General features: G+C 42.8%; 1 protein-coding gene across 2 annotated transcripts; it reads right to left on the bottom strand.

Moving 5' to 3' along the window:
• Nucleotides 1–18752: 18752 nt before the first annotated feature.
• kif3a (kinesin family member 3A) lies at nucleotides 18753–119626 on the bottom strand. 2 transcript variants are annotated; one of them, XM_041193337.1, is made up of 18 exons: nucleotides 119484–119626; nucleotides 106077–106359; nucleotides 100057–100201; nucleotides 85026–85110; nucleotides 84460–84565; nucleotides 69892–70031; nucleotides 66387–66584; nucleotides 63663–63837; nucleotides 63485–63580; nucleotides 61323–61331; nucleotides 59474–59630; nucleotides 49845–50025; nucleotides 40872–40982; nucleotides 40345–40470; nucleotides 38912–38965; nucleotides 36361–36429; nucleotides 33026–33153; nucleotides 18753–22521 (listed from the first exon to the last, which is right to left on the bottom strand). In XM_041193337.1, the coding sequence occupies exons 1-18, from the start codon at nucleotides 119526–119528 to the stop codon at nucleotides 22473–22475; spliced, it is 2157 nt and encodes a 718-aa protein (XP_041049271.1). In that variant the 5' UTR covers nucleotides 119529–119626; the 3' UTR covers nucleotides 18753–22472. The 2 variants fall into 2 exon arrangements, with proteins under 2 accessions (XP_041049271.1, XP_041049272.1); XM_041193338.1 differs by lacking the exons at nucleotides 18753–22521; nucleotides 33026–33153; nucleotides 36361–36429; ... (1 more) ...; nucleotides 40345–40470; nucleotides 40872–40982 and adding exons at nucleotides 48294–48732; nucleotides 49197–49225.
• Between the last annotated feature and the right edge of the window lie 24553 nt (nucleotides 119627–144179).

Raw genomic sequence — 144179 nt, forward strand, 5'->3', positions numbered from 1 at the left:
CACAAACGCCTGCACTATCTCTTCAGCTATCTCCTTCAGAACTCTGGGGTGTAATCCATCTGGCCCAGGTGATTCATCCACCTTCAGACCTTTCAGTTTTCCTAGCACCTTCTCCTTGGTAACGGCCACCATACTCACCTCTGTCCCCCGACTCTCTTGAACTTTGGGGATGTTACTTGTGTCTTCCACCGTGAAGACTGACGCAAAGTACCTATTCAATTCCTCTGCTATTTCTTTGTTCCCCACTACTACTTCTCCAGCGTCATTTTCCAGTGGTCCAATGTCCACTTTTGCCTCTCTCTTACCCTTTATATATCTAAAAAAAACTAGCAATCTTCTTTTATATTTCTGGCTAGTTTACCCTCATACTTAAACGTGTCCCTCCTTATTTCTTTTTCGTTGTCCTCAGTTTGTCTTTGTAGGCTTCCCAATCCCCTGGTTTCCCACTGGTCTTCACCGCATTGTATGCTTTCTCTTTAGCTTTTATGCTGTCCCTGACTTCACTTGTTAGCCATGGTTGCCTCGTCCTCCCTTTAGCATGCTTCATCTTCCTAGGGATGAATTTTTGCTGTGTCTCCCAAATTACTCCCAGAAACTCCTACCATTGCTGTTGCACTGTATTTCCTGCTAGGCTCATCTCCCAGAAAATTCTGGCCAGCTCCTCCCTCATGCCTCTGTAGTTGCCTTTATTCAACTGTAATACTGTTACATCTGATTCCAGCTTTTTCCTCTCAAATTGCAGGGTAAATTCTATCATATTACGGTCACTTCCTCCTAAGGGTTCCTTCACCTTAAGCTCCCTTATCAAACCTGCCTTATACACATCACTAAATCTAGAATTGCCTCTTCCCTAGAGGGCTCCACCACAAGCTGCTCCAAAAAGCCATCTCGTAGACATTCCACAAATTCCTTTTCTTGGGGTCCACTACCAACCTGATTTTCCCAGTCTACCTGCATATTGAAATCCCCCATGATCTCTGTAACCTTGCTTTTCTTACACGCCTTTTCTATCTCCTGATGTATCTTGTGCCCCACATCCTGACTACTGTTCGGAGGCTTGTACATAACTCCCATTATGGTTTTTTTGCCTTTGCAGTTCCTCAACTCTACCCACATAGATTCTATATCATCTGACCCTACGTCATTTGTTGCTATTGATTTAATTTCATTTCTTACTAACAAAGCAACCCCACCCCCTTTGCCAAGCTGCCTATCTTTTCGATAGGATGTATATCCTTGGATATTTAGCTCCCAGTCCTGATCCCCTTCCAGCCATGTCTCCGTGATGCCCACCACATCATACCTGCCAATTTCAATCTGTGCCACAAGCTCATTTACCTTATTTCGTATACTGCGTGCATTCAGATACAACACCTTCAGTCCTGTATTTCCCGTCCCCTTTCTCACTGTCGTCCCTTTATCTGTTGTGCTTGAAGTTAGATTCCTAGCCCTTTCTAAACACTCTGACCTATTTTGTGTTCTGGAGACTTTAATAGCCTCTCCTGGGCTCTCCTTTCTTTTCAGTTTATTTATAATTTTCCATGAAGTTGAATCCACCCCCTCCCCCCAAAACACTAACCTGCTGCTTTGTTTCCCATTAGTCATACTTCTTGGAGTTTTACCCTTCCCTCAACCCCACTTTCTAGTTTAGAGTCCTGTTGACCACCCTATTTACCCTTTTCACCAGAACTTTGGTCCCAGATCGGTTCAGGTGGAGCCCATCCCAATGGTACAGATCCCTCCTGTTCCAATACTGATGCCAGTGCCCCACGAAATGGAATCCCTCTTCCCCGCACCACTCCTTTAGCCACATGTTTACTTCCCTTATTCTCACATCCCTATGCCAATTTGCACATGGTTCGGGTAGTAATCCAGAGATTAATCCCTTGAGGACCTGTTCTTTAATTTAGTTCCTAGTTCCTGATAATCCCCAAACAGGTCCTCTTTCCTAGTCTTACCTGTGTTATTTGTCCCAACACGGACCACAACAACTGGATCCTCCCCCTCCCTCTCCAATATCCTTTCAAGCCGGTCAGAGTTATCCTTCACCCTGGCACCGGGCAGGCAACATACCATGCGGGACTCTCGATCCTGCTTACAAAGGATGCTATCAATTCCCCTAATTATAGAATCCCCTACAACTACCACTTGTCTTTTTGCTCCCCCCTCTTGAATGGCCTCCTGTGCCACGGTGCCGTGGTCAGCTGGCTCATCCTCCCTACAGCCCTCTTCCTCATCCACACAGGGAGCAAGTACCTTGTACCTGTTGGACAAGGTCAAGAGCTGAGGCTACTCTGTTCCTGAACACAGGATCCCTCTACCTGCCTCACTTGCAGTCACACCCTGCTGACCCTGACCACTGACCACACCTGAGGTACTTAATCTATCGGGTGTGACGCCTCCTGAAACAAAGCGTCCAGGTAACTCTCCCTCTTCCGGATGTGCCGCAGCGCCCAGAGCTCAGACTCCAGCTCATCAATTCTGAGTCAGAGTTCCTCCAGCAACCAACACTTGCTGCAGATGTGGTCACTGCAGCTCACAATGGGATCTGCCAGCTCCCACATCATACAGCTACAGCACATCACCTGCCCGGCCATCTCGACTTAGATAATTAATTTATTAATTAGCTTTCCAGTGTTTTTTTTTTCAAATTTGGTGCACAGTTCCTACCAACCAATCAGGACATAGCTTTCCTGTGATGTCGCTTTTTCAGTTTTGGCTTCAGTTACTCTGTGCCCCGAGGCCACCGCTCCGATACTCCGCCCTCCGAGTCTGCTCCCTGAAGACAAGGCAGCGAATCCACGACGTAAGCTAGATTTATACTGACCGCTCCGGTGCTCCTCCCTCCGAGTCTGCTCCCAGGATTTACTCACCAATCAGCTGCTTTTTCTTTAAAATCCACTTTCAGAGGAATGTCCAGCGCAGATCTGGTGCACTCCTGAAGGCACTGCCTCTTCCTCTCTCTTTTTTTTTAGGTTTGAGGAGGAGGGAGACGTGGAAACACTACAGCAATGTAATGTTTGGGGCTATTCCGTTCTTTGACAGTGGGTCCTCCTCATTTCCCTCCTGAGACACAGTGGCTGTGGTGACATCTCCCAGAATGCTTCAGTCACTTCTCGCCAGTGCCCACTGTTGGATGCTCTTCCTCCTGTTGAGTGAAAGAGTCCTTCTCCTCAATTACCTCCTGAGTCGCAGTGGCTGTGGTGAGTTCTCCCAGAATGCTTCAGTCATTTCTCACCTGCGCCCTCTGTTGGATACGCTTCCTCCTGTTGTGTGCAAGAGTAATTCTCCTCAATTCCCTGCTGAGTTGTGGTGGCTTATACCAGAATGCTTCAGTCACTTTTCACCAGCACCCTCTGTCGGATCTAAAAATCTATGCCTCGATTATAAGACTATAAGACATAGGAGCAGAAATTAGGCCATTCGGCCCATCGTGTCTGCTTTGCCATTCAATCATGGCAGATAAGTTTCTCAACACCATTCTCCCGCCTTCTCTCTGTAACTTTGATCCCTTTACCAATCAAAAGCCTATCTATCTCGGTCTTAAATACATTCAATGACCTGGCCTCCACAGCCTTCTGTGGCAATGAATTCCATAAATTCACCACTCTCTGGCTAAAGAAGTTTCTCCTTATCTCTGTTCTAAAAGGTCTTCCCTTTACTCTGAGGCTGTGCCCTTGGTTCCTAATCTCTCCTACTAATGGAAACATCTTCCCCACGTCCACTCTATCCAGGCATTTCAGTATTCTGTAAGTTTCAATCAGGTCCTCCCTCATCCTTCTAAACTCCATCGAGTTTAGACCCAGAGTCCTCAAACGTTCCTCATATGTTAAGCCTTTCATTCCTGGGATCATTCTCGTGAACCTCCTCTGGACCCTCTCCAGGGCCAGCACAGCCTTCATGAGATACAGGGTCCAAAATTGCTCACAATATTCTAAAAGTGGTCTGACCAGAGCCTTATAAAGCCTCAGCAGCACATCCCTGCTTTTATCTTCTAGTCTTCTCGAAGTAAATGCCAACATTGCATTTGCTCTCCTAACTACCGACTCAACCTGCGAGTTAACCTTAAGAGAATTCTGGACTAGGACTCCCAAGTCCATTTGCACTCCAGATTTCTGAATTCTCTCCCCATTTAGAAAATAGTCTATGCCTCTATTCTTCCTACCAAAGTGCATGACCTCACACTTGCCCACATTGCATTCTATCTGCCACTTCTTTGCCCATTCTCCTAACCTGTCCAAATCCTTCTGCAGCCTCCCCGCCTCCTCAATACTACCTGTCCCTCCACCTATCTTTGTATCATCTGCAGCCTTAGCCAGGATGCCCTCAGTTCCTTCATCTAGATCATTAATGTATAAAGTGAAAAGTTGTGGTCCCAACACTGACGCCTGCAGAACTCCACTAGTAACCGGCTGCCATCCTGAGAAGGACCCCCTTATCCCCATTCTCTCCTCATGCCAGACAGCCAATCTTCTATCCATGCTAGTACCTTGCCCCTAACACCATGTGCTCTTATCTTACTGAGCAGCCTCCTGTGTGGCACCTTGTCAAAGGCCTTCTGGAAGTCCAAGTAGATAACATCCATTGGCTCTCCTTTGTCTAACCCACTCGTTACCTCTTCAAAGAATTTTAATAGATTTGTCAGGCATGACCTCCACTTGATGAAACCATGCTGACTTTGCCCTATTTTATCATGCACTTCCAAGTATTCTGAAATCTCATCCTTAATAATGGACTCTAAAATCTTACCAACGACCGAGGTCAGGCTAATCGGCCTGTAATTTCCTGTCTTTTGCATCTCTCCCTTCTGAAACAGGGGGGTTACATTAGCGATTTTCCAGTCCTCTGAGACCCTCCCTGACTACAGTGATTCCTGAAAGATCACCACTAACGCCTGCACTATCTCTTCAGCTATCTCCTTCACCACCCTGGGGTGTAATCCATCTGGTCCAGGTGATTTATCCACCTTCAGACATTTCAGTTTTCCTAGCACCTTCTCCTTGGTAATGGCCACCATACTCACCTCTGCCCCCCAAATCTCTTGAACTTTGGGGATGTTACTTGTGTCTTCCACCGTGAAGAGTGACACAAAGTACCTATTCAATTTCTCTGCCATTTCTTTGTTCCCCACTACTAATTCTCCAGCGTTATTTTCCAGTGGCCCAATGTCCACTTTTGCCTCTCTCTTACCCTTTATATATCTAAAAAAACTCTTGCAATCTTCTTTTATATTACTGGCTAGTTTACCCTCATATTTAATCTTCTCCCTCCTTATTTCTTTTTTAGTTGTCCTCTGTTGGTCTTTGTAGGATTCCCAATTCCCTGGTTTCCCACTGGTCTTCGCCGCATTGTATGCTTTCTCTTTAGCTTTTATGCTGTCCCTGATTTCCCTTGTCAGCCATGGTTGCCTCGTCCTCCCTTTAGCATGCTTCTTCTTCCTAGAGATGAATTTTTGCTGTGTCTCCCAAATTACTCCCAGATACTCCTGCCATTGCTGTTCCACTGGCTTTCCTGCTAGGCTCATCTCCCAGTCAATTCTGGCCAGCTCCTCCCTCATGCCTCTGTAGTTGCCTTTATTCAACTGTAATACCGTTACATCTGATTCCAGCTTTTTCCTCTCAAATTGCAGGGTAAATTCTATCATATTATGGTCACTTCCTCCTAAGGGTTCCTTCACCTTAAGCTCTCTTATCAAATCTGCCTCATTACACATCACTAAATCTAGAATTGCCTGTTCCCTAGTGGGCTCCACCACAAGCTGCTCCAAAAAACCATCTCGTAGACATTCCACAAATTCCTTTTCTTGGGATCCACTACCAACCTGATTTTCCCAGTCTACCTGCATATTGAAATCCCCCATGATCACTGTAACCTTGCCTTTCTTACACGACTTTTCTATCTCCTGATGTATCTTGTGCCCCACATCCTGACTACTGTTCGGAGGCTTGTACATAACTCCCATTATGGTTTTTTTGCCTTTGCAGTTCCTCAACTCTACCCACATAGATTCTGCATCATCTGACCCTACGTCATTTGTTGCTATTGATTTAATTTCATTTCTTACTAACAAAGCAACCCCACCCCCTTTGCCAACCTGCTTATCTTTTCAATAGGATGTATATCCTTGGATATTTAACTCCCAGTCCTGATCCCCTTGCAGCCACATCTCCGTGATGCCCACCACGTCATACCTGCCAATTTCAATCTGCGCCACAAGCTCATTTACCTTATTTCGTATACTGCGTGCATTCAGATACAACACCTTCAGTCCTGTATTTCCCGTCCCCTTTCTCACTGTCGTCCCTTTATCTGTTGTGCTTGAAGTTAGATTCCTAGCCCTTTCTAAACACTCTGTCCTATTTTGTGTTCTGGGGACTTTAATAGCCTCTCCTGGGCTCTCCTTTCTTTTCAGTTTGTTCATAATTTTCCATGAAGTTGAATCCACCCCCCCCAACACAATAACCTGCTGCTTTGTTTCCCATTAGTCATACTTCTTGGAGTTTTACCCTTCCCTCCCCCCCACTTTCTAGTTTAAAGTCCTGTTGACCACCCTATTTACCCTTTTCGCCAGAACATTGGTCCCAGATCAGTTCAGGTGGAGACCATCCCAATGGTACAGATCCCTCCTGTTCCAATACTGATGCCAATGCCCCACGAAATGGAATCCCTCTTTCCCACACCACTCCTTTAGCCACATGTTTACTTCCCTTATTCTCACATCCCTATGCCAATTTGCAGGTGGTTCGGGTAGTAATCCGGAGATTATAATCCTTGAGGACCTGTTCTTTAATTTAGTTCCTAGTTCCTGATAATCCCCAAACAGGTCCTCTTTCCTAGTCTTACCTATGTTACTTGTCCCAACACGGACCACAACAACTGGATCCTCCCCCTCCCTCTCCAATATCCTTTCAAGCCGGTCAGAGATATCCCTCACCCTGGCACCGGGCGGGCAACATACCATGCGGGACTCTCGATCCTGCTTACAAAGGATGCTATCAATTCCCCTAATTATAGAATCCCCTACAACTACCACTTGTCTTTTTGCTCCCCCTTCTTGAATGGCCTCCTGTGCCACGGTGCCGTGGTCAGCTGGCTCATCCTCCCTACAGCCCTCTTCCTCATCCACACAGGGAGCAAGTACCTCGTACCTGTTGGACAAGGTCAAGAGCTGAGGCTACTCTGTTCCTGAACACAGGATCCCTCTACCTGCCTCACTTGCAGTCACACCCTGCTGACCCTGATCACTGACCGAACCTGAGGTACTTAATCTATCGGGTGTGACCGCCTCCTGAAACAAAGCGTCCAGGTAACTCTCTCGCTTCCGGATGTGCCACAGCGCCCGGATCTCAGACTCCAGCTCATCAATTCTGAGTCAGAGTTCCTCCAGCAACCAACACTTGCTGCAGATGTGGTCACTGCAGCTCACAATGGGATCTGCCAGCTCCCACATCATACAGCTGCAGCACATCACCTGCCCGGCCATCTCGACTTAGATAATTAATTTATTAATTAGCTTTCCAGTGTTTTTTTTTCAAATTTGGTGTAGAGTTCCTACCAACCAATCAGGTCACAGCTTTCCTGTGATGTCGCTTTTTCAATTTTGGCTTCAGTTACTCTGTGCCCCAAGGTCACCGCTCCGATGCTCCTGCCTCCGAGTCTGCTCCCTGAAGACAAGGCCGCGAGCCCGCGACGTAAGCTGGATTTATACTCACCGCTCCGGTGCTCCTCCCTCGGAGTCTGTTCCCAGGACTTCCTCACCAATCAGCTGCTTTTTCTTTAAAATCCACTTTCAGAAGAGTGTCCAGCGCAGATCTGGTGCACTCTTGAAGGCACTGCCTCTTCCTCTCTTTTTTTTTAGTTTTGAGGAGAAGGGAGGGCCGGAAACACTACAGCAATGTAATGTTTGGGGCTATTCCGTTCTTTGACAGTGGGTCCTCCTCAATTCCCTCCTGAGACACAATGGCAGTGGTGACTCCTCCCAGAATGCTTCAGTCACTTCTCAACTGCACCCTCTGTTGGATGCTCTTCCTCCTGTTGAGTGCAAGAGTCCTTCTCCCCAATTCCCTCCTGAGTTGTGGTGGCTTATACCAGAATGCTTCAGTCGATTCTCACCAGCACCCTCTGTCGGATCTAAACATTTATGCCTCGATTATAAGACTATAAGACATAGGAGCAGAAATTAGGCCATTCGGCCCATCGAGTCTACTCTGCAATTCAATAATGGCTGATAAGTTTCTCAACCCCATTCTCCCCCCTTCTCTCTGTAACTTTGATCCCCTTACCAATCAAGAGCCTATCTATCTCAGTCTTAAATACACTCAATGACCTGGCCTCCACAGCCTTCTGTGGCAATGAATTCCATAGATTCAGCACTCTCTGGCTAAAGAGGTTTCTCCTCATCTCTGTTCTAAAAGTTCTTCCCTTTACTCTGAGGCTGTGCCCTTGGTTCCTAATATCTACTACTAATGGAAACATCTTGCCCACTTCCACTCTATCCAGGCATTTCAGTATTCTGTAAGTTTCAATCAGATCCCCCCTCATCCAACTAAACTCCATCGAGTTTAGACCCAGAGTCCTCAAACATTCCTCATATGTTAAGCCTTTCATTCTTGGGATCATTCTCGTGAACCTCCTCTGGACCCTCTCCAGGGCCAGCACAGCCTTCCTGAAATACGGGCCCAAAATTGCTCACAATATTCTAAATGTGGTCTGACCAGAGCCTTATAAAGCCTCAGCAGCACATCCCTGCTTTTATATTCTAGTCTTCTCGAAGTAAATGCCAACATTGCATTTGCTCTCCTAACTACTGACTCAACCTGCAAGTTAACCTTAAGAGAATTCTGGACTAGGACTCCTAAGTCCATTTGCACTCCAAATTTCTGAATTCTCTCCCCATTTAGAAAATAGTCTATGCCTCTATTCTTCCTACCAAAGTGCATGACCTCACACTTGCCCACATTGTATTCCATCTGCCACTTCTTTGCCCATTCTCCTAACCTGTCCAAATCCTTCTGCAGCCTCCCCGCCTCCTCAATACTACCTGTCCCTCCACCTATCTTTGTATCATCCGCAGCCTTAGCCAGGATGCCCTCAGTTCCTTCATCTAGATCATTAATGTATAAAGTGAAAAGTTGTGGTCCCAACACTGACGCCTGCAGAACTCCACTAGTCACCAGCCGCCATTCTGAGAAGGACCCCCTTATCCCAACTCTCTGCCTCCTGCCAGACAGCCAATCTTCTATCCATTCTAGTACCTTGCCTCTAACACCATGGGCTCTTATCTTACTGAGTAGCCTCCTGTGTGGCACCTTGTCAAAGGCCTTCTGGAAGTCCAAGTAGATAACATCCATTGGCTCTCCTTTGTCTAACCCACTCGTTACCTCTTCAAAGAATTCTAATAGATTTGTCAGGCATGACCTCCACTTGATGAAACCATGCTGACTTTGCTCTATTTTATCATGTACTTCCAAGTATTCTGAAATCTCATCCTTAATAATGGACTCTAAAATCTTACCAATGACCGAGGTCAGGCTAATCGGCCTGTAATTTCCTGTCTTTTGCATCTCTCCCTTCTGAAACAGGGGGGTTACATTAGCGATTTTCCAGTCCTCTGAGACCCTCCCTGACTACAGTGATTCCTGAAAGATCACCACTAACGCCTGCACTATCTTTTCAGCTATCTCCTTCAGAACCCTGGGGTGTAATCTATCTGGCCCAGGTGATTTATCCACCTTCAGACATTTCAGTTTTCCTAGCACCTTCTCCTTGGTAATGGCCACCATACTCACCTGTGCCCACCAACTCTCTTGAACTTTGGGGATGTTACTTGTGTCTTCCGCCGTGAAGAGTGACGCAAAGTACCTATTCAATTCCTCTGCTATTTCTTTGTTCCCCACTACTACTTCTCCAGCTTTATTTTCCAGTGGCCCAATGTCCACTTTTGCCTCTCTCTTACCCTTTATATATCTAAAAAAACTCTTGCAATCTTCTTTTATATTTCTGGCTAGTTTACCCTCATATTTAATCTTCTCCCTCCTTATTTCTTTTTTGGTTGTCCTCTGTTGGTCTTTGTAGGCTTCCCAATCCCCTGGTTTCCCACTGGTCTTCACCGCATTGTATGCTTTCTCTTTAGCTTTTATGCTGTCCCTGACTTCCCTTGTCAGCCATGGTTGCCTCGTCCTCCCTATAGCATGCTTCTTCTTCCTAGGGATGAATTTTTGCTGTGTCTCCCAAATTACTCGCAGAAACTCCTGCCATTGCTGTTCCACTGTCTTTCCTGCTAGGCTCATCTCCCAGTCAATTCTGGCCAGCTCCTCCCTCATGCCTCTGTAGACGCCTTTATTCAACTGTAATACCATTATATCTGATTCCAGCTTTTCCCTCACAAATTGCAGGGTAAATTCTATCATATTATGGTCACTTCCTCCTAAGGGTTCCTTTACCTTAAGCTCTCTTATCAAATCTGCCTCATTACACATCACTAAATCTAGAATTGCCTATTCCCTAGAGGGCTCCACCACAAGCTGCTCCAAAAAGCCATCTCGTAGACATTCCACAAATTCCTTTTCTTGGGATCCACTACCAACCTGATTTTCCCAGTCTACCTGCATATTGAAAGCCCCCATGATCTCTGTAATCTTGCCTTTCATACACACCTTTTCTATCACCTGATGTATCTTTTGCCCCACATCTTGACTACTGTTCGGAGGCCTGTACATAACTCCCATTATGGTTTTTTTACCTTTGCAGTTCCTCAACTCTACCCACACAAATTCTATGTCATCTGACCCTACGTCATTTCTTGCTATCGATTTCATTTCATTTCTTACTAACAAAGCAACCCCACCCCCTTTGCCAAGCTGCCTATCTTTTCGATAGGATGTATATCCTTGGATATTTAGCTCCCAGTCCTGATCCCCTTGCAGCCATGTCTCCGTGATGCCCACCACGTCATACCTGCCAATTTCAATCTGCGCCACAAGCTCATTTACCTTATTTCGTATACTGCGTGCATTCAGATACAACACCTTCAGTCCTGTATTTCCTGTCCCCTTTCTCACTGTCGTCCCTTTATCTGATGTGCTTGAAGTTAGATTCCTAGCCCTTTCTAAACACTCTGTCCTATTTTGTGTTCTGGGGACTTTAATAGCCTCTCCTGGGCCTCTCCTTTCTTTTCAGTTTATTTATAATTTTCCATGAAGTTGAATCCACCCCACCCCCTCCCCCACACACTAACCTGCTGCTTTGTTTCCCATTAGTCATACTTCTTGGAGTTTTACCCTTCCCTCCCCCCCACTTTCTAGTTTAAAGTCCTGTTGACCACCCTATTTACCCTTTTCGCCAGAACATTGGTCCCAGATCGGTTCAGGTGGAGACCATCCCAATGGTACAGATCCCTCCTGTTCCAATCCTGATGCCAGTGCCCCACGAAATGGAATCCCTCTTTCCCACACCACTCCTTTAGCCACATGTTTAATTCCTTTATTCTCATGTCCCTTTACCAATTTGCAGGTGGTTCGGGTAGTAATCCGGAGATTATAATCCTTGACGACCTGTTCTTTAATTTAGTTCCTAGTTCCTGATAATCCCCAAACAGGTCCTCTTTCCTAGTCTTACCTATGTTATTTGTCCCAACAACTGGATCCTCCCCCTCCCTCTCCAATATCCTTTCAAGCCGGTCAGAGATATCCCTCACCCTGGCACCCGGCAGGCAACATACCGTTCTGGACTCTTGATCCTGCTTACAAAGGATGCTATCAATTCCCCTAATTATAGAATCCCCTACAACTACCACTTGTCTTTTTGCTCCCCCTTCTTGAATGGCCTCCTGTGCCACGGTGCCGTGGTCAGCTGGCTCATCCTCCCTACAGCCCTCTTCCTCATCCACACAGGGAGCAAGTACCTCGTACCTGTTGGACAAGGTCAAGAGCTGAGGCTACTCTGTTCCTGAACACAGGATCCTCTACCTGCCTCACTTGCAGTCACACCCTGCTGACCCTGACCACTGACCAAACTTGAGGTACTTAATCTATCGGGTGTGACCGCCTCCTGAAACAAAGCGTCCAGGTAACTCTCCCTCTTCCGGATGTGCCGTAGCGCCCGGAGCTCAGACTCCAGCTCATCAATTCTGAGCCGGAGTTCCTCCAGCAACAAACACTTGCTGCAGATGTGGTCACTGCGGCTCACAATAGGATCTGCCAGCTCCCACATCATACAGCTATAGCACATCACCTGCCTGGCCATCTCGACTTAGATAATTAATTTATTAATTAGCTTTCCAGTGTTTTTTTTTCAAATTTGGTGCAGATTTCCTACCAACCAATCAGGTCACAGCTTTCCTGTGCTGTCGCTTTTTCAGTTTTGGCTTCAGTTACTCTGTGCCCCAAGGTCACCGCTCCGATGCTCCTGCCTCCGTGTCTGCTCCCTGGAGACAAGGCCGCGAATCCGCGACGTAAGTTAGATTTATACTCACTGCTCCGGTGCTCCTCCCTCCGAGTCTGCTCCCAGGATTTACTCACCAATCAGCTGCTTTTTCTTTAAAATCCACTTTCAGAAGAGTGTTAAGCGCTGATCTGGTGCACTCCTGAAGTCACTGCCTCTTGCTCTCTCTCTTTTTTTTAGGTTTGAGGGGGAGGGAGCGGTGGAAACACTACAGCAATGTAATGTTTGGGACTACTCCGTTCTTTGACAGTGGGTCCTCCTCATTTCCCTCCTGAGACACAGTGGTTGCGGTGACTTCTCCCAGAATGCTTTAGTCACTTCTCACCTGCGCCGTCTGTTGGATGCTCTTCCTCCTGTTGAGTGCAAGAGTCCTTCTCCTCAATTCCCTCCTGAGTTGTGGTGGCTTATACCAGAACGCTTCAGTCACTTCTCACCAGCACCGTCTGTCAGATCTAAACATCTAAGCCTCGATTATAAGACTATAAGACATAGAAGCAGAAATTAGGCCATTTGGCCCATCGAGTCTGCTCTGCCATTCAATCATAGTTGATAAGTTTCTCAACCCCATTCTCCCGCCTTCTCTCTGTAACTTTGATCCCCTTACCAATCAAGAACCTATCTATCTCGGTCTTAAATACATTCAATGACCTGGCCTCCACAGCCTTCTGTGGCAATGAATTCCATAGATTCAGCACTCTCTGGCTAAAGAGGTTTCTCCTCATCTCTGTTCTAAAAGTTCTTCCCTTTACTCTGTGGCTGTGCCCTTGGTTCCTAATCTCTCCTACTAATGGAAACATCTTCCCCACGTCCACTCTGTCCAGGCATTTCAGTATTCTGTAAGTTTCAATCAGATCCCCCCTCATCCTTCTAAACTCCATCGAGTATAGACCCAGAGTCCTCAAACATTCCTCATATGTTAAGCCTTTCATTCCTGGGATCATTCTCGTGAACCTCCTCTGGACCCTGCTTCCTGAGATACAGGGCCCAAAATTGCTCACAATATTCTAAATGTGGTCTGACCAGAGCCTTATAAAGCCTCAGCAGCACATCCCTGCTTTTATATTCTAGTCTTCTTGAAGTAAATGCCAACATTGCATTTGCTCTCCTAACTACCGACTCAACCTGCGAGTTAACCTTAAGAGAATTCTGGACTAGGACTCCCAAGTCCCTTTGCACTCCAGATTTCTGAATTCTCTCCCTATTTAGAAAATAGTCTATGCCTCTATTCTTCCTACCAAAGTGCATGACCGCACACTTGCCCACATTGTATTCCATCTGCCACTTCTTTGCCCATTCTCCTAACCTGTCCAAATCCTTCTGCAGCCTCCCCACCTCCTCAATACTACCTGTCCCTCCACCTATCTTTGTATCATCTGTAACCTTAGCCAGGAAGCCCTCAGTTCCTTCATCCAGAGCATTAATCATTGCAGAAAGTGAAAAGTTGTGGTCCCAACACTGATGCCTGCGGAACTCCACTAGTCACCAGCTGCCATTGAGAAGGACCCCCTTATCCCAACTCTCTGCCTCCTGCCAGACAGCCAATCTTTTATCCATGCTAGTACCTTGCCTCTAACACCATGGACTCTTATCTTACTGAGCAGCCTCCTGTGCGGCACCCTGTCAACGGCCTTCTGGCAGTCTAAGTAGATAACTTCCATTGGCTCTCCTTTGTCTAACCCACTCGTTACCTCCTCAAAGAATTTTAATAGATTTGTCAGGCATGACCTCCACTTGATGAAACCATGCTGACTTTGCCCTATTTTACCATGCACTTCCAAGTATTCTGAAATCTCATCCTTAATAATGGACTCTAAAATCTTACCAATGACCGAGGTCAGGCTAATCGGCCTGTAATTTCCTGTCTTTTGCCTCACTCCCTTCTGAAACAGGGGGGTTACATTAGAGATTTTCCCGTCCTCTGAGACCCTCCCTGACTCCAGTGATTCATGAAAGATCACCACTAACGCCTCCACTATCTCTTCAGCTATCTCCTTCAGAACTCTGGGGTGTAATCTAACTGGCCCTGGTGATTTATCCACTTTAAGACCTTTCAGTTTACCTAGCACCTTCTCCTTGGTAATGGCCACCATACTCACCTCTGCCCCCTGATTCTCTTGAACTTTGTGGATGTTACTCGTGTCTTCCACCGTGAAGATTGACGCATAGTACCTATTCAGTTCCTCCGCCATTTCTTTGTTCCCCACTACTACTTCTCCAGTGTCATTTTCCAGCGACCCAATCTCCATTTTTGCCTCTCTCTTACCTTTTATATATCTAAAAAAGGTAAGTGTCCCATATGCCTTTTTCACCACCACACTAACATGCCCCTCTGCCTTCAAAGATCTGTGGACACACACGCCAATGTCCCTTTGTTCCTCAGAACTTCCTAGTGTCATGCCGTTTATTGAACACTTCTTTGTCAAATTTCTCATTCCAAAGTGTATCATCTCTCACTTTTCAAGGTTAAATTCCATCTGCCACTTATCTGCCCATTTGACCATCCTGTCTATATCTTCCTGTAGCCCAAGACACTCAACCTCACTGTTAACCACCTGGCCAATCTTTGTGTCATCTGCAAACTTATTAATCCTACCCCCAAATAGTCATCTATGTCATTTATATAAAAGAAGAATAATAGGGGACCCAGCACAGATCCCTGTGGTACGCCACTGGACACTGGCTTCTAGTCACTAAAGCAGCCTTCGGTCATCACCCTCTGTCTCCTACAACTAACCTAATTTTGAATCCACCTTATCAAATTACCCTGTATCCCATATGCATGTGCCTTCTTTATAAGTCTCCCATGTGGGACCTTGTCAAAGGCTTTGCTGAAATCCACATAAAATATATCAACTGCACTACCCTCATTTACACACCTGATCACCTCCTCAAAAAATTCAATCAAATTTGTTAGGCATGACCTCCCTCTGACAAAGCTATGCCGACTATTCCTGATCAAACCTTGCCTCTCCAGGTGGAGATGGATTCTCTCCTTCAGAACTTTTTCCAATAGTTTCCCTACCACTGACGTGAGACTCACTGGTCTGTGGTTCCCTGGCTTATCTCTACAACCCTTCTTAGATAGTGGAACCACATTAGCTGTTCTCCAGTCCTCTGGCACCTCCTTCATGGCCAGAGAGGAATTAAAAATTTGGATCAGAACCCCTGTGACCTCCTCCCTTGCCTCCCTCAGCAGTCTGGGACACAAATCATCCGGACCTGGAGATTTGTCCACTTTTAAGCCTGCCAACACGCCAATACCTTGTCACTCCCTATCTCAATTTGCTCAAAAACCTCGCAGTCTCTCTTCCCAAGTTTGATACCTTCATCCTCATTCGCTTGGGTGAAGACGATGTGAAGTATTCATTCAACACTCTACCGCTGTCCTCTGGCTCCACCCATAGATTGCCCCCTTGGTCCCTAATGAGCCCTACTCTTTCCCTGGTTATCCTCTTCTCATTGATATACTTGTAGAATATCTTGGGATTTTCCCTACTTCTACCACAGTGAAATAAGTTCAGCCAATCTTGACTAAATTGATGCTAAACTGAGAGATCATAAGAAGCTGGTGTGGGAAATGGAACATTGTCATACTGAGTGCACATCTACATTTTGACTTAAATTGCATCAAGACAGTGTGAAGAGAAACTGATCTTTCACCTAACTAGTGTTACACTTAACTTGGGTACAGTAAATGTGCACAAAATGTAGATCTCAGCATCAAAATCCCACACCTTGATAAGCACAAATTTCACAGAAAATTACTTTAAAAATGAATATTTATAAATATCTAAGTTACTGAGTTACTAAGTAGCATTGAACATTGTGTATATGGGAGCAGAAAGTTGCAAAGGAACATTGATTGATTAGGCAAGTGAGCAAAACTATAGCAGATGGGAGTGCAATGGGGAATAAGTGTGAACTCATCCATTTTGGACCGAAGAAAGGTCAGTCAGAGTATTTTCTTAATGGTGTAAACTAGGAACTGTGGGTGAGCAAAGAGATTTATGGCTAACTAAATGATGGTCTTTATCTCAATGGCTGGAATACAACGCGGGATAGTTGTTATGGCTGTACAGAGCTCGGGTTACAGCCAATCTGGAATATTGCATTCTGATCCAGGCATGGTGACACGGAGGATATATTGGCCATCAAGGAGTGCAGAGCAGCCTTATCACAATAATACCCAGGCTAAAAAGATTAAATTATGAGGGCAGGTTGTATAGAGAGCCCTGTATTTCCTTGGATATAGATTAAGTTGTTTTCTAACTGAAATACTATGAATCAATAACTTGATAGAGTAGAGAGAAACAATTTCCTTTGGCAGAAAAATCCAGAACAAAGACACATAACATTAAGGTTAGAACCAGGTCATTCTGGGCTGATGTCAGAAACTACTACTTTGTACTAAGAGTAGCGAAAATATAGAACTTTCTTCCCCAAAAAACAGTTCAGGCCAGATCAATTAAAAAAACTCAAATCAGAGATTGGATTTTATTAGGAATATATGAAGGGTTACAGAACCAAGGTGAGGAGATGGAGTTAAGATGCATATTAGCCATGATCTAATTGAATGGTAGAGAAAGATTTAAGGGCAGAATGGCCTACTCCTGTTCCTATGATGCATGTTGGTCGATTTTAATGTTTTAAGTCTAAATACAGATCACCTCTGACAGTCAGTCATTACATCACAGTAGGCTTAGTCCAGAGTGGCAGAACCAGCTCTTTGTAGGGCAACCAAGTTAGTCCTATTTCACTGTTCTACCTCCGTAGCCCTGCAAGGTTATCTGCCACAAATTATCACCCAACTTCCTTTTGAAATCATACATTATCTCTGCTTTTAACAGCCTCATAGGCAAATTGTTCCAGGTCATTACCATTGTTTTCTTGACTTCTCACACCATCACCACCCCTCCCCCCACCCCTGTTCCCTCCACTCCCCTGCATCACTTGCCCAAAACCTTTGAAGTCATACAGACTTGAAACGTTAGCTGTTTCTCTCTCCAGAGATGCTGCCAGAACAGAGTATTTCCAGTATTTTCTGTTTTTATTACCTTACATCTGTGTTCCCTCGACCTTGTGCCATCAGCTAATAGGGTAGATGAACAAAAGCTGCCCTATCTAAACCTGTCATTATTTTGTACACCTCTACCAAATCTCCCTTCAACCCCTTTTGCTCCAAGGAGAACAACCCTGATTCTTCCAGTCTAACCTTCATCTCTGGAACCATCCTGGTAAATCTCCCCTGCACCCTTTCAAGGACTCTCATATCTTTCCTAAACTGTGGTAAGCAGATGACCCAATACTTTAGTTGTGACCTAACCAGAATTTTAGAAAACACTCAGCACAGTACTAAACAGAGTTATAAATAGTCACACATTTTCTAGGACCCGCCCTGGTCATGACTCGCCATGGAGCTTTTTTTTTTAAACCGGAATTCATCTGTCACTTCATCCTTTATGTTTGTGTGCACTTTTGGCCCCAGAAGTACCCTGATTTATGCATGGGGCTTATCAGTGGGTTTTTGAGGGGTGGGGGCATGGTTGGGGAGGGGTGGGGGTGGAGGGTGGGCGGCGTGTGTGTGGGAGAAAGATATTCTAAGTTTGTGGCCACTTAGGTAGTACCCAATCAAGGTCTTGTACACTACATCTATCATCCCCACACCTCATCCCCTCCCACGGCTGAAATAGGTTTGCAGGAACCCTGTCCCCAACCACTCTGATAGGTTTACCAGCCCCCCTGCCCCCAGTGTCCCTTTATTCCCTGAGAGTTGTCACCCTGATTCAGCATAATTTGTCTGCTTTTGCATTCAATACCCCAAACCCCACTTCAGAAACTGGATCATAATAATAGGCTGATCAAGGGAGTGCTACACTATCAGAAGTGCCATCTTTCAGATGAAACGTTAAACCAAAGTCACTTCTGCCCTGAGGTAGACATAAAAGAGCCCATGGTACTATTTTGAAATGCAGGGGAGTTATTTCCTGGGTCCTAGACAATACCTATCCCCCAATGTCACAAAAAAGATATTTTTTAAAAACCACATTCCTGTTTGTGAGTGGTTGGTGTGTGCAAATCGCTACCATGTTTCCTACTTTACAACAGTGACCACACTTCAAAAGTACTTTATTGGTTGCAAAGTGCTTTGCCATGTCCTGAGGTCATGTAAGGTGCTACATAAATGCAAGTCTGTCTTTTCAGAGTGCATTTACACTAATGATAACTAATGTCAGCAAAATCATAGGATATTCGATTAAAATGACAAAGCATTTGTTTAAATTGCTGAGGTTACCAATGATAAAACATACAAGTGTATAGAGATTTCTTTATTTATGGACATTAACATGCTGTATATATACATATACATGGTCTCATATGTACATCACACAATGCATAATTTATACATAACAGGCTACAAAGAATAATCAATAAAAACCACATTTGTATGGTGTTTATTTCAACTGCTCTGAACATAGCATATAGCAAGAGATTTCAGGTCAGGCGAAACAAAAAAGAAACACAACCTGGGACCTCTTTATTAATCACACTATACAACCCAGCATTAAAATTTCAGAAAATGTGCAGTTTTCTATTAATGATTTTAAACATTTTACAATAGGCTTGTTAACAGACACTGACATATGATGTTTACTATCTTAAAACACAATAATAAACCCCTTGGATTGTGTATATGTGCAACATCATTGCATTCAAGACTCACTATTAAATTTAAATACATATAGGGTAAGAAAGAGTTCTTGTCCAGCAGTCCAGGGTAATTGCTGTTTAATCAGAGAGGTTAAAACATAGTTCATACTATCTTGCAGACAAAAGAATAAAGGTTATTTTCCTGTGTTTGATAAGTAAACAACTTTCAGCATATAATTTTCCCTGAAGTAATATTCTGAGAAAATACAATACTGCATGTGTGTATTAAAGCTCACAATAAGAACAAAACACAGACATTTATAAACTATTCAGAAGAAACACTGGACGGACAAATTCATCAGTCCGACATTGATTTACAATATCTCAACTGCATTATACAGTTAAGCCTCTTCATTTCACAATTACGCAGGCCATCAAATTAGCAGTACTCACCACAGGTTTATCTTTTTGAGGTCTGAGTTCCACTAACTGTAATGCAGCTTCTATTGGAACCAGTGAAAAAGCTTTTTTGTAACAATTTAACCGCAGTATTGGGATAGTTACAAATGATAAGGATAATGCAGACACAGTTCCTGTATACACGTACTAGCCCATATTACCCTTCAGCCTTTTACAGTTGTCCCTGAGTTGTGGCAATAAAATCTTCTAGTCATGTTAACAAAGGAAGTAGCAAAAGTATTGGCTATGTTTCTGAATGCTGGGCTGCTTTGTCATCTTTTTACTATCAAAGAGTCACAAGCTGCATGGTCCCTGTGCCATTTAATACGTAGCAAAAAGTAGTAAAAGCTTTCTGGCATGGTTGCAAATCATGCAGAAATATGATCAATGAAAATGTGATCAATTTAGTGCTCTAGTGATATGCAAGTAGCAGTCCTTAAAAATGTTCATCATGAAACAACAAGCTATAAATGGTGCATTACAATATAATGGGTTGGAGTTAGCAGCTTTCATAGTTACTGTTTCTACAACGTGAATAAATTTTCACTTATGCGTTTGTATTAGTAATTTAGTTCCATTTGTATTAGTGATTTAGTTGACCTTTTGCTTATTGCTGAAAAATAAATGCATGATTTTATTTTAACCTTGGAATCAGTAGTCAAGCATTATGAAATTTATGATTCCATAAACATCAGTTTTCCAGCTAAGCCTGAAATATTACAATCAAATCTACTTCTGTAGTCATAAATGTGTGCCAAAGAACCAACAATGGTTCATAGGTGCCATTAATGAGCTGGTTACATATTTCCAAGTCAAAAATTGAAACCAAGAAACAAAGTATCCTTGCTATGGATTAGCTACTGTGCAACTACCTGTACACATTCAAACTTTTGTTTTTCACATTTATAGCAGCAAGTACCACCTTAGTTCTCAAGAGTGGGTGGTGAACACTGAGCTGAAGTTTTTAACTTTATATAATGTTTAAAAAGCAGAGCACTCATAATATTTAAGAGTATGGTATAGTGTCGGTAGTAACAGGAACTCAAAGCTTGCAATTCCTATCAATTTTTTTTGGGAGAGTTTGCTTTTCCTGGTCATTTTCCATCCTGCAAACAGTTTGAATAGATCCCCTCTATTTTGCTGCAGAATGAAAGCTCCTACCAGAATCTGTCACATGTTTCCAAACCAAAGCTTTCCTTTAGACAAGCATAACTAAGGAATGTTTAAGTGAAATCTCTGACTAACTCTTCCTGTTTGAAAAGTAAAAGCTACAGGTGCTTGTTTTTTTAAAAAGGCTATTAAGAGCTGGTTCAGCAGTCCTGAGCTTCTAGTGGAGACATGTAGAGAGAGTGGGTTGGAGAATTGGAATGACAATATTAGAGGTCTAACTACAGCGTGTGCATGTCAAATGGAGATTCCCTATTGTGCGCAGTGTCTCCTTCGTGATCTGATTTTGTTTCCGTAAATTTATGTTGTCAGCTTTTCAAGTTAACAGTTGCTAGTACTAAATAGTTCCTCACATATTATGGTAATTTGTGGCACCTGCCAATTGATTATATTTATGGGGTTCAACCAGGAAAGAATCGAAGAATGTTATAGTACTGAAGAGGTCATTCAGTCCATTGTGCTAGTGCCAACTCTGTGAAAGAGTTATTCATCTAATTCTATTCCCAGACCTTTTCTCCAAATCCTTTCATTTTTAAAAATTATTTATTTACTTGCTTTATAGATAGAGTATGTCTCGATTCAGTTTCTACCATTGTATGTATGCTATTCCATGTTCTCAATACTCCCTGCATAAAAAAAATAGAATAACTACTCAGTGTTTTTAGTGAATACCAAACTTATGCCCTTTGGTATGAAACTGCAAGTAAAAATAGATGTTTTTTCTGAATTTACCAAAACTTCTCCATTTTCAACACAATCAGATTTCTTCTTAACCTTCTTTGTTCTAATGAAAATACCCTAGTTTCCAGTCTCTTTTCAGAAATGAAACCTTATCCTAGTGAGTCTCTACTGCACTCAACCCTCTCCATGGTCTTGCATCCCTGATGGAGAAGAGTGAACAATTTAATAGAACAAGCAATTTCACCATTGCCGTAAAACATTTTTTTTCCTAAGGTGAATGACGTGCCTTGTGTTTAAATAATCTATTCTGAAATGACTGATGCAATATACCATCTTAATCAAAATTAGGGAACCACATTATCTAACAGAAAACAAAATTATCTTATTTTACAGCAGTCATTGAACACATTTCGAGAACTGCAAACCCTTGCCATAAGATCTGTACAAAGTGCACATAAGCCTCTGGCTAACAGGAGACAAGATAAACAAAGAACTAGTGGTGAGGTGAACCCAAGTTTGTGTTTTTAAAGCAGAAGAAAGGTGCGACTGAGAGGTGAAAGTTTCATTTCTGTTAAATTGCTTGGGAGCTAGACGTTTGAAACAATTTTAGAGGTCAAGGTCCTTTGAGCTTGAAGGAATGTTTGAAAATGTTAATTCAGACTTTGTATTTCTTTCAGACAGCAAATTCCTTTTAATAGCTTAGCTGCCAGTAATACATTCTCTACTCACCACTAAAACCAACCAAAATATAAGCCAAGACCAATGTCAAGAAGAACAAAATGACAACTAAACACTGGAATCCCAAAACATTTAGTTGTAAACATTCACTACCAGTATTCTGACAGCAACTGGAATATTGACTAATAAAACTTACAAACTCACTGGCATTTCATTTTGTTATTAGTATTAAATTTAAGCCTGTTTCTTATTCCAGTCTTCTTACAGATCAGTAAGTATGGTTCAAGAAAGCCTCAATGCGACAACTCGTTCTTTGCACAATAATTACTTTCCATTGTCCTGGAAACATTTTCCGTCCAACATCTGGTCCACCCGCCTTGGTCAGTCTCATCTATTGATCACTGAAGAAGGGATTCAATTCCAGCTTCAGATTTTGTAGATCGTTTCCTGGTTATGTAAAAAGAAATGGGTCACAATGGTCTTTTGGTAATTTATTTAGGGAAAGGTTAAACTGAATGAGTGCTAAGATAGTAACAAAAATGACACTACTCCAGGACACTTTTCCATTACTCATCGAGCTTAGTACTTTAAGTGGACCTAAGGTTGTCTCCTTCCACTCTGCTTTGCATAATCTTGCAAGACAATGCCCTAACCATTGGGTAATCTTAGTTTGACATACAGCAGGATTTAACTCCAACAGCACCACTACACACATTTAAGAATTTCCACAGCCTTGTCTTTTACCAACCCGGACTCATTTTTGGGATGTCTTTCAATGAGGGGATTGGACTATCCCAATAAATGGTTTGAAAACTCCGGCATTGTGTTGGATTTGTAGTTATTCACTTTGTTCATAGCATGTAAATTGCTCCACAGGTTGTCAGCTTTCTTCCCTTGAAAGGAAAACGTTTCTGAAAAACATGGGAATTCCTGTAGCGAAAGCAACATTGAACCATTACTGCGCTTTGACCCATTCAATATTGAAAGACTTCCACCTTTCTGAACACATATCCTTTTTCCTTTTGGTGATCAAATTTAATTACACAATATCGTTCAAATCATCTATTTTCCGAGCATTCTTGAATCTATAATATGCAAGCAATAAACTTTAAGGTGTTCAAGTGTCACATTAACTTTGATGAAGTAAACTATTTTTTATAAAACGTGTACGATCGGAATCCCCTCCAACTGGGAAATTTATGGAGCATAAAACCCAAACCCAAGGACATTTTTTTTTAAATCACAATACAGAAACCAAGCTGCAGCCAACAGCACAGAGCTATGCAACAAGGGGTTAATTCAGGCATTTAATAAAAAAAATGGCTCATCAAAAAGGCCATTGGACATTGTTCCACGATAGCAATTAGTCAATGGTACCAGGGAAATGCCATTACCTACCACTGATTAACCCAATTAAGAGAACTATTACCCGATACAGTGGCACAAGGAATGGGCCATTAATATTCAAATTTTCATTGACCTTATAGCCAGGTGCCTCAAAACAGCAGGGGAATTGTTTAAACAATGTGAGAGCTGATTATATTCAAGAAATATTTTCCATGGAAAAACTATTGTTTCAACCAACATGAACTGATCGTATTTGTCTGGACTATGCATAAAATAAATGAAGAGTGTTAACTACTGGACATTGAAATGAGTTGTCAGGCCAGCAGTAGAAATGGCATAATTGGGGACTGAATGCAATGGGGAAAGGTCACTGTCTAAGACCTTTCTGCCACAGTACACCAAGGGGCTGGGAATTGTTTAGAACCCCTCGGGCTGTATAGCTCACAATGAATGTATGCATTGAATACTAATTGCATTATAATTGTATTGAAGCACCACAGAGTGCAACATGATGTATGTTGATAACTCCAATACCATTGTCTGATTGTCTGTAATGACCATATTGAAATGATTGTAATATTCATTGTTTTGAAGCAACTCGTGATCCATGTGGAAAAGTTGAATCTCATTGCACTTTTTGTGATGGCGATTTAGAAATGTTTTTTAATATTCTTCCAGATATCTTATAAGGTATATTTTTCAAAAAAAATAGTGGACAGAAATCGTAGGACGCCGTTGTTTTCTGCAGGCAGTCAAGGAAGTTGGTAGAGTCTGGTCAACTCTATCTAGGGACCAATGCCACCATTGGAAGACCAACCAAGGGGTAATTGTAAGTATTAAGTTAGGATATAAAGATTTAATTAAGTTAGGAACAAAGTGTGGATTTAGCCTCTGTTGGGACAGGTTTCCAGGTAACTGTAATTGTAACTGAATTTCATGATTGCTGAATGAAGCCCTTCTCTGAGGGCTGTTGATAATTCAATAAAGCAATTGTGAATTGTAAGAAATTTGTCTCGCTAGTCATTCTGTTCAAGCCATACACTTGTGAATTTGGTATCACAAACTTGAGTGTGTGGAGGGTCTCTAAGGGAGAAAGAGAACATTCCCTTACAAATGTGCATATTTGGAACAAAGAACCTTGTATTTATATAGTGCCTTTCACAATTTTAAGGTGCTCCACTGCTGAATTGAGAAAGTATTTAAGGAAAAGTTTACAAATAAAGAATTAAAACAGCTGAAAAGGGGAGAGTAATATTTTACTCCTGCTGGCCTTTTTGGATGCCTCCAAGCAATTTCCACAACAAAAGTTGCCAATTTCCTCCTGGGGTGGGGAGGGTCATGAGTGTGAAGCCAGGTCCTAACACTCTGAATTTGTATGTTGGGATCTCACACACTGCACAACTATACCCAGTATTAAACAAATGCACTTATTTATGGGTGACCACTTTGCCTAACAACTTCGGTCTGTCTGCAAGCATGACCCAGACCTCCCTGTCGCTTGCCATTTCAACACTCCACCCTGTTCTCATGACCACATGTCTGTCCTTGGCCTGCTGCATTGTTCCAGTGAAGCTCAATGCAAACTGGAGGAACAGCACCTCATCTTCCAACTCGGCACTTTACAGCCTTCCAGACTGAATATTGAGTTCAGCAATTTTAGATCATGAACTCTCTCCTCCATCCCACCCCCTTTCCGATCCCCCTTTTTTCTAATAATTTATATAGATTTTTCTTTTCCTACCTATTTCCATTATTTTTGAATGTATTTCCATCCATTGTTTAATCTTTGCCTTTTAGCCTATGTCAATCCCTTCCCCCCATTCCACCCCCCCCCAGGGCTATCTGTACCTTTATTATCACATTCCTTAGATAATATCAGCAGCTTCAACACCTCTTTGTCCTTTTGTCTATGACATCTTTTGGTTATCTCCACCTATCACTGGTCCTCTATCCAGCTCTACTTGTCCCATCGCCCCTTAAACCAGTTTGTATTTCACCTCTTCTATTTTTCCTTAGTTCTATTGAAGAATCATACAGACTCGAAACGTTAACTATATTCCTCTCCGCAGATGCTGTCAGACCTGTTGAGTTTTTCCAGGTATTTTTGTTTTTGTTTTGGATTTCCAGCATCCGCAGTTTTTTGCTTTTATCTTAGTGTTTAATTGACTGCCACTTCTATTCGAGGATTGCCTACCTTGAAGAAGTATTGCTCTTCTCTCTGACAGGATTTCCATCTCTCTCTTTTGCCTTGTTCACCTTCATTGCTTTCCATTTCTCTCCTGGTGTTTGACAAGGTATTTACTAAAACTTGCTTTCACAGCCATATTTCCTACCTCAGTGACAGTCTCCGTCTCCGACTTACCCCATGTGGATTTCAACTGAAGTTCCATCCCTCATGTTTCGAACCCACCCAGGATTACAGATACTTCCGGGATATACAACGGTCCTTGAACTGCTGTCCTCGTCGCATCCTGAGATCCACACTCAGTGCCATGCGCCGCCATATGAACACACTCGACCTCTCCCTCCAGCAGAACTGCTGCACCTTATTTCCAAGCTGTCCGTGCCCCCAGTTTCATTTTATTCTTGGTCTCATCCGACGCCTCAACAAGAAACTTTGTCTCTTTCTTTCAGGTGCAAAGGAATGCAAGCTCCAACAACTCATCGACACCAATGCCCAACCAGGATCCTCCGCCCCTGCCTGTCCCTCTGTCCCCATCCCATCTTCCAATCCCAGCCCCGGCCGTGTATTCACTATACCCCACGACCTTCCCCTCTCCAATGCTGAACGTTCGGTGCTCAGCAAAGGACTGAGTTTCATACCCTTGCACCCTCATCTGAATGAATTTCGGGCTCGGCACGATGCTGAACTCTTCTTCTGCCGCCTTCCTCTCCGTGCTCACTTCTTTGGGCAGGAGTCCTCTCCCCGTTCAACAGATCCTTTTACCCGCCTCCAATATTCTCCCTCCACCTGCAACCCTCCCTCTGGATTCTTACCTTCTCTTGATCTTTTCATTGAGAACTGTAGGCGTGACATTAGTCGTCTCAGTTTCTCTGCTCCTCTCACCCACTCTAACCTGTCTCTCTCTGAACTTGCTGCATTCCGTTCTCTCAGGTCCAACCCTGACATTGTCATCAAACCTGCTGACAAGGGTGGTGCTGTTGTTGTCTGGCGCACTGACCTCTACCTTGCAGAGGCTGAGCTTCAACTTGCAGACACTTCTTCCTACCTCCCCCTGGACCATGACCCCACCACTGAACATCAAGCCATTGTTTCCAGGACTGTTATGACCTCATCTCCTCTGGAGATCTTCCTTCCACAGCTTCCAACCTCAGTTTCCCAACCTCGGACGGCCTGCCTCTACCTCCTACCCAAATTTCACAAACAGTACTGTCCCGGCAGACCGACTGTGTCAGCCTGTTCATGCTCCACGTAACTCATTTCTTGCTATCCTGATTCCATTCTCTCTTCCCTTGTCCAGTCCCTTCCCACTTACATCCGTGATTCCTCTGACACCCTACGTCATATCCACAATTTCCAGTTCCCTGGCCCCAACCACCTCCTCTTCACCATGGACGTCCAATCCCTCTACACCTCCATCCCCCACCAGGATGGTCTGATCGCTGTCAGTTTCTTCCTCAAACAGAGGCCTGAACAATCCCCATCCACCACTACTCTCCTCCGTCTGGCTGAACTTGTTCTCACACTGAACAATTTCTCCTTAAACTCCTCTCACTTCCTCCAAATAAAAGGTGTAGCTATGGGTACCCGCATGGGCCCCAGTTATGCCTGTCTCTTTATGGGGTAAGTGGAACATTCCTTGTTCCAGTCCTACTCCAGCCCCCTCTCACTACTCTTTCTCTGGTACATCGATGATTGCTTCAGTGCTGCTTCATGCTCTCCTCTGGATCTGGAAAAATTTATTAATTTTGCTTCCAATTTCCACCCCTCCATCATTTTCACATGGTCCATCTCTGACACTTCCCTTCCCTTCCTTGACCTCTCTCAATTTCTTGTGATAGACTGTCCACCAATAGTCATTACAAGCCTACCAACTCCCACAGCTACCTCGACTACAGCTCCTCACACTCTGCTTCCTGTGAGGTCTCCATCCCTTTCTCTCAGTTCCTTCGCCTCCGTCGCATCTGTTCTGATGATGCCGCTTTCCAAAACAGTTCCTCTGACATGTCTTCCTTCTTCCTTAACTGAGGTTTTCTACCCACGGTGGTTGACATGGCCCTCAACCGTGTCCAGCCCATCTCACGCGCATCCGCCCTCACACCTTCCTCTCCCTCCCAGAACCATGATAGGGCCCCCCCTTGTCCTCACTTATCACGCCACCGGCTTCCGCATTCAAAGGATCATCCTCCACCATTTCCGCCAACTCCAGCATGATGCCACCACCAAACACATCTTCCCTTCACCCCCTCTGGTGGCATTCCTCAGGGATCGTTCCATCCGGGACACCCTGGTCCACTCCTCCATCACCCCCTACACCTCAACCCCCTCCCACAGCACCTTCTCATGCAACCGCAGAAGGTGCAACACCTGCCCCTTTACTTCCCCTCTCCTCACCGTCCAATGGCCCAAACACTCCTTTCAAGGGAAGCAGCATTTCACTTGCACTTCCCTCAATTTAGTCTACTGCATTTGCTGCTCTCTATGCAGTTTCCTCTACATTGGAGAGACCAAACGCAGACTGGGTGACCGCTTTGCGGAACACCTTCGGTCTGTCCGCAAGCATGACCCAGATGTCCCCGTCACTTGCCATTTCAACACTCCACCCTGTTCTCATACCCACATGTCCATCCTTGGCCTGCTGCATTGTTCCAGTGAAGCTCAACACAAACTGGAGGAACAGCACCTCATCTTCCAACTAGGCACTTTGCAGCCTTCCGGACTGAATATTGAGTTCAACAATTTTAGATCATGAACACTCTTCTCCATCCCCACCCCCTTTCTGATCCCCCTTTTTTCTAATAATTTATATAGATTTTTCTTTTCCCACCTATTTCCATTATTTTTAAATGTAATTCCATTGATTGTTTTATCTTTGCCTTTCAGCCTATTTCGATCCCTTCCCCCCACTCCACCCCTACTAGGGTTATCTGTACCTTTATTATCATATTAACATTCCTTAGATAATATCACCAGCTTCAACACTTCTTTGTCCTTTTGGTTATCTCCACCTATCACTGGCCCTCTATCCAGCTCTACTTGTGCGCCCCCCCCACCACCTTTAAACCAGCTTATATTTCACCTCTTTTCTATTTTTCCTTAGTTCTGCTGAAGAGTCACACGGACTCGAAATGTTAACTATGTTCCTCTCCGCAGATGCTGTCAGACCTGCTGAGTTTTTCCAGGTATTTTTGTTTTTGTTTTGGATTTCCAGCATCCGCAGTTTTTTGCTTTTTTCACTTATTAATGTAACTGCACCCAAAACTCATAACGCTCAACTGTACTACCTCAGAAATGTGTATGGTGAAGCTGAAACTTTACATTAATGTCCATCTATATCTCTACTGGCTAGTTTAAGGAGCATTAGCAGAGGACTGGAGTTGGTTATCTACCCCTTTGCAGGGCCAAGTTGTCTAATGTGGAGAATTTATTCGCTGATAATCTATAACAGATGACAGGAAATCAGTTACTCAATGACAGCATAAAAATCCTCAGTTTTATCTATGTTCTATGCGGTATTTTTTAAAGTGTGCTGTATTTATTGATTCTATGGTTTCAATGGAAGTGCTACAATTACCTGCAGCAGTCTTTGGCTGGGAAGTAAAGCACATTCTTGAGCAATATCCAGGTAGCTGAGGGAAGTATACTTGGTATGGCTGTTGGAATAGGCCACGTTTTGGCTTGGTCATGATCACATCCATGGTTGAATAGCCTATTGATACTTCTCAGTAAAGCTCACGTAGGATCAGAGTCAAAGAATAATTTACAGCACCAAAGGAGGCCATTTGGGTCAATGAATCAATGCAGACTCTCCATAGAGCAATCCAGTCAGTCCCATTCTTCCACTCTATCCCTGAAGCCCTGCAAGTTTATTTCCTTCAAGTTGCCATCCAATTTCCTTCTGAAATCATTGACCGTCAATACTTCCACCACTCGCTTGAGCAGAGTTCCAAGTTATTACCATTCACTATATAAATAAAGTGCTTCCTCACATTTCTCCTGCAATTTATGCCCAAAACATAAATCTGTGTCCAAAATCCTTGTAGCACCAGCCAATGGGAACAGTTTTCTTCATCTATCTTATCCAAACATGTTATAATGTTGTACACCTCTAGCCAAACACCACCCACATTCATTTAATCCACGGAGAACAACCCAAACCTGTAGCTAAAACCCCCCAATACTGGAACCATTCTGGTAAATCTCTTCTGCACCCTCCCTAAACTGTGGTGACCAAAATTGGATGTAATGCTCTAACTGTGGTCTAATCAGAGCTTTATAAAGGTTCAGTTTAACTTCCCTGCTTTTGTACACAATGTTCCTATTTATAAAGCCCTCATATCCCATATGCTTTCCTAAGCACATTCTCAATGACTCAAAGATCTATGCACATGTGCCCCCAGATCCCTATATCCCATTGTCACTGTGCCATTATGTCTATTTTGCTTCTCCCTATCCATTCTGCCAAAATAAATCAACTCACACCACTCTGTATTAAATTCCATCTGTCAATTCTCTGCCCAATCTGTTAGCCTACCTATGCCTTGTTGCAGTTAATTAAAACAGTGGTCCTGGCACTAAGTTATCTACCATCCTCCAGGTACAACCATTTACCATGGCTTGCTGTTTTTTGCCATTAAGCCAATTTTCCATCCCAGTTGACACTGACCCTCCTATTCCATGAGCCACAATTTTGTTAAGCAGCCTTTTGTGTGATACTTTGTCAAACATTTTCTTAAATTCCTTTAGACAACATCCATTGCATTCCCTTCAGCCTTCTGTCACCTCATCAAAACTTCAGTCAAGCATGATTTGCCTTTTACAAATCTGTGCTGGCTCTCCTTAATTAACTAAAACCTCTCCAAGTTTATGTTGATTTTTTTCCCCTGATTATTGTTTTGAAAACTGGCCTGTAGCTGCTAGAAACACCCCTTCTTGAATAAGGGCACCAAATTTATCACTCTCCAATCCTCTGGCATCTTCCCCATATCTAGGAAAGATTGGAAGATTGTGGCTAGCCCTTCTGCTATCTCCACTACCACTTCCTTTAGCAACCTGGGATGTAAGTCATCCAGACCAAGTGACTTATCCACTCTAAACATAGCCAGCCTTCCCAGTACCTCCTGCCTCTTAAATTTCACCCCATTACCTCCACTATCTCCACTTCAATCGATATTTTGTCAGATTCGTCTTCCCTAGTAAACACTGATACAAGGATTAAGAATTCTAACCTTGCCCTGCATCTCTTAAGAAGCTATCACCCTCTTTGTCCCTAATAGGATTCACCCTACATTTACTATTTACATGTGGAAAAGCTATAGATTCCCTTTTCATCTGACTTCCATTTATTCTCTCTTTGCCGGTCTTATTTTCTTCCCCTTGCTGGATTGTACTTAGCCTATATATCTGAAGCATCTCCTCCTTAAAGATCATCCATAGATCCATTAGTTTTTTGTGTCAGTGTTTGGTGCCATTTTATGCTGGCTAAATCCCTTCTCAGCCCATTGAAATAAGCCTTCTTCCAATTTAGATGTTCTACTTTACATTGTTCTTTGCTTTTCTGCATTACTAGTGTAAACCTTATGGCACAATGATCACCCTTGTTAGGCAAGTGTTTCCCCACAGACACTAAGTCCCACTTGGCCCACTTCATTCCCCAGTGCCAGACTAGCATAACATCCTTGCTAGGTGGACTGAGAACACACCGATAAAGAAGTTCTCCTGTGCACATTTCAGAAATCCCCCCTTCCTTACCCTTTACTCAAACGTTACCCAATCAATATTTGGGCAATTAAAGTCTTTCAATATCACCACTTTATAGTCCTTGCACATCTGTGATTTCACTGCAGATCTCTATTTGGAGGCCCATAGAATGCTTCCAGTAATATGATTTCTTTTATTCATTCATGGGATGTGGGCATCACAGGCTAGGCCAGCATTTATTGCTCATCCCTAAATGCTCTTGAGGAGGGGTGGTGTGCTGCCTTCTTGAACTGCTGCAGTACATATGGTGTAGGAACACCCACAGTACTGTTAGGAAGAGAGTTCCAGGATTTTGACCCAGTGACAGTGAAGGAACGGCGATATAGTTCCAAGTAACGATGGTGTGTAGCTTGGAGGGGAACTTGCAAGTGGTGGTGTTCCCACGTGTCTGCCGTCTTTGTGCTTCTAGGTGGTAGAGGTTGTGGGTTTGGAAGGTGCTGTTGAAGAAGCCTTGGTGAGTTGCTGCATTGCATCTTATAGATAGTACACATGCCGCCACTGTGGGTCGATGGTGGAGGGAGTGAATGGGGTGCCAAATACGCATTTTGTCCAGGGTAGTGTCGAGCTTCTTATGTGTCGTTGGAGCTGCACTCATCCAGGCAAGTGGAGAGTATTCCATCACACTCCTGACTTGTGCCTTGTAGACTGGTGAACAGGATTTGGGGATACAGAAAGCAAGTTACTCTCTGCAGAATTTCCAGCCTCTAATCTGCTCTTGTAGCCACAGTATTTATATAGCGGGTCCAGTTCAGTTCCTCGTCAATGGTAACCCCCTCGTAGAATGTTGATAGTGGGGGGGGGATTCAGCAATGGTAATACCATTGAATGTCAAGGGGAGACGGTTAGATTCACTCTTGTTGGAGTTAGTCACTGCCTGGCACTTGTGTGGCGTAAATGTTACTTGCCATTTATCAGACCAAGCCTGGATAATGTCAAGGTTTTGCTGCATATGGACACAGACTGCTTCAGTTTCCAAGGAGTCGCAAATGGTGATGACATTGTGCCATCGTCAGCGAACATCCCCACTTCTGAGGTTGAGATAGCGGGAAGGTCGTTGAAGAAATTGCCGAAGATGGTTGGGCCTAGGACATTACCCTGAAGAACTTCTGTAGCAATGTCTCAGGACAGAGATGATGACCTCCAACAATAACAACCATATTCCTTTGTATTAGCTATGACTCTAAGCAGTGGAGAGTTTTCCCCTAATTCCAATTGACTTCAGTTTTGCTAGGGCTCCCTGATGCCACACTCAGTCAAATGCTGCCTTGGTGTCAAGGGCAGTCACTCTCACCTCACCTCGAGTTCAGCTCTTTTTTTCATGTTTGAACCAAAGCTGTAATGAGGTTAGGAGCTGAGTGGCTCTGGCCCTGATCATATCCCCTTTTTGTTTCTTGACTCAACCAAATGGATTCTGTCCTCGTTCAATCAACGATATCCCCTCTTTGCAACACCACAATGTCTTCCCTAATCAGGACTGCCACTGTACCTCCCTTTGATAGCTACATGGATGAGGTATCAGAAGTGTCCCTGTCCCGGCAGAATCATATCTCAACAAAGTCACAATTTTTAGGCAGAACAAATTAGAGTAAAATGAAAATATAAAAAGTAAGGAACGTAATATATATTTTGAATGGAATTTAAATATTCCCATCATTGCCTTACTTTCTGCCTGTTTTGGGTCTAGATTTCCCTCCCTTGGAGGTTCTTGGCCTCTCCAGCTTCATTAATGATTGCCGCAGACTTTCTTCGGTGTAGGCCAAGTAAACGTGTGACAAATCCACTTCAAATGGCTAAAATAATAAAGAAAGCACTCAAAGATTAGTTTCAGGTTGGAAATCAAACAAAAAAATTACGGCGTTTCTGTGCAGTTCAGAATTTCTGCAAACGCAATTTATACTATTAGTGTGAATCTCTTCCATCCTATACATTCAAACTGACAGGCATCATGGCATCATTTAATATTAAATTCACTTCAGACAGGATTTGCTGCACTTTGCACTTTTATTAGGCCTCACAGGAATGACTTCACATACAATCCAGAAAATGCACCTGTGCACTTGGTAAACTTGAATTATAATTATAATTGCAGGAATCAATACCCATGATATAATGAACATTATGTACTGTATGGTAGATGCTAGTAGGAAAACTGAGCAACATTTATGCTTCTGCAATAGAACTGTAAGATGTATTTAGTCTTCTGAGTACAGAAAGAAAGAACTTGCATTTCTATAGCTTTTTTCACTCTTCTAAATGTCCCAAAGAGCATCCATTTGTTTTGTAAGCAATTGCGGTAGTCAAATTACGTATGATAAGGTCCCACAAACTGTAATACAATAAATGGTCTGCTTTGGTGGTGTTGGTTAAGGGATATATAACGGCCAGAAAATCTCAGCTTGTCTTCAAATTGTGTCCTCACCCTTATAACTCAAGAGGTAAGAAATCATACCACTAAACCAAGTTATGTCCTTATATCATTTTTTTGTTTCTAATTCTAACAGATAAGAATGTAATTTCTGCCAGGTTGACCAAGGCTGAGTTCTAGTGCCATTTTTAAATTGATACAAAGTAGTTTCAGGTGCTCCTTGACATAAAAGTTACTGAATGCTCTGGATTTAGGTCCCACCCTAACAGCAGAATGCACTAAAGTCAGCAAAGTTTGACTCTGAGAAGCACACAAGTCAAATCAGAGTAAGGATGGGTTTAAAAATACGTAAACTGAGAAAAAAGCTTAAATTGAATATTCTGTGTACTTTATAACCTAACGTAGTGAGACATTGACCTAAATCTTCTGGTCAGCAGCTGAATGGATGCGCTTGTCACTAATTGCAATTTAAACTGCCCACTTACCATATCTGCTGGAGCCTCAGACCTTCTGATCCTGGCATCATCAGAGATCCAGCGATGAATAGGGTCGGGAGGCCTTATGGCAAGCATAAATTTCCAGTGAAGTCAGTCCCTTTTCTCATCATGAACTGAAGACACACCCCTTAAGGTCTGTTTTCAGTTCATTGACTTGCATTGTTTTTAAATGGATCTGTCAACCTCAGCACTGCACAACCACCTCACGCCCTTGTTCACCTTCAACAATGCTCACCTTTCTCCCTCACCCACAACAATGCTCACCCTCCCTCCCACACCCCCAACAATGCTCACCTTACCTCCCCACCACCTGCCCCCTGGCACACCCTCTCCCCATGCCAGACAATGCTCATTTTCCCCCTCCCCCACTTCCTGCACACATCTGACAATGCTTACAACTCTCCCAACATCACCCGGCCGGGAGCCAATGATTCCGGAAGGCTAGTTAGCAGGGGGATGGGTGGTGAGGGTGAACACTGCTGGGAGTGGCAGGGAGAGGATGAATATTGTCAGGGTTGCCGTGAAGCTCAAGTGTTTTGACAATCCAGCTGATTTACTTCAAGCTGCGCCCCCTAAGCAGGCTTTACACCTGCTGGGAAAAGTTTAAGCAAATCCGTGTAAAAACCAAGACAAGTATAGAGCAAACAACCCAAGTCTCCTTTGTTCTGGCCATCTGATCCCACTGTTGCGCAGCAATCCAGCCAAGGTAAAACCGCCAATGGAAGTTTAAACTTCGCGCATAAGTACCACGCACGTGTGCACATGGGGACTTCAAGATCCCGAGGTACATCAGAGGCATAAGTAGTGTTATTCGCAGCTTCCCGTTTCAGAAGTTTCAAGCCTTTATATGTCTTTAGGAACTAAGTGCCCAAATCAGGACTCCTCTAACTGGCAGAGTACGAACTCTGACCTTTTTGGCGCTACAGCCATTGTATGGCTTCAGGCTAAGGTCCATAGTATCTGAAATGGCATAAACTGTGTAGAGACATAACTGGATTTCTGCAAAGTTGCGCACTCCTAAGTTTGTGATTTCACACTTCACACCTCTGCTATATTAGGGTAAGTTTGATACAGTAATCATGATTTATAAAAATCCAAAAAGGATCAAGTCACCAAAATTATTTTGTTGCTATTTTAATCAATGTCAGAGCAGCATTCTTCAAAAAGCACAAACACACCCTATAAAAAAAAGTCACTGCAGAGATTAGAGCCATGTTTAATTGAAAAATCCAATTATTCTACTAGATAAACTAAATAAATGACACTTCCAGTAGATCCATTATATTACAATTCAGGAAAAGATAACAAAGACATAAACACCAATTAATAAATATGCCCCTTTACGTCATCCCTTCCCATCAGCCAGGGCCCTAAACCTTTAACTAAAAATAAAAAGTGCTGGAAATACTCAGCAGGGAAAAAGCAATTTCTTGTACTTCTTCAATTTATCATACTACTTATGATGTAGTATCATGTACACTTGAGAAACCGAACACAAATTGGATGACAGCTTTGCGAAATATCTTCATTCAGTTCACAGGTATGATGCTGAGCTTCATTTTAATTCTCCACGCTATTCACACGCTGGCCTCAGCCTCCTACACTGTTTCAGTAAGGCTCAATATAAGCTCAAGGAACTACACCTTATCTTTTGATTAGGAAAGTTACAGCCTTCTAGGCACAATCATTAAGTTTAATGATTTCAGATCATAATCGCTGTCCCACTTTTCCAGATGACACCTGTTGGCAATGATCCTGCTATTCCCACTTACATCTCTGTTAGGTCTATTTTATGTTTCTTGTTTCATCATCATCATCCCTTTATAACATAATCTCTCCTCCCTTCCATCCTATCACAGACCTTTCCTTTTGCTCTTTCCCTCCTTCTGTATTTGCTTAAAGGCCTATTACATCTGTAATTTTTTCTAGTTCTGACAAAAATCACAGACTTGAAACGTTAACTGTTTCTCTCACATCAGATGCAAACTGAACTACTGAGTATTTCCAGAATTTCCCATTATTAAAAATAATTAATAAATAGTGTTGGGGCATTGGAAACAGAGGGGGTAGAGGGGGCAACAAAGAACATCTTTAGATGAAACTGTTTCCTTTAAATCTAAGAATTCAAAACTTACATCTTTTTCTTTTTTGTCAGGTACAGGAGTCTGTTTTCTCATGTTGTTTCCTGTGTATGCCACACATTTCTACAATTAAAAGATAAATCTTGAGAGCTTAAAAGTTAGTAACATTCTTAAGGTTGTAACCAATCCTTTAGGATGCACTAAAAAAACAAGATCAAGTGTGGAAGAATTGCAGACCATTTTCTGTAGATTAGTCTTGGAATCGCACCTCAACTGGTAATGAGGTACACTGGTGAGACTTAGTAGTGTGAATGTACAAAGCAGAACTGTAAAATTGATCTTAAACAACAAAATGCTGACATTACTTTACTATAGATTTAACACCTGTATGAAATTTAGACAAGTTGCCTTTGGAATCAAAAATGATTTTGACTTTGGAATAAAATACAACTTCCAAATTTACAAATAACACCAAATTGGTGGGGGGTGAAGGAAATAAATCAATGCTGAGGAGGACTGCAACAAGTTTTGAGCCAATATTAGTAAGCTTGCAGAAAGGGCACTTAACTGGTAAAATGATTTTCAGCCCAACTGTGAGGTATTACATTTCAGTTACAAAAATAAGGAAGTCACATATTACTTGGAAAATATAATCTAAATGGGATATAGAAACAAAGGGACCTGAGAGTATTTTTAATGATTTGTGTATTCGTAATGACAAAGACCAATAACGCCACATAAAAAAAAAAGCACTAATGTTTATTTATAGAGGGATAGAATTGAAAAGTAGAGAAGTTAAACTTGTATCAAATCTTGGTTAGATTACACTTGGGAGTACTGTGTACAGTTCAGGTTACTATATTATCAAAACTCTATCGAGTCACTGGAGAGGGTAGAAAAAAGATTTACGAAGGTAATGTCAGATATGCAAAGTTATACAGGTAACCCCTGTTGAATGTGCATTCCAACAGTGCATTTTTATTTTAGCGTGGTTTGCAAATTAGGAAAGAACCCCAAGAACTGCATTGTAATAGTGTGCGCTTACTCTGCTTTTTTAAAAAACATAACTGCCCTTCCCTATCCTGAAACCACCCCCCTGCTCGCTGCTTCCCCCCACCTCCACCTGTTCACCACTTCCCTCCCTCACTGGCCTTTCCCATTCGCTGCTTCCCCCACACACCCATCCCACCCCAGCTCCCTGCCCCCATGGCCCCTCCCACGCACCCACACCAGCCTCCACCACTTGCCGCTTCCCTCCCTCACCACCAGTCTCTCCCGCTCGCCGCTGCCCTCCCTAGCCTCTCCTGCAACACCCTGCCCCTTCCCTCACCCCCCCAGCCACTCCCGCTTGCCCTTCCCTCACCCCCAAGCCACTCCCGCTTGCCATTCCCCCCCTTCCGCCCTGCAGCCCCTCCCACTCACCACTTCCCTCCCCAAACCCTCGCCGCTTCTTGTTTGCCACCCCTCTCTGGATCCCATGCTGTGAGGGTGGGCTTAGGGGAGGAGCAGCAAGTTGGAGGGAAGGAGCATGTGAGCAGGAGGAAGCGGGAAAGGGAAGCTGTGAGCAGGAGGAGGTGGGAGAGAGAAGCAGCAAGTAGGAAGTTTGGAGACGGAGGCGGCAAGTGGGAGGAAGGGAGAGTGGGAATTGATGAATGGGAGGAAATTAGGGAAGGAAGTGGTGAGGAGTGTTGGGGAGGGAGTGGGAGAGGGATGGGGAATGGGAGGTTGGGAAGCAAGAAGAAAGTTAATACGAGTTAACAAGTTAGAGGATTTTTGGACCAGTTAGGGTCATGGTCAATGGGTTTTTAATGTAAAGCTTACAGGTTAGGAATGCAACCCATGCTTTTAAATGTTTTCTTATGAGACAGAGATTTTGTTTAGCAAGTTTTCGTTTAGCACCCTGTTTTTTGGGGACACATTAGGAATGCTAGCTGTACCCAACAGGGAAGGATGAACAGGCTGTGTTTCTTTTACCTTCAAATAATGGTGGCTGAGGAGAAGAGCGAATAGAGGTCTTTAAAATTATGAAATGTTTTGTTGGATAGAAGGTGTTTCCATTTGTGGGGAAGGGCAAACTAGAGGCCATTGTAAGCTAGTCACCAAGTACTCCAAAAGGGAATTCCGGAGAAATTTCTTTAACCAGTGGTGAGTATGTGGAATTCTCTGCCACAGGGAACGGTTGAGCCAAGTAATATAGATGCAGTTAAGGGGAGGCGAGATAAGCATATGTGGGAGCGTGGAAGAGAGGGGTTATGCTTAGAGGAGGAAACATGGGAGGAGGCTTGAGGGAGCATAAAAGCTTGCATGGATTGGTTGGGCCAAATGGCTTGTTGCTGGATATTCCCACATAAAACTAGACTTATGTAAACTACTGTATTTGATATATTTCTTGATTTAATATTACATTTAATCAGAACTATATTAATGATAGAGAGTTATCAAGTCTACAGTGGAAATAGAAATACTGCATCTCCTCTTGTTGACAGTTCTAAGGACTTGCATCATTCAGTGGCTTTACAGATATCACTGGTCAATATAAATTTTCTAGTCTTGCATTAGTTGAGCACAATATTTTTGTCCCAATTTATTAACTGTACAAACCTACCAGCTGCCACTCTCCAATATCTTCATTCCAATGTACATAGTTCTCAATCATCTCCTAGAAGGTACAAACATTTATTTAAGCAAACCTGCCATCTTTTATCAATGTAATACAGGACAAGCAATAATCCAGTTTAGTAAACAGTTTTTTGATCAATTGTGCTTGACAAAAAGTCATCATGCACCAATGGAGTATGAAGGAACTACATTACCTGCAATTCAGTTATCATCTTTCCCAAATATGGACCAGAATCTTCACAGGGCAAAGTTTTGTTTGAAATGTTTCTTCCTTACTAAACCAACTAACATCAATTTCTTCTTAACTGACATAATCACTAACTGGCCTAGAAATATTAAATATAAATCAACAACTACTTATATGGTGCATTTAACATAGCAAAATGCCTCAAGGCACTCAAGCGATATCTATAAAAAAACCACAGCTATATAAAGGAATATCAGGACACGTCCAAAAGCTGGATCAAAAAAGATTGGTTTTAAGGAGCATCTTATAACAGGAGAGAGATGTAGGGAGGCTGGCCAACTGAAAGCACAGCCACCAATGGCAGAGTGATTAAAATCAATGAAGCACAAGAGGCCAGAAATGGAAGAGCGTAGAAACCTCAAAGGGTTGTAGGGCCGTGGAAGGCTACAGAGATAAGGAGGATTTAAGCAACATTGTGCGTCCCAACTAAATGCCTAAAGCATTTTTGTATGATAGCTATAAAATACCAAAATTTGTGACTCAAGATATCCACCAAGCGAAGTTATTTTCATTATGGATGTATATGCAAGTTCCATGCTGTAAATCTGCGAAATCAGGTATCAGACAGCAATAGCTTCAGATTTACCGCATGCTATACAAAATAGAAATAGCATGAGCTGAATATTTTTACAAAAACATACTAATCTTTTGCTTCTGCATGGAATTAAATATTCCTCTTAGCTTCACAAATTGTTAATATTACTGGGAATTTGGGGGATGCGTGGGGTGGGGAGCACAATCAAATGGTTTTGATTGGAATGCTTTCCTTCATTATTGCACAGTTGGTGGAAAAAGATGAACAAAGAGCACATTAGTGGTATAAAATAACAGTTTTTAACAACATTGTTCCCAATTCAATTTGAGAGAATGCACAAAGGATGGCACACTGATCTCGCCAGGAATAAGAAAATCTTCATAATTTACAAACATCAACATTCACAAGACAAAGTGTAAGCCTACTTCCCTTTAGTTCCTGTACTATATTTCAATTTAGGCTATTTTCTATTGAAAATTCAAAGACTCATATATAGATAAGTGTTGTGCACATTTATGAAAAACACATTCCTTATCCATGGAAGCTGTATGTTACATTGCCCCAAGGCATCAAAGTCAAGCATTCCATTTTTCCATCAAAAACCCCCAACATATTTAATTAAGACCCACTGTCCAACCTGGTATTCTTGCGGAATGAAGTTGTCAATAATGAGCATCTGGAGACGGAGCTCTCGGCTCAGTTGTCTTATATTCTCCAGCAGTCCTTCAATTTCACGTTGATGTTCTTGCTGCAAGTCTGCCATCTTTGAATAAAAAGAACAGAATAATGTATCAGAAATGTCATCATGCCATGAAGCACACAATGCCTGAAAGATGCAATGCAAAGAAACCAGGCAAAGGGGTGACCTCCAGTAGGGCTTGACTGATACTGGTTATCAAACAAGGTCAAATGAAAGAGCTTTACTTTTACGTGGAACAGTCAATTCAATCGTCAATAAAATTAAGCAGTAAAATATTTGGGACTGTTTTCGTAGTACATTTATTCATTTTTGGAGTTTCTTTCAGCCAAATAATTATTTAACTGAACTAGCTTTCAGTTTTTTATATCCTTATGTGAAACTTGAGGGATGTTTCAGTAGAATAAACAATACTATACAAGGAAAATACCCTAAAAGCTTCTTCATAAATGTGCCTGCCTTCTCACCTCAGATTTTGCAGCCATAAGCATTGTCCAAACTTTCTTCAGTTTCTTCGTCTTGCCCTGGGCCTCCTCCTGCAAACTGGTATACTTCTCCTCAATGTCCAAACGTTCTTGCTATTTATTGAAAAAAAGACCACAAAGGGATATCAATTTATTTTTAAGAGAGGCCAGTACCAACATATATGGATGCAACACCGTTTCAGGATAACCCTACCCCTATAAACCGTGCTACAAGCAGGAACATTGCAGCGTAATTCTTGCGAACAAAGAAAATTTATGGTTATCCTACAACAAGTATATAAGAGAATTTCTAATGATACTAACTTATCTGAGCCAATATAATTGCAGCATGATGACAGGTGAGGCTACTTGCATATACACACAAACAACGTAATAGTTGAGGTGATCAAAAGGCAATTTAAAAGGTAAGTTTTAAGGATGGTGGGAAAGCAGGAGGTAGTGAAGAGGCTTACTGAAGAAATTTAGAGCAAGTGGCCCAGATGGCAAACAGTTAATTAAAGAGGGGAGATGCACAAGAGCCCAGAGTCAGAGGAACAGTAAGTTCTAGGGATTTGTAGAGTTTGTGGTTACAGAAATAAGAGACCTGAAAGTGTTTAAACATGAAGAGAATTTAACATGTAGGTCAGCAAGGGTAAGACAGGGCAAGATAGGCAAGCAGGATTTGGTGGGAGCAGATGGTCTGAGTCAGTGTGGAGCTTTGCTAAAGAAGTGACCCTATGTACATGGAGTCAGTGGTTGCACCTTAATTATTTTCAATATCAAATACATTGACTGTTTTACTGTTCTGAATGTAAATGCTTCTCTAATGTTAAAAAAAAGTTGCTGATATCTAGATACCCCAATGTTGTTTATTCATCCAGATTGCACAGCAAAACTATTTTCCTACAACCTTGAATCTTGTCCTTTTAAATTAGGAAAACTGAACAAAATGGCTAAGGTCAAAAACAGGCTTGTCCAATACCTGGCCCACAGACCACATTGCAGCCCATGAAGCCTCTCTGTTGCCCCGGAGCCACTGTTCAAAATGCTGGTAACACGGGTAGATGAAGTTGAAGATATCTAGAAGGGACTGCTCCTCCGATTACCAGCCATTCCTCTCCTGCGTTTGCTGCTGATAGGCTCATTGGTGAGCCTATCAGTAACAAACATGGAAAAGAAACAGCCTGTGATTGGAGGAGCAGCGTACACCTGCAGCTGTGAGTACGTGGAGGGAAAAGGAGAGGATTTCAGGAGGGGCAGAAACAGAAAGAGACTAGGAAGGCATGCCGGGCCTTGGCTCCCCTGACTCTCCCCAGCGTTTGGGCACCGCTAGGTGTCAAGCATGGCTCCAAGTCTCTCTTCCCATCTCATCGCAGCCCCCACACTGAGTTGGAGGCTGGGTGAGTGAGTGAGGCTGATTTACACACAATGTCCCTGAACCATGCAGCAGGTGGTTAGTCAACTAGGATTGTCTGTTACAACATGATCCAATTTGTCTTAGGAAAACTGGAGAGTTGAGCACCCATCCATATGAATCACTGACAACATTTTCACTAAATATCCAATTCAGATACCCAACAGACCTAATGTGTACCATTTTACATAGCCAAATACTTGACAGACCTAATGTGTATTGTTTTACCCATCGAAATACAGGACTGACTGCTCCAAGAATGCGCAGTTAGGAGAGGTGAGCGCAGGCATGCCTGGACAGGAAGGTGTGCGCAGGTGGGGTGGGGGGGATGGTGGTGGTGTAGTGCAGGCATGAGTGCGTGCGGGGAATACATGCGTGTGCGTGAGTAAGTGAGAGAGAGAGAGAGAGAGAGAGAGAGAAAAAGAGAGAGACACAGACAGACAGAAAGAGAGAGAGTCTGGCTCACTCTCATTCACCCTCACCACCAACACCCACCGACACACACACACACACACACACCCATTCTCACAGTGGGTAAGTGAGTTCCCAGAGACTGCAGTGAGCCAGATACACAGACACACACACTCACACTCTGATGGCCACCTTTATTTATAACTCATTTAAAAATGATCAATTTATTGCTTTGACATTTTTTTTCCAAGTTGTTTCTTTTCATTTGGTAGCTTTCTTTTCAAATTCATGTTTAATGTTGTGCCAAACTTAATCCTTCCGAAATTTGCTCATTGGCCTCTGAGTGAGAAAAAAAATTGAAATGCACAACTGTTGGACAAGCCTGATCTAAAATATAAGGCCCCACCAAAACTGAAACAAGAGGTATATCAAAAAGTAGAGTTTAAGTGATACAAAGCTGGAGTTTTAAAGGCTTGTAACAGTCGGATAACTATGGCGGGGTCCAGTGGGGTGCGAGCGAAAGGGGGCACAGGTGCCCTCTTGGGCAGGCCATGGCGTAGTGGTATTGTCACAGGATTAGTAACTCAGAGACCCAGCGATTTGCTCTGGGGACCAGGGATCAATTAACACAACGACAGATGGCGGAATTTGAAGTCAATAAAAAAATCTGGAATTAAAAGCTTAATGATGGCCATGAAACCATTGACGATTGTTGTAAAAAAAACCCTTCTGGTTCACTCATGTCCTTTTTGGGCAAGAAGTCTGCCATCCTTATCTGATCTGGCCTCCGTATGACTCCATATCCACAGCAATGTGGTTGACTCTTAAATGCGCTCTTGCCACTCAATTGTATCAAACCACTAAAAAGTCTGAAATAAATGAAACTGGATGGACCACCTGGCATCGACCTAAGTATCGAAAGCGACAACGGTAAGCTCAGCCTTGTCGACCCTGCAAAGTCCTCCTTACTAATCTGTGGGGGCTAGTGTCAAAATTGGGAGAACTGTTCACAGACTAGTCAAGCAGCAGCCTAACCTAATCATACTCATGGAATCATACCTTACAGATAATATCCCAAACACCACCATCACCACCCCCGGTATGCCCTGTCCCACCTGCAGGGCAAACCCAGCAGAGGTGGCAGCACAGTGGTATACAGTCAGGAGGGAGTTGCCAGGAAGTTCTCAACATCGACTCCAAACCACTCGAGGTCTCATGGCTTCAGGTCAAACATGTAAAAGGAAACCTCCTGATTACAACATACCACACCACCTCAGCTGATGAATCAGTACTCCTCCATGTTGAACACCACTTGAAGGAAGCACTGGCGGTGGCAAGGGTGCAGAGTGTACTCTGGTTGGGGGACTCCCATGTCAATCAGCAAGAGTGACTTGGTAGCACTACTACAGACTGAGCTGGCCAAGTCCTAAAGGACATAGCTGCTAGACTAGGTCTGCGGCAGGTGGTGAGGGAACCAGCAAGAGGGAAAAACATACTAGAACTCATCCTCACCAACCTGCCTGCCACAGATGCATCTGCCCATGACAGTATCACAGGAGTGACCACCGCACAGTCCTTGTGGAGGTGAAGTGCCATCTTCACATTGAGGACACCCTCCATCATGTTATGTGGCCATGCTAAATGGGATAGATTTCAAGCAGATCTAGCAACTCAAGATAAAAGCAAAATACTGTGGATGCTGGAAATCTGAAACAAAATCAAGAAACAAAAACTCAGCAGGTCTGACAGCATCTGTGGAGAGAAAGGCAGAGTTAATATTTCAAGACCATATAACTCTTCTTCAGAAGAGTTTTTGTTTCTAGCAACTCAAGGTTGGGCAACCATGAGGTGCTGTGGGCTATCAGGCAGCAGAATTGTACGCAACCACAATCTGTAACCTCGTGGCCAGCCATATCCCCCACTCCACCATTACCACCAAGCCACAGGGTCAATCCTGGTTCAATGAGTGCAGGAAGGCATGCCAGGAGCAGCACCAAGCAGACATAAAAATGAGCTGTCAACCTGGTAAAACTACTACACAGGATTACTAGCTGCTGAGGCTGTTTGGCACGCAAGTGTTAAGAATTAGAGATAGTTTAAGTAAGTTATATTTGTATTTGTGGGTGTTAGGAATAAATTTTAGCTTTGAGTCTAAGTTTGATTTCTGTTTCTGGATTGATGTGTTAAGAAAGGGGGAAACTTGAGTTTTAGTTACACTTTAATAAATGCCTGCATTATAATGAGGTTTTATGACTCTTGAAGGGGAGTTAAAACAAACACAAGGTAGGAAAAAAGGCTGTTGCCTAGCAACAGGAGGCCTCCACAGAGACGAAGAAACCGAAAGCAATTTGAGTTCAGTTGGTGATTATGCTCTAAGATGGAGGAAGCACTTTAAGCCTCTGTCTAGCTGACATATTGGCAGATTGCTGAGGAAAATAAGTCTAAAGAACCTTGGATAGTTGATCTAAAGTGAAAGTAACAGTGAATGTCAAGTGAGTTCTGGATTTCAAGAGGGAATGCAGGGAGCAGGTTCAAAAAGAAAAAGAGAAAGGCTCAAAGAAGCCCTATAAGTTAACTCAAAGGACAAGGACAGGAATTTGGAACAAGATCCTGTTCAGTGGAAGTGATAGTAAGGAGCAGACAGAAAGGCTCCAAGCTTAAAAGGGAGAAAACTGCAGGACGCAGACTTAAAGCAAAATAGGCTTGCAAGAAACCAGAAGATCCAAGGAGACAGCCGAAGGTCGGTCACTCTTTACTTTGGGCACATGATGCAGTGGTGTTCTATTGGCACAGCTAAGTCTGAGAGACAGTGTGTGGAATGAAGCTTGAATGCACGTGATGATCCAGCACAAAGATACATCAAAAGGACACTTCAAAAGCCTAGAAGCAACCCTTATGAAAGGCTTCCAAGAGAAAGCATGGTTTGGGAGAAGATTCCAAAGCGGAGAGAGGAGATCGGAAACCTCCAAGTGAAAGGTGGAATTCAGTAACACTGGTTGGCTCACGGTGTGAAAAGCATCTGGAGGGAGTTGATCAGAAATCCACAGCATCCGTTTGGGGTGCCATTTGTTACTTGGTTTTAGAGTATAGTGTGCCTGACCACAGGTCACCTATTGATTTACATGGACTATGTAGTTATGGTGAACATGAGAATATGAGATAGCTTTTGTTACTTGCACTATCATTACGAATCTACGAAGATATAGTTCTGGGTGAAGGACTATGTTAAATAGTTCATCTTTTCTTGTTTAATAAATGTTTTATTCTTTTCTTAAAAGTTCATCAGCTAACTCCCGAGACTGCTCAGTAGCCACCCTCCACGTTTCAAAACAAAAATAAAAGTTAGGATCTATCAAGCCGGGTTCCACCCTGAGATCTGGCTTGTCCAGTAGTAACATCAGCTTGGAACATAAACACAAGTGACAGACAGAGCTGAGCAATTCTACAACCAATGGATCTGATCTAAGCTCTGAAGCCACATCCAGCCATGAATGGTGGACAATTAAATAACTCACTGGAGAAGGTGGCTCCCCAAATATCCCCATCCTCAATGCTGGGGGAGCCCTGTACATCAGTGCAAAAGACAAGGCTGAAGCATTTGCAACAGGCTTCAGCCAGAAGTGCCAACTGGATGATCCACCTCGGCCTCCTCCAGAGTTCCCCAGCATCATAGATTCTAGTTTTCAGCCAATTCGATTCACTCCACAGGATATCAAGAAGCCATAAGACCATAACACGTGGGAGCAGAAGTAGGCCATTCAGCCCATCGACTCTGCTCCGTCATTCAATGAGATCATGGCTGATCTGATAATCCTCATCTCCACTTTCCTGCCATTTCCCCATAACTCTTGATTTCCTTACTGATTAAAGATCTGTCTATCTCAGCCTTGAATATACTTAACGACCCAGCCTCTAGAGCCCTCTGCAATAAAGAATTCCACAGATTGACTACCCTCAGAGAAGAAATTCCTTCTCATCTCTGTTTTAAATGGGCACCCCCTTACTCTGAGATTATGCCTTCTGGTCCTATATTCTCGCACAAGGGAAACAACCTCTCAGCATCTACCCTGTCAAGCCCCCTAAGAATCTTATTTATTTCAATAAGGTCGCCTCTCATTCTTCTAAACTCCAATGAGTACAGGCCCAACCTACTGAACCTCTCCTCATACGAAAATCCCTCCATACCCGGGATCAACCTAGTGAACCTTCTCTGGACTGCCTCCAATGCCAGTATATCTTTCCTTAGATAAGGGGACCAAAACTGTTCATTATATTCTAGGTGTGGTCTACTAGTGCTTTGTTTAGTTTTGGCAAGACTTCCCTACTTTTATACCACATTCCCTTTGAAATAAAGGTCAAAATTCCATTTGCCTTACCTATTACCTGATGAACTTGTATGCTAGCTTTTTGAGATTCATGCATGTGGCTGAAGGCACTGGATGCTGCAAAGGCTATGGGCCCTGGCAATATTCCAGCAATAGTACTAAAGACTTGTGCTCTAAAACTTGCTGCGCCCCTAGCCAAGCTGTTCCAGTACAGCTACAACACTGGTATCTACTTGGCAATGTGGAAAATTGCCCTGTATACAAAAGGCAGGACAAATCAAATCTGGCCAATCACCATTCCATCAGTAAAGTGAGGCAGGGAGTCATCAACAGTGCTATCAAGCAGCACTTGCTTAGCAATAGTCTGCACACTGACGCTCAGCTTGGGTTACCCCAAGGTCTCTCAGTTCCTGAGCCCATTACAACATTGGTTAAAACATGGACAAAAGTGTTGAACTCCAGAGGTGAGGTGAGAGTGACAGCCCTTGACATTTGGCTGCATTTGAGCGAGTGTAGCATCGAGGAGCCATAACAAAACTGGAGTCAATGGAATTAGTGGGAAAACTCTCCATTGGTTGGAGTCACACCTATCACAATGGAAGACGGTTGTTGTTGTTGTAGGTCAATCATGTCGGTTCCAGGACATCACTGCAGAATTTCCTCAGGTCTAACCATCTTCCGTTGCTTTATCAATTATCTTCCTTCTATATAAGGTCAGGAGTGGTGATGTTCACTGATGATTGCACAATGCTCCGCACATTCGCAACTCCTCAGATACTGAAGCAGTCCATGTCCATATGCAGCAAGACCTGGACAATATCCAGGTTTGGGCTGACAAGTGGCAAGTAACATTTGCGCCACACAAGTGCAGGGCAACAATTATCTCCAAAATGAGAGAATCTAACCATCACTCCATGACATTCAATTGCATTACCATTGTTGAATCCCCGACTATCAACATGCTGTGGGGTTAGCATTGAGCAGAAACTGAACTGAACTAACCATATTGTTACGACTGACCCCCGGGCCAATTTGTTATGATCCCCAATGAGGCACCCCAAATTGTTATGCTCCCGAGTGGAGGAGGGATGAAATGGCTCCCCTTCTTTATTCAACCCACTTGGTTGGTTGAAACAAGGTTAATTTAAAAAGCATCCCTTTCCACATGGATACCTTTTCCTGGTCCAGATATATTTATGTTTTAAAAAGAGCCAACTTAGCCAGGCTTTTTTTTGAGTTAAAGAAAGAGAGTTTATTAGTTACTAAAACGTGAGGAAAAAAATAATAAAACGCAATACACATAGACAGATTAGAAATGAGAAGTAAGTCCAGAAATAAAAAAGTTAAAAATATATATGAATTAATCTTTGGCTGGTCCATGAGGAATAGATGATATAACATTGCAGCCATTAAGTTGGATGATTCTAGTAGAGCTGACTTTGGGCAGTTGAGCAGTCGGTTTGGAGATTCCCGGTTCTGCAGGTTAGCTGAAAGGAGTTGTCCTGTTTCCTTTTCGACTGTGGCTGTGCTGACTTGTGACTTGCTTCCAGCAATCAGAGAGAAACTTTTTACCTGCAAATGCAGGAACGCCTAGTTGATGTTCTTCAGCTGTGACCTTCACAGCATACCCTCGCACACCAGGCCTGGAACACCAAAACTAGCACATAGAACCAGGGTTCCAGTTGGATTTTTAACCTCTTTTTCTTGTGTATTCCTGGAAGGGAAAAAAAAAACGTCTTTCGCCTACTTCTGCTTTCTTTTCAACTTACATCATGTCCACAGCCTGGGTTATAACTCACAGGAGATGGTTCCTGGTGAGATGGTAATCAGACTTCATTACTTCCACAGCCACAGGCGATTGCAGTTCAGTTTTTGCACTGCATCTTTTCCTTTGAAGCGTCTCTGTCTGAAGTAGGCATTGATACCTTTTTAAGTGTGACATTCATTCTCTGGTCTAGTTGGTCAAGTGTAATCCACATAGGAATTTTCAAGCAAGTGGTTACCTTAAAGTCCCAGCCAGTTCTTGGTTGTAGGTCCTTTTTTAAAAAACAGATGTCTTACTTAAAAGTTCAATATGCCCGTATGTAATTCGGGGCTATGATCTGTGGTCATGACAATATAAATACTGAGGCTACAAGAGCAGGTCATAGGTTAGGAATCCTGTGGCAGGTAACTCACCCCCTGACTCCCCAAAGTCTGTTCACCATCTGCAAGACACAAGGCAGGAGTGTGATGGAATACTCTCCAATTGCCTGGATGAGTACAGCTCCACAACACAAGAACTTTGACACCATACAGGAAAAGGCAGCCTGCTTGATTGGCATCCCATTGACAAACATTTACTCCCTCCACCACGGACACATAGTGGCAGCAGTGTGTACCATCTACAAGATGCGCTGCAGGAACTCATCAAGCCTCCTTAGGCAGCACCTTCCAAACCCATGAGCACTACCATCTAGAAGGACAAGGGCATTAGACACATGGGAACACCACCACCTGGAAGTTCCCCTCCAAGCCACTCACCATCCTGACTTGGAAGTATATAGCTGTTCTTTCACTGTCACTGGGTCCAAATCCTGGAACTCTCCCCCCTCTCCCACCAATGACAGCACTGCGAATGGACCTATACCACATGGATGGCAGCGGTTCAAGAAGGCAGCGCAGCACCACCTTCTCAAGGGCAGTTAGGGATGGGCAATAAATGCTGGCCTAGCCAGTAACACCCATGTCCCATGAATGAATAATAGAAAAAATAACAAGACCAAGTGAGGCAGTGTTTCAATTTTGTGGCGTAAGAAAAATACATTAGAATAGAAATTGCATTACCTCTTTTTCCTCCAGCTCTTTCCGAAGTTGCTCTGCACGATTCCGGCGTGCCTCTAGCTCACAATTTGACTCATCCAGTAGTCTTTCTTGCTCTTCAGCTTTGGCCAGAAGATCCACTCCTCCCACAATCACCTTCTTCTCTAGAGCTGACAATTTTTCCAACAAGGTCTGATGCTCCTGCCTTAAGAATCCCAGTGAATGGATCCCGTTACACACTTTTATTTTATCAAACATTAAGATGTAAATTCCCTTCAATGAGAGTAAAAAATATAAATCATTAACAATAACACAAGTTACCAAAAAGAAAATCAAAGTAGTGTTGGACTTTGGACCAGTGCGATTCAGGTTGATCTGTGATTTTGGACTTGTTAACTTTGGTCAATAAGTGCAAGCAGTTTCCACAGAGGGACAGAAGCAGATTAAGAACAGCAAATATTACAAGGAAAGTTACCAAAATATCTTAAAGGACCCTCAAAAAAATAGCTCATGATAATCATATTCAAAATTTTTCATTAGGAAATGACATCTTGGCACAACCTTCCAATCACTAGAGTAATTTTTTTTTTATATAAGCAAAAACATTTTTAAAGAACACACTTTGTTTAACACCTCTTACAAAATCTTTTGAATAGCTTATTGGCACATCACAGTATGCAGGGTTTTAAGGAGCTCTGATACCATGCCATTTTCGTTCATGTAACTGCATGCTTCTATGTTCATAACCTAGTTAAATATAACTTGTCTATTAAAAGAGACACAACTTAAAATATCTTGTTGCAGGTAACATAGCCATGCAGGGGAGTCACTTGCATTTGCTCACAGTAAAGTTTTAACTCATTTGAGATAATGTCTTAGCAACTAACCAATGTAGTAATTTGAAAATAACTCCACTATGGCCCCAATGTGCCCAAGAAAGATAATGGGCTGGATGTTACCAGTGAGGTGGCATGGGGGCCCGTAAAATGTTGAGGGAAGGTGCGGGTTGGAGTTCCCGTGGTCCTCTTCCAGCCATAGCATTTTACCAGCTGTGGGGAGGGTGGAGGATGACCTTCCTGTCCAGAGGCCAATTTAGCCACTTAAATGGCCAGTCAATGGCTTCTTCCTACCGCCACTGATAGGCAGGCCCTACAATGGGAGGTCGCCTGACGGCTTTCCAACATGTACTCTATGGCCAATTAAGGGCCTCGCAGCCTTCCCCCACCCCCACCACCCCAACCACCACACCTCAACTTCACTAGGACCTGTCCAACTGGTCCCAGCACCCAAGACTCCACTTACCTGGTTGGGAGGGACACCTGCTCCCATGGCATCCTCTCATGTGAGTTGCCAGCAACGGTCACCATTTTGGACAATGCTGCTGAGATTACTGAGCTGCTGGCCCTCTGATTAGCTAGCAGCTCTAGGGGGTGGGCATTTTTCAAAGGGACAGGAGCCTCAACAGTAACTAATTAGCTGCCAGACAGCCAAAAAACATGGCCAGTGGTCCTACAAGCTGCCAAGGCAGAGTTTCTCCAGCTTTTGGGCCAGTCATTGAAGCCCTCCCCACGCTGACAAAATTCCAGTCAGTGTGTTGAGCAGTAAGATAACAGTTAAGGGACAGGAGGAGAAATAGGAGCATAATTGCAATGGAAGAGCTGGAAGGGTGTAATTCTTTGCAATTGGATTGCAGACAAAACCCAAATCTTCCCATTACTGGCATGCTTGCTACATCTGGTGGGCATAATTAGGTATTGTAATACCTCAAAAACAATAACAGCAACAAAACTGATACAGAAGACAAGTATAATACACTTTAAACTAAACATAGCTTTATGGAATGTTTAAGGAAACTCTATTCTGTACTGATAACGTCCCCACATGTGCAAGTAAAATTCGACAGTTGAGATACTTAAAGCGTACTTTAAAGAAAAGTAGTTCAAGATTTGAACAATGTAACCATGAAATTGAGCACTCAAGAAAACATCTCTGCATATAAATCTTGCACTTATGTACGTGTTTCATCAACTTCACCCACCACACATACCTATGTCAAAATTTATAATCAACATTGTCAATGTAAGCTAACTACTGTCAATACATTTCCCTCTTTCAGTGGTGCTGCTGTCACGCTTTTATTCTGCATCTCTCAGCTCCCCAAACTGTAATCCAGAGAAACTCTCACCTCCAATCAACTCTACCTGTTTCCCAAATTAGGGTAGGTCTTGCTGCAAATGAGCAATATAAATTCAAAATACTGTATTCAGTCCTTGTATTTTATATGCAAATTTAAAATAAGGATGGAAGCAAGCCTCCAATGTTTAACCTCGCTTCACCTAAAGACAATACTTGGTCTTGGCAGCATACAATGCCATAAAAATTTGACTAATTTTATCTGAAAATTGTTGGCAGGAAACATAATAGAACATAAGACCTCAGACATCACTACTAGAATAAACTTAACTACAAGTTAAAAAACTTATCAACGAATACATGTCAATGTGCTGGGTGTAATAGCACAGTGATTATGCTATTAAATTAGTAATCCAGAAACAGGGGGCAGGATTTTGCTCTTGGAGGGAGTGGTCAGGGAGCCGACTGCGATTGGCTCCACACTGAGATTTCATGTGGGGCCAATTAAGGCACGCCCAGCTTGGAACGCGAGCAGCAGCGCTCAGCGCTGCCTGTGCAAGCAGGGGGAGGAGAGAGAGCCAGGCCTAATGCGCAGTTCACACATGTGCAAGAAAGAGCGCTTCAATTTCTCTGAGGCACGGAGATACCTCAGGGAGATTGAATTGGTTTTTTAAAGAATTAATAAAGACAGTAAGATTTTAATAAAACATGTCCCCTCATGTAACTCTGTCACATGAGATGGGACATGTTTTTAGTTCCAAAATAAAGTTTTTACTTAATGTTTATTTGCTTTAGGAAACCTCATCCAGCTTGTGGATGAGGTTTCCTAAAAAATATAAAGGCTGTTTGGCCTTGTCGCCTACCCGCCAACCATAAGGTCGGACAGGCAACATATATTTGAATTTAATTAGCTTGTTAATGGCTTTAATAGGCCTTTTAATTATCGCAGGTGTGCAGCCGACTCCAGCGTGCGGCCCCGAATGAAATATTGCGTGAGTGCGCAATGATGTTGGGACGCACGCATTTTACACTCGGGCGTGTCAGGCATGCGCCTGCATGCCGAGCATAATATTCTGCCCATGAGCTCAAAACCCACCAAGAGAAGTTTAAACTTAGTTGATTAAATAAATCTGGGGTGAAAAGCTAACAGTGATCATTAAACTGCCAGATCGTCATTAAAAACTCATCTGGTTCACTAACATCGTTTAGGGCAAGAAATCTGCTGTCCTAATCCAGTCTGGCCTATTTGTGACATCAGACATAAAGCAATTTGGTTGATTTTCAACTGCCCTCTGAAATGGCTAAGCAAGCAACTCAGATAGATTAAATCGCAACGAGAAACAAGAATAAAATTGGACAATCCAACCAGCATCAACCTGCTCATCCAACATAGCAAAGATAAACCTAGCATAGTGGCCACCGCGAAGTCCTCCTCACTGATATGCAAAGACTTGTACCAATGCTGGTAGAGCTGTCATACAGACCAGTCAAGAAACAGCCTAACATAGTGCACACAGAAAGCGGACCTGCTTGAGAAGGGCAGTGGCGGCGAGAGTTAAAAACCAGGGGCAGAGAGCCCCTTCAACCTGTTTCTACCTGTCAGAGCCAAAATGTGATATCAAAAGAAAACAGGTAGGTGATTGGCGGGTATCTCTTCCGTGTCTCTTTTGATTGGCAAGTGGTTTAAATCAGGAGATGTTATTACAGCTCAAGAGTACAGTTAAGAAATTCACTTATAAAATATTTAACATCCAAATTAATTAAGTAAATAGAATAAAGATGGTTGGGAGACGACGTGTGCAGCTGTACTATGTGGGAGCTGGTGGACACCAGTGCAATCCACCGTGACCACATCTGCAGCAAGTGTTGGCTGTTCGAGGAACTTTGGCTCAGCGTTGATAAGCTGGGGTCCAAGCTGCGGACACTGCGACACATCAGGGAGGGGGACAGTTACCTGGACACTGTTTCAGGAGACAGTCACACCCCTTAGATTAATCACATCAAATTTGGACCATGGTCAGGGGCAGGAGGATGTGACTGCCAGTGAGGCAGGTATGGGCATCCAGAATTTCATTTTGGAGGAGCCTCAGCCACTGCCCTTGTCCAATAGGTATGAGGTTCTTGCTCCTGGCATGGACGAGGGCACAGACTGCAGGGAGGATGAGCAAACTGACCACAGCACCGTGGTACAGAGTGCCATTCAAGTCAGGGGACAAAAGAGAAATGTAGTAGTAATAGGGGTTGGCATAGTAAGGCGAACATATACTGTTCTCTGCAGCAAAGGCAGAGTCCCAAAGGCTGTGTTGCCTACCTGGTGCCAAGATTAAGGACATCTCTTCTGGTCTGGAGAGGAACATGGAATGGAAGGGGAAGCATCCAGGTGTAGTGTCCACTTAGGTACCAACAACATAGGTAGGACTAGGAAAAAGGTTCTTCTGAGGGACTAGGAGCAGCTTGGGGCTAAATTAAAAAGCAGAACCACAAAGGTAATAATCTCCAGATTACTACTTGAGCCACATGCAAATTGGAGTAAAGTGAATAAAATCAGAGAGGTAAATGCGTGGCTCAAAGATTAGTGTGGGAGAAATGGGTTCCGATTCATGGGGCACTGGCACTAGTACTGGGGGAGGAGAGAGCTGTTCTGTTGGAACAGGCTTCACTTAAATCATGCTGGGACCAGTATCCTGGCGAATCGTATAACTAGGGTTGTAGATAGGACTTTAAACTAATTAGTGGGCAGTGGGGGGAGAAGGGTTCAACTGAAGCAAAGTTTAAAAAATCAAAAAGAAACGAGAGAGCAGAGGTGCAGGGTAATGAAGAGGCGAACGATAATCAAAGTGTGACAGGAAGAGGCAGAAAATATAAGCAGAAGAGTACAGCAAAAATTAGAACCAGAATGAGTAATAATGGTAAAAAGTCAAAGTTTAAGGCTCTTTATCCGAATACACAAAGCATTTGTAACAAGATAGATGAATTGGTGGCACAAATAAAAATAAATGAATATGACTTGATAGCTATTACAGAGACGTGGTTGCAGGGTGACCAAGGCTGGGAACTTAAAATTCAAGGATATTTGACATTCCGGAAAAATAGGCAAAAATGAAAATCAGGTGGGGTAGCTTTGTTAATAAAGGAAGGTATCAGTACGGTGGTGAGTAGTTGTATAGGTGCAATAGATCGTGATGTGGAATCAATTTGGGTGGAAATAAGGAACAGCAAGAGGAAGAAGTCACAGGTGGGAGTGGTCTATAGGCCCCCAAAGAGTTGCTTCACTGCAGGACGAAGTATAAATCGGGAAACAATGGAGGCGTGTAAGAAGGGTGTTGCAATTGTCTTGGGTGATTTTAGTCTGCCTATTGACTGGACAAATCAAATTGGCAGAGGTAACATGGAAGACGAGTTTGTAGAGGACATCAGGGATTGTTTCTTAGAGCAATACATTGCAGAAGCTACCCGGGAACTGGTTATTTTAGCTCTAGTAATGTGTAATGAAGTGGGATTAATAAGAGATTTCGTAGTTAAGAATCCTCTGGAGGGTAGCGATCATGACATGGTAGAATTTCAGATCCAGTTTGAGGGTGAGCAACTCGGGTCTCAAACCAGAGTCCTCAACTTAAATAAGGCCAATTACAGAGGTATGAAGAAAGATTTGTCTAAAGGGCTGGGAAAATAGACTAAGCGGAAGGTCAGTGAGTGAGCCGTGGCAGACATTTAAACAGACGTTTCATAACATTCAGCAAAAATATATCCCAGTCAAAAAAAAGGACTCGTTGAGAAGGATGAACCACCCATGGTTAACAGGGGTGGTCAAGGAGAGTATCCAATCAAAAGGCATACAAAGTGATGAAAAATAGTGGTAGGCCAGAGGATTAAGAATTTTTTTAGGATCCAGCAGTGGATGACTAAAAAGCTAATAAAGAGGGAGAAAATTGATTATGAAAGTAAATTGGCAAGAAATATAGAACCAAACAGCAAAAGTTTTTACAGGTATATTAAAAAAAAGAGTGGCTAAAGTGAGCGGAGGGCCCTTGGAGGATGTGAATGGAGAATTGATAATGGGGAACAGAGAAATGTCAGATAATTTAAACCAATATTTTGCATCAGTCTTCACAGTGGAGAATACTATAAACATCCCAAAGAAATCAGATATGCAAGGAGCTAAAAGGGGGGAAGATCTTGTAGCAGTCTCTGTCATGAGGGACAAAATATTTGACAAACTAATGGGACTAAAAGCAGGCAAGTCACCAGGCCCTGATGACCTGCATCCAAGGGTTTTAAACGAAGTGGCTGCAGAAATAATGGAGGCATTGGTTGAAATATTCTAGAACCCACTGGATTCCGGGAGGGTCCCAGTGGATTGGAAAACCATCAATGTGACTCCCCTGTTCAAGAAGGGAGGGAGACAAGAAGCAGGAAACTATAGGCCAGTCAGCCTAATATCTGTCATTGGGAAAATGCTAGAGGTCCATTAACATTGACCCCAGTAGACACCACTGTATGCCAAGGAAAAATACTGCAGGTGCTAGAAATCTGAGATAAAACCAGAAAATGCTGGTAATACTCAGGTCAAGCAGCATCTGTGGAAACAAATATAGATAACCTATCATCAGAACCCACCAAGGCTTCTTTGAGAGGTGCCGCACAAATCCACAAGCTCCATCACCTAGAAGGAGTCACTAGGGGATGGGAACAACATTGTGTCCCGATAGTGCACACAAGCCTCTGAATGCAGAAAAATTATTTAGTACATGAACTCACTCTCCTATATAAACAATGTGATACCATGGCCTAGATTTTATGGTCAGCGTCAAAGTGGCAGCATTCGCCATTGACTTCAAAGAAAGCTGCCCACAAAGATCTAGTGATCTCTGAGGCATGGATTTCATCTTTCCCAACATTAATTTGAATCTGGTGTAAAGTCAAGGGAATTTCTAGTCTGTTAGCACAGTGAACATCAAGCAAGCTAGGCAGCCAATCACAATGAAGAATTCTCACAGACTGCAAACCACAAAGTGAAATGAGTTGATTATCCTTCACACTGAATTAAATTTTACATACAGCAAAATGAAGTTTGGGACATACACATTAGAAACTGAAAAGAGACTAAAAAAAATTATAGAATTATCATGACAAAGTTGATATTATATAAATTCCAGGGCAGGAAAGGTTATTCTGCAATATTTATGTCTTAGTGCACCCATTAAAAATCCAGTTACAGCTCATTAAAAACGTTAATCTTCTTAAACAATGATATTACACTATAAAACAGTCAATTCAGTGATTTCCTAAGATTGCTGTCTGCAGGGCCTTCAGCCTTGCACTGTGTGAAGGGTCAGGGGTTCAGCGATAGCAACTTCTAGATTTTTGTGCTTCATTGCACAACTGTCAGAAGTTGCTGCCAATTTCATAGGGTTATGATGGTGAATGCTGACAGTTCTCCAAAAGCAAATTACAAAAGCAGATAAATATATACTGAGTCAGATTTTGCCATGAGTGAAGAACAAACAGCAGCAGCCTTTTGTTAGACTTTCACTCGCCCATTGACTTTTTGCAGCCTTTTGAACAGCAAGTTGCAGCCAGCCAAATATTTAAATAGTGCAGTGCACTTTTTAGGCCATTTCGACCTGTACAAACAGGGTAAGATATGCATCTCTTCAATCAATCAGATTGAAGAATTGTTAATGAGCAGTGCAGTGTCTTAGCCAGAAAGTGGTAAGCTACAACAGTGAATTCAATGTCAAAACAGATTAAGAAAGCAAAATAGAAAAGAGAGAAATATAGGGTTGAGAGAGAAAAGACAGCAAGAAAGAGTAAAAAATAATGTATTTACATTTTTGTTAATCTCCAACAAAAGCTGAAGATATGAGACTCCCACATGTGAAAGTTAATTTTCAGTGCCAGAGAGGTTGTTTGCCACTAATTAGGATATCCCATAGTGTTAAAAGAGTCATCACACCGGAATGGACAACGCCTAACTTTCTATGGAGGCTTTCACCTGTATTTAGAACAGCAGCTTGGGAACTTAAAGTTCAATACATTTGAATGGAGAGTCAGAAGGCGAGATGCAATTTTCACACAGCTTACAAAGGGGCAGTGCATCACAGGCAGCAACTTCAGGATTTTTCTGTTTAACTGCCCATGTGTGCTTGCCAGAATTTGCTGCCAATTTGCATATAAATAATATTGAGTGCTGTTTGTCTAACCGTTATTTTTAAAATCAGTACTCAGCACATTAATTACATACATATATATATGTATATGAATGAATATTGATTTGCTAGCTGGAACAGTTTTCTTCAGATTATGAGCAGCATTTTCTGCCTGTTGGGCGAGTTGGCCCAACCCAATACGACGGGCAGGGAGTCGATCCCCGCCAGCGGTGGGCTGCACCGCCATTTTAGGCCTGCCCAGGGTGACGTCCAGCAGGAAGCATTATGCGCTTCCTGTGCGGGCGGGGGGATTCCCTGAAATCGAAAGTGCACTCTTTCGCGCATGCACACGAAAGAGCACACAACTCCCTGAGGTTAAGTGCAGCCTCAGGGAGATCGCTTCCACTTTCAAAAATATTAACAATAGAAAAGAAAATTCCCAAACATGTCCCCCTCATGTGACAATGTCACATGAGATGGGACATGTTCATAATTTACAGAATACCTTTATTAAAATTTTTAAAACCCTGCATGAAACCTCATCCAGTGCCACTGGATGAGGTTTTATGTTTTCTCTATTCGCGACTGGGGCTCCTGGCCTGCCCGCCAACCTTAAGGTTGGACGGGCAGGTCCTTTAATTGTTTAAATGATCCTGTCAATGGCCTCAATTGGCCATTGACAGGTCGGCGGGCCCATAGTTGATTTTGCTGTGCCTCGGCCTTCCTGAAAATTTAAATGGGCCTGGATGACTTCTGGGGTTCCACCCCACGTCATCCCACATCATTTTACACATTGACCAGCGGCACCCCCCCTTACTCGCCAACGCCAAAATTCTGCCCTATGTAATTATTACTCCTTAAAGATATCAATCTAAAATTATTCAATTCCAGCCTGTTGTCTATTTCAGAAGAAGGAAACCCTGTGATGCATGGAGCATTATACAACCCAATCTTAAATACAGATAAACACGCAGCACCTTTTAAAATAAAAGATCTAATGGAAGCTCTTCTACCAAACATTCTCCATCATAAAACTGGCCATTTTGAAACACACTCATAATCTCACATCTTGAGTTTAAAACCTGCATACATTCATGCTGTACAGAACGTCAAGACATTCTCTGCTTGCCAGTCCATGAATTTCTGTTCATTAAAGTAAGTAAAAACTATGGATTGATTAGTGAAGAATCAAGTCAATGGTGTGGACCACATCCACTTCTGTTCTTTTTTCCAATGAAAATAAGCCCAATTCTGTTATATTTTTTATTCTGAGTGAAGCATTAGCTTGCATTAATATTTTTTAGTAACTTTAGTGACTTGAATCTCAAAATCATTCATGCATTCATTGAACTTTTACATTCTTCTGCTTACTGTGCTTTCAGCAGGTCTTTTTCTCTCTTCTCTAGTTCTGCTCTGGCTTTGTTTCTTTCTTCCTCCTCCATGTCAAGTTTGGCTTCAAGGACTTTTCTCTCTTCATCAATTTTTGCCTGCATTTCTGCCATCTTTTCAGGAGATACTTTCTTTCTTGCTTTAATGGAAAAAAAAACTTTTATCTCATTGAGCAGATCACATATTTACATTTTGTCAGTCGAGTGACCTCGATTAATATAACTATAAGTTGATTAAGCATAAATATAAGCAATACTGATAACTTTATTTTGTTTCAAAATGAACACCAAATTTCAATTATGCATTTTCCATGATAGGAAAGAGCTGTCTGTTGATTATTTTTGTACCTGGATATTCTAGGCTGTCAAGGAAAGGTTAGAGTAGCTGGGGCATTTAAGGTAAGGCTATATCATGCCAAGATAGAAGTGCTCAGCTGTCTGAGCAGCACACATGACTGGGTCAGTTAACACCAAGGAGCAGTCTCGATTAAAGAACGACATTTAACGTGAAGGAGCTGGAATAGCTCACTGCAGGACACCAATATCATCCATGCAGAGACACTAGAAGAACATTAAGAAAAAGCCAGTGAAAGAACACAGACTCCAGAAAGCAGCAACTCCCAAGATGGGTTAGGCCACTGGTTTAAAAAAGATATTTGATTGAATTCCAACAGCAACACTTTTCTGGGCACATTCAAACATCTTTTGGAAACTATTTTAAGCTGCTTTGTGTAAAATTATATGAATTCTATTTTTAAAAGGTGTCGTAGGTTGGCAAACTGAGAAAATAAAACAGCTGTTCAAAGATATCAGAAAAAAATTAATTTAATTAGCTTGTTATGGACATTTTCCAACTAGTTGCTCTCCTTAATATTTTGCACTGTAATGAATCAGCATTACTAATTTAACAGATAATAGTTATTTGAGCTAATCAAGTACAAACAAACTGACATGCACTCTGGATGTGAGATTTTGAAACTCGTTAATAATTTCCCCATACATTACAGGTGCACTAACTGCAAGACTTTCAAATAATGCTACAAGTAGCCTTGCACTAAAACATAGGAACAGGAGGCCATTCAGCTCCTTGAATCTACTGCACCATTCAATTAGATCATAGGTATAGTAGCTAACTACATTCACTGATACCATGCTCTTTCCAAATTTTGATAAACCTGTTCCTTCAATAAACTTGTTCAGATTAGAACAAATCAGAGTCATAAGTTACATTGCGTTAATTGCTCAGTCATATTACAACTACAATTTGTTCACCACCATTCCACACCATTTTGGATTTCTACTCCCCTTCATTTTAGAAGATGAAATTCTAGGCATCCCAAAGTTTTTAGAAAGAACATTATTCATGAAAAAATGAATCTGCTTTCAAGATAATGGATCTATTTTCTGGATTGTGTCTTGTAATATTTTACATCAAAACATGATTACTATAAAACAGAAAATCAACTATTAGATAAACAATATTACAAAGTATTTCTTTTTAAATTTAAAATAAGGAGCCCATGAGAAACCAGTACCATGGACATAATCCTACTTCTCCTGGCTCCTGCGCTTTGGGTCTAAAACTTGCTCTCTCCACGTTGCCAAACTCTAATTCCTTTTGATACTATTTTGATATCGCTTTTATTCTTTCATTCATTTCATCTTTCTATAGGTTATTAAAAAAGTAAAACACGTTGTAATAACATGCAATAACATATCCCTTTTAATGGCATCAAGTTCAGATCTTGCACAAACTACCACCCTTACAGAAAAATATATATAAAAGAAAAAACTCCACTGAAAATGGAAATAAAAAAATTGAGCCCACAAACCTGTTTGATCTTGAATTAGGAAGTAGTTAGCAAGCCACAGGGAGGCAGCATGTAAATACGGGAGGAAAAAGAGTAACAGATTAGATCATTATTTTCTGCACTTCAGGCAGTCAAAGCAATGAAGGTTTAAGTGAAGGCTGACACTAAAATGAAAAACAAACAAATGGTTAATACAGATATTGTGTTTCACAATTCTTACCCAGAAACAAACCAAACCAATCACAAAAGATAGATTAGCAATTTTAAAAAAGCAGATACTATCATAAGGGACTCAAGATAATTCAATGAAACAGAATTTATTTTGAACTATAGTTCTCTCAAAATTTGCTTAAGCAACCCATAACATCCCTTAAAGAATTGTAGACTAAAATGCAAACCTCCAGCCCAAATTTTACCTCTGGCCCAGTCTTTGGCAGGTGAGCAACAGAAACTTGCCCACTGTTCCAAAATAAAGGTCTGAGCTATTTTAACTCCTTAGCCTCATTTAAATTCCACAGATTGACTTCTCTTCATTCCCCAGAGCATACCGTCAATTCTCCTTTACAGTTAGATACTAAGCATTATACGAGAATTGATATACGTAAACACAAAAGGTATGACAGCATAGTGGTTATGTTACTGGACAAGTAATCCAGAGGGGTGGATTAATAGGAGTCCAAATTCCACTATGGCAGCTTTAGGATTTGAAATCAGCTTTAAAATACCTGCAAATGAAAAATCAGTTGTCATGTTATGATCCCAGCTGATTCTATTGTACAAGCCAAATCCCAGGGTGGAACACGGCTTGATAGATCCTAACTTTTATTTTTTGTTTAGCTATGTGGAGAGTGGCTACTGAACAGAGTCACAGGAGTCAGGTGATGAACTTTTAACAAAAGAATAAAACATTTATTAAATGAGAAAAGATGAACTATATTATAACACTTCTTCACCCACAACTATACCTTTACAGATATATACAGATTTGTAAGGATAACACAAGTTACAAAAGCTACCTTATACTTTAATGTTCACAGAAGTACGCAGTCCACGTAAACCAATGGGCGACCTGTGGTCATCCACACCACACTCTAAAACCAAGTGACAGATGCCACAACAGACATATGCTACAGATCCCTCCTCAACTCCCCCCAGGTGCTTGTCACACTGAGCCAATCAGACTCACTGAACTTTGTCTTTCACATGAGGGTTTCCAATCTCCACTCTACAAGAACTTGCTTTGGAATCTTCTCCCGAACCAACGCTTTATCTCAGATGCTTTCTGTAAGGGACCACCTCCAGAATTTCTGATGTTCCTCTCCCTTGGATCACCACATGCATTCAAGCTTTCTTTCACCACTCTCTCACTGACTCAGCTATGCTAACAGAACACCACCGTTTCATGTGCCCATAGCAATGAGTTTGGAACTTCTGGCTTCTCCCACGCCTATGTTACTTTAAAACTGTGTCCTGCAGCTTTCTCCCTTTAAGTTTGGAGCATTCCCCTCTGCTCTGTCACTTCCACAGAACAGGACCTTTTCCAGACTCCCGTTCTTCCTTTGACTAGAAGTTCTTCTTGGGACTTTTCCTCTGCCTCACCCCTTGGCCTTAGGGCCTTTCAGTTCTTTTGGGAAATCTGCTCTCTTTGCAGTTCCCTCTCAGGGAATCCTCTCTGGAATCCTGGCTTCAACTTCAGTTTGGGACTTGCTATCTGTCTCTCTGGCAGCTACTTCCAACTGAACTCAAACTGCTTTTTCTTAAGAACAGCGAGTGCGCGCAAGGGAGAGAGAAAAAGCACGAGCGCGAGGGGGGCGCGAGCACGAGGGGGGCGCGAGCACGAGAGACATAAATACACAACCTGCATTACATAAAGGCATCATATCACTATAGCAGCATTGTTCCACAAGGTTGACTCTTGTTTTTATATTGATGCAAAGTTTTTTTTTAAATAAATGGAGCACCATTACTCTTGCTAAACAAAGTTGTGGCTTCAACTTTCCCAGTTCAAAATAGGTTAAATAGGGGAGAGAGAATCAAAATAAGACTTGAAAGCTAATTATTGCTGACCACTACAAATCTATCGTAAAACATAGCTCACTACCACACTAAATTTGAACACTCCCATCCCCATTTTCATCATTTATCAAATAGGGACATAACCCAAGTTTACATCAAATGCCTACCTCTTCGCTTCTTTTTCTTCTCTCCACCCTCTCCACTTTCAGCTTCTTCATCATCATCTTCAGAGCCACTAATTTCTGAACCAGAGATTTCTTCCCCTGCAAATTATTAAAAATTTCAATCAATCACTATTCTTATTTCATCAGTAGCTCAATGTTCCTCTACATCTTGGGTCTATACCTTCTTTCAATTTATTCCTAAGATCCTCGATTTCCTTCTGGAATTGGCGCAATAATGCATCTTTAGGATCTTCATTAATTCTGGCTTTGTTTTTGATATTCTTTGCTCTGTTTGCATATCGTAAAGTGCTGATGGTTTCATCATAATTGTAATCTGCTGGTCCAATGTTTGCACACTGATAAAGAAAATGTGAATAGATAAATGTGATGCAAGTTCAATCCTGCATGTTAAACTGTCATTCTTGGTTACTTTGCTATAAGTAGGTGCCAAGCAGAGAGTATAGATGCGTTCTTACAAGGTGAAGTGAATACAACCCTGGAACTAGGTTGACTACTCATCCATTTAGCTGCAGGTGGTTTGTGGTCCAAGAAGGTCATTAAATCAGAAAGGAATATGGGAGACACCCACATCTGAGTAACTAAACTTCATCAGTAAAATAAATCTTCCACCCTTTAAAAATAGTCAATGTCTGTTAAAATCTTCTGAAAAATGCAGCCGGACAAAACAACTCATCAGTTAACATGAACTCCTGAGCTAACTACACTGAATTTTAACTTTCCAATAAAACTTGGATTTTAGATAAACCTTAAGTCATATCACAACTCTTCCCCCCTCACACTTGCAGAAAAGGTTTTACATTAGGGTGTTATCTACCATGTATATGGAGAATATTTTTAACTTGTAGCTATTAATTGTACTGTTATACTATTAGAACTTTAAAAGAATACAAGGATAAAGGCATTATCATATATATTTAATTTGTGATAAAAACTTGTAATGCCAGGGGCCTTAGCAGACAGCTAACCTAATATCTGTATTTTAGAAGAGTGATAGAACATGCCCAGGGAATTATAGACCAGCTGGCTTAACATCAGTGGTAGAGAAAAAAATAATGGAATCCCTACTCAAGGAAACAATAAAAGAACATCTAAAAGTGAAAAATATAATAAAGTCAGCATGGATTTTAAAAGGGAAAGTCTTGCTTGAACAACCCTACTTAAGTTTTTGAGGAGGTGACAGAAATTGTAGACAATGATAATGCACTAGATGCAATTTAAGTCATTTTCAAAAGGTTTTTGATAAAATGCCCCATAACAGACTAATGAATAAGGCCAAAGAATGCAGAATCAGGGAACAGGTGGTAGATTGCTAGCTGGCTTCAAGACGGTAGGTGGGAATAAAGGGTACAGTAGCGGAGGGTAGTGGTGATCCACATGAATCAGTGTTGGGACTGCTACAGTTCACAATTTACATTACAATTTGGATTTTACAATCAAAAACACAATTTCTAAATTTGTGGATGACATCAAATTGGGAGTCAATACAGAGGTGGACTGCTACAAATTAAAGGACATTAATAAACTTGCAGAATGTACAAATAAATGGAAAATGAAATTCAACACAGATAAATGTGAAGTTGCACATTTTGGTAGGAAGAATAAGGAGATCTCATTACTTGAAAGGTGCAAGTTTAGGTGGGTAAAGGAATATAGGTATCTCAGAGTATCACTGGAAGTTATGCCACACATTGGCAAAGCCATAAAATAAAGCAAATCAAGCTGTAGGATTTATTCCAGAGGGATGAAATTGAAAAGTAGGGAAGTTATATTAAACTTGCATCAAACTGCTACCCTAGAGGGCTGAGGTAGAGGCTCAGTCAGAGTATATTCAAGACAGAGATCAATAGATTTTTAGATATTAAAGATATGAAGAGATATGGGATAGAGCAGGAAAGTAGCATTGAGTTAGAAGATCAGCCATGATCTAGTTGAAGAACGGAGCAGGCTCCGGGGACAAAAGGCCCGGTCCTGCTCCTATTTCCTATGTTCCCTAATATTCCTAACTTTGGTTCAACCGCACTCAGAGCACTGCGTGCAGTCCTGCTCACCATATTATTAAAAGGATATAGAGGTGCTGGAGAGGATGCAGAGAAAATTTACAAGAAACCAGTATCAGGGAATGGTGAACAGGCTAAATCTCTTTTCTCTTGAAAGGAGGTGGAGGATGACCAATTACGGATCTTTAAAATTATGAAAGTTTTGATAGATTGGGTTGAATGTTTCCACTTGTAGAGAAGACCATAACTAGAGCTTATCAATATAAGATAGTCACCAAGAAAACCATTAGGGAATTCAGAAGAGACTTCTTCAGCCAAGAGTGGTGAGGATGTGTAACTCGCTATTTCAGGGAGCGATTACAACAAATAGCATAGATGCATTTAAGGAGAGGCAAGGCAAGCATTTGAGGGACAAGGCAACAGAAGATTACACGGATAGATTTAGGTGAGGAAAGATGGGAAAAGGCTTAATTGGAGCATAAATGCCAGCCTGGGGCAATTGGGATACAAAGGATTACGTAAGACAATTAGAGCACAGAAATAGACTATGTGGTTAGCCCTGTTTATATAAGTACTACATAAGAAACAGAAGGTAAGTAGGTCATTTGGCTCTTTGAGCCTGCTCCTATCAATAAGATCATGGCTGATCTACCTCAAATCCACCTTCCCACACTATCCTTATATTCTTTCGTACCCAACAATCTAATAAGAACACAGAATCATCTAGCTGCTTATTTAGTCACTTTTTAAATAAGATATCTCCTGAATTAAAGGAAAAATTGGCTGTTAAAGCATATGCCATTCACACTGTTTAAATGCAATCAAAAATTGTATCAATTATTCTCAATGCACTGTGTGTGTCAATAAGAGGGAAAATAAAGATTCACCATCATAGTCTTTGAATTGCCACCCAATGAATCCTGGAGTAGACGTGTCAGTTTAGAGTTACGGTAGGGCACATGTGTACTTTTACCATCAACAAGAGCGGAGATAACATTACCCAGGGTGGATAATGAGAGGTTGATCTTTGTTGCTTCTTTTAATCGCTGTCCTGTGGCTCCAGTCTTTCCTTGTCTTTCAGAACCCTGCAAGCAAATAATATGGGCCAATCCTTTGATGCTCAACATATTCTTGTAAAAATTGTCATTATTACCTTCCATTTTTCGTGGTTACAGAAGTTATTTCTGACGTATGCTTTTAAAAATCATTTCATCTAAAATTGGAAAGTGCTGAAACACACAAAATGTTCATTAACATTTGTAAAGAGGAAAGACAGGTCATGACATTTTGGATGTGCATGTTTCGTTACAATTTTTTAAAATGTGTACTTAATTTAGCAATTATGTGCAGACCAAGAATACCGAGGAATAAAATTCATTTTTTGGGGCAAAAAAATGTTAACTGCAAAATGATACATGCACATTTGCTCTTTGTAAGATCGTTTGGTTGCCAAAGTGTATTACATTCCCTTCAATTTTGGTCCCTGTTGTTATATCAAGAAATGCCACAAATATGGAAGACTTAATTTTTCTCCCAGATGAACTGCATCTAAATACAGGTTTATTTTATCATTATTCATACTTGCAACAGAAATATTTATTTGCAAAGACTGTGATCAATGCCTTGACTAGGCTTCCAAGAATAACAGTTGAGATCATAGCTCTGGATTAACTTATGAAATGGACAGATACAGTAATAGTGAGCCACTAAGACCAGTAGTCTGAAAAGGTGAAATCGATTAGGCTAAATAACTCATTTCTTATTTAGAATGTTTTTGTATGAGTATTATAAATAAGTCAATGGAGTTGCAAAGGAGTTTTTTTAAATTCATTTATGGGATGTGGGCATCACTGGCTAGGCCTACATTTATTGCCCATCCCTACTTGCCCTTGAGAAGGTGGTGGGTGAGCTGCCTTGAACAGCTGTGCCCAAATAGTGTAAACACACCCAGATTGCTGTTAGGGAGCGAGTTCCAGGATTTTGACCTAGCGACAGTGAAGTCAAGATCAAAGTTTGCCTTCAGGTGAAGTAGTATTAGAAGATGGAGGGATATTCGAAACAAGGATTGTAGATGTAATTTACTCTCCATTTAAAGTTGTACTTTTCTTTATAATTCCATTATAAACTCCCATGTCAATGCTTACAATGGAAACTATAGGCAAGCTTGTCATATGCAATTACTCCTCTGGGAAGGATTGATAGGGAGCATGTAGAGATGAAGCCAGTGGAAGAATGTCAAGGCACAGATTGGATGCTAAGGGAGGGATAAGGGAGAGAGGGTAGTTACGGTAATAATTCCACTGAATTCTAACTTAATGTCTTTTCAGATTTTATTAATGATTATGAATAAAAATCGAATATATAATTTTGCAATAGAAATTCCATTCATTACAAGTGTGTTATGACATAAAAAACAAGAGGAATGAGACTTTCAGTTCACCCTGCGGATTCCCAATAACAATCCATCAGGCAGCTACTTTCGGCAGAATCTGACTTCATAATTTACTTGCTAATCAGTTCACTCATGCATTTAATGATGTTTTATTGCAAAAGCAGAAAACGCAATTGTCTCAAAAGCAGAAAATCTATGTAGCAACTGGGCAAAAAAAAATGGCATCTTCTCCTTGGCATCAGGCACAGGTAGCAACTCGGGTGCTTAGCTCAGAAGGGCAGGCCTAGAAGTGGGTGTGCAAGACTGTCTCTAGGAGAAAAGAAACTTCCTGGCAACCTTATAGGAAAATGCTCAAAAAAGCAAGCTAGAGATATTAAAGAAAAATCGAGATTTTTGAAATATTGAAACATCAAACCATGGCTCAGGCAGCTAATTAAGAAGACGACCACAGAAGTAGAAATCCTCAAGATATCAGACCAGGGTCAACACTACTAGTTCTAGAATTTTAACCCAGCAACAATGTAAGAATGTTCGTGCATGTTCTTGTCAAGACGGTGAGGGGAAATTGGACGTGGCTGTACTCCAATTCACCAGCTGTCTTTGTTGTTCTAGTTGATGGAAATTGTGGGTTTGGGAGGTACTGCCCAATGAATGATTGGACACATTGAAGTGCATCTTATAGAAAGTACTCATGGTACACAGATATTGAAAGGAATGTTTAAGCCAGACTGCTTTGTCCTGGTGGCGGTGAGTTTCTGCAGTACTTCCACACCTGCACTAAGTTACACAGGTGGAGAATATTCTATCTTGATTTGTGACTTGTATGTGACAGAGAACCTTTAAGGGAGTTGGGATTTTCAAAAAATTGCTTTTTATGTCAATGTTAGCAGCTGTGCAAAAAGATACATCAGGTAGAATATAATTCTCTCCTCCATGGTGAGTTTGATGGCAGGGGCCATTTAATCAAGTGGCTCAAGTGGGATGGTGACAAGTGGGGTTCTTCCCACCTCCACCTTAATTAAATCAATGGCTGGCAGGCCCCTGGATGAGCTTCCGTCGCCACTGCCAGAAACCCAGCAGCAGGAGGGAGACTCACCATCTGGTAAGCATAACAAACAAACCCAAGCAGTGTTGCTTAAAGGCTCCTTAGAGGGATGTTGAGCGGCGGGGGTGGGAGAAAATAAAAAAAATCACTCCTTCAAAAGCACTATGGTCAATCAAGGAACCCAGCACAGAGGAGGGGGTTGCACTGAGAGGCATCACATTGCCCTTGCTGCCAAGCACTCCCTCACCCATCCTCAACCCCCACTGTGAGCCCCCTCCCACCATCACTCGCCTGTGGCCTGGGATCGAGCCTCAGGTGGGCGTCCCAAGGCAGCAGCCACTACCTCTACGGTGGTGCTGCCATTTAATATAGCTGACCAGCACCTCTCACCAGGTGGGATTTCCATACCCAGGGTCCTTAATACAGCTGATCTTCCTCAAAAGAGGTGAAGTGAGACTTTCACTAGCTCTCCAGCCAGCAGGCAAGGCACCCATTGCCACCAATTGTGAACACATTTGAGAATACCATTGTACAAAATGGAAGAGTGTTCAAGTAATTTGCTGTGTTTTTTGAAAAAAAATTAATTGAGAAATATAAACAAAGTTCAGAACACAAGCAAAATTCAAAAGGATGAGGTAAATCTGGAAGCGATAAGGTGATGCCCAGCTTGAGTTTCTTTTTTAATCCAGATGATTGCACAAGGAATGAATTTGAATACAAGAAGAAAACTGGAAGGTGGGGGAGGGATAAAAGTCAGTGAAACTTGGGGCTTCAGTAAGAAATCAGATAGGTTGGGAACATTGGAAGTTGAAAATTTTTTTAAAAATCAAGATATTAAGAGATACTACAAATTCTGGAGTAGCGAGAGCAAAGTTACATGAGTAATCAACAAAGAGCAGGCAGGGTGTTCTGCCATTTTGTTCAAGGATTCTCTAGATATTCTGCCAGTTCTTACTGCAAGATCAACGAGGTGTAGCTTGCCCATGCGAACATGAATATTTCCATCAATTCCTTTTTCACTGCACTCAATGGTAATGGTAAAAATAGCATGAGAACGGGAGCTGTGTTCATTCATATTTGTGGCACCAACAGAACCTACAAAGAAACAGAATAGATATCAATGGATCAGCATTTTTTTAAAAATGGAGATACAAAATAGAATTACTCAAAGTTAATCCACAAAAGTTTCTTTCATTCAATTATGGGATGTGGGCGTCACAGGCTAGGACAGAATTGGCTGCCCATCCCTAATTGTTCTTGAGAAGGGGTGGTGAGCTGCCTTCTTGAACTGCTGCAGTCCATGTGGTGCAGGTATGCCCACAGTGCTCTTAGGGAGGGAGTTCCTGGATTTTGACCCAGTGACACTGAAGGAACAGCATTATATTTCCAAGTAAGGATGGCGAGTGGCTTTCAGGGAAACTTCCAAGTGTCTGCTGCTCTTCTTCTAGACAGTAGTGGTTTTGGGTTTGGAAAGTGCTTTCTAAGGGGCCGTGGTGAGTTCCCATAGTGCATCATGTAAAATGATATGCACTGCTGCCACTTTGCATCAGTGGTGGAGGGAGTGATATATTTGTGGATGGGGTGCCAATCACGCGGGCTGCTTCATCCTCGATGTGTCAAGCTTCTTGAGAGTTGTTGGAGCTGCACTCATTCAGGCAAGTGGAAAATATACCATCACATTCCTGACTTGTGCCTTGTAGATGGTGGACAGGCTTTGGGGGGTCTGGATGTGAGTTAGCGCCATAGGATTCCAAGCCTCTGACCTGCTCTTGTAGCCACGGTACTTAAAATGGTTAGAACAGTTTCTAGTCAATAGTAATCCCAAGGACATTGATAGTGGGGGATTCAGCAATGGTAATGCCATTAAATGTCATGGGGCAATGGTTAGATTCTCTCTTGTTGGAGATAGTCATTGCTTGGCACTTGTGTAGCACAAATGTCACCTGCCACTTATCAGCTCAAGTCTGGATATTTTCCAGGTCTTGCTGACTTTGGACATGGACTGCTTCAGTATCTGAGTCATCACAAATGGTGAATATTGTGCAATCATCAGCAAACATCCCCACTTCTGACCTTGTGATGGAAGGAAGGGCATTGCTGAAACTGCTGAAGATGGTTGGCCCAAGGACGTAGTGCTGAGGAACTTCTGCAGTGATGTCCTGGAGCTGAGATGATTGACCTCCAACAACCACAACCACCTCACTTTGTGCTAGATATGACTCCTACCAGCAAGGAGCTTTCCCCTTGATTCCCATTGACTCCGGTTTTGTTAGGGCTCCTTGATGCCACACTTGGTCAAATGCAGACTTACTGTCAAAGGCAGCCACTCTCACCTCACCTCTTTTCTGCTCTTTTGTCCATGTTTGAACCAAGGCTGTAATGAGCTCAGGAACTAGGTAACCCTGGCTGAGGTTAAACTGGGTAAACTGGTTAATGCTAAGCAAGTGCCACTTGATAGAACTGTTGATGAACCCTTCCATCACTCTACTGATGATCAAGAGTAGACTGATGAGGTGGTAATTGGCTAGTTTGGATTTGTCCTGCTTTTTGTGGACAGGGTACACCTGGGCAATTTTCCACATTGCCAGGTGGACACCAGTGTTGTAGCTGTACTGGAACAGCTTTGCTTGAGGAGCTGCAGGTTCTGGAGCACAAGTCTTCAGTACTACAGCAGGAATATTGTCAGGGCCCATAGCTTTTGCAGTATCTGATGCCTTCAGCCATTACTTGACATCACATGGAGTGAATCAAATTGGCTGAAGACTGGCATCTGTGATGCTGGGGACCTCCAGAGGAGGCCGAGATGGATCATCCACTCAGCACATCTGGCTGATGCTTGTTGCAAATGCTTCAGCCTTATCTTTTGCAGTGATGCACAGGGATCCCCCATCATTAAGGGTGGGGATATTTGTGTCGTGTCCCCTACAGCAAGTTGTTTAATTGTCCACTACCAGTCATGACTGGAAATAGCAGGACTGCAGAGCTTAGGTCTGATCCGTTGGTTGTGGAATCGCTTAGCTCTAGCTATCAATTTGTTGCTTATGCTGTTTGGCATGCAAGTAATCCTGTGTAGCAGCTTTACCAGGTTGATACCTCATTTTTACATATGCCTAATGCTGCTCCTGGCATGCCCTCCTGCACACTTCATTAAGCCAGGATTGACCCCCTGGCTTAGTGGTAATGGTAGAGTGGGGGATATGCCAAGCCATGAGGTTACAGATTGTGGCTGAATACAATCCTGCTGATGCTGCTGGTCCACAGCACCTCATGGTTGCCTAGTCTGTTGCTAGATCTGTTCCAGATCTATCCCAATTTGCATGGTTGTAATGCCACATAACATGATGTCTCCACAAAGACTCTGTGGTAGTCACTCCTACCGATACTGTCATGGACAGATGCATTTACAGCCAGCAGGCTGGTGAGGATGAGGTCAAGTTTGTTTTTCCCCCCTACCACCTGCTGCAGACCCAGTCTAGCTGGCTAAGCTCTAAATGACATAGCTGCTCGGTTAGTAGTGGCACTACTGAGCTACTCTTTGTCATGGACATCGAAGTTTCCCACCCAGAATACATTCCACGCCCTTTCCACCCTCAGTGCTTCCTCCAAGTGGTGTTCAACAACTGAGAGGGGGGGGGGGAGGACGGTAATTAGCAGGAGGTTTCCTTGCCTATGTTTGGCCGATGCCATGAGACTTCATGTTTGAGGGCTCCCAGGGCAACTCCCTCCTGACTGTATACCACTGTGCTGCCACTTCTGCTGGGTCTGTCATGCCAGTGGGACAGAACATAGCCAAGGATGGTGATGGCGGTGTCCAGGACCGCTTCTGGTCTCTAGGCAAATGCTGGGTGATCCGTCTAATTTCATTACTTATCCAATTTTCTGTAGCTGTTTGATCCAATTGAGTGGCTTGCTAGGTCATTCCAGAGGCCATTTAAGAGTAAACCACATTTCTGTGCATCTGGGATCACACGTAGGCCAGACCAGGTAAGGACAGCAGATTTCCTTCCTTATTATTGATCATTAGACTTCTAATTCCAGATTTTTTTAATTGACCAAGTTCCACCATCTGCCATGGTGGGATTCGAGCCCAGGTGCAAGTGCATTACCCTGGGTTACTAGTTCAGTGACAATATCGCTACGCCACTGCCTCCCCTTTCTCATTTTGCTTATGGGTGGGCAGCACAACCGCTTGTAATACTTTCATCCAGGCTTCACTTTGAAGTTGTTCCCAAAGTTCCCTATTAAGGACACAAGCAATTTTCTTAAGAGTCAGAGTTATACAGCACAGAAGCAGGCTCTTCGGCCCACTGTGTCCATGCCAGCCATCAAGCACCTATCCATTCTAATCCCATTTTCTAGCATGTGGCCCATAGCCTTATATGCTATGGCATTTCGTGCTCATCTATATGTTTCTTAAATGTTGTGAGGGTTCCTGCCTCTATCACCCCCTTAGGCAGTGTTTTCCAGAATCCAACCACCCAATGGGGGAATACATATTTCTTCAAATCCCATCTAAAGCACCTGCCCCTTACCTAAAATCTATGCCCCCTGGTTATTGACCCCTCCACTAAGGGGAAACATTTCTTCCTATTTACCCTATCTATGCCCCTCATAATTTGGTATAACCATCAGGACCCCCCCTCAGCCTTCTCTGCTCTAAGGAAAACACTCTCGCCTATCCAGTTTCTCTCCATAGCTGAAACGCTCCAGCCCAAGCAACATTCTGATGAATCTCCTCTCCACCCTCTCCAACGCAATCACATCCTTCCTATAGTATGGCGACCAGAACTGCACACAGTACTCCAATTGTAGCCTAACTAGCATTTTATACAGCTCCAACATGATCTCCCTGCTCTTATATTCTATGCCTTGGCTAATAAAGGCAAGTATCCCATCTCAATCACCTGATCTACCTGTGCTGCTGCCTTCAGGGATCTATGGACATTTACACCAAGGCCCCTCTGATCCTCTGTACCTCCTAGGATCCTTCCGTTCATTGTGTATTCCCTTGTCGTATAAGTCTTCCCAGAATGCATCACCACACACTTCTCAGGATTAAATTCCACTTGCCACTGCTCTGCCTATCTTACCAGCCCATCTATATTAACCTGTAACCTAAGACTTTCCTCCTCAATATTTATGACACCATGAATTTTCATGTCATCTGCGAACTTACTGATCATACCTCCTAAATCCACATCTAAATCATTAATGTACACTACAAACAGCAAGGCTCCTAGCACCAATCCCTGTGGTACACCACCCATCATAGGCTTCCAATCGCATAAACAAACTTCGACCATCATCCTCTGCCTCTTGTCACTAAGTCAATTTTGGATCCAATTTGTCAAATTGCCCTGTATCCCATGGGCTCTTACCTTGTCGACCATTCACCCATGTGGAACCTTGTCAAAAGCCTTACTGAAGTCTATGTAGACCACATCAACTGCACTGTCCTCATCTACCCAACCAGTCACATCCTTGAAAGCTTCAATCAAATTTGTTAGGCATGGTCTCCCCCTGACAAAACCATGCTGACTATCCTTGATTCATCCCTGACTCTCCAAGTGGAGATTAATCCTGTCCCTCAGAGTTTTTTCCAATAGTTTCCCTGCCACTGATGTTAGATTCACTGGCCTGTATTTATCTGGTTTATCCCTACAGGAGAGCTCAAAGCCGTGGTGTGCTCCTCCTGCTCTACGTGGGAAGCCGGGCACATTTCCAGTGCCCGGGGCCAGCATATGTGCGGGAAGTGTCTCCAGCTGTAGCTCCTGGAAGCCCGGATTTTAGAGCTGGAGTGGCGGCTGGGGGCACTGTGGAACATCTGCGAGGTGGAGAGTATCGTGGATAGCACGAATAGAGTGGTGGTCACACCGCGGGCTAAGAGTCCACAGGCAGCAAGGGAATGGGTGACCACCAGGCAAAGCAAGAGGACTAGGCAGGCAACGCAGGAATCTCCTGTGGCTATTCCCCTGCAAAACAGATATACTGCTTTGGATACTGTTGGGGGAACGACCTCTCAGGAGAAAGCAGCAACGGCCAAATTCGTTCCACCGCGGTTGGCTCTGCCGCACAGGGGAAGAGTAAAAAGTGTGGGAATGCAATAGTTATAGTGGATTCAATTGTAAGTGGGAATAGATAGGCGTTTCTGTGGCCGCAAACGAGACTCTGGGATGGTATGTTGCATCCCTGGTGCTAGGGTCAAGAATGTCTCAGAGCAGCTAGAGCACATTCTGAAGGGGGAGGGTGAACAGCCAGTGGTTGTGGTACACATTGGTACAAACGACATAGGTTCAAAAAAAAGGGATGAGGTCCTAAAAGCAGAATATAGCGAGTTAGGAAGTAAGTTAAAAAATAAGACCTTAAAGGTAGTGATCTCAGGATTACTACCAGTGCCACGTGCCAGTCAGAGTAGAAATAGCAAGATATATCAGATGAATACGTGGATGAAGAGATGGTGTGAAGGGGAGGGTTTCAGATTCCTGGGACATTGGGACCAGTTCTGGGAGAGGTGGGACCAGTACAAACTGGACGGTTTACACGTGGGCAGGATTGGGACTGATGTCCTCGGGGGAACATTTGCTAGGTTGGGGAGGGTTTAAACTAAAATGGCAGGGGGATGGGAACCTATGCAAGGAGTCAGAGGAAGGGGAATCAAAGACAAGAACAAAAGACAGAAAGGGGAATAAAAAAGTGATAGGCAGAGAAATCAAGGGCAAGAATTAAACAGGGCCTCAGTGAAAAATACTGGGAACGGGACAAGTAATGTTAAAAAGACAAGCTTTAAGGCTTTGTGCCTTAACGTGAGGAGCATTCACAATAAAGTGGATGAATTAACCACGCAAATAGATGTAAACAGGTATGATTTGGTCAGGATTACAGAGACATGGCTGCAGGGTGACCAGGGATGGCAACTGAACGTCCGGGGGTATTCAGTACTTAGAAAGGACAGACAAAAAGGAAAAGGCGGTAGAGTTGCACTGCTGGTTAAAGAGGAAATTAATGCAATAATGAATAAAGATATTGGCCAGAATTTTTCTGTTGGCGTGTTGGGGGCGGGGCCCGCACGCCGACGCGAAACTGACGCGGGATGATGTTGGGAGGAACCCCCGACATCGTCCTGCCCCATTTAAACATTCAGGAAGGCGGGCGGATAGTGAAATCAGCTGTCCGCCCGCCGACCTGTCAATGGCCAATTGAGGCCATTGACAGGATAATTAACCCAATTAAAGGACCTGGAAAAACTCAGCAGGTCTGGCAGCATCGGCGGAGAAAAAAAGAGTTGACGTTTCGCGTCCTCATGACCCTTTTCTTCTCCGCCAATGCTGCCAGACCTGCTGAGTTTTTCCAGGTAATTCTGTTTTTGTTTTGGATTTCCAGCATCCACAGTTTTTTGTTTTTATCAATTAAAGGACCTGTCTGTCCAATCTTAAGGCTGGTGGGCAGGCCAGAAGCCCCTGTGGGCTTCTGAAAAAACATGAAACCTCATCAACTGTCTGTTTTTAAAAACTTTAATAAACTTTATGTAATATTTATTAACATGTCCATCTCGTGTGACATTGTAACATGAGAGGGACATGTTAATAATTTTTTTATTTTGCTATTTTTTAGGTTTATTAAACTTTCAGTGCTCTCCCTAAGACAGCACTTAGTCTCAGGGAGCAGTGCGCTCTTTCATGCGCAAGACCGCACTTTGACAGTTGGGTAATCCCTGCCCCCACCCCCAGCACAGGAAACGCATAGCGCTTCCCGTCAGGCAGCCCGCCGGGCGGGCCTTAATTAGCCCGTCCACTCAAAATGACAGTGGGGCCCGTTTCGGCAGCCCACCTGCCACCGAGCCAGTGGGGCCTGCCCGCCCATCGAGGGCTAAGTTCTGCCCATTAGCTCCAACGATGTGGAATCTGTATGGGTAGAGTTGAGAAACACTAAGAGGCAAAAATGTTAGTGGCTGTTGTATATAGACTCCCAAACTGTAGTGGAGATGTTGGGAATGGCATTAAACAGGAAATTAGAGACGCATGTAACAAAGGAACATCTGTAATTATGGGTGACTTTAATATGGATATAGATTGGGCAAATCAAATTAGTAACAATACCGTAGAGGAGGAATTCCTGGAATGTATACGGGATGTTTTTCTGGACCAATACATTGGGGAACCAACGAGAGACCAGGCCATCCTCGACTGGTATTGTGTAATGAGAAAGGAATAATTGGCAATCTAGTTGTGCGAGGCCCCTTGGGGATAGGCAATGGCAACAATTGTTTATTCCTGTCTGGCGCAAAAATAAAACAGGCAAAGTGGCCAAACCATGGCTTACAAGAAAAATTAGAGATAGTATTAGATGCAAGGAAGAGGCATACAGATTGGCCAGAAAAAACAACAGACCTGAGGATTGGGAGCAGTTTAGAATTCAGCAAAGGAGGACCAAGGGATTGATTAAGATGGGGAAAATAGAGTACAAGAGTAAGCTTGCAGGGAACATAAAAACTGATTGTAAAAGTTTCTATAGGTATGTGAAGAGAAGACGATTGGTGAAGACAAATGTAGGTCCCTTACAGTCAGAAACAGGGGAATTTATAATGGGGAACAAAAATGGCTGACGAACTAAATACATACTTTGGTTCTGTCTTCACAAAGGAGGACACTAATAACATACCAGCAATGTTGAGGAACACAGGGTTTAATGAGATGGAGGAACTAAAAGAAATCAGTATTCGTAGGGAAATGGTTTTGGGGAAATTGATGGGATTGAAGGCTGATAAATCCCCGGGGCCTGATAATCTACATCCCAGAGAATTTAAGGAAATGGCCCTAGAAATAGTGGATGCATTGGTGGTCATCTTCCGAGATTTTATAGACTCTGGAACAGTTCCTACAGATTGGAGGATAGCTAATGTAACCCCACTATTTAAAAAGGGAAGTAGAGAGAAAACAGGGAATTATAGACCAGTCAGCCTGACGTCAGTAGTGGGGAAAATTCTAGAGATCATTATAAAAGATTTAATAGCTGAGCACATGGAATATAACGGCAGAGTCGGACAGGCAGCATGGATTTATGAAAGGGAAATCATGATGGAATTCTGAGGATATAACTAGTAGAGTTGATGAGGGGGAGCCAGCGGATGTGGTTAATTTGGACTTTCAGAAGGCTTTCAACAAAGTCCCACATAAGAGATTGGCGTGTAAAATTAAAGCACATGGGATTAGGGGAAGTGCATTGAGATGAATAGAAAACTGGTTGACAGACAGGAAACGAAGAGAAGGAATAAACGGGTCTTTTTCCGAATGGCAGGCAGTGACTAGTGGGGTACCGCAGGGATTGGTGCTGGGACCCCAGTTATTCACAATATATATTAATGATTTAGATGAGGGAATTAAATGTAATATCTCCTAATTTGCAGATAACACAAAGTTGGGTGGGAGGGTGAGCTGTGAGGAGGATGCAGAGATGCCTCAGTGTGATTTGGACAAGCTGAGTGAGTGGGCAAATGCATGCCAGATGCAGTATGTGGATAAATGTGAGGTTATCCATTTTGGTAGCAAAAACATGAAGGCAGATTATCTGAATGGCTATAAAATGAAAGAGGGGAATGTGCAAAGAGACCTGAGTGTCCTTGTACACCAGTCGCTGAAGGTAAGCATACAGGTGCAGCAGGCGGTAAAGAAGGCATAAAAACAAAAAAAACTGTGGATGCTGGAAATCCAAAACAAAAACAGAATTACCTGGAAAAACTCAGCAGGTCTGGCAGCATCGGCGGAGAAGAAAAGAGTTGACGTTTCGAGTCCTCATGACCCTTCGACAGAACTTGAGTTCGAGTCCAGGAAAGAGCTGAAATATAAGCTGGTTTAAGGTGTGTGTGTGGGGGGCGGAGAGATAGAGAGACAGAGAGGTGGAGGGGGTTGGTGTGGTTGTAGGGACAAACAAGCAGTGATAGAAGCAGATCATCAAAAGATGTCAACGACAATAGTACAATAGAACACATAGGTGTTAAAGTTAAAGTTGGTGATATTATCTAAACGAATGTGCTAATTAAGAATGGATGGTAGGGCACTCAAGGTATAGCTCTAGTGGGTTTTTTTTTAATAATGGAAATAGGTGGGAAAAGGAAAATCTTTATAATTTATTGGAAAAAAAAAGGGGGAAACAGAAAGGGGGTGGGGATGGGGGAGGGAGCTCACGACCTAAAGTTGTTGAATTCAATATTCAGTCAGGAAGGCTGTAAAGTCCCTAGTCGGAAGATGAGGTGTTGTTCCTCCAGTTTACGTTGGGCTTCACTGGAACAATGCAGCAAGCCAAGGACAGACATGTGGGCAAGAGAGCAGGGTGGAGTGTTAAAATGGCAAGCGACAGGGAGGTTTGGGTCATTCTTGCGGACAGACCGCAGGTGTTCTGCAAAGCGGTCGCCCAGCTTACGTTTGGTCTCTCCAATGTAGAAGAGACCACATTGGGAGCAACGAATGCAGTAGACTAAGTTGGGGGAAATGCAAGTGAAATGCTGCTTCACTTGAAAGGAGTGTTTGGGTCCTTGGACGGTGAGGAGAGAGGAAGTGAAGGGGCAGGTGTTGCATCTTTTGCGTAGGGATGGGGAGGTGCCATAGGAGGGGGTTGAGGAGTAGGGGGTGATGGAGGAGTGGACCAGGGTGTCCCGGAGGGAGCGATCCCTATGGAATGCCGATAAGGGGGGTGAAGGGAAGATGTGTTTGGTGGTGGCATCATGCTGGAGTTGGCGGAAATGGCGGAGGATGATCCTTTGAATGCAGAGGCTGGTGGGGTGATAAGTGAGGACAAGGGGGACCCTATCATGTTTCTGGGAGGGAGGAGAAGGAGTGAGGGCGGATGCGCGGGAGATGGGCCGGACACGGTTGAGGGCCCTGTCAACGACCGTGGGTGGAAAACCTCGGTTAAGGAAGAAGGAGGACATGTCAGAGGAACTGTTTTTGAATGTAGCATCATCGGAACAGATGCGACGGAGGCGAAGGAACTGAGAGAATGGGATGGAGTCCTTACAGGAAGTGGGGTGTGAGGAGCTGTAGTCGAGATAGCTGTGGGAGTCGGTGGGTTTGTAATGGATATTGGTGGACAGTCTATCACCAGAGATTGAGACAGAGAGGTCAAGGAAGGGAAGGGAGGTGTCAGAGATGGACCACGTGAAAATGATGGAGGGGTGGAGATTGGAAGCAAAATTAATAAATTTTTCCAAGTCCTGACGAGAGCATGAAGCGGCACCGAAATAATCATCGATGTACCGGAGAAAGAGTTGTGGAAGGGGGCCGGAGTAGGACTGCAACAAGGAATGTTCCACATACCCCATAAGGAGACAGGCATAGCTGGGGCCCATGCGGGTACCCATAGCCACACCTTTTATTTGGAGGAAGTGAGAGGAGTTGAAGGAGAAATTGTTCAGCGTGAGAACAAGTTCAGCCAGACGGAGGAGAGTAGTGGTGGATGGGGATTGTTCGGGCCTCTGTTCGAGGAAGAAGCTAAGGGCCCTCAGACCATCCTGGTGGGGGATGGAGGTGTAGAGGGATTGGACTTCCATGGTGAAGAGGAAGCGGTAGGGGCCAGGGAACTGGAAATTGTTGATGTGACGTAAGGTGTCAGAGGAATCACGGATGTAGGTGGGAAGGGACTGGACAAGGGGAGAGAGAAGGGAGTCAAGATAACGAGAAATGAGTTCTGTGGGGCAGGAGCAAGCTGAGAAAGAAGGCAAATGGTATGTTGGCCTTCATGGCCAGAGGATTCGAGTATAGGAACAGCGATGTCTTGCTGCATTGTACAGGGCCTTGGTGAAACCACACCTGGGATATTGTGTGCAGTTTTGGTCTCCTTATCTGAGGAAGGATGTACTTGCTATAGAGGGAGTGCAGCAAAGGTTTACCCGACTGATTCCTGGGATGGCGGGACTGACATATGAGGAGAGATTAAGTCGGTTAGGATTATATTCGCAGGAGTTCAGAAGAATGAGGGGGGATCTCATAGAAGCCTATAAAATTCTAACAGGTCTAGATAGGGCCGATGCAGGAAGGGTGTTCCCGATGGTGGGGAAGTCCAGAACCAGGGGTCATGCATTTGCCCACTCGCTCAGCTTGTCCAAATCACACTGAGGCATCTCTGCATCCTCCACACAGCTCACTCTTCCAGAGGATATTGGGTAGACCATTTAGGACTGAGATGAGGAGAAATTTCTTTACCAGGGAGTGGTGAGCCTGTAGAATTTGTTACCACAGAAAGTAGTTGAGACCAAAACATTGTATGCTTTCAAAAAGGAGTTAGATATAGCTCTTGGGGCGAAGGGGATCAAAGGGTATGGGGAGAAAGCGGAAGCAGGCTATTGAGTTGGATGATCAGCCACGATCAAACTGAATGGCGAAGCAGGCTCAAAGGGCCAAATGGCCTACTCCTGCTCCTTGTTTCTACCCTTCTTGAATAATGGTACCACATTCGCTGTCCTCCAGTCCTCTGGCACCTCTCCTGTGGCCAGAGAGGATTTGAAAATTAGTGTCAGAACCCTTGCAATCTCGTCCCTTGCTTCACTTAACAGCCTGGGATACTTCTCATCTGGGCCTGGGGATTTCTCCACTTTTAAGCCCGCTAAACCACTAATACCTCCTCCCTTCTTGAAGTTTTAATTTAACATTAATACATTTACGAATTTAGCAATATAGCTCAAGGTGTCACACTAGCTGTACCATTAGCACAAAAGCACTCCAAGATCAGAGCTAAAGCACTCCAGCATCAACAATTAACACCTCCAACATTATGGTTTTGATAAAGGAACTTTGTTTTATTCATTCATGGGAGATGCATGTCACCAGAAAGACCCATTTTTAAATTTCCCACGAGAAGACTGTTGTGAGTCACTTAGTTGAATTGCTGCAGTCGGTGTGGTGTAGGTACACCCACAATGCTGTTAGTGAGGGAGTTCCAGGGTTTGGACCCAGCGACCCATTATGGTGTTGCTAGGATTTTGTTTGTGATGATGCTATGCCTAACATCTTGGTAAATTTTTAAAAAATAGCAATTGGAATAATAATAATAATAATAAATAAAGCGACTATATTCTAAATTTTCACTGAAGTTAACAAAAATGACTAGGCATGATACTAGAGCCACCATTTTCCATATGGACATGTTTCTGGACTCAGGATTGCATATTCGTTGTCTGATTCAACATAATTCAGTTTTCTAGACCTACAGAAAAAGAATGGTGTGAATCTATTTAATCCATCATTCTAGCTAACCTGGAGACAGCTCAGAGGAATTGGCTGGACCATTTTACATTGAAGTAATCCAAAAAATTGCTAGAAGAAATTCAATTTTGCTCCTTTAATTAGAGCTGATATCTCTTCTTCCATTTGTAGACAGCTTCAATTGACAGAGGATACAATCTGACCAGTGTATGATTGGGGGCTTTTAGAGGAAAAAAATTGATAATACTTCACCAGATCTCACATGTCCAAAATACAGATCAAGAATCCTGGGCCAAAAAGAGTATTCTTAAAACCAACAACACCTTGCATTTATGTAGTGTCTTTAATGTAGTTATCCTCCCAAGGGGCTTCGCAGGAGTATTATCATCAGAACTGGACATCAAGCCATACAAGGAATTATTATGGAATATAACCAAATGTTTGGTCAAGGAGGTACGTCTTAAGGAGCTTAAAGGAGGAGGAAAGAGATATGGAGGTGGAGAGGTCAGGAAGGGAATTCCACGGCTTACAGTCTAGGCCACTGAAGGCATAGGTGTCAACCGTGGGATAATTAAAATCAGTGATGTGCAAGAGGTCAGATTTGGAGGGGCACAGAGACCATGAAAAGTTGCAGAATGGGAAGAGATTATGGAGATAGAAAGTGATAAGGCTATGAAGGGATTTGATAATAAAGGAAGTGAATTTTTTACATTGAGGCATTAATCGACTAGGAGCCAATATTGGTCAGCAGCACAGGGAAAATGGATGAATAGAAGTTGACATCTGGCATGACAACAGTCGTCTCAATTCCTCTGCTCCTCTCACCTACTCTAACCTGTCTCTTTCTGAACTTGCCGCACTCCGTTCTCTCAGGTCCAACCCTGACTTTGTCATCAAACCAGCTAACAAGGGTGGTGCTGTTGTTGTCTGGTGCACTGACCTCTACCTCACAGAGGCAGAGCGTCAACTCACAGACACTTCCTCTTACCTCCCCGTGGACCTTGACCCCACCACTGAATATCAAGCCATTGTTTCCAGGACTGTCACTGACCTCATCTCCTCTGGAGATCTTCCTTCCACAGCTTCAAACCACAGTCACCCAACCTTGGATGGACTGCTTCTACCTCCTACCCAAAATCCACAAACAGGACTGTCCTGGCAGACCGATCATGTCAGCCTGTTCCTGCTGCACGGAACTCATTTTTTGCTATCTTGACTCCATTCTCTCTCCCCTTGTCCAGTCTCTTCCCACCTACATCCGCGATTCCTCTCACACCCTACATCATATCAACAATTTCCAATTCCCTGGCCCCAACCGCCTCCTCTTCATCATGGACGTCCAATCTCTCTACACCTCCATCCCCCACCGGGATGGTCTGTGGGCTCTCCGGTTCTTCCTCGAACAGAGGCCCGAACAATCCCCATCCACCAATACTCTCCTCCGTCTGGCTGAACTTGTTCTCTCACTGAACAATTTCTCCTTAAACTCCTCTCACTTCCTCCAAATAAAAGGTGTGGCTATGGGCCGCATGGGCCACCGTCAACACCCCTTTGTCCTTTTGTCTATGACATCTTTGGCAGTCTCTTCTTGTCCTCCACCTATCACTGGCCTCCTATTGACCGCTACCTGTCCCACCCCCCTCTACCAGCTTATATTTCATCTCATTTCTGTATATCTTAGTTCTGATGAAGTGTCATACGGACTCAAAACGTCAACTGTATCCCTCTCTGCAGATGCTGTCAGACCTGCTGAGTTTTTCCAGGTATTTTTGTTTTGAATAGAACTTGATACAACTTAGCATACAGGCAGCAGGGTTTTGGATGATTTCACATGGAGTTTTCAGCAGGGATTGAAGACAATGACTTTGGTCTTTCCAATAATTAGTTGGAGGAAATTTCTGGTCACCCACGTCTGGATGTCAGACAAGGAACATGACAGGTTTGAGACAGTGGATGGTGCTGAGCCAGAACTGGCAGTGTCATCAGTCTATGTGTGGTATCTAATGCTCTGTTTTCCTATGACATCGCCTGGAAGCAGTGCACATATCAGAAATCACAGGAGGCCTCGAGGACTCAAGAGGTATCGATAAGGAGCAGGAAGAGAATCCATTGCAGGTGATTCTTCACCTATGACTGGATAGACAAGGATGGAACCAAGCAACAGTAGACCCCTCCAGTTGCACAACAAAGGAGAGATGTTGGAGTAGGGTGGTGTGGTCAACTGTTTCAAAGCTGCAGGCAACTCGAGAAGGGACAGATTAAAATGGTCAATCACATTGGATGCCATTGTGACTTTCATACATTGCATATCAATTCTTTTTTAAACTTACGGTTTTTATTCCCCAAAGTCATAATACGATCCATGTCATCTGCATTGTTTACCACATAACCAGAGAGATCTTTAATGTACACTCCAACATCAGGTCGCTCCTTGACCTGTTCAATGAAACACAGAAATTAGAAATGAAAGGCATGGAAATGAGACATTCCTACATATGTCTCATCACCACGTGAACTGAAATAACAGGAATAATTTTCAATGTTACTGTCCAGAAAGTAACCTGGAGGAGTGGATAAAGATCAAGTGGCATTGCCAGGTTATTATCTGGCACTGAGCTTGAAAATTACCCTCATAAGTCAACTGTACAATTAAGTCAGAGAGGAATTCATTAAAATATAAATTAAGTTAAATTAGTATTATCAAAAGCTCCTCTGTGGAATTCTCCAGTATAAGAAACTAAACATTTGAAATAGCCCTTCATATCTGGTGAAAGCCATCATTGCATCCTAAAGCCTGTAATCTCTACTCTCGTGTGGGAAACGAATAAAATTATCAGTTCAGTGATATTTTCCTTTATTTATCATTAATTGGTTGTACAAGGACTGAATTTCTTACCTCCAGTCTCTGACTCTGATCCTTTCCAAGAAGATCACGAACCTCCTCATTATAAATCTCCAGATAGGATACTCGCACAAGGAACCTTAAAAAGTTAAACGGTGAGGTGAGGGTGGGAGGGGGAAAAAGTGTATTCTTACTTCTGAGGTTAAATTCAATAATTTTAAACTGCCAGCAGGGAGCCACATTCACAAAGAGAGCATGAATTAGAGATAAGATTATATAATAATAATAATAATAATAATAATAATGAATTCTCTAACTTGCACATTTCAAGTATGGCTCTTCAGTGGGAGCATGGAAGAGATAAATTTACCTTCATAGATCTCCTAATTAATCAGCAACGTGGAGTTAAAGTCTTGCTTATTAAACATGTTTAACGAGTCTATTTCTTCATGCTTTTTTTTCTTTTGTCAAACTAGTCATGCAGTAGAAGCATTACCTCACACTACATACAACATCAATAACTCAATGGCTACATTTGGAAAAATGCAATATTTTTCTGGAAAAATGCAATATTTTTCTGGAAAAATGCAATATTTTTCTGGAAAAATGCAATATTTTCTTTCTTCAAGTTTGTTACATGAATCACAGATATGAGTCATTGACAAGAAGTCATCAAATTAAAATGGTCACAGTGAGGAGAGAAGAGGAATTTTATTATGGACATTTGTTAAAGGATAGGATTCTTCATCACAGGCTGTAGTTGAGTTGTAAACCATTGTAACCTTTAAAGGGAACAGCAAGCATTTGAAACAGAAAACAACACAGACGACAGAGCTGGACAATAAACTTAGGTTTCAAAGTGCTTTAACAAAAGCCAGCATAGATACCAAGATGAATAGCCTCTTTCTGCACTGTAAATTTCTATGGTCATATGACACAAGTACCAGATGTCTTCCACTAATAATTCTGGTTCCAAGGAGCTTGGTTTCCACTTTCTTGCCAAATACGAGTTGCCCTAAACAACCCAAGTCTGCAAACCTGAAGTTATTAACTATTTCAATACTATTCATAGATCTGCCAAGTTTGTTTATATCACTCCAATACAAGCAAAAAGGTTAATCATTGATGGGCACTTGCTCACTCGAAACTGATGTGTCTTTCTCAATCTATCATCACGACCGTGATAAGGACTCCGCTGAACTTTAATTCTATTCTAAATTCCAAAAATAATATTCTGTAAGTTTTCCTCCATTCTAGACTCCACTGTAAATCATTTTCCCCTAGAAATTCAAATCTGTAAACTTCCTATTTCCTCAATCTTTCCTTTCTTCCATAATCTGCAGATACTTACAACCTAAACTTAAGTCACCTAATTAAAGAGGAAGTGAAAAAATAAAAAAAAAAGCAAAGAGAGAGTAAAGAAAGACCAGTAGATAACAAAATGGAATCCAAAAGTCTTCGATAGGCATATAAATTGTAAAAGGATGGGAAGAGGATATGTGGGGGCTGATTTGGGAGCAAAAAGGAGATTTAAGCATGAAGAAAGGGCAGGCTCTAAATAAATACTTTGCATCTGTCTTCACCAAAGATGATGCTGCCCGGGTCATGGTGAAAGAGGAGGTATGTGAGACACTTGAAGGGTTTAAAATTGATAAGGTGGTGGTATTGGTTAGGCTGTCAGTACTTAAAGTTGCTAAGGTACTAGGAACGGAAGAGATGCATCCAGGGGTATGGAGGGAAGTAAAAGTGGAAATTGCGAAGGTAATGGCCATAATTTTCCAGTATTCCCTAGACTCAGGGGTCATGCCAGAGGACTAGAGAATTGCAAATGATGCACTCTTGTTCAAAAAGGGATGTCAAGATAAACCTAGCCAGTTTAACCTCAGTGGTGGGGAAACTTCTAGAAACGATAACTCGGGACAAAATTAACAGCCATTTGGGGTGGGGGTAAGGAAAGCAAGAATGGACTTGTTAAAGGCAAATCGTGTTTAACCAACTTGGAGCTTTTTGATGAGGTAACAGAGAGGGTTGATAAGGGTAATGCTGTTGATGAGGTGTACATGGACTTCGAAAAGGTATTTGATGAGGTGCTCCACAACAGAACTGATGAGCAAATTTATAACTTACAGAACAAAAAGGAATGGTAGCCACATGGAAACGAAACTGGCCGAGTTAATGGATATTTTTCGGACTGAAAAACAGACAAGGTTCTTCATACCCTTGGATACACCTCTTCTGTTCCTAATACCTTAGCAACTTTTAGTACTGACAGCCTAACCAATATCACCACCTTATCAATTTTAAACCCTTCAAGTGTCTCACGTACCTTCACTTTCACCATGACCCAGGCAGCATCTTCTTTGGTGAAGAATGCAGATGCAAAGTATTCATTTAGTGCCTCCCCTGTCTCCATGCATAAATCTAATTTTTGCTCCCTAATCAGCCCCACATGTCCTCTTCCCACCCTTTTACAATTTATATGCCTATCGAAGACTTTTGGATTCCATTTTGTGTTACCTACTGGTCTCTTTTCTTACTTTCTCATTGCTTTTCTCACTTCCGCTTTGATTAGGTGAATTAAGTTTAGGTTGTAAGTATCCGCAGATTATGAAAAAAAGGAAAGATTGAGGAAATAGGAAGTTTACAGATTTGAATTTCTAGGTGAAAATGGCGGAAGGTCCGTAGCGGAGTTCCCCAAGGGTTGGTGTAAGAACCCTCGTTCTTCCAGATACATATTAATCACCTACAACTCGGTCTACAGGGCACAATTTCAAAATTTGGGGATGACACGAAATTTGCATTGTGAATAGTGAGGAGGATAGTTTAGAACTTCAAAAGAACATATATATGTCGGTGGAATTGGTTGACAAGTGGTAGATGAAATTTAATGCCGAAAAGTGTGAAGTGATTCATTTTGGTAGGAAGGGCATGAAGACACAATGTAAAATAAAGTTTATAATTCTAAAACGGGTACATGGTCAGAGGGACATCGGTGTATATGTGCAGAAGTCAGTGAAGGTAGCAGAACAGGTTGAGAACGCAGTTAAAGCAAACAACATATTAGGCTTTATTAATTGGAGCATAATGCCCAAAAGCAAGGAAGTTATTGCTCACTTGTCTCGAACCCTGGTTCAGCCTCAACTGGAGTACTGTGCCCAGTTCTGAGTGAGACACTTAAGGAAAGATGTGTCGAAATTAGAGAGAATGCAGAAAAGATTCACGAAAATGGTTCCAGGATGAGGAACTTCAGTTACGTAGACAGAAGAGAAGGTCGAGAAGAGATTTGACAGAGGTACACAAAATCATGAAGTGTCTGGGCGGGGTAGATTGGGAAAACACTGCTCCCATTGGTGAAAGAAGCAATTGGCTAAAGAGCCAATGGAGATATGAGAAAAAAGTTTTTCATGCAGCAAGTGGTAAGTGCTGCCTGAGTGTGGTGGAGGAAGGTTCAATCGAGGCACTTAAGAGGGAGCTGAATTATCTGAAAGGGGGGGGGAGTGTGCAGGACAATGGTGCCACTCCCTCGCCTTCTCCCTAAGTAAACTGCTCTTTCAGAGAGGCAGTGCAGACACAATGGGCAAAATGGTTTCCTTCTGTGCTTAACTATTCTGTGATCACTACTTCTTAATTGATCTCAGCTCCTTTACACCTCTGTGATGGCCATTCATCATAGTTTCTCCACAAATAAAAAGGAGTCAACTTCTTCAGGAGAGATGGGAGAAAAGAAATTAGGCAAGAAAATAGAGTTAAAATTAAAAGAAAACATTCCTATTAGTGTACATAACAAAAGAATATTGTGTGGTTTTAGCTTGGAATCAACATCCTGGAGTAACATGATCAGAGGAAAAGATAAGAGAGGCTGTTTTAACCAGCTAATTCTTCCATAAAAACTTAGTGCATCTATCATCTAATTGCAACCTGAATGATTCCAGAGTTTTTGGTTCCATTTCCCAACACAGAAGACACTCCAAATTCAAATTAATCTTTGAGAGAAGAATTGTATATTGATATCAGTCCTGAACATGCCTTAGATCAGCTTACATGTTTATCCCCATAGCATGCAGCTATGGTTGAACTTGAAGTAGTGCTTTGGATTAACCTATCCCATTCCAGTTATACAATTTTATCAATCAGCTCTCATTTTCCTCTTTATGGTTCATGACTCTGATCGTTCATTGTGACTCAGTCCTCTAAAATTTAGAATCAACCTTCTGGCCCTTCTCTGCACCATTGCTTGGAAACTGTTCTCAGGCCAGAGTTGAAAGATGTAACCTTACCAGGCCATTATCAGGCTTCATCATTTCAAACTGAATATTTAAATGATTAATTTGCAATATATTCTAAGTTTTTAATTCATTAAACCTCACCTGCAATAAAATCTTTTGGTTATTTGGTAGAAGTAAAAGGTTTTTGGTGACATGGAGAAGGCTGTCTATTCAAAGCACTAATGTCATAGGTGCATCCTAAAACAGATATTGGATTTTGCCAAGGTATGCTTTTGCTGCAATGGTTATTGTTACTATCAGAGTTACATTAACAAGAACTTGAAGAAAAAAACTCCTTTCGTGTCTGGCCCATCTCCCGCACATCCGCCCTCACATCTTCCTCTCCCTCCCAGAACCAAGATAGGGTTACCCTTGTCCTCACTTATCACCCCACCAGCTTCCACATTCAAAGGATCATCCTCCCACCACTTCTGCCAACTCCAGCATGATGCCACCACCAAACACATCTTCCCCTCACCAGCCCTGGAAGCATTCCGCAGGGATCGTTCCCTCCGGGACACCCTGATCCACTCCTCCAAAACCCCCTTTACTTCTCTTCTCCTCACCGTCCAAGGGCCCAAACACTCCTTTCAAGTGAAGCAGCATTTCACTGGCACTTCCCTCAATTTAGTCTACTGCATTCGCCGCTCACAGTGCGGTTTCCTCCACATTGAAGAGACCAAATGCAGACTGGGTGACCGCTTTGCGGAACACCTCGGTCTGTCCGCAAGCATGACCCAGACCTCCCTGTCGCTTGCCATTTCAACACTCCACCCTGCTCTCATGCCCACATGTCCGTCCTTGCTCTGCTGCATAGTTCCAGTGAAGATCAACGCAAACTGGAGGAACAGCACCTTAACTTCCGACTAGGCACTTTACAGCCTTCTGGACTGAATATTGAGTTCAACAATTTTAGATCATGAACTCTCTCCTCCATCCCCAGCCCCTTTCCGATCCCCCTTTTTTCCAATAATTTATATAGATTTTTCTTTTCTCACCTATTTCCATTATTTTTAAAAGTATTTCCATCCATTGTTTTATCTTTGCCTTTTAGCCTATTTCGATCCATTCCCCCACGCCACCCCTACTAGGGCTGTCTGTACTTTTATTATCACATTCCTTAGATAATATCACCAGCTTCAACACCTCTTTGTCCTTTTGTCTATGACATCTTTTGGCTATCTCTACCTATCACTGGCCCTCTATCCAGCTCTACCTGCCCCACCCCCCCTTAAACCAGCTAATATTTCACCTCTTTTCTATTTTTCCTTAGTTCTATTGAAGAGTCATACGGACTCAAAACGTTAACTGTGTTCCTCTCCGCAGATGCTGTCAGACCTGCTGAGTTTTTCCATGTATTTTTTTTTTGGATTTCCAGCATCCGCAGTTTTTTGCTTTTATCCTTTCATTACATGCTGTGCAAAAGACAGTTAGATGGTAAGATAAATATCACGTTTGGCACAATCACTAAAAAGTGGTAAAATATTTTAAAAGAATATATCTGTACATAAAATACATCAACAGCAAACTCAGCACTATCGGCCCTGCAAAGTCCTCCTAACTAACAACTGGGAGCTTGTGCCAAAATTGGGACAGCTGTCTCACAGACTAGTCAAGCAACAGTCTGACATAGTCATACTAACGGAATTGTACCTTACAGGTAGTGTCCCAGACACCACTATCACCATCTCTGGTTATGTCCTATCTAACTGGCAGGACAGACTCAGCAGAGGTGGCATACAGTTGGGAGGGAGTTGTCCTGGGAGATTTCAGCATTGATTCCGATCCCATGACGTCTCATGGCATCAAATCAAATATGGGTAAGGAAATCTCTTACGGATTACCACATACCGCACCGTCCTCAACTGATAAATCAGTACTCCTCCAAGTTTAACACCACTTGGAGAAAGCACTGAGGGTAACAGGGGCACAGAGTATACTCTGGGTGGGGGACATCAATGTCCATCACCAAGTGTGACTTGGAAGTACCACTACACACTGAGCTGGCTGAGTTCTAAAGGACATAGCTGATAGGCTGGGTCTGCGGTAGGTGGTGAGTAAACCAACAAGAGGGAAAAACATGCTTGACCTCATCCTCACCAGCCTGCCTGCCGCAAGTGCATCCATGACAGTATCGGTAGGAGTGACTACCGCATAGAACTTGTGGAGACGCAGTCCTGTTTTCGCAATGAGGATACCTTGTGTTATGTGGCACTACCACTGAGCTAAATGGGATAGATTTGGAACAGACCTCGCAACTAAAGGCTGCACAACCATGAGGTGCTTTGGACCATCAGCAGCAGAATGGTATTCAACCACAATTTGTAACTTCATGGCTCGGCATATCCTCACTTTACCATTACCACTAAGCCCTGGTCAGCCCTAATTCAAGGAAAAGTGCAGGAGGGGCATACCAGGAGCAGAAGCAGGCTTATCTAAAAATGAGGTGTCAACCTGGTGAAGCTAACGCACAGGACTGCTTGCATGCCAAACAACATAAGCAGCAAATGATAGACAGAGCTAAGTGATTCTACAACCAATGGTAAGCACTGCAGTCCTGCCACATCCAGTCATGAATGGTGGTGGACAATTAAACAACTCACTGGAAGAGGAGGCTCCACAAATATCCCCATTCTCAATTTTGAGGGAGCCCAGCACATCAGTGCAAAAGAAAAGGTTGAATCATTTGCAAGAATCTTCAGCCAGAAATGTCAAGTGCATGACTCACCTCGGTCTCTTCCAGGGGTCCCCAGTGTCAGGAAGATATAATAATTTCCATAATGTTATTGGAATTTATTGCAAAATAGCATAATAATGGGATATGTGTGTGTGTGTGTGTGTGTGTGTGTGTGTGTGTGTCTGTGAGAGAGTGTGTGAGAGAGAGAGAGAGCGCGCGTGCACGCAAGCGAGCGAGAGTGTGTGTGAGAGAATGTGAAACTAAATTGACTTAGAGCCAGGTGGTCTGGGTGCTTTGATGTAAGAGAAGTTAGAATTGAAATGTTAATTAGGTAAACATGGGGAAGTTTAGAAACATAAGTGTCAAGGGAACATTTGTATTTCTAAACAAACTAGTACGGCTTGAAGTCAAAAGTGGGGGTCTAATGTATATCTAGCCAGCTTAAAAGTCTAAAGAAATAGCGTGTTTATTTATTCTTCCCAAAGATTACTGGTACAAAATTATGAGGGGGGAAGATAGAGTGGACAGGATAAAATTGTTTCCCTTGGTGAAGTATTCTAGAACCAGGGGACATAGATTCAAGATAAGTGGCAGAAGTGTAGGGGGGACATGAGGAAGAACTTTTTTTTTTTTACACAGAGGGTAGTGGGTGCCTGGAATTCGCTGCCCAAGTTGGTAGTAGAGGCAGAAACTATAAATTCTTTTAAAAAGTGCCTGGATCTGCACCTTAAGTGCTGTACGCTGCAGGGCTATGGGCTGGGTGCAAGGAGGTGGGATTAGAAAGTGCACCTGGGTGTCCTCAGGCTGGCATGGACAAGATGGGCCAAATGGACTCCTTCTGTGCTGTAACTTTTCTATGGTTCTATGGTAAAACTTCGTGCTATGACAGCTTTTTATTATCAGGAGGGTAAAGTCCATTGACAGTGAAACAATGGATATTTGCATTCAAAGGGGAAAATATGCATAAAGGAGCAAATGCTGTTTGTAAGAGAGGCAGTTTAAGATCCAACAAATGTGAAAAAGCCTGTATGTACCAAACTGCTACCTCCAGGGACTGAAGTTAAGAGAACTCACTTTGAATCCGACTGTTCAGGGTATCCTTTACTTTGCCTGGGTCTTTTGAAATCTGTGTCTTACTGTTGCCTTAACAAAAATGTAACTGGGAGTTAAATTAATTAGGGGATTTAGAAGTTATTATAGTAGTAATTTGTAGACATATGTATGTGCTTACAATCTTTGCTTTTATTAATAAATGTTTAATTTAGTTTTACAAAAACCTATTTAGACACGGTCTTATTACTGAATTCAAAGCCTGCATGTCAACACACAAATTGAAAATTAAAACAAAAACAGAATTACCTGGAAAAACTCAGCAGGTCTGGCAGCATTGGCAGAGAAGAAAAGTGTTGACGTTTCAAGTCTGCATCACCCTTCAACAGAACTGAGTGCATCCAAGGAGAGGGGTGAAATAGAAGCTAGTTTAAGTGGGGAGGTGGGTGGAGGAGGAGAAGTGGGGGTTGGGGTGTGGTTGTAGGGACAAGCAAGCGGTGATAAAAGCAGATAATCAAAAGATGTCACAGACAAAACAACACAGAGGTGTTGAAGTTGGTGAAATTATCTAAACGAATGTGCTAATTAAGAATGGATGGTACGGCACTCAAGGTACAGCTCTAGTGTCTAGTGGGGGTAGGGGGCATAAAAGATTTAAAAATAATGGAAATAGGTGGGAAAAGAAAAATCTATATAAATTATTGGAAAAAACAAAAGGAAAGGGGAAGAAACAGAAAGGGGATGGGGATGGAGGAGGGAGTTCAAGATCTAAAGTTGTTGAATTCAATATTTAGTCCGGAAGGCTGTAAAGTGCCTAGTCGGAAGATGAGGTGCTGTTCCTCCAGTTTGCGTTGGGCTTCACTGGAACAATGCAGCAAGCCAAGGACAGACATGTGGGCAAGAGAGCAGGGTGGAGTGTTAAAATGGCAAGCGACAGGGAGGTTTGGATCATTCTTGTGGACAGACCGCAGGTGTTCTGCAAAGCGGTCGCCCAGTTTACGTTTGGTCTCTCCAATATAGAGGAGACCGCATTGGGAACAACGAATGCAGTAGACTAAGTTGGGGGTAATGCAAGTGAAATGCTCCTTCACTTGAAAGGAGTGATTGGGCCCTTGGACGGTGAGGAGAGAGGAAGTAAAGGGGCAGATGTTGCATCGTTTGCGTGGGCATGGGGAGGTGCCATAGGTGGGGATTGAGGAGTAGGGGGTGATGGAGGAGTGGACCAGGGTGTCCCAGAGAGAACGATCCCTACGGAATGCCGCCGGGGGGGGTGAAGGGAAGATGTATTTGGTGGCGGCATCATGCTGGAGTTGGCGGAAATGGCAGAGGATGATCCTTTGAATGCAGAGGCTGGTGGGGTGATAAGTGAGGACAAGGGGGACCCTATCATGTTTCTGGGAGGGAGGAGAAGGCATGAGGGTGGATGCGCGGGAGATAGGCCGGACACAGTTGAGGGCCCTGTCAACGACCGTGGGTGGAAAACCTCAGTTAAGGAAGAAGGAGCACATGTCAGAGGAACTGTTTTTGAAGGTAGCATCATCAGAACAGATGCGACGGAGGCGAAGGGACTGAGAGAATGGGATGGAGTCCTTACAGGAAGCGGGGTGTGAGGAGCTGTAGTCAAGGTAGCTGTGGGAGTCGGTAGGCTTGTAATGGATATTGGTGGACAGTCTATCACCAGAGATTGAGACAGAGAGGTCAAGGAAGGGAAGGGAAGTGTCAGAGATGGACCAAGTGAAAATGATAGAGGGGTGGAGATTGGAAGCAAAATTAATAAATTTTTCCAAGTCCCGACGAGAGCATGAAGCAGCACCGAAGTAATCATCGATGTACTGGAGAAAGAGTTGTGGAAGGAGGCCGGAGTAGGACTGGAACTCCAGCAGCACCGCCGTACCCTTTTTCAAAACTGCGCGTGCCCCCAGTTTCATTTTATTCTTCGTCTCATCCAACGCCTCGACAAGAAACTTTTTCTCTTTCTCTCAAGTGCTGAGGAACACAAGCTCCAACAACTCATCGACACCAACACCCATCTAGGACCCTCCACCCCTGCCTGTCCCGCCGTCCCCACCCCATCTTCCAATCCCAGCCCCAGCCGTGCATTCACTATACCCCCTGACCTTTCCCTCTCTGACGCTGAACGTTCAGTGCTCAGCAAAGGACTTAGTTTCATACCCTTACGCCCTCATCTCAATGAATTTCGGGCTCGGCACGATGCTGAACTCTTCTTCCGCCGTCTTCGTCTCCGGGCTCACTTCTTTGGGCAGGAATCCTCTCGCCGTTCAACAGATCCTTTTACCCACCTCCAATATTCTCCCTCCACCTGGACCCCTCCCTCTGAATTCTTACCTTCTTTTGATCTTTTCATTGAGAACTGTCGGTGCGACATTAGTCGTCTCAATTTGTCTGCTCCTCTCACCCATTCTAACCTGTCTCTCTCTGAACTTACTGCACTCCGTTCTCTCAGGTCCAACCCTGACATTGTCATCAAACCCGCTGACGAAGGTGGTGCTGTTGTTGTCTGGCGCAATAACCTCTACCTCGCGGAGGCTGAGCGTCAACTCGCAGACACTTCCTCCTACCTCTCCCTGGACCATGACCCCACCACTGAATATCAAGCCATTGTTTCCAGGACTGTCACTGACCTCATCTCCTCTGGGGATCTTCCTCCCACAGCCTCCAACCTGACAGTCGCCCAACCTCGGACAGCCCGCTTCTAGCTCCTACCCAAAATCCAAACAGAATTGTCACGGTGGACCGATAGTGTCAGCTTGCTCCTGCCCCACGGAACTCATTTCTCGTTATCTTGAATCCCTTCTCTCTCCCCTTGTCCAGTCCCTTCCCACCTACATCCGTGATTCCTCTGACACCTTACGTCACATCAACAATTTCCAGTTCACTGGCCCCAACCGGTTCCTCTTCACCATGGACGTCCAATCCCTCTACACCTCCATCCCCCACCAGGATGGCCTGAGGGCCCTTAGCTTCTTCCTCGAACAGAGGCCCGAACAATCCCCATCCACCACTACTCTCCTCCGTCTGGCTGAACTTGTTCTCACACTGAACAATTTCTCCTTCAACTCCTCTCACTTCCTCCAAATAAAAGGTGTGGCTATGGGTACCCGCATGGGCCCCAGCTATGCCTGTCTCTTTATGGGGTATGTGGAACATTCCTTGTTCCAGTCCTACTCCGGCCCCCTTCCACAACTCTTTCTCCTGTACATCGATGATTACTTCGGTGCTGCTTCATGCTCTCGTCGGGACTTGGAAAAATTTAATTTTCCTTCCAATCTTCACCACCTCCATCATTTTCACGTGGTCCATCTCTGACACTTCCCTTCCCTTCCTTGACCTCTCTGTCTCAATCTCTGGTAATAGGCTGTCCACCAATATCCATTACAAGCCTACCGACTCCCACAGCTACCTTGACTACAGCTCCTCACACCCCGCTTCCTGTAAGGACTCCATCCCATTCTCTCAGTTCCTCCGCCTCCGTCGCATCTGTTCTGATGATGCTACCTTCAAAAACAGTTCCTCTGACATGTCCTCCTTCTTCCTTAACCGAGGTTTTCCACCCACGGTCGTTGACAGGGCCCTCAACTGTGTCCGGCCCATCTCCCGCGCATCCGCCCTCACGCCTTCTCCTCCCTCCCAGAAACATGATAGGGTCCCCCTTGTCCTCACTTATCACCCCACCAGCCTCTGCATTCAAAGGATCATCCTCCGCCATTTCCGCCAACTCCAGCATGATGCCGCCACCAAACACATCTTCCCTTCAGACTCCCTGGCGGCATTCCGTAGGGATCGTTCCCTCCGGGACACCCTGGTCCACTCCTCCATCACCCCCTACTCCTCAATCCCCACCTATGGCACCTCCCCATGCCCACGCAAAAGATGCAACACCTGCCCCTTCACTTCCTCTCTCCTTACCGTCCAAGGGCCCAAACACTCCTTTCAAGTGAAGGAGCATTTCACTTGCATTACCCCCAACTTAGTCTACTGCATTCGTTGCTCCCAATGCGGTCTCCTCTACATTGGAGAGACCAAAGGTAAACTGGGCGACTGCTTTGCAGTACACCTGCGGTCTGTCCGCAAGAATGACCCAAACCTCCCTGTCGCTTGCCATTTTAACACTCCACCCTGCTCTCTTGCCCACATGTCTGTCCTTGGCTTGCTGCACTGTTCCAGTGAAGCCCAACGCAAACTGGAGGAACAACAACTCATCTTCCGACTAGGCACTTTACAGCCTTCCGGACTGAATATTGAATTCAACAACTTTAGATCTTGAACTCCCTCCTCCATCCCCACCCCCTTTCTGTTTCTTCCCCCTTCCTTTTGTTTTTTCCAATAATTTATATAGATTTTTCTTTTCCCACCTATTTCCATTATTTTTAAACCTTTTATGCCCCCCCACCCCGACTAGAGCTGTATCTTGAGTGCCATACCATCCATTCTTAATTAGCACATTCATTTAGATAATATCACCAACTTCAACACCTCTGTGTCCTTTTGTTCTTTTGTCTGTGACATCTTTTGATTACCTGCTCCTATCACTGCTTGCTTGTCCCTACAACCACACCACCCCTCCTCCACTTCTCTCCCCACACCCCATCCAAAACCCACCCCCTCCCCCCCCCCAACCTTAAACCAGCTTATATTTCACCCCTCTCCTTGGATTCACCCAGTTCTGTTGAAGGGTCATGAGGACTCGAAACATCAACTCTTTTCTGCTCCGCCAATGCTGCCAGACCTGCTGAGTTTTTCCAGGTAATTCTGTTTTTGTTTAGGATTTCCAGCATCCGCAGTTTTTTGTTTTTATCTAAATTGAAAATTAGTTGTTTCAAGTTTCCCTCTGGGATTTGAACAGCTCAGCATTTATCAACTGCTGTATCATAACACCAGCATTTGAGATTTCAGTTTTCAGCCAAGTAGATTCATTCCACATGATATTAAGAAACAGCTGAAGGCACTGGATAGTGCAAAGGCTATGGGCCCTGGCAATATTCTGGCAATAGTATTAAAGATTTGTGCTCCAGGACATGCCGTGCCCCTAGCCAATCTGTTCCAGTACAGCTACAACTCTGGCATCTAATTGGCAATGTGAAAGGTTGCCCACGTATGTCCTGTACGCAAAAAGCAGGACAATTCCAACTTGGTCAATTACCGCCAGTCTACTCACAATCATCAGTAAAATTATGGAAGGAGTCATCAACAGTGCTATAAAATGGCACGCTTAGCAATAGCCTGCTCACTGTTGCTGAGTTTGGGTTCTGTCAGGGTCGCTCAGCTCCTGGTCTCAATACAACCTTGGTTCAAACATGGACAAAAGAGCTGAACTCCAAAGATGAGGTGAGAGTGATTGCCCTTGACATCAAGGTCATATTTGACCAAGTGTGACATCAAGGAGCCCTAACAAAACTGGAGTCAATGGGAATTAGGGGGAAAACTCTCCACTGGTTGGAGTCATATCTAGCACAAAGGGAGATGATTGTGGTTATTGGAGGTCAATCATCTCAGTTCCGGGACATCACTGCAGGAGTTCCTCAGTGTAATGTCCTTGAGCCAACCTTCTTCAGCTGCTTCATCAATGACCTTCCTTCCACCATAAGGTCAGAAGTGGGATATTTGCTGACGATTGCACAATGTTCAGCACCACTTGCAACTTCTCAAATACTGAAGCAGTCCCTTTCCAAATGTAGCAAGATCTAGGCAATATCCAGGCTTGGGCTGACAAGTAGCAAGTAACCTTCACACCACACAAGTGCCAATGGCCATCTCCGACAAGAGGGAATCTAACCACTAATGGAATTACCATTACTGAATTCCTCCACTAAATGGGGATTACCATTGGCCAGAAACTGAACTGGACTAGCCATATATAAATACTGTAGCTATAAGAGCAGGTCAGAGGCTCAGAATCCTGTGGTGAGTAGCTCACCTCCTGACTCCCGGAAGCCTGTCCACCATCTACAAGGCACAACTTAGGAGTGTGATAGAATACTCTCCACTTGCCAGGATGAGTTGCTAAATCTAACACTCAAGAAGCTCAAAACCATCCGAAACAAAGCAGCGCACTTGATTGGCACCCCATCAGAAACATTCACTCCCTCCACCACTGATGTACAGTACAGTGTGTACTATCTGCAAGATGCACTGCAGAAATTCACTAAAATTCCATAGATAGCACCGTCCAAAACCACAATCACTATCATCTAAAGGTCAAAGGGCAGTAGACACATGGGAACGCCACCACCTGGTAGTTATCCTCCAAGCCACTCACCATCCTGACTTGGAACTTCACTGTCAGTGGGTCATAATCTTGCAACTTCCTTTCTAACAGCACTGTGGGTATACCTACATCACATAGACTGCAGTAATTCAAGAAGGCAGCTCACCACCACCTTCTCAAGGGCAGCTGGGATGGGCAATAAATTCTGGCCTAGCCAGCAATGCCCACACGCCATGAATGAAGAAGAAAAATAAATAAACAAAAAATCCCAATTTAATCAATAATTAATTATTCGTATAATCTGATCCCCAGCTTTGTTAACTTCCTTTACACCACTCTCGGCCAAAAAGTTGCATGTTGAATGCCAAGTTATTGGCCATTAGTTACGAATAAATTTGCAGTATCTAAAATCTGAACTAATGCTTTATCAGTAAACATGGGATTAGGTACTTATTACAAATGAGAAGTCTTTGTAATAAATTTCATCCTCACTAATTCATGGTCCTCACCATATAGAATACGGTTTGAAGTGAAAAATTCTGTGCCAATCAATGGTTTTACTTGGCTCCATAAAACTAAAAATGTGGATTTACAGGGCTGGGGCTGTATAACATCACTGAACTGATAAGAAGCCAGGCTCCATCGCTAAAATGAGATTACTCAACCAAGGATTGAACACATACTCCAACCCCTTCAAGAGCAAGAGTACAACTTAGTATTGTTTAACGCTCCAAATGCAGAAACTTCTTAAATGAGTCTGTAATGTGAATTACAAAAATATCTAGAATTAGTTTTTGAACAAATAAACATTTATTTTTACTATAATGCTTTTGCAGCCCAAAGACACGTTTAATGTTGGAACTTTACCTGGTGTCACCCTCAGACTTTGCGATGTGGCCAAATATGTGAGCAAATGAATTGGGAATAATGCCCCTAAGTTCAGGCACAGCCCGCACTCCTTCCATGGTAAATGTTTTACCAGTGCCTGTTTGTCCATAAGCAAAAACAGTACCTGAGGAAACGGAAAAAGGTATTTTGTGATTTGTAGCTGAAACATAACAGAATGAGACTTAACAATAAATAATGTTAAAAATTTTACAAGGGTGAAACATTTTGTGAATGACAGTGTGAGGGGTAAATATTCTGAATTCACTTTTGGAAATTCTCTATTGCTTCAGCAATCCAAGATTTAGATGGCTAATCCATTAAAATAGCTGGGGCTCCTTTCTCAAGAAAAAGCAAGGGCTGAGAGGTGACCTGATAAAGGTTTTCAAAAGTATGAAGAGGTTTGATAGGGGAGGCATAGAGAAGGTGTTTCTACTAGTGGCAACTTAAATACTAAAGACATAAATAAAGACAAGCCATTAATTAATCCAATAAGGAATTTGGGAGAAATATTTTTACTTAGAGTGGTGGAAGTGTAGAGCTAACTACGAAGTGGTTGACATGAACAACAGGTGCATTTAAGGGGAAACTAGTAAATGGAGAATAAAGGGTAGAAGGATAAGTTGCTAGGGCGAGATGAAACACCTGAGTGGGGAGAGGCTCACGCAAAATATAGACAGCAGCTTGGCCGGTTTCAGTGCTGTAAAATCTATGTAACAATAACTCACTGTTATGGCATCTTTAAGGTAGGAAAAAACACTCAAGGTATTGCACAGAGGTTGGAATCAAACAAAAATATATGCGGAGAGAAGGGAGATACTGAGAGGACCAACCAAAAGCTTGGTCAAAGACGGTCATAAAGGTTGCACTTAAAAGGATGAGAAGGAGATAGAAAGGAGAAGAGATTTATGGAGAAAACTAACTATGAGGTAAAAGCAAAATACTGCTGATGCTGGGAATTGAAACAAAAACAGAAAATACGAGAAATAATCAGACTCAGCAGCATTTGTGAAGAGGGAAACGGAGTTAATATTTCAGGTCAATTACCTTTCATCAGAGCATCAGAGTGTTAACTCCATTTCTCTCTCCACTGATGCTGCTGAACCTGTTGTGTATTTCCAGTCTTTGTTTAAAATTGAGGCATTGGGGAACTGGGAGCCAATGTAGTTCAGCAAGGGCAGGAGTGATGGGTGAGTCGGACCTGATAGGCAACACAGCTTTAGTTGAAGTTTACTGAGGGTGGAGGCTGTGACTGGTTAGTGCACAAGGACAAAATAGCTGCCTTTCACTTCTGACCCTTTGGTCCTTGTCCACTCCACATACATATATCATGTATCCACAACACAGGCCTAATCTATAATGTGGTTCTGTAGGAGACTTCATTCCAGTTCAGTATTGAACTACTACAGTCAGATTCTGTCTTTCAAATTAAACATTAAACTGAGGCTCTATCTGCTCTCCCATGTGAGCACAAAAGATCCCAAGGCACTATTTCAAAGAACAGCAGAGGACTCATTCCCATATCCTGGCAAATACTTATCACTCAATCAACAGCATCAAAAAAAAAAAAAAAAATCTGGTTATAATCACAATGCTGTTTGAGAGAGCTTGCTGTGTGCAAATTAACTTCTGAATTTTCTATCTTACAAGTAACTGCTCTTCAAAAATATTTCATTAGCTGTAAAGCGCTTTGGGACATCCTGAGGTCAGGAAATGTGCGACAGGAATGCAAGTCTTTCTTTTACTTCACTCCTGGGTTATGCACTTAAATTCATGATAACAGGATGAATTGTCTCCACTTTTCCCCTGCTAGTTATTGAGGAGGAAAGTCTTTAATTTCTGGTATACTAGAATCCCCAGGAGGGAACCATCCTAACAGTCAGTAAGTAACCCTGGCACTAGTTCAACCACCTCACTTTAAAAGACCATGGTGACCAGTTTGGAGAATAAAAGAAAACAGTACAGTACAGAAATAGGCATATTGGAAGGTTTACATCACAATGATGATGGCAATATATTACCCAGCTTGTGAATGTCAAAAATAGAAAGAATGTTCCATTTCCCAGCGTGTCATGGAAATGAATTCAGCATTCAGCTTCTCTTATAAATACAAATTAAGTGAAGGTTTGTACAATGCTCCCTGGCATGTTTAACAAAAGCCAGTGTCTTGAAAAGGACAAATCAGGGATCAAGCAAAAGGTATTCACAATGGACATTGTTAGAATCTGTTAAATATTTGTTTGAGGTTTGAGATGGCATAAACATCACTGTAATACTACATTCTGATATCAGTTATGCTAATACAAGGTCTAGCCAAATAATCAAACTAGATCCATAAGCATCAAGCAGTTCTAGTGCTGAAAACTTTGGCACAGATCTATACTAGGGCAATTATCAGAAGTCCTGTTACCAAATGAAACCAACAGTACTGAAAACTGATTTGAAAAAGCACCTCAACCTGAGTTAGACCATAAGATATAGGAACAGAAATTAGGCCATTCGGCCCATCGAGTCTGCTCCGCCATTCAATCATGACTGATAAGTTTCTCAACCCCATTCTCCTGCCTTCTACCCATACCCTTTGATCCCCTTACCAATCAAGAACTTATCTATCTCGGTCTTAAATACACTCAATGACCTGGCCTCCACAGCCTTCTGTGGCAATGAATTCCATAGATTCACCACTCTCTAGCTAAAGAAGTTTCTCCTCATCTCTGTTCTAAAAGGTCTTCCCTTTACTCTGAGGCTGTGCCCTCAGGTCCTAGTCTCCCCTACTAATGGAAACATCTTCCCCACGTCCACTCTATCCAGGCATTTCAGTATTCTGTAAGCTTCAATCAGATCCCCCCTCATCCTTCTAAACTCCATCAAGTATAGACCCAGAGTCGTCAAACGTTCCTCATATGTTAAGCCTTTCACTCCTGGGATCGTTCTCGTGAACCTCCTCTGGACCCTCTCCAGGGCCAGCACATCCTTCCTGAGATACGGGGCCCAAAATTGCTCACAATATTCTAAATGTGGTCTGACCAGAGCCTTATAAAGCCTCAGCAGCACATCCCTGCTTTTATATTCTAGTCTTCTCGAAATAAATGCCAACATTGCATTTGCCTTTCTAACTACCAACTCAACCTGCAAGTTAATCTTAAGAGAATTCTGGTCTAGAACTTCCAAGTCCCTCTGCACTCCAGATTTCTGAATTCTCTCCCCATTTAGAAAATAGTCAATGCCTCTATTCTTCCTACCATAGTGCATGACCTCACACTTGCCCACATTGTTATCCATCTGCCACTTCTTTGCCCATTCTCCTAATCTGTCCAAATCCTTCTGCAGCCTCCCCGCCTCCTCAATACTACATGTCCATCCACCTATCTTTGTGTCATCTGCAAACTTAGCCAGGATGCCCTCAGTTCCTTCATCTAGATCATTAATGTATAAAGTGAAAAGTTGTGGTCCCAACACTGACCCCTGCAGAACTCCACTAGTCACAGGCCGCCATCCTGAGAAGGACCCCCTTATCCCCACTCTCTGCCTCCTGCCAAACAGCCAATCTTCTATCCATGCTAGTACCTTGCCTCTAACACCATGGGCTCTTATCTTACTGAGCAGCCTCCTGTGCGGCACCTTGTCAAAGGCCTTTTGGAAGTCCAAGTAGATAACATCCATTGGCTCTCCTTTGTCTAACTTACTCGTTACCTCCTCAAAGAATTCTAACAGATTTGTCAGGCATGATATCCCGTTGATGAAACCATGCTGACTTTGCCTTATTTTATCATGAACTTCCAAGTATTCTGAAATCTCATCCTTAATAATGGATTCTAAAATCTTACCAACGACAGAGGTCAGGTTAATCGGCCTGTAATTTCCCGTCTTTTGCCTCACTCCCTTCTTAAACAGGGGGGTTACATTAGCGATTTTCCAGTCCTCTGAGACCCTCCCTGACTCCAGTGATTCCTGAAAGATCATCACTAACGCCTCCACTATTTCTTCAGCTATCTCCTTCAGAACTCTGGTCCAGGTGAATTATCCACCTTCAGACCTTTCAGTTTTCCTAGCACCTTCTCCTTGGTAATGCCCACCATACTCACCTCTGCCCCCCTGACTCTCTTGAACTTTGGGGATGTTACTCGTGTCTTCCACCATGATGACTGACGCATAGTACCTATTCAGTTCCTCCGCCATTTCTTTGTTCCCCACTACTACTTCTCCAGCATCATTTTCCAGCAGCCCAATGTCCACTTTTGCCTCTCTCTTACCCTTTATATATCTAAAAAAAAACTGTTGCAATTTTCTTTATATTACTGGCTAGTTTACCCTCATATTTAATCTTCTCCCTCCTTATTTCTAGTATGTTACTGAAAAGACAAAAAATTATTGTTTAGAAATTTTAGGAAAAATGATAGTTAAACCTTTTAATACAGATGAACCCATTTAAAAATCAAGTCTGTTGAATTAGAAAAGCAAATTTTGTTAATTATTGACAAAAGTAGCATGCCTACTTTTAATCTTCTGCGAAAGCAGGTCGCTAATTTGACACAAACAAAAGAAAAATGCAATATCTCATTTTGTGAATTAAGACTGATTAAGCTTAAGTGGTTCAATTCACAGTGAAAATAACCACCATGAATAACACCTAATGCCCTTCTGGTTGCAACATGCAAATATGATCATAGTTCAATCAAGGTCACACAGGAAAAAAAAAATGAAACTGCTTAAAATCCAAATTAAAAATCAAAAAGTGCTGAAAAAGAACAGTACTGAAAGAGAAAGGTAATGATCAATTATCCAGGTCAAATCATTTATTTCCCTCCACCCACTTTCTATTTTGCATAGAACAGAAACAGTGGTCCATAACATCTGAGCTCCAGGGCATTGTATGGTTTGGGGGGGGGTGGGGGAGGGTCCCAAAGATGCCCCTGACAGGATGCCCCTACCCCCTGCAAAGGATCACTCACCCCGTCAACAACATACCCAAACTCAACTACAACCCTCCCACCGACCAACCGAATGCCTTCCAACTCCAAACACTCAACCCCACCCCCCCATTGACCTCTACCCAAACCCCTCCCCAACCAGCACTGTCCCCCTCCAACCAATCCTACCCACTGACCAAAAAACCTACCTTCTCCCTGGTTTGAAAGTGGCTGGACCTTTAAACGTACTTGCTTTATGGCAGCTAGTCCAATAAAAAAAGGGTGTGGCCTCCTTACATTCAACTGTGCAACACTTAACAAAAGGCCTCGGCCTGCATCGGAAGATCAGGAGAGGAAGGATCACCTGGATTTCCAGGTAGGAAGCTAGGAGCAGAGTGGCAATCTGACTCTGAATGCCTCTCCCCAGAAGTTTAGGCCCACTATTTCTGGTCAATTCATTAGCTTCGACTTGAAAAAAGACACATTTGTAGCCATGTACAATATACCCAATAGTTAAGTAGTTATTAAAATAAATTATTTATGAAAATAAGGATAAGGATACACCTAAATAAAGCCTTATTCTTCAGAAAGTGTATTTTTCCAGGCAATCAGCCCTCCTTGGATTCGATTAAGGAACTTCCCTCCTCCACCAACCTAATGCTTGTAACAGCTCAGCTCAATCAACGATTGTCAACCAACCCCAACTAGAAGCTATGATATACCCCCACCACAGCACCCCCACACTGGAAGCAATGAGCTGAGGGATGCATTTATTATATGCTTATTTGGAATTCACTGGTTTCAAGAGGGCAGGTCTCCAATGAAGAGAATGAATAAAGGTTATGGTTAAGTGATAGTTGCATAATTTTCTTTTAATAACAGATTGAGGTAAATAAATATTTTATAATGAACTAGATTAATCTGTGAAATAATTTTCCTTGTATGCATTACTGGACTCTCACAAACTGGATATAGGAGTCTGCATAACCTCCTGGTTTTGAAATCCTAACTCTAAAACAATGATAGGAACTTTACATTAAAATAATTTAAATAAAATAAGTAGCCAAAAGCAGTTATAAATCTACGAGTTACCATTGTATCCTTCCAGAACCGAATCAACAATGGGTCTTGCAGTGAGATTGTACACATCTACTTGCTTGCTCTCCGGGCCGAAGACTGTATCAAAAGTAAATGTTTTTGGTGGCTCATTGGCAGCATCTGTCTTGTAGACAGTGATTGTTCCTCGTATTTCATCCACATTCACCACTTGTCGGTGTCCCATATTTCTTTCTTTTTCATTCATTGGCCGGCAGCGTACCACAACCTTCACATTATCGCTGGCCTCGACACGGTCAATCTTCTCCAATTTATTACTCTGTGGGTATAGCAACAAGAATGGCTGATCACCAATAACAAAGGAAAATGTTACAACATTTTCCCTTTCTGCTAAAGTCAACTTTAAGTGAAACAACCTTGAACAAAACCTTCTCTTCTCCATCCTTAAATTTTCTCTCCTCTTCTGAAGGCACTGGCTCATGCACATTACAGTTGCATGGATACTTGCAGTCCACCCCAAGTGACCATTTAACAACATTAGTGGATTATTGATTATCGAAGGTATCACAACTGAATCCTATCCTTTCCTCTACTGTCTCTAATAAATGTCAAGTTAGTTATCATGAATGAAACAGTTCTTCAATAGCCCAGGAGTATGGAAAATTAATTACGTACGGTTTAGTGCATATAAAATACATTGTTACATGCAAGGCATTCTGGTCAGGCAACTGAACGGAAGGTCTATTGTCAATTCATTATGGATACTTTCTAGTCGATGTTGCACACTTAATTCTGAATGTATAATATGCTTGCACTTTTTCTACACTGGTATCTGGACAGACCTGGCTATAAAGCCAAACACAAATATAAATTATCTTTAGAGATTTCCACACTCTTCAACGCCCAAAACATCTGCACCATATTGAAATGGTAAATATAAATTAAACCTTATACCCAAAGGGATTTTGGCACAATTCTTGTTACTGCCTAGAGACAGAAGCAGATCAAAGGCAGGCCTCAATGGAGGCACTTGAGATTAGGTTTACATTGAACTACTGACACAGTATTCTCATGACCTGAGGGCTGTGCTTAGCAGAGATAAATCTATATCAATCTAAAATGAGGTGCTTTTTTTGGATGAGAATCTAAACTGAGGCCAATACATTTATTTAGATTAGATCCGACGACCAATGGATCAGATCTAAGCTCTGCAGTCCTGCCACATCCAGTCATGAATGGTGGTGGACAATTAAACAGCTCACTGGAAGCGGAGGCTCTACACATATCCCCATCCTCACTGATGGGGGAGCCCAACACATCAGTGCAAAAGATAAGGCTGAAGCATTTGCTACAAGCTTCAGCCGGAAGTGCTGAGTAGATGAACCAGCTCTGCCTCTTCCTGAGGTCATCACAAATGCCAGCCTTCAGCCAATTTGATTCACTCCACATGATATCAAGAAAAGGCACTGGATACTGCAAAAACTATGGGCCCTGACAACATTCCAGCAATATTACTGAAGACTCATGCTCCAGAACTAGCTGCGCCCTTAGTCAAGCTGTTCCAGTACAGATACAACACTGGCATCTACATGGCAATATGGAAAATTGCCTGGGTATGTCCTGTCCGCAAAAAGTAGGTCAAGTGCAACCCAAATAATTACCACCTCACCAGTCTACTCTCGATCATCAAAGTAATAGAAGGATCATTGACAGTTACTCAGAAAAATCCTGCTCACTGACGCTCAGTTTGGGCTCCACCAGGGCCACTCAGCTCCTGACCTCATTACAGCGTTTGTCCAAATATGGAAAAAAGGTGTGAAGCGAGAATGACTGCCATTGACATAAAGGCTGCATTTGACCAATTGTGGCATCAAGGTGCTAGCAAAGCTGGTGTCATCCTGCTTTCTATCCTTTATGTCACCTATTAGCACATTTCTTAGCTAAAATCACTACCATCAACGCCTCTTTGTCCTTTTGTCTATGACATCTTTTGGTAATCTCCATCTATCACTGGCCCTCTATCCAGCTCTACTTGTCCCACCATCCGCACCCCCCCACCAACCCCAACCAACTTACATTTTACCTCTATTCTATTTTTCCTTAGTTCTGTTGAAGAGTCATATGGACTCGAAACGTTAACTGTGTTCCTCTCCGCAGATGCTGCCAGACCTGCTGAGTTTTTCCAGGTATTTTTATTTTTGATAAGAAATAGGACCAGGCTATACAGCCCCTCAAGTTTCCTCAGCTATTCAGTTTGAGCATGGCTGATCTTCTGCTTCAACTCCACTTTCCCTTCTGTTCCCCATATGCCTAAATTTCCTGAGACCAAAAATCTGTCTATATTGGTCTTAAACATACTCAACAATGGAGCATCCACAACCAGAGGGATATACAATTCCAAAGACTAACCTGACATTAACTTTATTATATTGGCTAATTTTTTACGACACAACAAAGGTCATTTACACTACAGCTACTAGCAGCCATTGTTCAGATTTCAAGCAGGCAGAACCATGATTACATTTCTTGGCTTATGCATAGATGGAACTTCAGGCCTGTCCAGGAGAGAGTTAATGATACACCCAAATATTGTAAAAAATTTAAATGCATGGGAAGGCATGGAGAAATTGCCCTCTCTAAACATTTAGATTATCAGACAAATGTTATAAAACAGTCCAAATTAGCCATTTAACCCTCTGGCTTTGTAAACTAAGTTTATCATCACACTGGATTCACATATGACTTCCTCTGGAATCAGATCAGCTATAATGCATTTATACCAACAGGATATGCACTGATCCCAAGCGGAAATTGCTTTAATTGGACAATAACCCTGTATTATAAATGCTTATTTAATAAGGTTGAAATTACTGTTTTTTTCTAATTTGAATAAAAGATTTGCTAATGTGAATATAGAGTAGTAAAATTCCATTACTTATTGACATCTACTTTTTCACTAAATTTAGCAAAAACTAGGGATATTAGGTTTTAGCCATAAGAAAATCAGTAGCTCGGTTTGCTTTTCATCATCAGTATTTATTTTCACTACCTATATGTAGCAAGATCTTGACAATTTTCAGGTTTGGGCTGCTAAGTGGCAAGTAACATACATGCCACACAAGTGCCAGACAATGACTCTCATGTGAACATACATACGAGCAGATGAATGAGGAGGAGTAAGTCTCTCGGCCCCTCAAGCCTGCTCCACCATTCAATATCATAGCTGATCTAATTTTAACCTTAACTTCACTTCATGCTTACCCACAATAACCTTTTACCACCTTGCTCATCAAGAATCTATCTACTTCAGCTTTAAAGATATTCAATGACTGATCTCTTCCTCAAAAGGTGGTTGAGAATTCCAAAATCTCCCAACCCTGAGAGAAAAATGTTTCATCTCTGTCTTAAATGGGCGACCTGTTATTTTTAAACAGTGACTTCTAGTTCTAGATTCTCCCACAAGGGGAAACATCCTCTCCATATCCACCCCATTAGGTCCCCTCAGCATCTTATACGTTTCAATCAAGTCGCTTCTTACTTTTCTAAACTCCAATGGATACAAACCTAGTCTGCCCAGCCTTTCCTTATAAGATAACCTGCCCGTTCCAGGTATTAAGTTAGTAAACCTTCTGCGATCTGTTTCGAATGCATGTACATCTTTCCTTAAATAAGGATCCTAATACTGTACACAGTATTCCAGATGTGGTCTCACCAATGCCCTGTATAACTACTGAAGCATTACCTTACCTCTCCACTCTTGTATTCACACTAACGTTCTATTAGCTTTGCTAATTACTTGCTCCACCTGCATACCAATCTTCTACGATTTATGCACTAGTACACGAAGGTCCCTCTGCATCTCAGAGCTCTGCTTTTTTATTCGTCCTGCCAAAATGGATAATCTCACATTTTCCCACATGATATCCCATTTGCCAGGTCTTTGCCTACTCACCTAATCTATCGATATAATTTTGTGGCCGCATGTCTTCTTCACAACTTACCTTCCTTCTTACCTTTGTGGCATCAGCAAATTCAACAAGCATACCATCAGTCCCTTCATCTAAGTAATTTGTATAAATTGTAAAGAGTTGAGGCCTCAGCACTGATCCCTGTGGCACACTACTCATCACATTCTTCCAACTAGAAAAAGATCCATTTATGTCTACTCTCTGCTTCCCGTTAGCTAGCCAATCTTCTATCCATGCCAATATGTTACCATCGACACCATGAGCTTTTATTTTCCACAATAACCTTTGATGAGGCACCTTACCAAATTATTTCTGGAAATCTAAATTCAGTACATCCATCGGTTCCCCTAATCCCACAGCATCTGTTACTTCTTCAACGAACACTAATAAATTGTTTAAACATGTTTTCCCTTTCACAAAACCATATTCACTCTGCCTGATCACCTTGAATTTATTGAAGTACCTTGTTATAACATCTTTAAGAACAGCTTCTAACATTTTCTCGATGACAGATGTTAAGCTAACTGGCCTATAGTTCCCTGCTTTCTGTCTCCTTCCTTTTTTGAATAAAGGAGTTATATTTGCCATTTTCCAATCTAATGGACCCTTCCCTGAATCTAGGGAATTTTTGAAACTTAAAACTACCGCATCAACTATCTCACTAGCCACTCCTTTTAAGACCCTAGGATGAAATCCATCAGGGCCCGGGGACTTGCCAACCTGCAGTTCCAGCAATTTGCTAAGTACCACTTTCCTGGTGATTTTAATTTTCTTGAGTTCCTCCCTCCCTTCCAATTCCTGATTTACAGCCATTTCTGGGATGTTACTTGTATCCACTATAGTGAAGGCAAAATACCTCTTCAATTCATCTGCCATCTCCTTATTTTCTATTAACTCCCCAGACTTACTTTTTATAGCACCAATGCTCACTTTGTTAGCCTCTTCTTTTTAAAACATCAACAGAAACTCTTAATGTCTTTATATTTATAGATAGCCTTCTCTCGTACTTTAATTCTTCCCTCCTCATTAATCTTTTGGTTATTCTTTGTTTATTTTAATATTCTGTTCAATCTTCTAGTGTGTCATCCATCTTTGAGCAATTACATGCCTTTTCATCAAGTTTGATACTATCTTTACCTTTAGTTAATCACAGATGGTGGGTTCTCTCCTTAGAATTTTTCTCTCATTGGAATGTACCTATTCCGTGTATTCTGAAATATCCCCTTAAATATCTGCCACAGCATCTCTTTTGACCTATCCCTTAACCTAAATTGCCAGTTCACTTTCACTAGCTCTGCTATCATGCCCTCATAATTGCCCTTATTTAAAAATACTAGTCTTAGACCCATTCTTCTCTCCCTCAAACAGAATGTAAAAAATTGAATCATATTATGACCACATTGAGGTCACTAATTAATCCTATCTCACTGCATAATACCAGGTCTAGTATGGCTGGCTCCAGAACGTGCTCACCTAAGAAATTATTCCAAAATCACTCTACGAATTCATCATCTGCACTACCTTTGCCCATCTGATTATTCCAATCCATATGTAAATTAAAATCCCCAGGATAATCACCACACCTTTCTGACAAGCTATTATTTCTTCTTTGATACCCCATTCTACCATGTGATTATTGTTAGGGGGCCTGTACACCACTCCCACAAGTGACTTCATACTTTTATCATTCCTCATCTCTTCCCAAACCGCTTCTGTATCCTGGTTTCATGAACTTAGATCACCCCTCTCTATTGTGCTAAGGAGCACATCTCTAATCAGCTCCATCTTTTCCTCACTTCCTAAAAGTCACATACCCTTCAATATTCAGGTTGCAATCTATGCCATCTTGCAGCCATATCTCTGTAATGGCTATTGGATCGTACTTATTAATTTCAATTTTCACTATCTGTTCGTCTGTTTTGTTTTGAAAGGTAGATGCATTCAAATACAGAGCCTCAGGTTTTGTCCTTTTCTTATTTTTGTAACCTCTAGCTTTATCTGTCAATTTACTCTTAGATATTGATTCTCCATCCCTTCCTGTCATGGTCTGTTTATCATTTCCCGTATTAATACTTTCCTCTCTTCCCTTGTCTCTACACTTGGATTTACCGCACATTTGATCTCTTGCCCCCACTATTTAATTTAAAATCCCCGATACTTTCCTAGTTATGTGGTTTTCAAGGACATTGGATTCAGCATAGTTCAAGTGTAAACCTTCCCAAAGGTACAGCCCCTGCTTTCCCCAGTACTCCTCTACTATCAACATCCTAGGGGGTTACCATTTACCAGAAATTGAACTAGGCCAGCCATATAAGTTCTGTGGCTACAAGAGCAGGTCAGAGACTGGGAATTCTGCAGTGGGTAACTCACCTCCTCACTCCCCAAAGCCTGTCCACCATCTACAAGGCACAAGTCAGGAGCATGATTCTCCACTTGCCTGGATGAGTGCAGCTCCAACAACAGTAAAGAAGTTTAACGCCATCCCAGACAAAGCAGCCCAGCTTGACTGGCACCCCATCCACCACCTTAAACGTTCAATCCCTCCACCACAAATGCATAGTGGCAGCAGTGTGTACCATCTGCAAGATGCACTGCAGCAACTCATCAAGGTTCCTTCGACAGCACCTTCCAAACCCATAACCTCTACTACTAGGACAAGGGCAGCAAATGCACGAGAACGCCACTACTTGCAAGTCTATAGCCATTCCTACAATGTCACTGGGTCAAAAGCATAGAAATTCCTTCCTAACTGTACTATGGGTGTACCGTACATCACATGGACTATCGTACTCCTTCCTAACAGCACTGTGGCTATACCTACATTGCATGGACTGCAGCAGTTCAAGGAGGCAGCTCACCACCATTTACTCAAGGGCAATTCAGGATGGGCAATAAATGGCCTGAGTGTGTGCTGGAGGCAGGTCCAATTGAAGGAAAGGGGAATTAGACTGTTATTTAAAAAGGAGATATGTGCAGGGTTACGGGCAAAAGACAGGAGAATGGCACTAGGTGAGTTGCTCATTTGGAGTGCTGGTGCAGAAACAATGGGCCAATTGGCCTCCTTTTGCGCCATAACAATTCTGTAACTCTGTGATAAATGCTGGCTCAGCCCATGAAATAACAAACTTAAAAAGAAAATCAGTGAAGGCTACAATTACTTTACCAAGAGTACAGAGGAGCAAATAGTCAACGCCTGGGCTCACATCCAAATGCTTTAGGGACCAGCTGAGAGAGCTTAGTTTACTTGCTGTGGAGCAAATAAAGGTTAAGGGGGAATATGATACAGGTTTTAAAAATAATTAAATAACCTGGAAAATGCTATTTTAGTACTGGGATAAAGATTAACACAAGATGACTTGTTCTAATGATTAGATACTTACAGCCAGTATAGAAGTTGAATAAAACTTATTTGCAGAATGAATTGTTGAAAACCACATTGAATAAACAACCATTAAGTATTGTGGATTCATGCATAAATCAATCTTCAGTGCACGACAATGTTGAGGAATAGGAAAATAATGTAAGAGACGAGCCAGTAAGCTATAAGGGTTTCATTTATCTGACAGAATTATAATTTTTAGAAATGTATTGGGAATGGGGAGAGAAAATATGAAGGCGATATAGTAGAGATATACATTTTTAATTCACATTAAATGAAACAAGCTAAGTAGTACTACTTTACATTTGTGGCAGTCTAACAAGCCAGATACACTGAAGTACTTGGATCAAAGGAGTAGGACCCCTTTAAAGTTGAAAATATAATCAAGTATTTCATAAAACGAGTGACAGGCACTCAGTAAAATTAATTTATTATGATAGTGTTCCTGGAGCATTCCTCTGGAGGGAACTCCATTCTGTGGAAACAGTAGCCATATTAGAGCACAGCCCAGTTACTGTCATTTCCAATTCAGTAACCTTTAAGACAACACATGGGGAATTACAGAAAAAACTACCCTAATGATTTTCAACGAACGTATTGCGACTTACTTACAATGCAACATTTCCAGGATTAGACCAGACCGGGTAACAAATGCACCAATATTGGGAATCAAGTCATTTTCCAGATCTAGTTAATGAGTAAGGCACTCCTGTCCTATACGTTCTAGTATCCAACCAATTTCTTACTTTTATACCAGCCTTCAGCAACACTGTACAAGTACTTCTCAAAATCACTTCTAAATGTAGATCAATTACATTATAGTACACAACAGTATGTACCACTAGTATATACAGAAATAATTTATTTCTTATAGCATTTATGAAAGCACATCGTACAAAAGGATGGCGAACTATTATGTCTATTAAGAGATATTAGAGATATTGTGTGATGAACAGCAATAGGTTCACCACTTCAACAACTTGCATGTATAGAAAATTCTTTAATATATGAAAAATGAGAAATGACGTTGAACAAATATTAAGGGGTTTAGAAGAGATGACTAAAAGCATAGTTAAAGGTAGTTTTGAGAATGTTTTTAAAAGAGGTGAAGTAGCAAGGTGGAAAGGTTAAAGGTTCTTCCAAATATTACGATCTAGTCCCAATTTTGACCTAGAGGGCAAAGCCAGAGCCATTGGACTAAAGAACACAAGACCAGAAGAGGTTACAAAGCAATGTGGTACAAAGCAGTATATGGAATTTGTACATGAGGATGAAGATTTTGTATTCAATTAGTCAGGAGTCAAGCAGCCAATGCAGGCAAATGAGATAAGGGTCATAAGCAAGTAAGATTTGCTACATAAAAGGATGCTTGCAACTAAGTTTTGGAAAAGTTTTTTTTTATTCTTTCATGGGATGTGGGCATTGCTGGCAAGGTCAGCATCTATTGCCCATCCCTAATTGTCCTTGAACTGAGGGTAGTTAAGAATCAACCACATTGCTGTGGGTCTAGAGTCACATGTAGGCCAGACCAGGACAGGATGGCAGATTTCCTTCCCTAACCAAATGTTTTTACAACAATCGGTGATAGGTTCATTGTTACCGTTACTGAGACTAGCTTTATATTCAAGATTGGTTAATTGAATTTAAATTCCACCAGCTGCCATGGTGGGATTTGTACCCATGTCTCCCACAGCATTATGCTGGGCCTCTGGATTACTAGTCCAGTGATATTACCACTATGCCGCTATCATCACATCACCCCCCACCCACCCACCCCCACCCACACCCACCCCCACACACACCCACCCCCACACACACCCACCCCCACACACACCCACCCCCACACACACACACCGCCACACACCCCCCCACACACACAACCCCACACGCACACACACACCCACACACACACACCCCCCACACACACACACACCCCACACACAAACACACACTCCACACACACACACTCACACATCCCCACACACACACCCCCACACACACACACACACACACACACACACACACACACACACACACACTTTAGAGTTTAGGTAGGGTGGCTTAGCAGGCTAGCATGTGGGGCTTTGGAGAAATTGAACTTATAGCTTAAAAAGAGTTTACATAAGCATTTCAGTAAGAATGGAGGTGAAATATGGGTGGAGCAATGCAATTGTAGAATTAATTGGTTCTGGAAGCTCATCTTGGGTCAAACAGAACACCAAGGTTACATACCATAAAGGTTGGAGCAAGGGTACAGGGGAGTTTGGTGACAGCCAAATAATTGGCTTCAATTTTGCCAATGGGTGGTTAGAAATGGTTTAGGTTTTGTAAAGAGGTAGGAGTACACCAAACAATGATACCCCAGAGGTTGACGTGAATGGTCTATTGGTTTGTGCTGAATGTCACTGAAGGACTGAGGAACAGAAGTGAATTACAGGAGGTTATGTCACTGGTGGTTGTTACCAGGGTGGCCATTCAACTCTGTCTTTTAACCAGTCTGGCCAGTGAGTGGTACTGAATGGATTCATGCTCTTACAGAGAACCAGCATGGACTAAATGACCTCCTTCAGTGCTGTAACCATTCTGTGTCTAGTATCTTGTAAGCACACTTACAGCAGTGAAGCACCAGCAAGGCCTGTGCTCAATCCTTTCCCCACCTGCAGCAGCCTTAAACAGAATTTAGTTTTCATTTTTTTTCTCACACTCCCACCCCATTATTGCCCCGTCATCTCACACTTACTTGCAACTGGGCCTTTTCCATCTTGAACCACGATGTATCTCTGTATGCGATGACACCACCTCCACACATGATGATATCATCCCCATGTGTTGCAGTGGTGTCCGCTATTAGTGGCCACCCTGGCTTTGACCAAGGCATTCAGTGCTATGGACACAGCAGAAAGCACCTAAAGGTTTTTTTATCAAGGACTTGTAAGAGAGGTGAGTAAGGAACTAGTAGATAACAATGTATTCAGTGATCTTAAAAAGGGAAAAGGGCATTAGATATGGAAAAATAGTTGAAGAGGACAGAGGTGGAATGAAGGGAAATAAAGTGTATAGGCTTATGGTAGACTAATTCAGATTAATTGCTCATAATGTGACTACCAGGATATTAAGTAGCAAACAAGATGTGCCTTGGTCTTCTCTCATCTACCAATTTGTGTTCCTAGCGCTTGTAACAAGGGAGCCAGTAGTTAAGGAAATGTGGTTACATGGTCAAAGGTGGACTGGGAAGGGCTTGAAGCTTGGTGAGGGATGGATAAGTAAGCGGGGAGAAAAGCCACATAAATGATACAATGTCAGGACCAGGATGTGAAGGGCAGAATGGAGAGACTGAGGCAGCCAAATGGATACTTTCAATCTTGAAAACTAAAAAAAAAGTCCCTTATCCCTTGCGCTTGGTGTTGGAGGCACAAATGGCAGGTATAGGGGTGGGTCAGAAGATAGTTCTTTGGTGAGAAAAGTCATCTGGAATTATTTTGACTTTCCAAGGTTTATGCATGAGAAAAAAATAGTAACCTCAGAACTACAAAGAAGAGAAATGGAACGAGGAATGGTGATGAAAACAAATGCTCCTGAAATCTAGGATGAATGCTAATATTGTAACTTTTAAATTAATTGAAATTTCTTTACACTGTTGCAAATGTGCAAAAACCCCAACTACTAATAGAACAGTATGCATTAATTAACAAACCTAACAGAACAATACGAACAACTTCTGATCCTTCCTGCAAACCTGCAAATTAAAAAGCCACTATTCAAAGGCTCCAAGCAAAAATATATTAAATAGTGATGTAATGTGACAAGCAAGCTAACATGACAGCATGGCTCCAGATCATCTTTATTGCTCTTTTCTGCACCCTTTCCACTGTTATGTATAATTATCAAAGCATGATTACCAAAACCGTAGATTGCAGTCCAAGTGCAGTCTTGGACCAGTACACTACAACTGCTCAGAACAACAGCTTGTGTGCATACGGTATTTCAACATAAAAAAAATCCAAGGCATTTCACAGGAGTGTTGCCAAATAAAATGGCACCAAGTGACATAAGAAAATATTAGAGCAGATGAGATAGGTTTAAAGGAGCATACTTAAGAGCCTAGGGTCTTGGCCACTGAAGGTATAAGAACATAAGAACTAGGGGCAATTCAGCCCCTTAAGCCTGCCTCACCATTCAATACAATCATGACTGATCTCATTTTGGCCTCAACTCCAATCTTCCACTCTCTCCCCATAACCTTTCAACTCATTACTAATTAAAAAGTCTATCTCCTCCTTAAATTTATTCAGCATCCCGGCATCCACTGCACTCTGAGGTAGCGAATTCCACAGATTCACGACCCTTTGAGAAGAGTAATTCTTCCTCATCGCGGATTTAAATCTACCACCCCTTAGCCTAAACCTATGGCCTCTCATTCTAGAATGCCCCACAAGAGGAAACATCTGCTCCACATCTACTTTGTCTATCCCCTTTAGCATCTTTTATACCTCAAATAGATCTCCTCTCATCCTTCTAAACTCTAGTGAGTATAGACCTATACTTGCTAATCTCTCCTCATATGACAAGCCCCACATCTCTGGAATCAATCAAGTGGACCTCCTGCCAACAATGGAGGGATTTGAAAACAAGGATGAGAATTAAAAATTGGGGCACTGTTTAAGTGGGTGAGCAAGCACAGGAGTGACAAGTGAAAGGGGTTCAATTTTTGAAGAATTTCAAGTTTATAGAAGGCAGAAAATGGGAGGCTGACTAGGATTGCATTAGAATAGTCAAGACTAGAGACAAAGACATCAACAAGCTTATTCCATCATTCTGTTTCCCTTTTACTTTCTCCATGTTGTCAACAAATTGTAGCATTTTTCTGTTAGGAAATCTCCGTGCACCAATTCCACTCCATTGCCACTCATTATTTTGTATAATATCAGCAGTAATTTACCATGTCAACCCAAATGCATAACCAATCCAAATCCTTTTGCAAATCCTCCATCCTCGCTGTTCCTGCTAACTTAGTGAAAATTTTTGAACAAAAAAATGAAATAATACAGATGCTGGCGAAGGACCACTCCCATAAATTGCGCCCAGGGGAATGGAGGACATATACAGCATTTTAATATATAGAGCATTTTTTTAAAAAAAAGAAACCTATATTCTGTCGATATTTGCAAAGACATCCACCGAGATGCGCTGCATGCATATTAATCTTACGATTGTAACCCTTCTCGCGGACAAGCACACAGGCCTCTCCATCTACGCGGATACAGACAGACGAATTCGCCTCCTCATCCATCAAGCTGCAGATGCAGTTGAGGGGCACGTCATCAGCTCTTCGGGCCGGTCCTGATATTGTTGACAGCGCAATCCTGTTTACAGCTTTGTGCTTGGTTCACAGCTTCTCCTGTCTGTGTATGTGTGTGTGTGTGTGACAGAGAGAGAGAGGGGGAGGGAATTGGGGAGGGAGGGGGGGGTGGAGAGAGACAACAGGACTATCTACACACCCCCACTTCTCAAACCCACCCATCACAGCATTACCCTCAGGATAGCTGGCGGAATTATTACAATTGCTCACACACCCCTCGCCCTTAGGATAAATGAATGGTGGGAGGGGGAGGGGGAGATTTGGAAAAATACATGGGTCTCATTCATTCATTCATTCATTCCTCCCACCCGGGGGGGGGAGAATCTGGATTTAATGGGGGCTGACACAATTTCTGCCGCAGCCACCCATTTTTCCCCAGCACTGCAGTCTGTCTGGTACCCAGCCGGGTGCTGGTGGTGGTAGTGGTTGTTGTTGTTTTGTTTTGGTTTTTTTTTGACATCGACCAGCTTTGCTCCGGACCGAGGCCTAACTCCGCATTGGGAGTTGTTGGGTTTTTTTTTTTGCAACCCCGGGAACGCGGAGCCGCAGCCCCCTCCTCCGCTGGTGGACTCCCACACCCGAGCTCGGCCGTTTAAATAAAGGCCCCGTGAAGCCGTGCCGAGAACCCGATCCCCCCATCTCCCCGTGCCGTGTTCCTCCTCCCGCCCCCGCCGCCGCCGCCGCCGCCGTCCCCCAGCCCCGAGCCGCCAGCCGGCCAACGCGCACCGTTCACTCACCGGCATCTTGAAGCCTCTGCCCGAAGCCGCCGGCCTCGAACGCATTCAAATTTGAATCCGGCCGCGAGACCACCGACAATCCGCTCGTGCCTCAACGACAAGAGCTTCCAACTAAAACTCCGCACTGCGCAGGCTCACTGCCGCCCTGCAACCCCCATCCCCTCCCCCCACCCCCAGCGCCGGATGGACAGGCCAGTTCCACCAATCGCCGTCGCTCGACCCGCGGAATGGGGCGGGGATCGGCCACGCTGTGACCAATCAGAACGGAGGAGGGCGGCCGTGCCGCGACTGGGCGCGTCACGTTTCCATGGTCACCGCTGACAGACAGAAAGGAGAGACCCAGAGAAATAACAATGGCCCAGAGAGGGCCGCAGCAGGAAGATATATGGCAGCGGGGAGGGTAAAAAAAACAATACATGCGTATGTTGTCTTTTTATTATATAAATTATGAAGGGGAATGAAGCACTTTCCATTTCAGACACCAGCTTCCAGTTGCAGGTCGAACAATTTTCCGCAACCTGTGGTATGAGAATTCGAATGAGATTTGCGAACATGGCTTTGTGCCAGCAAGAGTGAAACTGCTGAAACTCACTTCACATAAGACCAAACACAGCCAGTAGGCAGAAGAGATTTCCTTTCCTTGAGACTAAGGTAGTTGTGAATCCTAGCTGCCACTGCACCAACCAGCCCCCTTTAAATAGTGGTATGCTCACTGTCAGACTTGTCAAATCCCGCATCATTTTAATTACTGATTGCATTCTTTTGAAACGCAATTTAGTTTTGTACGTTTAATTCTCTTACAGAATTAATTATCCAGACGCAGACTAGGGTAGTAGTCGTGTCGAGGCCAGAAGAGGCATGAGTTCCTGGAATGTGTTCAGGAAATTTTTCTACAGTATTATGCTTCCAGTCCAACGTGAAAGGAAGCAATGCTGAACCTGGCTCTTGGGAATGAGGAGAACATTTGGGGGACAGTGATCATTGTATCATCATGTGAGGTTGCCTATGGAAAAGGGACAGAGAATAATCTGGAGTAAGAACAATTAACTGGGGGAAAGCGGAATTCAATGGGGTAAGAATGGATCTGGGCCAGGTCATTGGAAAAACAATACCTGAACAATGGGCTAACTTCAAAGAAGAGATGGTTTGGGCACAGTCCTGATATATTCCCACAAAAGGGACAGGTAGGGAAAACAAATCCAGAGCTCCCCTGATGACAAAATAGAAATTAAGATGAAGAAGAAAAAGTGTGCTTATGACAGATGTCAGGTGGATAATAAAACAAGAATCAAGCTGAAAATGGAAGGTTCAAAGGGGAAATGAAAAAGCAAATAAGAGAAGCAAAGAGAAAGGATGAAAGGAGACTGGCAGCTCACACAAAAGGGAATCCCAAAGTTTTCTATTGGCACATTAGTAAAAGGGTGGTAAAAGGAGTGCGGCTGATAAGAGACCAAAAAGGGGATTTACACACAGAGGCAGGGGGCATAGCTGAAACATTAATTGAATAATTTGCATTGGTCTTTACCAAGGAAGAAACTGCTGTGCAGATCACAGTGAAAGAGGAGGTAATTAATACACCAGAAATATTTAAAATTGTTAAGGAGAAAGTATAGGCTGTCTGTATTTAAAGTTGATAAGGCAGCAGGACCGGATGACTTGCATCCAAGGATACTGAGGAAATTGTGGAGGCAACGGCCATCATTTTCCAAGCTTCCTTAGACTCAGGATTTGTGCTAGAGGACAGGAGAATTGCAAATATTACAAGACCACTCTTGTTCAAAAAAGGGTGTAAAGATAAGCCCAGCAACTACAGGCCAGTCAATTTAACTTCAGTAGTGGAGAAGCTTCTAGAAACAATAATTTGGACAAAATTAATAGGCATTTGGGCAAATTAAGAAAACCAGCTCAGATTTGTTAATGGAAAATTGTTTTTAACTAACTTGCTGGGTTTTTTTGAAGAGGTAAGAGAGAAGATTGATGAGGATAATTGTGAACTGTGAGGAGGATGGTGTGGAACTTCAAAAGAGCATAGACAAGTTGGTGGAATGGGCTGACAGGGGGCAGATGAAGTTCAATGCAGCGAGGTGTTAAGTGATTCATTATGGTAGGAAGAACATGGAGAGACAATATAAAATAAAGGGCACAAATCTAAAGGGGGTGCAGGAACAGAGGGACTTGGCTTATATGTGCATATACAAGTCAAAACTGAAGTCAAGGAGAATCAGGGGGAAAACTCTCCACTGGTTGGAGTCATACCTAGCACAAAGGAAGGTGTTTGAGATTGTTGGATGTCAATCATCTCAATCCTAGAAAATCACTGCAGGTGTCCCTCAGGGCAGCAGCCTAGGCCCAAACATCTCTAGCTGCTTCACCATAAGGTCAGAATTGGGGATGTTTGCTGATAATTGCACAATGTTCAGCTCCATTCGCAACTCATCAGATACTGAAGCAGTCCATGCCCATGTGCAGCAAGACCTGGGCAACATTCAGGCTTGGGCTGATAAGGGGCAAGTAATATTTGCACTGTACAAGTGCCAGGCAATGACCATTTCTAACAAGAGAGAATCCAACCAGTTTCCTTGACATTCAATGGCTTTACCATTGCTGAATCCCCCAAAGGGTCTGGGAAAGGATATAGATAGGTTAGGTAAGTGGGCAAAAAATTTTGCAGATGGATTATAATGAGGTTGTCCACTTTGATAGGAAGAATAGAAAAGCAGAATATTGTTTAAATGGATAGAGACCTGCAAAATGCTACTGTACAAAGGGATCTGGGTGTCCTTTTAAAAGTTAGCATAAATAGTTAGGATGCAAGTACAGCAAATAATTAGGAAGGCAAATGGAATGTTTGGCATTTATTGCAAAGGAACGGTTTATAAAATTAATGACACCTTGCTACAATTTTACAGGATATTGTGAGTCCGCACTCAGAGTACAGTTTTGGTCTCCTTAATTAAGAAGGGACATATCTGCATTGGAAGCAGTTCAGTGAAGATTCATTAGGCTGATTCCTGAGATAGGAATTGTCTCATGAGGAAAAGCTGAGGAGAATGGACCTATACTCATTGGCATTTACAAGAATGAGGGGTGATCTTATTGAAATATTTAAGATCCTGAGGGACTTTGACAGGGTACATGCTTTTTTTTTTCCCTTTATTCTTTCATGGGATGTGGGCACCATTGCCCATCCTACTCATCCAGTGGCTTGCTAGGCCATTTCATAGTTCAGCTAAGAGTTTAACACATTGCTGTGGGTCTGGAGTCACATGTAGGCCAGGACAGGTAAGGATGGTGGATTTCCTGCCATCACCAGCTGCCATTATGGGATTTGAACCCTTGTCCTCAGAGCATTAGCTGGGTTTCTAAATTACTAGTCTAGTGACAATACCACCATACCACCATCTCTCAATGCTGAGAGGATAAATTCTCTCCTGGGGAAATCTAGAATTAGAGGACACAGTTTCAAAATAAGGGATCTCTCATTTAAGACTGAGATGATGAGGAATTTCTTCCCTCAGTCAATAGCCTTTGAAATTCTCTTCCACATAGAGATGTGGAGGCTGGACCATTGAATACAATCAAACCTGAGTTAGACAGATTTTTGATTGACAATGGAGTCAAGGGTTATGGGGCGGGGGGGCAGTCAGAAAAGTGAAGTTAAATCCACAATCAGATTGGCCATGATCTTATTGAATGGTAAATCATACTCGATGGGACGAATGGACTACCCCTGCTCCTATTCCTTATGATCTTATGGTTTGTATTGCATTTAGGATCTGCACTGTCCCATCAATACAATGCTATCACTGCAAATTTGCAACAAAATAAATACGGATTTAAATTTGTGAATAAGAAGAAAAACAAAAGCTTATTGGCAAAGACTGACTACATGTTCTCCTTCACATTACCATGTTTATTTGAATTTGTTTAGTTAGCGTATTACTATCTTTTACTTCAGTACAGTACAGTCTGACTGGCAGTTCAGAATGGCTTTGCATGCAACCTTGGTGGTTGGGTCTAATTACTGTATCTATTGGTATTCTGCTACACATATCATCAGTTCCATCATTGAACACTGCCAACATCTTCAGATTGTGGCCTTAGAAATTTCTTCAGTCTCTCCAATGATATGGTGTTCACTGGAACAAAATGGAAATTCCATTTTTTATAAATTATTTTGCCATTCTGTTATACATAGGACAGAGAAGTTCTTCCTCTATGTGGTACATTTCCTCAATACGCTAGTGGGTGTTTGTTTAATTATTAACAATTTGTTTAGCATTATACTACTTTGTTCTTTTGGACACAAAGTTAATGGGCTATAATTTGCTGCAGCAGGGCATCAGCAGCATCTACATACAAACTAGGAGTAGCCTGCTCTGCCATTTTAAAAAGATCAAAGTTGATCTGATTGTAACCTCAACTCCACATCCCTGCCTACCTTAAATAACCTTTCACTCCCTTACTTATCAAGAATATATCTTCCTCTGCCTTAAAAATATTTAAGGACTCTGCTTCCACTGCCTTTTGAGGAAGAGTGTGGCAAAGGCTGACAACCCTATGAGAGAGAAAAATTCTCCTCATCTCCCAGTTTAAATGGACAATTCCTTATTTTTAAATAATGGCCCTTAGTTCTAGATTCTCCCACAAGGGAAGCATTCTTTCTGCATCCACCCTGTCAAGACCCCTCAGGATCTTATATGTTTCAATCAAGTTGCCTCTTACTTGCCTAAACTCCAGCGGATGCAAGCCTAGCCTGTCCAACCTTTCCTCATAATACATGCCACCCATTCCAGAATTCTCTTAAATTCTACCCTTAGTTAGACCTGCCCTTGCATCTTTAGGTATTAAATATATTTTGTTTCAAATTGCTGAAAGTGTGAGCTAACAATTTACAGCCAGGGAAATATCGCATCTACAACTTGAGTAAACAAGATTAGGAACAGTGTATCCCTTAGCCAATTGAATTGATGGATTGTGAAATTAACAATAAAACAACTTAGAAGGGAGTGTAAATTAGAGTGGGTGAACTCAATGTCACATCGGGTACAGACGGTGAAAGAAAATGCGGATTAAGAAAGAGAAAGAAGAGACAAAAAGGCAGTGTAAAAAAAATTGCATTTTATGTTTTTAAAATCTCCCCTAATTAAAACTTGGATGTATTAGTCTCCACACTTGTAATAGTAAACCTTTAGTAACAGAGAAGTATTTAACACATATTTAAAATGGTGTTCGGACTGAAGTGGACAAAAATTAACTTTCTGTGGTGAGTTTAGTTCATATCTACCATGCAAATACAGCAACTTCACACCATTTAATGCCGTTCATTAGTGAGGCAGACAGCAGGTGCCATTTTTGTTAGCTAATGGTGGACTGACACATTTCAGACAGAAAGTTTTAGATATCTAAGTTTAACCATACACCTGCCTCTTGCTTGAAGTTGATGTACCATTCACACATAATTTACGCCAAGTGCCTGTAGCCTCACGGTTGTTTTGACTACAAATTCTGGCTCATCATTTCTTATGACTTATTAATAGATTACCACAAAAACCATGTGTCAAGTTCAGGTAATGATTTTTCTTTAAATTCATTCTCAAGATGTGGACAACGCTAGCAAGACTGGTATTTATTGACCGCCCATAATTGCCCTGAAAAGGTGCTGGTTCTCCTTCAACCATTGGATAATAGTTTGATATAAATGATTGGCTTGCTAGGCACATCAGAGGACAGTTAAGATGTAGGATTGGAGTCTCGTAAAAGCCAGACCAGGTAAGAATGGCAGGTTTCCTTCCGTATGAAAGAAACCAGTTTTTATGACAACCTAACAACTTCAAAAAAAAGAAAGACTTGCATTTATGTGGGGTCTTTCACAACTTCAAGACATCTCAAATTGTTTTACTGCAAATGAAGTATTTTTGAAGTGTGGCCACGACAATAATGTAGGTACTTCAGCAACCAATTTCACCACAGCAGGTTCACATAAATAACATGGTGAAAATGACCAAATAATCTGTTTCTGTGATGCTGATTGAGGGATAAATATTGACCGGGACATTGGGGATAACTCCCCAGCCCTTCTTCAATATAGTGTAATGGAAAAACATCCACTTGGGAGGGCACATGGGGCCTCAATTTAACATCTCATCTGAAAGACAGCACCTCTCCGGCATATCAACCTTGATTTTTGTGCAAATGGCCTGGAGTGGAATCTCATGATCACCTTAATTGAAACCAACTCTTACTTCTAATCTTTTAATACCAGATTCAAATTGTGGGAATCTTTGGATTATTATCCCATGCCTCTGGATTACTAATCCTTTCATATATCAACTAAGCCACCTCGGCATAGCAGAAATAAAAACAGAATGTATTGGAAATACTCAGCAGGTTTGGCAGAGAAAAACAGAGTTAACATTTCAAGTCGAATATGACTCTTCTTCAGGACTGATGAAGAAGAGTCATTATTGTTACTGATAAACTAAATGTATTGGGCCAGATCTTCCAGTCTTCAGATCATTGGAAACTGGGCGTACCCCCAAGATGCGCATCAGGACCCTGTGAAAGTCCTGACACACTGACTTCCATGGGAATTGCCCGAGAAGTTTGAACTTCCGACGGACAATCGCTGCTCCCAGGACCCTCCGCAAAAGTCCCTGAGAGTCCAACAGTGATTGTTGCTTCACAGAGGATTCAGGCCATTATCAAGGTTAAGGATGGAAGGGTGAAGGGCATTGTTTAATTAAGTATCTATACATATATAAAGACAGACGGCTGGGATGCAGGGGTATTAGTTGGTCAGAGGCAGACATATGTAATTCTGCACTCTGCAAATAAACCTATTATCAAGGAAGAGGATTGGCATCTAGTTTCATACTTTGCCAATTGGCTTGGGATCTAATTAAGAGTCATATTTGACTTGAAACAGATCCACAAATCTGCTGAGTATTTGCAGCACCGTTTAATTTCAGATTTCCAGCATTCACAGTATTTTATTTTTATTTGAGTGATGTAGCAGATTGTGTGTACAGAAGGGCTTGTATTTTGTGCTGAATCATGCTGACACTCTGTTGAATTGAATTCAGTGGATGAAAAATCTCCAGTCTGTGTACTTGTTGCAAAAAAAATCTGCAATATTGACATTTGCTGTTAGACTAAAGAAAAGGGGAAATTGGAGAAATTATATTGTACAAATAAACCTGAGTCAGCTATTCATTTAACTTAATCTTGTAGGTTTCTTTAGCAGATTCTGAACTATCCTATCCTGCAAGATCAGGTAGTTTTTTTCTTCATTTTTATTTCTATACATCTTTCTGAATCAAATCTATCCCTGTTAGAATTCTCAAATGTCTAAAATTATAGTTGAACAGTCAGGTATTTCTCATGGGCTGAATCTTCGGCTCGGTGAGCGGGGGCAGGGGCCCATTCGCCAAGGTGTAAAATGACATGGGGCACAGAGCTTCTGGGTACACGTCATGCTGGGCGGGCCTTAAAATGGCGGCATAGACACTGATCAGGAATGCCAATTGGATCTGCACCTGCCCCCACACAAAATTTTCTCCCATGTTTTAGAGACCTTAGAGATTTTGGGTTCGCAATGTGAAGTCAACATTGATCCACATGACTAAGATTTGTCTACAAGTCTATTGGGAAAACACATACATTGAGCTTCACTATTGCACCAGGATTCTGATGCAGATTCACTTTTAGACCACAAAGGAACAGAATGCCATCACTCAGTATAGAATGTATTTACATACACAGATTTTACTCTGATGGCTGCTAGAAAACTAGGGCTGTGGAACTGACAGACAAGTTACAGATTTCCCATAACCTTATGCAGTCCAGCATTATTAAGCACATTTTTAATAACAAAATGGATATGCCACAATGTGCACTTTATTACAAAGTATATTATTACAGACAGGAGAAAGAGGCAAACTGAACTCCTTTATCGTCTCACTGTTTGTCTGTAAGCAGAGGTGTTTTTAATTGTTTTTAAACTAGCTGTGGCAGGTTTCCCCAAACCCACAGTTTGTGTGGTCCAATTTTATAAGTAACTCATAGCAAACTCATTACAACTATAGATAACAACAGGAAAAGAAATGAATATTAGTTCATGTGATTTCCAAAGTCCAGAAGGTCAAAGTTCAGAGAGAGTTTCCTTCATGGAGGAGTTCAGTTTAAATGAGTCCCTGGTTGGAGAAGAATGATGATGCAGCATGATGAGGTTTCTGTACATAGACGGCTTGGCAGGTGGTGGTCGGATATTATTAAAATAAAACAGGCTTCAGGAGTTGAGAGGTGGTGATAGGTTGCTTGGTCAGCCAGGAGACCTGCTGCTGTTCTTTTCAAGTTGGAGGTAATCTGCAGACTGCTTGTTCCTCAGTTCTCAACTGAATATAGAGATTTAAAAATGTTCATGAGTCATGTGACCTCCTTCCTCCACAATGATTTCAAAAGGTATCAGGTGTCTGTGTCTGGTTTTTGTTTTATGGCTTATAACAGCCCAGTCATTAGCCTCTGAAAGAGTCACCATATATGTTGAGGACCTTGTTTCAGGAAGCCATTGTCTGGGCAGGTCCTATGACTCTGCAAGAAGGATAAGCTTATCGAGGTGCAAATGATGTCCATTTTCCCTTCAATGGGTCCCTTTTGAAATGAACTTGGACAGTGCCAGGTGTGAGATGGGTCTGTTAATGACTGCAGGTACAACAAGTTTTGATCTCTGTGAGACCCCTGATTTTATGATTATAATGTCCTTATAATGGGGTGTGAGATTCCACAAGGATGGAAGGGAACTCTTTTGTTCTTTTAACTCCTGCTGGAAGCTTCCAGGATAGTTCGCCAATCCTGTGAGTCATTTGACCTGTAGCAGCCATCTTTGGTTCACCAAAAGTCCATTTTAAAATAGCAAAAAAAAGAATAAAGGTTGATGTGCATAGTTTATATGGTCCTGGATTGATCTACTTTCAACTTTCTTTAACCATTGATTTTACTGTGACATTGTTATAAATAGATATTGTGCAGCAAAGAGTTATTGAATACAAACACTATTCATGCTTTATCTGACCATCTGATGAAGTTACAAGTGAATTGTAACTTCCAGGTTATAATTAGATTGACAATTTATTCTTCATGTTCCACTTATACTATGAAAGTACGCAGCAATCATTTTCACCATTTATTGAGAGACCCTGAATGCTACAAAAGTATGGCAGCAAAAATAATGTTTTAACTGAAACAATAATTGGAATTTTATCTTTGAAATTTTACAATACCATTATTTTTTTTTTAAACAAACATTTTTTCATTCCATAAGCTCCCTGCAATTCTGGGAACTCTGTGTACCCTGAGCCAAATATTCTTAAAGATTTAATCTTACACATGGGGCGGAATTTTATTGCCCCCCCCCCCCCCCGCCAGCAGGATCTTCCTTTCCCACCAAAGTCAATGGAGCTTTGAATGGCTCGCTGCATTTTCCAGCCCTGCTCGTGCCTTGACAGGGCCATAATATTCTGCCCATAATGGCAATGAAAAATCACTTAAATTCACATTAGTAATGCTGTTGCCAGTCTAGAAGTTGCAACAATGTGATAATGTTATTATGTTATCAAATTATACATTTAAAATGATTCCAAATATAAACAAAAAGTTTACGATACTTTACTGTGTTCAACATATTTTCTCTTCACCCAATTCTTTTTTCTATTTCCTTTTTCTTCATATTTACAATTTTAACTTAATTTCGTTCTATCTTGCCAAATTTCTTATCTCCTGCTAAAGATGTTGAATCCTTGCTTGGTGACTTCTTGAATCTTGTTGCAATATATTCCACCACCTGCATCTTTAAAGCTGCCGATATGCAATCACACCGACGTGGGTGGATGATCCAGCATGAGGGGATGAATCCACCGGGCTAGACTTATAATGAGATGCAGATATATTACAATGAGGTGCCTGACATCCGATGGTGGGTAACACAGCCGACCATCGACAGGCTGAGCGGATGATAGCAAAATGGTTTCACAATGTCATCAAACTGATTTTTGGCCATCTCGCCATATTGTCTGCTCAAGCCACCAAACATGCCTGACAACAGCAGGAATGGAAAATTCCGCCCTTTGTTCCTTACCTTGTCCCTTTATCATCCTCTTTCGCTTTGCACCCTTTTGTCACTTAATCTCTCCTGCCTTCCACCCTATAAAGTTCCTTTCCTTTTGTTCTCTCTTCCTTTCCCCTTTCCCCCTGCCTCTTTGCTTGCTTAAAACCTGCTGCATCTCTAATTTTTTGCCTGCCCTGAAGAAAGGTCATTGACCTGAAACAATGGGGAGAATTTTCTCCCCAGCGGGTGCGGGCAAGCATGCGGTGATTGGCTGTGTGCCGCTATTTTACGTGGCCAGGCCAATTAAGGCCCACCCAGCATGATGCGCACTTGGAAGCACTGCGTGCTCCCTGTACAGGTGGGGGGAATAGGACGAGTCAGGGCCTGTGCGCAACAGAGTGCAGAAATCTCCCTGCCTCAGGGAGATTAGTTTGTTTTTTAAAAATTTAAATAAAGAAAAAAAAAATTTTTAAGACATGTCCCCTCATGTGACAGTGTCACATGAGCTGGGACATGTCAATGAACTTTAAGAAAAGTTTTATTCAATTTATAAACACTTCATGAAACCCGTGGATGAGGTTTCATGATAATTACGAAGGCCGCCTTGGCTCCCCGCCTGCCCGCCAACCTTAAGATTGGACAGGCAGTTCCGTTAATTATTTTAATTGATATTTAAATGGCCTCAATCGGCCTTTGATAGTTTGGCGGGTGCGCAGCCAACTCTGGTGTGGGCCCGCCGAACTGAAAATCGGAACAACGCGCAGTGATGTCGGGACCCATGCCCGACATCACCGCGCGTTGTTTTACACGTCAACGAGCGGGGCCCACCCCCACATACCGACCCCAAGATTCTGGCCATTGTCTGGGATTTTCCAGCCCCGTCGCAGCAGGTTCCCCACGCATCCGCTGCAGCAAGCCATTCAATCCTCCATTGACTTTGACGGAACCAAAAGATCCAGCCAAAGGGAGGGGCCAGAAAATCCCGCCCATTAATTTTGTTTCCCTCTCTACGGATCATGCTTGAGCATTTTCAACGTTTTCCGTTTTATTTTTCTTCAGCTGCCTCTGGGTGCTTCCTGTCTTCTTGTTGCCCATAATGAAAAACAGCCTCTCTGCAGCTCTTCATTCTGGACCCAACCCCCTCATGTTGTTCTTTATTTCCCCTTCCATCTCCTCTACACATTCTGGAAGCTCATCTCATCTCTGAGGCCCACATCTTGCTACCTTGACCCTAATATCATTAAGTTGCTGACCACCCAACTTCCATTCCTAGTTTCATGTCAGCTACATACGAATTAAGAGCTGGAGAAGGACATCATGCCCCTCATGGCTGCTCCACCATTCAATAAGATTATGGCTGATCTGAATGTAACCTCAACCAACATTCCTGCCTACCCCCAATAACCTTTCACCCCTTTGTTAATCAAGAAGCTATCTAGGTCTGCCTTGAAAATATTCAATGACTCTGCTTCTACCACCTTTTGAGGAAGAAAGTTCCAAAGACTCACAACCCATGGAAGAAATTTCTCCACATCTCTGCCTTAAATGAGTGGCCCATTGTTTTTAAACCATGACCCCTAGTTCTAGATTCTCCACAAGAGGAAACAGTCTTTCCATATCCACCCTGTCAAGACTCCTCAAGATTTTAAAGGTTTCAATGAAGTTGCCTCTTACTCTTCTAAATTCCAGTGGATACAAGCCTAGCTTAACCATTCCTTCAGTCCCTTCATTCAAGTCATTTATTTAAATTGTTAAAAGTTAAGGCCCCAGCACTGATCCCTGTGGCACACCACTCATCTCATGCTGCCAACCAGGAAATGACCCATTTATGCCAACTCTGCTTCCTGTTAGCTAGCCAATCTTCTATTCATGCCAATATGTTACCCCCTACACCATGAGCTTTTATTTTCTGCAATAACCTTTGATGTGGCACTTTATCAAATGCCTTCTGGAAATCTAAGTACAGTACATCCATCAGTTCCCCTTTATCCACAGGACATGTGACTCCTTCAATGAACTACAATAAATTGGTTAAACATGGTTTCCCTTTCACAAAATCATGTTCACTCTGCCTGATTGACTTGAATTAATCTAAGTGCCCCGTTATACGTCTTTAATAATAGCTTCTAACATTTTCCCTATGACAGATGTTAGGCTAACTGACCTAGTTTTCTGTTTTCTGTCTCCCTCCCTTTTTGAATTCTCTTTGGTAATTAACTCCCCAGACTCACTTTCTATCGGACCAATGCTCACTTTGTTAACTCTTTTTTAAATATCTACAGAAAAACTTACTATCTGTCTTTATATTTCTAGCTAGCTTTCTCTTTTACTCTAATACTTCCCTCTTTATTAATCTTTTAGTCATATTTACTGTTTGTTATTTTGTGTTCAATCTTCTAACGTGCCACCCAGCTTTGTGTAATTATATGCTTTTTCTTTGAGTCTGATGCTGTCTTTATCTTTTTTAGTTAACGACAGATGGTGGGTTCTCCCCTTGGAATTGTTCTTTCCTGTTGGAATATATCTGTTCTGTGTATTCTGAAATATACCCGTAAATGTCTGCCACTGCATCTCTATTGACCTATTACCAACCTAAATTACCAGTTCACTTTCACTAGCTCTGCTTTCAGGTCCTCATAATTGCCCTTATTTACTAGTCTTAGACCCACTCTTCTCTTCCTCAAACTAAATGTAAAATTTAATCATATTATGATCACTCCTACCTAGGGGCAGTTTCACTATGAGATCACTTCTACCTAAGGGCACCTTCACTATGAGTTCACTAATTAATCCTATCTCATTGCACAACACCAGGTCTAATATAACATGCTCCCTTGTTGGCTCCAGAACGTGCTGATCTAAGAAATTTTTCCAAAAATGTTCTATGAATTCGTCATCTATGCTCATCTGACTATTCCAGTCTATACATAGATAAATCCCCCATGTTAATCACTGCTCCTTTCTGACGAGCTTCCCATTATTGATATCATTGAGATATACTGTATGATTACTTTTAGGGGGACTGTACACCACTCCCACAAGTGACTTCTTGCTTTAATCATTTCTCATTTCTTCCCAAACAGCTTCTATATCCTGGTTTCATGAACTTAGATCACCCCTCTCTATTGTGCTAATGTCATCTTTAATTAACAGAACCACTGCTCCATCTTTTCCTCACTTCCTATCCTTCCTAAAAGTCACACACCCTTCAATATTCAGGTCTCAATCTGTGCCATCCTGCAGCCATATCTCTGTAATGGCTATTTGATCGTACTTATTAATTGCTATTTTCACTTACAGTTCATCTGTTTTGTTTCAAAAGGTACGTGAGTTCAGATACAGAGTCTCAAGCTTTATCCTTTTCTTATCTTTGTAACCTTTAGCTTTATCTGTCAATTTACTCTTAGATATTGACTCTCCATCCCTTCCTGTCACGGTCTGTTTATCATTTCCCATATTAATACCTCCCTCTCTTCTCTTCCCTTGTCTCTACTCTTGGATATACCGTACATTTGATCTCTTGCCCCCACTATTTTGTTTAAAATACTTGCTATTTCCCTAGTTATGCAGTTCGCAGCCCCAACAATTTGCTCAATACCATTTCCCTGTTATTGTAATTTTCCCGTGTTCCTCCCTCCCTTCCATTTCCTGATTTAGTTATTTCTGGGATGTTACTTGTGTCCTATACAGTGAAGACCAAAGCAAAATACCTATTTAATTCATCCACCATCTCCCTACTTTCCATTACCAATTCCCCAGACGCAAAAGAAAAGGAAATTTACCTTTTTTGCTCCAGGTTTTTGCTGTCTGTCTTTGCTGACTGATCTTTAGTCAATCTGATGGCCTGAATCTATCCTATCAAAACTGTAATAGAAGGATGTGGTATCTAAAGGGTTAACATGAGACTGAGTACAGTACCACCCACAAGGTGATCTAAGAAGGCACATGACCTAGAGCTGGGGCCAGTCTAGAGATGAGTAGCAATGTGTAAGGACCTGGTATGGAGTCCTCTCCATACCTACAGTAAATATGTACGTAGTTCAGTATTTTTAATAAGGACTTCCTTGTAACTTATATACGACTGCTTCATGGTGTCCAAGCAGTATCCTTCAAATGTAGCAACAACAGAATATACCATGGTACCATCATGGTGGCAGCGAGGGATAAAAGATCCATATCCTCACTATAATACTGAAGAACTAAAGAAAAGGACACCTCCAACACTTTCTGCACTGAAGCAACGTCACTCCATAAACTAAGACGCTGAGAAAACTCACCAGGGAATTTCCAGAGACACAAGAGCCTGAAGCAGGAAAACGGTGGAAGTTTAAACTCAGGCAGAAGACTCCACTCAATCCCCTGTGGAAGTTCAGCTTCAAACAAGCAGAACCAGCAGCCTGCAGGGTGAGAGAAAATTATTTTAATTTCCAAGACTAGCTAGTCATGTGAATCACCCTCTCTCTAATCACACCAAGCAGAAACACTGTTGCTAATTTCAGTCGCTAGCCCAATCCCTGACTTGGTGTCCTCCCCATGTGGTGCCTGAGTTTGGAACAGAACGGAAAATACAGACAGAGAATTTTTTTTTCATAAAGTCTAGGACCTTGACATTCTTTGGCTCCCTAGCCAGTGAGAATTCTGTACCCACAACCCATTCCTGACCCCCAGATCAGCCACAGGTTCAGAGCATTTGCACAAAAATTTCTTTAAGAGACATCATTACTCCACAAAGGCTACAAGCCTGCTAGCCACAGGCTTTTTTACCATTCACAAGGCCATCCAGCTAAATAGGCTACTGGAGCTGCATGAACAAGGTATGACCATCCTAGGGTAGTCAACACTCCATGGGGCCAAAGCCACACCTCAGACCACCATATCAAGCCACAGAACCACAAGGACCACCCAAGTCAGGATAAGCCATCCCTGAACCACCATGCCGAAGAAACTTGCCCGGGCTGCAGTGAGAAGCGCCCTGACAGGAAAGACCAATGTAGTGCCAATACTTCTACTGCCACAGATAGGGATATTTCAGTAAGCTGTGCAAGTCAAAACCACAGCACCGCACACACAACCCAAAAGCCATCCACGAGGTCGAGGCCAGCAACCCAGAACACACACAGCCTTTCTTCTTGGGTGATATCAAAGGGTACGGCTCTTCATTCTGGCCATCCAACCAACTTAAAGTTAGATTCAGGTGCTGGAATGACAGTCCTATCCAATGAGAAACCCTCGCTCCAAAGCCTCTGGATCCAAAAGATGGACACCCCAATTTACAGCGCAGGGGAAGTCCAATCCCGGTCATTGGCATGATACAGGAATCCTTGAGGTGCGGCAATAAGCATATCACGGAGCTGGTGTATGTCATGTGAAATCAGCCCTTCCCTCTCCTCAGCAGGGATGCTTGCATAGTTCTCGATCTTCTCCAGCCAGCAGAAGAGGTGAAGACAACCACAGTCCCCATCCAGCCAGAATGGCATCCTCCCAAAGGTTCAATCATAAAACAGCATTCAAATGTTGAATTCATTTGTAACCTCTCTTCTCTTTTCGCGGAGCAGGTTTGTTCTTCTCCATACCAGGTCCCTGAACCTTCCCAAGCACCAGACCAATCTACCACGTACGAGGCTACCACAGCCCCCCTGGTGGAAATGATGGCAGAGCCAGAACAACCTTCAGAGAAGCCTCTACCTCCACCAGCAACAGTCGACATACCAACCACCGCATAAAACCGAAAACCTCCAGCCGGTGTGCCAACAACACAGCATCTGCTGCAACCAGATAGCAACCTCACACAACCTACACAACTAAACAAAGGTGAGCTACCTAGTCTTCTTCTGTATACAGAAAGGCTCTCCCACAACTGCTAAGAGCTTCCAGATGCCCAAAATAGTGAAAGAAGAACAAAACATATTGACAACCTGATGAATACCAGTTTCATCCATCCAGAAAGAAACAATCACAATTAACTGCAACTAATTACCGCCAAACCATCCAGACCAACCAGGCATGGAGCACCATCCAGCAATGGATGAAGCGAATGAAGCCATGCCTGCATCCCAGTGCAATCTCCAAACCACGGCCAAGAGCAAGAACCTCCAGAGCCTGCTACTCTTCTGACTAGATGGCACACGAGATTTGGCAGGGGTATAAGACCTCCAGACCGCCTGAATCTCTGATGTCAAAGACTTGAAGGGGGAAGATGGGGTAATAAGAACATTGTTAATGTATGCCGTTAATGCTAATTTTGTTAATGTTTACAATGAAATAACATAGGGTTAGAATAGTTAATGTCGTAACATTAAAGTTGGTACACAAGACTTATAGTAATGTAAGACTTGAAGCAAACTTGAAGTAAACTAATGTCAGTCTCAATCCAGGGGATAAGGACTTGGAGGAGGTGTAATAGAAGGATCTGGTACTTAAAGGGTTAACATAAGAATGAATATAGTATCATTGACACAGTGATGTAGGAAGGCACATGACCTAGAGCTAGGGCCAGTGTTGAGATGAGGAGCAATGTGTAAGGACCTAGTATGGAGCCCTCCCCATACCTGCTGTAAATATGTACTTGGTTCAATATTGCTAATAAAGACTTCCTTGTAACTTGTACAAGACTGCTTCAACGTGGCCAAGCAGTATCCTTCAAGCATAGTGACAACAGAATATATCATGGTACCAGCTGCAGAATCCATCAAAAACAGCAGTCATTGAAATGTATGTTGGTGCACTGGTACCACACTGGAAATTCAGACTTTGGAGAATTTTTCCAGCATATCAATAAATACATATACTGATATGGTTTATAGTGTTTTATGTCTATCAATTTGTGGGCATACCTTAGTTTGGCTCCTCTGGTGTTGCCTCTTCACCTGCAAAGGAGATTGGGGGCACATTTCAATTTTTTTCTCACTCAAGGGGTTGATGAGCAATTTTCAGAAAGATAAGGTTTGGCACAATATTAAACATGAATTTTTTTTTAAAGGTTGAGATATGAAAAGAAACAACTTGCTCAACAAAAAAAAAATCAACGCAATAAATTGATCACTCTTAAAAATGAGTAATAAATAAGGATTAGTGTGAGAGGGTGAGACTTTATGCACCCAGCTCACTCCGAGTCACAGGGTGCTCACTCAGTCACCCTCACCCACTGTGTGAGTGGGTGTGAGTGTATATTGCTGTGTGGGGGTGAGGGTGAATGGAAACCCTGAGACTGGGAGTGAACCAAACTCTCACACAAACTCTCCTCTCCCTCTCTCTCTTTCATCCACACCCATACACACACTCTCCCTTCTCTCATACATACACACACACACACACACACTCCTCTCTCACACATACACACGTGCACATTCCCCTTTCTCTTTCACACACAAACACTCTCTCTCTCTTAAGCACACACACACACACACACACAAACTCTCTACATCTCTAATACATGCACAAACACTCTCCCTCACTCACATTCACACACTCGCTCTTTCATACACACACAAATACCCTCTTAAACACATACACACTCTATTTCTCTTACACACACATATACTCTCTCACAAACACATACACACACACACACACACACAGAGACATACAGACCTGAATTTCATGCCTGTTGGGTGCGCAAGATCAACGAGACTGGAAGTGGCCGTAATTTCCGATTCCACCCGCAAATGTTGAAACAATGCGATTTCACGCTGGCGAGCCAAAATGGCGCCTCCACATTGGAGAAGGGCTGCCAGCATGGGCGGGAGCATGGTGGGCACCAGGTCCAATGGGGACCCGGCAGGGGAATTTAAAACAGCTGAGGTAACACACTGAAGGTTGCTAGGAGTTCCACAGGGGGCACAGGGATTCTGTTCAAATATAAGCTAAAGTTATGCCATCAGCTCATGCTCGACATGCCAGGGGGGAGGGCAATGCAGATGGGCACTCTGGCCCTCCCCCCACTTTTCTGAAGAGTGTCTGCGCACTTTTGTGGAGGCAGTGAGTGGCAGGCGGGACATACTGATGCCACGGGAAGGCAAGCGGAGCCCACCCCACCAAACGAAGAAGGCCTGGGCAGCAGTGGTAGCCCAGGTCAGCGGGCATGATGTGGTGCACCACACTTGGACTCAGTGCCGAGAAAGGTTTAATGATCTTCTGCATTTGGCATGGCTGAGCACTGACTTGCCATAATACTGTGTGGAGAAATCTTGAAGGGTGGCTGTCCTTTGTGATGTTCAGGGGTGTAAGAATCAGAGTAGCAGATGACACATCTACCTGTGCCTGTTAAGGCTGGAAGATCAGACCAGTACCCTGGGTACATATAAGGGTCAAGTTTGCAATTATGATGGGCACTTAAACCTGATTCCCAGTTGCGGGGGGGTGGTGGTGTGGTGCGGCGGAGGGAGCCTGGTATGGTGTTGCAGGTAGAGAGTGGACTAATTAATTTTCCTTTTTCTGTACAGGAGAAGAGAAACCGTAATGCTGCTGAGCACACAAGAATGGGTGGTGGGGTGGCTAACTTACTCATCCTGTGCAAATGTGAGATGGATGCCCTAGAGCTTCAGTGCGAGCGTGCACCAAGGTCGCCAGGTCGCAGAGAGGCAGACATCTCAGAGGAAGGTAAGAGTCCAGAGGAGATGTGGAGACTGCAAACAATGTAGGGTCCTCTCATCTCAAAAGATAACTTCTAATCAAGAGTCCCCAGTGATCCAGCAATGACGATGCCACCATGATGCTGTTGTCCATAGGTTCACCAGGCTGCCTAGCATGCACATTCAATATGTGATGATCGATACCACTAACATATTATCTTCCTCCCTCAGCTGCACCATCCTCCAGGGGCACTTGGGACCCCAAGGACCCTCAACTGACACCAGAGGAGGAGCCACACACATACAGATCCACCCACTTCACACTCCCTCTCGCTACTAAGCATCAACTCAGTTACAAGGACATCGGTGGCCTGTAGTTCATTGGCACAGATGGTTGTGCACTGTGGGGAGGTCACAGCACACTCGCAAGAGGAGCTGGCTGAGGCAGAGAGTAGCCAGGGCTCTATCTGTTGGAGGAATGCAGTACGATGCTGAGTCCAAGGCAGATAATGAGCCTCTGGAGTCGTCAATAGGTTACAGATGCTAGATGTCCAGTGGGATGCACAGGAAGATCTGCACAGCGCTCTGGATGAGGCAGCTCCTCTGCCCCTCTGCCAGTGGCCATAGCATCTTTTGAGGCCTGATGAGTGCCTTGTCACTGGTCGCATCCTCCCAGGTGGAGCCTGCTCAGGCCCAACCAGCCAGAAGATGACCACTGAGGTCATCAGGGCCAACATGACGGCATGGTCAGCAATCTCCCTCCAATGCCGCTCCCAATGATGGGGAGCACCAAGATGTAGCACTCACAAGCATAAGTTTAAGGCACCATGAGCACAGGATGGGTTATCACAGGCGACATTATTTCATTTCATCAGTGTTATGTATTGTTCCTGTTTGACAGTAGCAACCATATTATGTTATGTTCCTTGTTTGCAACTCTGGTAAAGATATAAATCAAGATTTTGTTTCAATGTCCTGAGTGTCCTTCATGTTTTCCATAGGTGCAGGCCTCATCAGTGCTTCATGATAGACGGCAGGGACAACAAACTTTATTATAGAGGTTGTGAGGTGACATTAGGATTTCCTCCTCAGAAATGTCTGTGAAGGAGGAGGAAGCCCTTGCAATGAGATCGAAGCCATACCTTGGCTCCTAGCTGAAGGTGCGTTGAATCTAGGCCTCCCTGAAGTCTCCTTAAGTCTGTCTGCACATCCTCACCCTGTGCCTGCCCGGACTCCTCATCAGATCGATCAGTAGCATCTTCCTCTGAGGCCTGAGGAGCTGCTTCGCTATCCTCATCCTTCAGTGGGTACCCCCCTTACCACTGCCAGATTGTGCAAGGTGCAGCAGACAACGACTATAAGTGAGATAGTCTCTAGAGGATATTGCAGGACACCTCCTGATTGGTCCAGGTAGTGGAACCTCATCTTCAGCAGCCCAATGGCCCCCTCAACCAGTGACCTTGTGGAAACATGACTCCTATTGTACCTCTCTTCCATTTCTGTCCTTGGGTGTTGGATGGAGTCATGTGCCACCTTTTCAAAGGATGTCCACTCTCACCCAGCAGCCAACCATCCAGCCAAACTGGAGCCATGAACAGCCTTGGCACCTGGAAGCGTTGCTGGGTGTATGCATCCCAGAGTACCTTGCACAGACTTGCAAAATCTGGGTCTTGTGGTCACATACTATCTGCACATTCATGGAATGGTAACTCTTTCTATTCATGAAGGCACCCGGCTAACCCGCTGGCACCTTGGTGGCCACATGAGTGCAGGCTATGGCATCCTGGATGTGGGGGAACCCAGCAATAGCTGCAAAGCCCCTGGCTTGCTCAGCCTGGCTGGATGTTCTGGTTATGAATGAGTGTGAGGACCTGTCTGAACAGAGCATCAGTGAAGAGCCTGATAGAACTGTGGACAGCTGATGGGACACTCCACTCAGATCCCACACCAACCCCGGAAAGATCCAGACTTTAACCTTCAGAGACACTGGCATTGGGTGCCCACCCACACAGTTGGAGGCAATCTCTGCACCAATTATCTTGATGTCATGGCATCCATAGAGAGGCAGACCCTCCTCTGGCACTGGATCTCAGACATGTTGAAGTAGCCGGATTGTTGCCTGTGTACTCTGGCAGCAGTGTAATCTCTGCTCGTGGAATCTTCTGCGGTCCTTTCTGCCTTGCTCTCCTTGCTGGCCCTGCACCCCCTGTGCCTGCACCTCCTCCCCTGTGACACTGCCTGCGGACACCTGCCTCCTCTCCCTTCTGCCCCTCTCTTCCTCAGAGGAGGAGGTCCCCCCAGTGGAGGACACAATCCCAATCTGCTGAAATGCGGATGGCACTGTCCCGTGCACTGAAGGCTGTACTCGGCACAAATGCTCCAAGAGAGCTGACAAAACAAAAGAGACCTCAAAAGAAAGCTAATGAAGAAACCACAGAAAATGGTCTGAAATCTCAGCAAGAAAGTTGCAGCAAACTCTCACTTGAACTCCTAACAACTCACACAGGCAATGCTCTGCTCCCCTTTTATCCTGCACTGGGATGAGAAAAGTGAAAAAATGAGTTGGCCACCTGTCCACATGAGAGCACAAGATCGCACGGGCAACGTAAAATTGCTTTCAGTTGTACTTTCAACTGCCTTAAGTGGCTGATGAATTGTTGCACATGCCCACTGACTGTAATATCTCCGCCAGTGCAATCTCACAAGATTTAAGCTCTTTCAGATCAGGTGTGTGCCTGCTACTACCGCATTAAATTCTGGCCCCACACACACACGCACACAAACATACTCTCTCTCACACACACACACTGTCTCACATATACATTCTCTCTCTCTCATACACACACACACTCATATATACACTCTCTCACAGACGCATACAGTCTTTCTCACACACTCTCTCTCACACATACACTCTCTCTCTCATACACGCACACACACTCATATATACACTCTCTCACAGACGCACACACTCATTCTCACACACTCTCTCTCTCACACATAGGGCAGAATTTTCTGCCTATCGGGCAGGTGGGTCCGACCTAATCTCCGGCGGGCAGGGAGCCAATCCCTGCCGGAGAGGCGGGCCCCGCCCCCATTTTACGTGGGTGGACCAATTAAGGCCCACCCAGCGTGACGTCTGGTGGGAAGTGCTCCCTGTGCAGGTGGCGGGGGGGGATTCACCAAAAGCAAGAGTGCGGTCTTTCACACATGCGCACGAAACAGCGCACATCTCCCTGAGGCTAAGTGCTGCCTCAGGGAGATCGCTGACACTTTTAAAAATATGAAAAATAGAAAAAAAAATTCCTTAACGTGTCCCCCTCATGTGACAATGTCACATGAGATGGGACATGTTCATAATTTACATAATAAATTTATTAATCTTTTTTAAACCCTATATGAAACCTTACATGAAACCTCATCCTGCCAGTAGATGAGGTTTCATGTTTTTTCTAGTTCCTGCCGGGGCTCCTGGCCTGCCTGTCAACCTTAAGGTTGGACGGGCAGGTCCTTTAATTGTTTAAATGATCCTGTCAATGGCCTCAATTGGCCATTGACAGGTCGGTGGGTCCGCAGCTGATCTTGCTGTGCCCCCGCCTTCCTGAAAATTTAAATGGGCCGGGATGAGGTCGGGGGTTCTGCCCGATGTCATCCCGCGTCATTTTATGCATCGGCGAGCAGCCTCCGCCCCCTGCTGGCCAATGGCAAAATTCTGCCCATAGATAAATTCTCTCTCTTTTTCTCTCTCTCTCCCTCTCTCACACACACACACACACGCTCTCACATGCACTTATTTCAGTGAACCCATCCCATGTTCCTCTACCCTCCTGTGGGTCCAGCTCTGGACCGCAGTCCAGCTCCTGGCTCCGCTGCCGCTCCGGGCCCCAAACCCACTCCCACTCACAATCTGGGCTGCACTCTTGTTCCAGCTCTGGGCCCCACTCCAGCTCCAGGCCCTGCTCCAGCTCCAGGCCTCGCTCCAGTTCCAGGTCCACTCCAACTCCAAGCCCTGTTCCAGCTCCACCTCTGGGCCCCGCTACAACCCCAGGCCCCACTCCCGCTCTGGGCCCTTCTCCAGCCCCAGTTCTGGGCTCTGTTCCTACTCCAGCTCCAGAACTTGTTCTAGCTCTGGGGTCTGGACCCCTTCCCGCTCCCAGGCCTATAGAGAGGAGTGGTAGGTCACCTGGGGACAAGCCTGAATTCTGCAATAGAAAGAGTTAATTAGTTCTAACTGAGTCTTCCTGAAAGATTTCCTGAGTGGGTAGCTGTCGAGATGTGGAAGAGATAGAGCTCTTCCAGACCATTTTTGTGGAATGAGTGGAAAGAGATTCTGTAGGTATATATTAGCAGTATATATTTTGTTGGAACCATATGTGCCATTTGAGGGGTAAGAGGGTGTCTTATGTGGATAAAGCCATGGTCAGGTTCACTATGATGCTACATGTAGTTTAAAGGCTAGGCTGTTAATTGTTTGTTAATTGTGTTATAAAGGTTGAGGATATACAGATGAAGGACATTGAATGATTAAGTACCTTGAGCATATATAAATAAAGACTGACCCCTCTGATTTATTGACTTATAGTTTAAATTATTGATTTTGTTTTAAAAGAAAGGTCTAGGACACTGGGTGTTGGTTAGGGAGGAGGCAGGCATATGTAATGTTGCATTCTGTAAATAAGTCTAGTATTAAGTAAAAAAGGTTGGTGCCTGGTTTCCTACTTCACCTTCTGGCTTTGGAGTGAATTAATATTGCCATCTATAACTGTCAAGGTTCATACCTGAATAATGGCTATATAGGCAGGGTGCCAGAAAGCAACAATGCCTGAAGAACAACACTGAAGTCAATGCCATCAGGAAAGAATTGGAGTGGAAAATATAAAATTAGAGGAGAGAAAGGAAAAAGGGGGAAATTAGAACCAAAAAATTAAAAATGCAAAGCATAAAGACACTTTAAACCATTATCTCACTATTTCACTTATTGTCGAATTTGATTTTCTATAGCACAGGGAATCATTAGAATTCAAAAGCTAAACTTGTATCACCCTTAAAATGTTGCTAATGAATGAGTCAATTTTCACATATTCATTTTTGTTTCAATGCTCATTGCTTCTGGGCAAATGCATCAGCAATATAGAAATGTAAAGATGGCTTCATTTGAGCTATTTCATTCAATATTCATGAAGTCCCAGACGTGCATCAAAGTAGTGTTATAAAGATGACAGAACATGTTCAGCCACTTCAATCAAATCAAGACAGCAGTAGGCATCCACCTAAAAGCTTTGCATGTGTATGTTTCTGGTAGAAAACTTCAAAAAGCTTTTCATTGCAGGAACTTATTTGAATATTGTTTTAACTTTACAGCTTACTTTCTTCACACTGCTATTATTCCTAGCATCTGACTTTCTCATTTATAGAATGTAACCAATATCAGCCTCATCTCAGACACTTTCTTGACTAGGAATCTGTCTTTAGATTTCAGTTGGACTTAACATACATTAAAAATTTCCTTCTGTTGACCATTTGATCAAATTAATGTAATTGGCATGATAAGACTGTTGAAAATCTTAAAGAAAAATAGAAAATTCCGACAGTGATCAATCAACATTGCTGTTGGAGCACTGTGCTTGTCTGCACAATGGACAATAGGGGTCAGGCAAGACTCCATTGTTGCTGAAACTTGTATACTGAACTTTGAGGATGCCAATGATTTACAATCTACTTATTCTATTGATGCAAATGCAAAATGCTGCAGATGCTGGAAATCTGAAATAAAAACAAGAAATGCTGGAAATACTCAGCAGGCCAAGCAGCATTCATGGAAAGAAACGGTTCATGTTTCAGTCCAATGACTGTATTGATTCTATTAATGCATCCTTCTTTCCCCACTTAATTGCTTGTCCAATTTTCCATTCAAATTTCTCTTCTTATACCTCCCCTCCTTTCAACGGGAAATAACAATTTTTATACCTATTCTCTTTTCAACAAGAATCACAAGATAATAATCAAGAACAGAAACTCTGC

This window comes from Carcharodon carcharias, chromosome 8 (genome assembly GCF_017639515.1).
Source record: "Carcharodon carcharias isolate sCarCar2 chromosome 8, sCarCar2.pri, whole genome shotgun sequence".
Classification (NCBI taxonomy): Eukaryota; Metazoa; Chordata; class Chondrichthyes; order Lamniformes; family Lamnidae; genus Carcharodon; species Carcharodon carcharias.

What these genes read in the sequence shown, in the direction of transcription:
- kif3a (XM_041193337.1), bottom strand. Translation starts at nt 119,528, where the DNA reads ATGCGTTCGAGGCCGGCGGCTTCGGGCAGAGGCTTCAAGATGCCG. An exon ending in TACACCTCGTTGATCTTGCA is followed by an intron (nt 66,585 to 69,891) that starts GTAAGAACTGGC and finishes ATTTGCTTGCAG; the next exon opens with GGTTCTGAAAGACAAGGAAA. An exon ending in TAGGAATAAATTGAAAGAAG is followed by an intron (nt 63,581 to 63,662) that starts GTATAGACCCAA and finishes AATAATTTGCAG; the next exon opens with GGGAAGAAATCTCTGGTTCA.